This window comes from Peromyscus maniculatus, chromosome 4, assembly GCF_049852395.1.
Source record: "Peromyscus maniculatus bairdii isolate BWxNUB_F1_BW_parent chromosome 4, HU_Pman_BW_mat_3.1, whole genome shotgun sequence".
Classification (NCBI taxonomy): Eukaryota; Metazoa; Chordata; class Mammalia; order Rodentia; family Cricetidae; genus Peromyscus; species Peromyscus maniculatus.
In genome coordinates this window covers 48,954,739-49,060,817 of record NC_134855.1, presented here as the reverse complement: position 1 = coordinate 49,060,817, position 106,079 = coordinate 48,954,739, and the positions used below count along the sequence as shown (strand labels likewise).

General features: G+C 44.2%; 1 protein-coding gene across 3 annotated transcripts; it reads left to right on the top strand.

The window, feature by feature from the left end:
• The first annotated feature begins 1,330 nt into the window (after window positions 1-1,330).
• Window positions 1,331-89,903, top strand: Slc25a12 (solute carrier family 25 member 12). Of its 3 annotated transcripts, XM_076569649.1 has the most exons (19): window positions 1,822-1,894; window positions 2,560-2,613; window positions 25,262-25,404; window positions 35,381-35,496; window positions 40,318-40,421; window positions 44,519-44,658; window positions 53,026-53,172; window positions 56,687-56,825; window positions 57,435-57,528; window positions 59,220-59,304; window positions 65,236-65,317; window positions 66,811-66,969; window positions 69,933-69,985; window positions 70,237-70,317; window positions 81,744-81,884; window positions 83,753-83,891; window positions 87,297-87,455; window positions 87,578-87,668; window positions 88,855-89,903. In XM_076569649.1, the coding sequence occupies exons 5-19, from the start codon at window positions 40,370-40,372 to the stop codon at window positions 89,057-89,059; spliced, it is 1,767 nt and encodes a 588-aa protein (XP_076425764.1). In that variant the 5' UTR covers window positions 1,822-1,894; window positions 2,560-2,613; window positions 25,262-25,404; window positions 35,381-35,496; window positions 40,318-40,369; the 3' UTR covers window positions 89,060-89,903. The 3 variants fall into 3 exon arrangements, with proteins under 3 accessions (XP_006972478.1, XP_076425764.1, XP_042131385.1); XM_006972416.4 differs by lacking the exons at window positions 1,822-1,894; window positions 40,318-40,421 and adding an exon at window positions 1,331-1,624; XM_042275451.2 differs by lacking the exon at window positions 40,318-40,421 and having other exon boundaries at window positions 1,830-1,894.
• The last annotated feature ends 16,176 nt before the right edge of the window (window positions 89,904-106,079 follow it).

The window sequence follows — 106,079 nt, the reverse complement described above, 5'->3', positions numbered from 1 at the left end:
GGCCTCAAATATTAAAAACTAGCACATAAAGCCCATAGCTAGGGGGTAGGAATACAGGCAGACACCATCAGTTTGTGACGAATTCTCTTGTAGCAACCCAGTGGATAACAACTGTTGCTACAACACTTAAGTATGACTAAGCAAGGTGGACATCTACAGTATTTAGGACTTCTATTTAGTTTTATAACTTTAAATGGTCTATGATAACGGTGGCAAAGTCTTGCAATAAAGAAACTGTCTTTGTGTGTGTATATATATACATATACACAGACACACTTTATATATATTTACATTTATATACACACTTTACAAATAGGACCATGTCTAGCGCAGGGAGGATTTCAGTAAACGTTTGAGTGAATATCAGTATGTGACCTAGTAGAATCTTTTTTTTTTCTTCTCTTTAATAATTTTAAAACTTTTATCTTATTTATTACAGTGCATATGCACACCTGCCTAGCTTAAGTGTGGAAAATAAGGAGTTGGTTACCTTTCCATCCTTAATGGGTTCTGAGGGTCCTCAGGCTATCACCTTGGCTTCCCCTCCCTTTCCTCTCTCTCCCTTCCTCTCTCCCTCCCTTCTTCCTTCCCCCTCCCTATTTCTCTTGTTTTCTTTTCTCTGAAGACAGTCTTAAGCATCCCAGCCTGGCCTCTACTCCTATGCATTCTGATCATCCTGCCTCCATTTCCCAAGTGCTGGGAATACAGGCACATACTACCAACCTTAGACACCTGTGCTGAGCTTGGGTTTATGCGATGCCGGGGATGGAACCCAGGCTTCCTGCTTCATGCATGTTAAGTAAGCAATTTACCAACTAAGCTACTTGCCTGGCCCTTAGAGATCTTAACGCCAAGGCGAAGTTTTAAGACATTATTTTGGCTTAAGGCAAAGCTGGGAACTCAGTGAAGAATTGTTTTGTGTTCTTGTAGAAGTGAGAGCCAGCATAGTGCCAGTCCCAAGACAAATGAAGTTGTTTTCTATATACATTGCACAAAGGATTTGTGTGGCTAAGAAAGTGAAGCGCGTCTATTAATAAACTATTAAGACTGCTCCAAAGAATGCCAATTCAGGAGCCTATTTCTGAAGTTCTGTTTACTTAGGGTGCCCCCTCCAAAGCCCTAAGTAGATAAGTTTCTAATCTTTTCATTTTATTTTTTAGTCAGTATTTGTCACTAATTGTCATTAACTCATTATTAATGGTCCAAGCGCTCAGATGCTTCCAAACCTTGCCCAATGCAGGCCCCAAGTGTTCCTTTAAGCCCCAAGAGGGAACCGACTTTGGCTGAAGCCAGTGCCCAAAGCCACACCCACTGCCTGGCCTTGGGACTTGGGGCTAGCCCCGCGGCGCTTCTGCTCACGCGTCGTCTGGTCTGGGATCCGGCGGCCGGAGCTCCGGTGTCCCCCGCGAGAGGTGACAGCCCCGCTGGCCGGCAGATGGACCGACGGGGGCCTCTCGGTGCGCACTGCCGCGCTCTAGCTCATTTGCATATAGACGGGCGCGGCGCCGCGACAGGAGAGAACGCGGGCGCGGTCCCGGGCCGTGGCGCGCGCGCGCCCTGACAGCTCGGGCCCTGCTCGCTCACTCGCTCGTTCCCGGCTTCCGAGCACAGCATGGCGGTCAAGGTGACTCCAACTCTCTGCTGCTGCCTTTATTGCATAAGAGACGTTCCAAGGGCCCCGAGTGCAGCCCCCCGCCTCTTTCCGTTGCTTTCTTTGCCTGGTTCTTGGCCAGCGCGTCCCGGGGCTCTAGATTGCGGGTGGAGAGCTGTGCCGGGCTTGGACCGGAGAGAAGAGGATGCCCGGCTGGGGGAGGGGAAGGAGGAGGGATCGTGAGTTGGAGGGGCTCGAGAGGACCACGGCTGGGAGGAGGAAAAGAGCAGTGTTTTGCCCTAGGTACATGGGATTGCGAGCACAGAGTTGGAGAGCAGAAGAGAGAGAGGACAAGCGGACAGGAAAGCCGGGGATACCCAAGGCATCCGCGGTGGGGGAGGGGGTGGGTGTTGTCATTTGGGGCCTCAGTACAGCCCAGGGCACTGGTTGACATTTGCGCGGCAGGTTGCAGGATGTCGAAAGTATCCATATTTGTGGCAGCTCTCAAGGTTTAGTTTGGATGGAGAAAGGGTCGCCAGGATGACGATGTGCGGTTACTGCTTTCCATAAGAAAGGCTGCTAGGCCCCGGTATTAATTTGGGTGTTTTACGTCTCCTGTTGCTCCACTCCTGAGGCTCTCTGGGTTTACAGCTTGGTGGTTGCTACTGTATAGCTAGTAGATGTGGAATAAAGCAGACGATTATCTCACTTGGTTTCCCTTTCCAGTTCAGAGGAAGTACCGTCTGCAATTTGCTGTGTCTTGGGTTATGCACACCCTTTTTTCCCACCCCTTAGCCATAGATCTCCAGTTTGACAGGTGTTATCAGCAATTAAGCTTTGGGGTTGTTTTACACTAAATACCCTTTTAAAAGATAAGCAGATGTTGGCAAATGTAAACTATAATCTAAAGAGATTGTATGCTTTCTAGCTAAGCATTAACCAGTTCCCCCCCCCTCCCCACCCCATAGGTGCATACAACCAAGCGAGGTGATCCTCATGAGCTGAGAAACATATTCCTACAGGTAAGTTAAAGAATTTTACATCATGGAAAAACTGAAAAGAGCATAATCATTATTCCTTTTCAAGCTCTAACTTTGAGAAATATTCTACTTCCATCTAGTCTCATAAACATGAGTGGAGGATGTAGTTTGTACTCGTTTTGTTTTTCAAGACAGGGTTTCTCTGTGTAGTGCTGGCTGTCCTGGGAACTCTCTCTGTAGACCGGGCTGGCCTTGAACTCAGAGCCCTGCCTGGCTCTGCCACCTGAAGGCTGGGATTAAAGATGTGTACCGTCATGCCTGGTTGTTTGTACTTTTAACAACTGATTATAAGGTTTCCTTTATATTGGGGATTGATAGGAGGTTTTCCTGGAGTTACTATTTTTGTTTGCTTGATTTGAGATTATGAAGTTTTCCTCCTCATAAATGTCTGTATCATTTGTTGTGCAATAAAACAGCAATTATAATTGTGCTTCCCCTTCTAATTATTACAAGCATAGATCTGGGGGCGATGATACAACATGTTTGCTTTAGATTTTTCTCAAGGAGGCTGGTGAGATAAAGGCTCTGGATAAAGATGCTCTACCCAGAACCTATGTACACGTGGAAGGAGAGGACTGACTACCTAACGCTGTCCTCCGACCTTCACTTGTGTGTACATATGCACACGTGCTCACTCACCTACACCTTATCGTAATAAATTGTTTAAAATATAAGGAAAGGGGATGGAGAGATAGCTCCCAGACAGGAACACACAGTTTGTTCTAGAAGACCTAGGTTGGATTCCCAGCACCCACATGGCAACACTGGATTGTCTGTAACTCCAGTTCCAGGGAATCTAACATCTCCTTCTGGCTTCTGAGGGCACAGCATGGATGTGGTGCACAGACGTACACATAGGCAAAATATCCATACACATTTTCAAAAAGGAAAAATTGTTGTAAGGATTTACTTTCTAATACCTTACTTAGGTTAAGCTTTTAGACTCAGTGACTTGACTATAGACTTAATTTAAAAATTGTTGCTTAGTTTTTTGTTTTGCTTTCTTAAATTTCTAAGGTATTTTACTTAAGATTGTGTTTTTCTCGGAAGAGGTTTTTTTTTGTTTGTTTGTTTTTTGTTTTTTTTAGAATTCTGTATTTTGGATGTGGGTTCTGTGTAGACACTTAACCTTGGACAGACTCCTTCCGGGTACTATTTCCCTCTATAAAATGAAAGGTGACCTTCAAGGTTCCTTCTGATTTCAAAGTCTATGATTCTATTTTAGGAACAGATTCTAGCGTCTACTAGTGAGTCTAGGCTAGATGGCACTTTTATCTGAGACATGTAGTTCCCTTAATCCTTGTTGGGGAGGAGACTGCATAGGAGAGCACACACTGTATAGTTTATGGAAAGGAATTAGTAAGGGCAGGGGTGTAGCTCAGGATTAAAACATTTATCTAACCTTGTTTGAGGCCCTGGGTTTAAGTGTTTGCTCCAAAAGAAAACAAAATAGAATTTAAAAAAAAATGAGATTTATTTTTAACTTTTATTTTTTAGACAAAGTCTTGCTATGTAGCCCAGCCTTGAATTTTTATCTGTCTGTCTGTCTGTCTGTCTAGAGACACAGTCTTACCATGTAACTGTGGGTGGCCTGGAACTCAATATTACACCAGGCTAGCCTCAAACTCACAGAAATCTGCCAGGGGTATCCTTGAACTTGTTTGATCTTTCTGTCTTAAGCCCCTTAGTGCCGGGATTGTAAGTGTGTACAACCAAGCTTCTTATACTAAGAGAAGGATCTTTTCTGGAACAAAACCAATTATAATAGAACTGCGCCATTTGTGTGTTAAGACTTTTGTATTCTTTGGGACACGCAAAAAAAACGTTAGTATAAACTCTGTCATATGACTAGAATTAGTTGTTTTGTGGAGAGTTCATGTAATTTAGTTAATTTTTTTTCTGATTAAGCAGGCATGAAGGAATCAGTTGAGATGCTGTATGATGTAGTGAAAAGGGCCCTGTTCCAGGTATCAGGAACATTTTTTTGTTGTTGTTGTTGTTTGTTTGTTTTTTTCCAAGATAGGCTCTCACTAGATAGCTCTCTGGCTGTCCTGGAACTCACTATGGAGAGGCTGGCTTTGAACTCACAGAGATCTGCCTGCCTCTGCCTCCTGAGTGATGGGATTAAAGGTGTGCACCCCCAGACCCGGATTTTTTTTTTTTTTTTTTTTTTGGAACCCAGGTTTAATTCCCAGGTCTGTGGGTGTGTGTGTGTTTGTTTCTATGGCTGCTTTCCCTTAAGCTAATTGTCTAGCTTCCCTAAGTTTCTTTTTCTTATGTGGGACTCAGTAGAACACAAGAAGATAGGAATCGGGGTCTTTTCCAGCTTTTAAAATCTATATGGAGAAAAAGCCTGACTCCGTATGAATGTGTTACTGGTTTGTGTATTTTGTTGTTCAGGGTGGGTAGTGATGGTGGGAGTGTGGAGAGCTCCTGACTATACCTTACCCTTGGTCAGCATTCACACTTTAGCTCTTCATCTGCTGTGTTGTGTAGTGTCGGGATCTTTTTGCACATTGTTTTTATTTTGTGGTGCTGGGGAATCAAACCCCTCATAAATATTAGACTGACATTGTCTCATTACCCTTACTCCTTTAAACATTATTTTGATGTTGTCTGTATCTTATTTTTGTACTGAAAATTAGTGAAATTTGTTAATTTATATTTAGCACTAAACAGAAAGTTCTGACTCAAACATCATCATCATCATCATCATCATCATTTCATTTTTCTAGTCAGAATCTTGCTACATAGCACCGGCTGGCCTGTACTCATTATGTAGCTCAGGCTAACCTTGAATTTAGTGTTGAGGTTACAGATTCCATACTCAGCTTCAGCATTATTGGCAGACAAGAGAGAAACAGTGTAAGGATGCTTACTCCCCTGGAAAGCATAAAGCTGCTGGGAGGACAGTGTATCTAGTTGGGGCAACTTTTTGTTACCTTCTGGCATTTTAAGACTTTATTCCTGGTTTGTCTACTTCAAACTCTAGTTACTTAAAACAATTGGGTACTTTTATAAAAAGTTTCATTATGGATACATATGGCTTAGTGACATATTAGATATAATAAAATGCACACTAGCTACTTTTTTCTTTAGCAAATAACATTTATCACATATTTTTTTTCTTTTTCTTTTTCTTTTTCTCTCTTTCTTTCTTTCTTTTTTTTTTTTTTTTTTCTGGAGCTGAGGACCGAACCCAGGGCCTTGTGCTTGCTAGGCAAACGCTCTACCACTGAGCTAAATCCCCAACCCCGACAAATATTTTTAAAATGAAGTTTATGTGTGTGAGAGTGACTATGAGTGTGGGCGTGCACATGCCACAGGACATCCGTGGAAGTCAGAAGCCAACTTTCAGGACTCCGATTTTTCCTTTCCCGGTGAATTCTGGATGTCGACCTCAGGTCATCAGGCTTGCATAACAAGCCCTGTTCTCTGCTGACCATCTCGCCGGCCCTTCAACAACATTTACTAAGGACTCTTTATGTCCCGTGCACTTGTATTTCATTTAGTAGTAATCATCAAATTAAATAATCTGATAATAATTGAAGCCAAGAATTGAGCCAAGACTGAACGGTGGCAGATCTTTCCTTCTCTGAGGCCCCTCCCTTTCTAGCGGGCTGTCGTTGAGGAAGTCAGGACTTGTGGAGGCGAAACATGGCCTGGTGTAGAGCAGTTGCATTGGTTTGTCCAGAATAGCGGTTCATGGAATAAGGACAGCGGCTGCTGACATTTTTTGCTCATTTTGAGTGTAGTGTACACTAGCTCAGGACTAAAAATATTGTTAATGTTCTTACCACTCTTATGAGGTAGACTTGGTAGGTCTGTTATGTAGATTGAATTAAATGACTTGGTTAACGTCCTTGAGTTCATAGAGACCATCATCAAATCAAGTGAGTTCCAGAATCCATTTTTTTTTTCTTTAAGAAGAGGAGCTTTAAGCCGGGCGGTGGTGGCGCACGCCTTTAATCCCAGCACTCAGGAGGCAAAGCTGTGAGTTCGAGGCCAGCCTGGTCTACAAAGCGAGTTCCAGGATAGTCAGAGAAACCCTGTCTTAAACAAACAAACAAACAAAAAACAAAAAAGCAACTTTAGTGGGCAAGGTGTCTCACACCTTTAATCACAGCATTCATGAGGCAGAGATGGGCAGATCTCTGGGAGTCCTACGTCAGTTTGGTCTTCCTGTCAAGTTTCAAGCCAAAAAAAAAAAAAAAAAAAAAAAAAAAAAAAAAAAAAAAAGCAGCTTTATGGGGTATGCTAACTTGCACAACTAGGTTGTAGAAGAAAGAATCTAAAACTCTCCCTCTTCCTTTTTTGAGACAGGCTCTCACTGTGTAGCCCTGGCTGGCCTAGAATGCTCTATGTAGACCAGTCTGGCCTTGAACTCCTAGGGATCCACCTACCTGTCTAGTGCTGGGATTGAAGACATGCACCACCATGTCAAGCTGAAAATCCTTATTTTGACCCCATTTTTATTCACCTCTAGAAGACCTTTTGTTATTTTTTTAGACTAAGTCTTACTCACTTTGTAGCCCTAGACTGATCTCCAACTGGCAAGTCTCCTGCCTCAGCCTCCCAAGTGCTGAGTTTATAGACAGTGCTACCACTCCCAGGCCTAGAAGATATATACATGTATGTATATATGTATACACACACATATATAAATATATATATATATATATATATATATATATATATATATATATATAATTACATGCTTAAGGGGTTTTTAAATGGGGTGATTTTTGAAAGTTATATTAAGGATTTTAGCAGCTATATTTTGCTAAGAATATTAAAGATAAAATTAAAACATGCCTTTGTGCTGTAACCACCTAGAAAAGTTGGCTGAGAAGTTGGGGTTTGAAATAGCAGGTGGACTCTGTGGGGTTCTGAGTGGGTCACTTGGAGTGCGTGTCGGATAAAGTGGGGGAGATTGGAGTAAGTGAAGATTGGAGTAAGTGAAGTAAGTGAAGCTAAGAGGCTGTTGAAATAATCCACGTGGGACTAATGACCGGGAGTGGCTGAAGTCCGGGGAAATGGAAAAGCCACACCAGGGACTTTGTAAGTGCGGAAGCTATTGGATTTGCCATTAGCTATGGGAGGATTAGAGGAGCAGTGAAACTTGCATTTTTCGGATAGATATTAATTGATAGAGCATCTGTTTTGGGAATTGGAGAAAGTGGCTACGGAGTTACGCTTGATTGCTAAATGGATGTGACCCATTAAGTTACAGTCGGATTAGGAGAGACACAAGTTGGTATGGGTGCTAGCCTAACTATAAAACAGGGCAGAGAGCCAGGAGCTAACTCACAGCGGGCACTTTTAGTCCAAACGGGAAGGAGGAACTGAGCGGGGGAAGTAGTACCGTGAGAGTGTGAAGGAGGAGTTTCACAAAAACACCGGTAAATCAAAGATTAAAATGTCCATCATTCTGTTAGTGTAATCTGGTTTGAGCAGGACTCTGAAGTTAATTTGAGTTCAGTATCGTTTGCGCTTGCTACTTGAAAGTCTGCAGAGGGCTGAGGGAATGGCCAAGTGGGTGAAGGCTTGCCATACAAGGTAAGGACCAGTGATGCCTAGAACCCACGTAAAAGCCCAACAGCCGTGGCAGTGACGGCGTGTAATCCAGTTTCGGGGGAGGTAGAGTCTGGGTTCAGCAAGAGACCTTATCTCAGAACTACAGAGCCATGGTAGAAGAAACTCAAAGTGAACGTAGGGCTCACACATCCACACATGTGTCCATATACATGTGAACATATATGCACGCATGCTGTACATACACACAAGCAACAGACTTTCCTTTGGCCACCAACCAGTTCCCAAATTGAGACATGGAGACTTATTATTAGTTATGAATGCTCGGCCTTAGCTTATGTTCGTTTCTGGCTAGCTTTTTTTTTTTTTTCTTTAACTAAAATTAATTTGTTTCTCTTCATCTACATTTTGTCTCAGGGCTTTTTACCTTTCTTTGTGTATGTCCATTTCTGTGTCTGCTGCCTGGCGGCTGCCTGGCTGGCCCTGGGAGTCTCCCTCTCTTTCTCTCCTGAGCCTGGATTCCTCCTCCTACTTATTCTGTCTGTCCACCAGCCCTGCCTATCCCTGTCCTGCCTAGCTACTGGCCGTTCAACTTTTTATTAGACCAGTCAGGTACCTTAGGCAGGCAAGGTGAAACAGCAACACATTTTTATGTTATTAAACAAATGCAGCATAAACAAATGTAACACATCTTTGCCTAGTTAAAGTAATGTTCCAGAACACACACATGCTGAGAGAATATTCGATTTAAAATTTTAGGACACAATTGAGAGTTGAGTACAGCAACATAGACCTGTAATTCAGTACTCAGGAGGCTGAGGCCCACCAGCTCTGGGCTAGCCTGAGATACATGGAAAAAATTTGGTCTTAGCTGTTCACTGGGCCGTCCTTTCCCAGCCGGTTCTCAAACTCCGACTGTACCATTGCCACCGTGGAACTGTCATTTCCTGATTTGTCTCTTTCTTTTCCCTTTCCTGCCCACACTCTGTCATGGACCCAGTTTTCCTGCATCAGAGGTATACAAGAGTGAGAGGGCACAATAGTAGTAATAAGAGGCGGGTGAGGCGAGGCCGGCGCCGAGGCAACCGGCTGTTTGTTACGGATCCGATGAATGTCAAAGACAGGAGTTGGCCTTCTCTGCGTGGTGTGACAAAGTGGGCGTGGAACAGATTTTTCCCCCCATTTTTAAAAGATCTCTTAATTCTTTTTAGTTGGTAAACTTTCTGCATTCGTTTGTCGGCTAATTGTAGGCTGAAAACAATACATGTGGAGATGATACAACTGTGTACACCGGACCAAAGTTTGCTGAGATATAGAGCCAAGTACTGCTTTGATTTCTGTTCTTTTCTTCATTAGCACCAATGGACAATGAAGGTTCTATAACACGTGGAAGTGCACTTTTTGGTCTTATGTGTTATTTATTTATTTATTTATTTATTTATTTATTTGCTGTGCTTTGCACTTGGTCTTATGTGTTATTTATTTATTTATTTATTTATTTATTTATTTATTTATTTATTTATTTGCTGTGCTTTGAACTTGGTCTTATGTGTTATTTTTTCTCTCTTTCTTTCTTTCTTTCTTTCTTTCTTTCTTTCTTTCTTTCTTTCTTTCTTTCTTTCTTTCTTCCTTTCTTCCTTTCTTCCTTTCTTCCTTTCTTCCTTTCTTCCTTTCTTCCTTTGCTGTGCTTTGAACCTAAGATCTTGCTCACACTGGACAAGTGCTCTACCACTGAACTACAATAGCTCTGTCTTGTTTCTTCTAAATTGAAGAATAAGTGGAAGGTGATGGCAATGTTGAAGTAAGGATGCGTTTTTTAGGGTTTTGTGAGAGCAGGAATGTTTAGTGGAATGAATTATCTTTTGAGTCACTGCATATCGGTTTATGTGTTATGTTGTTTACTTGTTTTTGCAAGGAAGGCTGAGGAGGGACTGAAGCAGGCTTTTAGCAAAGGCTCATTTGGGCCTGTGTTGTCAAGTGTGGGAGGCACCTCACTCTAGAGTTGCCAGTGAGATATTAAGGAGTTGGGGACTTGGCCGTCAGTAAGGAGCTTCACACAGGCGTGAAGTCATGAGTTTGGATCCCCAGCGTCTAGGAGTGACCCAGACATAAAAAAGCTCACAAGAAGAGATTACTACAGGCATGGCAAGTACAATAAGGAAATAAGAAGAACGAGGAAAGGACCGCTATTTCTCACCACCTTCAAGAGACCGGTGACAGCTCCTGAGAGTGCATTAGTGTTAAGAACTGAACCCTCAAGGTCAAGTGGCAGGGAGGATCCAAGCATGGGGCTCGCATCTATGTGGCTCAGATGCAAAAAATGGCTTTGCTGTGTCCCCCAGTAGGAAAGGAAGCCAGAGGGTCTGAAGTGTCAGTTAATGAGGGGGCCAGTGACAGATGAGGCTGAAGGAGCCACGTCCAGCAGGCCTTTGTGTCTAGGCCATGCAGGAATTTAGATTTTTTTTTTCTTAGTAGCTAGACAGAAAACGTCTAAGATCTGTTTTTCCCCCCTTCACTTTGGAATGGTTGAAATTATAGTTTCAACAGAGCATGTTTAAGTAGATCATATTGATATGTAAACTGGTTTTTCTGTTTCCATGCTTCCTTGTGGATGATTGCTTCGAGTAGACGCTGATTCTTGAGGTTTCATTTCCTTCTATCTGTCAACAGTGCTCTCGGAACATCTTGAGCTGGGTAAAGGCATGCAGGAGGCCTCAGGATCGATCCAGCTGGAGCCAACATGGGCTTTGTGGGTTCAGTGCTTTGTTTAGCTTTTTAACTTCTTGTGTGTTTGGTTTAGTTTGGACTTCCATTTTTGTTGGTCTGTTTTGTTTTTATAGACTGGATTTCACTAGGTAGCCCAGGTTGACCTTGAACTTACTGTGTTGCCCAGGCGGGTCCTGAACTCTAAATCCTCCTTTCTCATGTTCCCATGTGTTGGGTTATAGGCATTGACCACCACTTGCAACTCAGGCTTCCAACCTGAGTTTGAATTCTCATGTGTCCTATTTTTTTTTTTTTTTTTTTCTTTTTCGAGACAGGGTTTCTTTGTGTAGCTTTGCGCCTTTCCTGGAACTCACTTGGTAGACCAGGCTGGCCTCGAACTCACAGAGATCCGCCTGCCTCTGCCTCCCGAGTGCTGGGATTAAAGGCGTGCGCCACCACCGCCCGGCATCATGTGTCCTATTTTTAATGTGCCTTAGGTATGTATAGTGCCTCTGGAATCTATTTTCTGTCTGTCTAAAGGCCGATGCACTCCGTGCAGACAGGTCTTTTAAAGATTCGGTGAGGTGACTGCTAAAGTGTGCCCGAGAACACAAAGAACCAAACCAAGCTTAGTGTCTTGTTCCAGTTGTGCTTAGAGATGAAGACTCCTTTTCCCTGTGAATACTGTCGTACATTCTTGCTAGGTAGCTGTGCTGAAATTAATAAAGTAACTCCGCTGTTAACATGTGTTTATCACCGTGTGTGAGTAATCAAGTACATTCTTAAGACATGCATCTGAAGTCTTCACAAGATCCCAGGTGCAGATGTTGTCAACCTCAGTGGTGATTCCCCTCTCTGTACAGTTCTGAGAAGATGGATGGTCAGTCTGAGGCTGGGAGAGCTGAGGACTGTGGCAGGCAGCAGCTGTTTCCTTCTGAACCGTCAGGTGCTTAGTTGGGACCAGAAAAGCAGTAATAGTTTAATTATAAACGGTTAGTACATCCGGAATCACTCTGTTCTTTTCTGCCTCAAGGAATCTTTTTGTGGGGCTAGAGCGGCGGCTCAGTGGTTAAAAGGACTTGTTGCTTCTGCACAGGGTCTGAGTTTGGTTCCCAGCGCCTGCTAGGTGGCTCACAACCATTGGTGACTCTAGCTCCAGGGGATCTTTGGGCATGTGTGTGAGCACAGACACACAGACACAAACACACAACAAACAAACAAAGCCCCCCCAAACAACAACAACAACAACAAAACCCACAAACATGTATTAAAAACTGATGAGATGCAGGCTAGACTCATTCATTGCGTTGGATGGATCTCTCTCTCATCTGTCAACATCTGCCAGATCAGGATAAAAGACCTTCTTGTTCTGTGAGAGAATGTTGGTTTTCAATCAAAACTTAACAGCATCGAGATGAGCTATCTCCCCAAGAACTGTACCTCGGTTATCAAAGAGACACAATTTGTCCAGGCTTATGAACATATATGCTCCTTGTATGTTCCCATGGTTACTTAGAACAAGAGACTGAAGTGTTTAGTTGAAGAACAGTACAAACGAATTATTCAACTTGATCTCCCCTGAGAAGCTTCCCGGTTCCAGTTATTGGATTCTCTGAGGTCATTATTTTATTTCCAAGATTTTTCATCCTTTTGAAGAGAAAATGAAGCCCTAGCATCAGTTTGTTTGAACACTTATAAGGCTCTTGAGTTCCTCCCCAATCTGTTAGAAATTGCATTGTCCTGGCGGACGGTAGGACGAGCTAGAATGGACAGGGAAAACATGTGCATTTTAAGTTTTAGTCTTTTAAAAAATTAACTTAATATTTTATTGTGACATTGTTTCTCGCCTTGCACCTCCATGTGGGTCCTGGGATTTGAACTCAGGCCATTGGGCTTGGATCATTAGGTGGCAAGCTCCTTTACTCACTGAGCCATCTTGCAAGTCCAATTTTGAAATCTTTTTGTCTATTTCTAGTACATACACGAAGTAGAAAGAAAAAAAAATAAGCACTAGCATTTATGGAAGCATTCTGAGCCAGAAAGGCAGGATTCTAGAGAATTTTGTTGGCAAAAAAATAAATAGGTTTTGTATCTGATGAATCTGAAGGTTATATGTGTACATTTAATATTTATATTAAACCCAGGTGTTCTGTTCCTGTCCCCACCCCATGCATACAACAAATAAATGTAAAAAAAAAATTTCAAAGCATATAAGTAAATAAATAAATAAATAAAAATTAAATGGATGAAGCCGCTTTTCCTTAAAACATATGATGTTATAATCTTGGAAATTTGTATATTACTAATTTTTTTTAAAATAGTTCTATGTCTTAATGAAGTTCTTAAAGTTAAAAAGTCACTTTGTTTTCATTTGTTTGTTCTTGTGTAGATCTGGCTTGTCTGGAACTTACTCTGTAGTCAAGGCTGGGCTCAAATTCATAATCCTCCTGCCTCAGTCTTCTGAGAGCTAGATTTACAGTCACAAGACACCACGCCCTGCTTGTCATATGTGTAGAAAATTACTTCTTTCCCCTCGAAACACGTAGGATAGAATAAGCTTTCTTCCCCATTGACTGAGTGTGTCAAAATAAGGTTACTCCCACATCCCACTGCTGTACAAGTTTCGTGTGTCAGGTGTGCTGTGGTCTTTGCTCCTCATGCAGACGGCGTGCACAGTGAAAGGGCACGCATTCCTGACTAAATTTGGCTTCCGTGGGAAGGACGAGCAGTAACAGTGGACAGCGAGAGGATTAGCTTCCTGCTCTCAGTTCTCGCCCTGGTACATAATGTCCCCCTTATTGTTCACACAACTCCTTTTTCCACATGGGAAACACTCTGTGTGATATCTCTCGTTACCAAACTCGGTGACACCATTTCTGGAGTCAGTGAAGTTGGAAAGGATGTTAAGATCTAAAATATTAGTTCCTATCACTTGCAACGGTCATGGAGAGACTGTTTTGACTCGTATTACAGCCGCATGTTGGATAAGCAGAGATAGCCGCTTAGGGCAGTCCCAGCTGACCTGCTGCAAGCCGACCCCTGGGCAACCTCGGTCTGGAGAGAGGCGAAGCGTATGAAGAATAACTCCTTCATGTTTGCCTAAAAGCAGGAAAGCCAGAAGAAGGCACTAAGCCCCTCCCCTTTCCTGTTTCTGAGCATTTCAGAGTGGTGACTTCAACAGTCGTCTTTGTCCATTTCCGAATACTTTGGTGTTGAAGATTCCCGCCCCCCCCACCCCAAACAACGGGCCAGCTATTTTGCTTGTAACTACTTGTCAGAGAAGAAACTGAGAGATATTTGCTTATTTTGAGATGGAGTCTAGCGGTGATTCTACCTCAGCTTCCCACGTGGCTGCAATGTCGGGTGCAACCGTGCCCAGCTGAGTCGCTTTTTTTTGGGGGGGTGGCGGCAAAAAGTCCCCAATGAGTTACTGGCCTGGGATTTAGGACCCCATTTTCTGATTCTTCTGTCTGTCCTGCTAACAATGCCGTGTGTCTTACTTCTCGGCACTGAGATCTGTATAGGTGTCAGTGCTGAGGCACGGTACCCAGCATGGGCTATTGATGAAACACAATAATAACACAGAAAGATTGGATTTCCACAGATTTTTTTTTTTTTTGGCTTAAAAAGCAGTTTTTCTAGATATGTGACTTTAGTTTTGGTAGGCATATTTAAAAAAAATAGTTTGATCTTGTTTCATTATATAAGCTCCGAGTTCAAGGCCAGCCTGATCTACATAGTGAATTCCAGGACAGCCAGAGCTACACAGTGAGACCTTGTCTCCAAAAAACAAAACAATAAAAAAAAAAAACTACTTATAATACATCACAATTAAAAAATTATGTTTATTTTTAATTATATATGTATATAAATATGTTATATATGTGTGTTTAATTACACACACACACACCCCTCTGTTTGGGGGTATGTGCATGTCAATACAGTTGCCAGCAGAGGCCATAAAAAGGACACTGAATCCTCTGCACTCCTTGACCTGGGTGCTGGAAACTTAGCTCTAAAAAGGGCAGTAAGTGCTCTTAACTGCTAAGCCATCTTTCCAGAGCCAACATCTCAATTTTCATTTTTGCAGTTTATTGACTTCTTTGTCTGATTTTTTTGTCTATTTGTTTGAGTCAGGGTCTTACTTTATACCATTCACTGACGTGGAGCTTGCTAGTTACCACAGGTTGGCCTCAAACTTGTGGCAGGCTGTGTGTGTCAGCCTTCCTGAGTGTCTGGAATACAGGCTTGCGTTTCCATGTCCAGCCCTGAAATAGATAGATAGATAGATGATAGATAGATAGATAGATAGATAGATAGATAGATAGATAGATAGACAGATAAATATATGTGTTGGCATACACATTTGAATAAGAATCATCAATGAATGTTTTTTTGGTTTTTTTGTTTGTTTTGGTATTTCAAGACAGGGTTTCTCTGCATAGCTTTGGAGCCTGTCCTGGATCTCACTCTATTCCAGGATGGCCTTGAACTCACAGAGATCCTCCTGGCTCTGCCTCCTGAGTGCTGGGATTAAAGGATTACTGCCCGGCATGAATCTGTTTTTTTTTTTTTTTTTTTAACTTACACCATTCAAACAGATTACATTTTATCATTTAGACTTTTTTTTTTTACAAAATTTATTTCAGTAATGAATTTTTGAGATAATCTTTTCTCCCCTTTAGTAGAAATTTAGAGGTGTGTGAGTGCTTTGTAAGCTATAATTTTTTTTTTTTTTTTTTTTTTTTTTTTTTTTTTTTGGTTTTTCGAGACAGGGTTTCTCTGTGCAGCTTTGCGCCTTTCCTGAAACTCACTTGGTAGCCCAGGCTGGCCTCGAACTCACAGAGATCCGCCTACCTCTGCCTCCCGAGTGCTGGGATTAAAGGCGTGCGCCACCACCGCCCGGCTGTAAGCTATAATTAACACAGTTAGCTGGTAAGGTGGGTGTCATGTGTTTGAAAGGTCACCTAAGGTTAATGTTAGTAAATTGTAAGGGAGTTTCTCCTCTCCAGTTTACGGCAGTCAGGTGAGGCCTTGATGTATTCATCTTTTGGTTTCAAAAGGCCAACCGTTTCAGGGTGGCCCGGTCTTCTCCCCTCGGGCAGTAGTCAGTTCAGTGTAATTACAACATGCTTTTGTATACGAAACCCTGCCAATTTTAATACGGGATTTTGATTACATGTATGAGGAGGACTCCAGACTCTCATAAGGTCTGTGTTGTTTTTCCAGCCTCAGACTGCCAAGGCCTTCTCAAGCACATGTGAACTATCCTTGGTATAAATGTAAATGTCTCTGGAAATGTCAAAAGCCGTGTGCACGTTTGCTTTCCGAATACTTGAGTCAGGCTGGAAAAGTTTAACCTGGAAACTAGACCACTTACTTTTCGTCAGCTCTGGGAGCTTCTTCCTGTCAGTGTCTTCCATGTGTCCTTGACTTCTTGCCCAGGAGGGATTTACAACTGCTTAAGAAACAGCTTTAAAAATGGCAAGTGATTAACTCTAAAGGTATTTGGCATAAGGATATAATATTCGGCAATTTTATTTCAAGTCATTTTAGGTTACCCTTTGAAATGATAGGAATAAAAATGGAAAAGATGTGATAAAACCATTAAATTACTTAAGATATAAAATCTTTGGCATAATGCTATTTTGGAAGACTCCAAGCTCTATTTTTAAAGACTAATTAATTAATTAATTAGGGTTTTTTTTTTTTTCAAGACATGGTTTTCCCATGTAGTTCTGGCTGTTCTGGAACCCAGGCTGGCCTCGAACTCACAGAAATCCACCTGCCTCTGCCTCCTGAGTGCCCAGCAGCGCAGCACATTTTCTTAACAGCTGAGACCTCAAAATACTATTTTAAGTCTCTTTTTCCATTTTTAATGTAAATATCCAAGGTATTTTGATTAGTACAGAGAGAAGGCCTCAATAAGGCCCTTAACAGTTTTAATTTCTATTCTAATATTACCTTATTGGTAGTGTGTGTGTGTGTATGTGTGTGTGTGTGTGTGTGTGTCAGACTCTTGTTCACTGTAGGTGGCCTCAAGCTCCCTATTGAGAAGCATAAATGTAAGCATCACCTCAATGCTATCTTTACTTCCTAAAAAAATAAAAATCTGTCTACAACCAGACTGGGTGTAGTATAGTGGTGCCAGTGTGTAATCTCATCACTTGGAATGTAGAGGCAGGAAGACCAAAGAGATCAAGGTCACCTTTGGCTACGTAGTATGTCAAAGGCCAGTCTGGGCTACAGGAGACCCTGCCTTAAAAAAAAAAAAAAAAAAACAAACAAACAAAAAAACTAAAGAAAAAATTAATTAGCAGTCAATTAAAAGAAGCATTAAAAGTTATTCAAAATAAGTGGTTCATACATATTTTAAAAACTGTTTTTTTTAAAGTACTTTGGGTTTAAACACATCACACACACACACACACACACACCCCTTGATTTTATCTTGCTGCTGAGGATCATACTCAAGCACAGCCTTGTCCTCGTCTAAAGATTCACGTGCCTCCAGGCCTGGCGAGGCGGCTCAGACGTTAAAAGTGCCTGCTCTCAAGCCTGATGACCGGAGCGTCATCCCTGGAACTCAACATGTTGGAAGAAAAGAACCTTTCCCAAAAGTCGGCGTCTAACTTTCACACGTGTGCCGTGGCATGCGTGGTGTGTGTGTGTGTGTGTGTGTGGGTGCAGGGGTGTAAGGACTGGAACCCGCTTCCATCCTCCAGGTGTGTGCTCTCCCGCCACATCACTGCCTCTGTAGCCTGTCACGGCCGGGCCAGCTCTTCTCTATTAGTGAAATCTCTAATTCGTTTTAGCGTTTTAACCGACTCTGGGTAGCTTCTAGTTCCCATTCAGAACTCTCTTTGGCTCTGTCTGTTCAGGCAACAGGCTTCCTGACATTGCCAAGTAATTGCCTCTAATTGAATGGGTTAATTAGTTCACTGTTTTCTGTAGAAGTCAAGTACTGACTCCCTGCAGAGGAGAAGACTTGGGCTTTTTTCCCCCTTCAGCTATACACTCCATCTTTCGATTAAAATCAAGTTAAAGCAGACTGGGAGAGTCGGGGAGTTGGTCTCTGGCATCATTTATAAGCCTAGGTACTGGCAAGGCCTTTGTCAGCTCGTGTCAACAAAAGCATTTGTTTTCCTGTTGCTGTTCCCGTGTCCTTGGTAGCTTGTGCTAATGCTGCTGTTTCCTGGGTTTTAAAGTTGGGGCATCCTGGGGACTCTCTGGGTGCCACCTACTTTCACTGTATGTTCTGGGTAGGCTGTGTGCTTGTCCCGGCAGCCAGGCTTAGGCACCGGAGAACACACGCCTCTCGATCAGAAGGAATGGGCAAGTAATTCTTACTAACAGCACTGACACGCGTTCGTGTTCTCTCCTGGCTCTTGAGAAAGCAGCGTCCTCACAGTTGTGAAGTCAAACGCTGTCAGCAGTGCTTTCTACCTCCTTGCATTCCTGCTGGCCTCAGGGACTTTCACCAGGCTCTGTGAGATGGACACTACGCGGTCTCCTTGTCTCAGTCATGTCTTCTGTCTTCATCGACCTGAACAGCTCAGGGATAGTTTCTCTAAAATCCTTCATGATACAGCAAGCTTCACTGACTAACATCTGTTATCTGTTCAGCTTTCATGGCCTTCCATAACTTGGTCCCAAAGACCTTTTTCAGTCCCAACTTTCTGCTCTATACTTTTGAGTGTAGGTTGGACATTGCTGCTATTCTTTTTTTTTTTTTTCCAAGACAGAGTTTCTCTGTGTAGCTTTGCGTCTTTCCTGGAACTCGCTCTGTAGCCCAGGCTGGCCTTGAACTCACAGAGATCTGCCTGCCTCTGCCTCCCAGTGCTGGGATTAAAGGCGTGCGCCGCCACCACCACCCGGCCGGACATTGCTGTTCTTAAACATTGAAATCAGAAATGCTCCAGAATCCAAATTCTTGAACATTGATTTGATGGCATATGCAGGAAGTTTTATACCTGACCTTATATAATGGGTTGAGATCAATATACAGGCACACTGAAAATATTGTATTAAAGTCACCTTCAGGTAGTGTATAGAAAGGTGTGTGTATTACTTTTCTGTTCTGGGATAAAGCACCAGGATGACAAAGGCGACTTCCGGAAGAAGTTTTATTTGGGCTTACGGTTCCAGGGGGCTAAGAGTCCATCATGGCCAGGAGGCGCAGCAGCAAGCGGCAGGCAGGAGCAGGAAGCCGAGAGCTCCCGTCTTCAAACACAAGCAGAAAGCAGAAAGAGGGAACTGGAAGTGATGGGAAGCTTTTCATTTCAAAGTCTGCCCCCCAGTGACACAGTTCCTCTGGCAACACAGCATCACTTGAACCTCCCCAGCCACCAACTCCGTAGTCGGGGACCACACGTTCAAATGCCCCGACTACGGGGAACATTTCTCATTGAAGCCCCAAGAGTATGTATGAAACAATGGAATTTGTGTTTAGATATCACATTAAGGAGCCAGACGTGGCAGTGCCTGTAACCCCAGTATTCGGGGGGAGTGGAGGCAAGAGAATCAGTTCAAGACCGGCTTCTTCTACATAGTGAGTTTGAGACCAGCTTAGACTACCTGAGACCCTGCCTAAAAAAGAAAAATCGAGCAAATCAACAAAAATAACAATAGCAAAAAGATTTCCTGTGCAAATGTTCTATGCAAATAATCTGTATTGAAAATACTTCTGGTCCCAGGCATTTTGAGGTACTCAATCTGTATTCATTCATTTTTTTCCCTCTCTCTTTGTGAGTATGGTGTGTGCTCACCCTGGGGTGGGAATGGGGTGTGTGCAGAACCTATGTGCACCTTCTCTTACTGAACCTGGAGATAGACTGGCAGTCAACAAGTCCCAGCAATCCTCCTGCCTCTGCCTCTCAAGTGCTGTCGTTACAGACGCTTGCATGGTCAGTCACCCTTGGCTTTTTATATGGGACCTAGGAGATTTGAACTCAGGTCCCATGCCTGCATAGCGAGTGCTCTTACCCTCTGAGCCCTCTCTGGAGCTATTCCCACCTCCCTACCCCCCTCCCATTCTCTCTCTCTTTTTCTTTTGTCTTTCTTAAACAGGAAAAGAGAACACACACAATTACCTGCTTAAGACAGGACAGTATCACCCGCCACTTCGGGTGCTGTTAGGAATCAAACCTAGGGCTTCCTTCACTCAGTGCAAATGCTGTACCCGTGAACCATATCCGCCAGCCCCAAACTCTATTTATTACTGTTGCTCGCTCCAATTAACCCCTCTCCCAGGAAGGAACAAACAAAGATTGTTCTCATTTCTAAGTTATCCCCCAGGTTGAACTCTCCTCTCTCTGGTTGAAATCAGATCCTGCAGCGCCCCTCCCCCCACCCCATCCCACTTGCCCTTAGAAGGGACACTCCTTTGGTGTCCGTGGTGACTGTGTGATCTTACTTAGTTTTTGGCAGCCAGGTTCCCGTTGTTGCGTGACTCACTGGGCTCCTTAAATCCTGCTGTCAGGTTTCTTAGTGCTGACCTCCCTCGCCACTCCCAGGAGCCCCGTGACTCCTGCGCCTCTCTCCACTGCCGCGCCCTTAGCTCTGCTGATTTTTGTGTTCTTGTTAACCTGTCCGGGCACTGAAGGTGGAGCTCAGTCGGGAATGCTTGCCCAGCTTGCATCAAGCCCTGGTTTGATCCCCAGCCCTACAGGGTAGCTCATGCATGTAATCCCAGAACTGGGGGTCGGAGGTGCAGTGGGAATGATGGGGTGGAGGTAGGAGGATCCCAAGTTCAAGGTTATAGTGAGTTTGAGGCCAGCCCAGAATACAGGAGACCCTGTTTCTACAACAAAAACAAACAAACAAAAAAAAATCCACGTATCCTATTATGGCAAATGTTGACGAAAGCACAGGGAAGAAGTGTGTAATGAGAGCCGGTAGATGACATTTATTATCAGCAGCTAGAATTCCTTTACGGACACTGCTAATATCTTATAAGATTTTTTGGTTTGGTTTGGTTTGGTTTGACTTGGTTTTTCAGGACAGGGTTTCTCTGTGTAACAGCTCTGACTGTCCTGGAACTCACTCTGTAGACCAGGCTGACCTCACAGAGATCTGCCTGTCTCTGCCTCCCAAGTGCTGGAATTAAAGGCGTGTACCACCACTGCCTACTGCCTGGCCAGTTCTTTCTTTCTTTCTTTCTTTCTTTTTTTTTTGGTTCATTTTTTGTTATTTTTAACTGTGTGTGTGTGTGTGTGTGTGTGTGTGTGTGTGTGTGTGTGTGTGTGTGTCTGTCTGTCTGTCTGTCTGTCTGTCTGTCTCAGGGACGGGGGAGGGGAGAGGGCAGGTAATGTACATGTGAACATGAGTGTCTCAGAAGGCAAAAGTGTAGGATCCCTCTGGAGCCAGAGTTACAGGCATTTGTGAGCCACCCAAACTCAGGTCCTCTGCAAGAGCAGTTATGTAGTGCTGTTATGCCAGGCTGTTTTGCTAGCTCCTGGTTTTCTTTCTTTTTTTTTTTTTGTTTTGTTTTTGATCCTTTGTTTATAGACCCACTCTTTCAATCTATCAAAGAGTTACTTTATCTTCACTGCACAGAAGTGTGCATGATCCAGAGTCCTGGGGAAAGAAGGAGCTTGTCTAAAGACTGACATGAGCTGATTTGTAATACAGCCAGGATTAAACACAAGGCTGCTTCAGGAATGGCTTTTGTAGTCATGTGGCCAGGGCATGATTCATTTGGCGGGTGACGCTTCTCAAGTGCTCTTGATAGCATCAGCTAGGAAAGAAGTCCACCTTAGGCTCCTTCTTTTGCAAGCTGACATGATTTTTTTTTTTTTTTGCAAGTGTGATCTTTGATGTTTTTAGAGTAAGACAACGGGAACATTTCTGGTTTAAATTCCCTCCTGTTTGGAAGGGCAGATGGTTTACTCAGATCACAGGTATTGGAAATAGTTAAGCCAAGAGCAAACCAGCAGTCCTCACCCTGATCCTTCTCTGTCCCCCGCCCCCCAGTCACTTGAATCTCCTTTAGCCATTTATTTTGGTATTTCCTTTTGTATTTTTGTGCTGATGTTTATAGGTTTTTCTCTCTTCTTAAGTACCAGGGATTGAGCGCGGGGCTTTGTGCCCGAGCTAGGCAAGCTTCCTTACTAAACTTTCAGGTTTATCCCCCGTTCTTCTCAATACAGTTATAACGTTTGATCATTATTCAGTATCAACATTTTTCTGACTGCAAGTATTGTTTATTTTGAGCTACGTTGTGCTTTTTCGATTGTTTGTTTGAGACAAGATCTTGTTACATAGACCAGGCTGGCCTTGAACTGGGGGTGATCTTTCTGATTTTGCCTCTGCCTCCCCAGTGCTGGGATTTCCGGTGTGTTGCTACCATGCCTGGCTTACAATTTTTAAAATACATTTTGTTTACGATGCGTGTGTGTGTGTGTGTGTGTGTGTGTGTGTGTGTGTGTGTGTGTGTGCTTACACATGCTCACACGGTGTATGTGTGGAGGTCAGAAGACAATTTAGAGGACTCTGTTTTCTCCTCCCACCTTGTGGGTTCTGGGGATTGAACTCAGGTTGTCAGGCTTGGTAAACAAACGCCTTTACCAGATGCAGGCTGTCTTCACACACCCTATGATCCTCCTGTTTCAGCCTCCTGAGTGTTGGGATTACGGGTGTGAGCCTCCACCACCCCAGCTCAAGTCATTACTTTTTTTTTTTTTTTTTTTTTTTTTTTTTTTTTTTTGGTTTTTTCGAGACAGGGTTTCTCTGTGTAGCTTTGCGCCTTTCCTGGAGCTCACTTGGTACTTTTGATATTTCCTATTTTGCCCAGCAGAAATACAGTTTCATAGTTAAAGATTATCAGACTTTTATTTGCTTGTTTATATACCTACTGCTGAGTCATTAATTCAGTGGGTGTCTTTTGATTCATTAATTCAGTGGATGTTTTTGATTCATTAATTCAGTGGGTGTCTTTTGAGTGCCTACTATGCGTCAAGCACTGTGTTTGTTTCTAGGAGCGTATTAGGGAACAAGCTAGACAAAGATTCTGCTCTGACATTTTAGGTGGGAGATGGTAAATTACAGTGTGGAAGGGGAATACATGTGAAAGGGAGAACAGCTGTGTCAAGGTAGCGGGGACACACACACATATCAGGGTAGCAGACACACACGTCAGGGTTGGGGGACAGACACACACGGCCAAGGTGAAGGAGTAAATAGGTGATGAAGGTCGAACTCTGAGCAGATTTGCATTCTTCCCAGCATCCCTTTCTTTCTCACTCTGCCTTGGGTAATCTGGTCTTCGGTTTTTCCTGGTGGGTTTGCTTCCTGCAGCTTTCTGTCTGCCCCAGTCAGGAGTAGGTACCCTGGAGGGCTGCAGCTTTCTGTCTGCCCCAGTCAGGAGTAGGTACCCTGGAGGGCTGCAGCACCTTGGTCCTGGTTCCCTCACCCATTTCCTCAGTGGATCGCCTGCCCCTGATTCCTACACACTCTCTTTGATTTAGTTCGTTCTCTCTTAAAAAAAGAAAAATTCCCCTGGGGCCAGTGAGCTAGCCCAGCAAGGGAGGCACCAGGACTAAGCTTGGTGACCTGAGTTGATGCTTGGAGAGAACTGACTTTGGAAAAGGACCTCTGTAACCTCCACACTCACGCTGTGGCATGTGTGCCCACCCCAAATGAATCCATGTACGAGAAAAGTCCACACTTTCCCGAGAAGAGGGACACAGACACAGAAGTAGTGGTGAGAGCGTGGAGATCTCAACATCGTGTAGCTCACTTTACCTGTGGTGGGGAGTTCAGAATTCCCGGCCGGAGATAACCTCGCGGGCCTCCGTCCACTGTCAACAAGTGTTCCCTAATACTTTATTCTGACCCAGTGTTTCTCTCTGGGGGCTTTGAGGATTGTTCTTTTTTATTTTGCTGTCCTGCAGTTTTATGAGGGTGAGGGAGGCTTGGGAGATTTTTTACATTAATTCTTTTTGCGTGTGTGCATGACATTTAATGAGTTCTTCTAGTCTTCAGTTGGGGGAACTCTCTCTTTGTCGGTAATGACTCTTGGTCATGCCCCATGCACTGAGTCCTTGAAATGATAAGGGGTTTCTTTGATAAGCACACTTTTAAAAAATTGACACGAGATGTAAGAGACTTTTTATTTCTTCTCCCAGTGACTGGGACTTGGAAGATCTCTTTAGTAATTTCATTTTTAATGGCAGCCTATACTGCCTGAGGCCCTGCCTCCCTCTCATGGGCTCTTGGCAAACGGCTGTATCTGGGAAGTGAGGGGTCTGTGAGCTCACCTTCGGGGCCTTGGCCTCTCTTTCCCTTTCCTTAGTTTTTCTGGTTTCTCTTATCTTACCAGTGTTCTTATTTTTACTTACTTATTTTACTTTTGCAGTGCAGTTGATTAAATTCATGATAGGAAAGCTCTATTCCTCAGCCCATGTAGTTTTACACTTACTTATTTAGTGTGTGTGTGTGTGTGTTATGAGTGTGTGTTGCACATGGGTGTGTGGTATGGCATTTGTGTGGAAGTTGGGGGACAGCTTTTGGAAATCGATTCTCTCTTACTGTGTGATTCCCTAGACTTGAACTCAGATCATCAGGCTTGTTAGCAAGAGTCATCTTGCTGGCCCCTCTGCATTTTATTATTTATTCTTAAAAATTCATTTATTTTTATTTTATGTGCATGGGTGTTTTGCCCGCATGTTGTCTGTGCATCACATGGTTGCAGTGCCCTAGAAGTCCAGAAGGGGGAGTTAGATTTTCTGGAACTGGAGTTACAGACTGTTGTTAGGGGCTGTGTGGGTGCTGGGAACTGAACCCAGGTCTTCTGGAAGAGCAACAGGTACTCTTAACCCTAGAACCATCTCTCCAGCCCCATCTCATCTATTTTTAATTGAGATTAAGTAGTCCCATGACATAAAGGTTCCTGTTGTGATCATTTTAAAGTGCACTACATGGTGGTTTTAATTTAAATGTTTCTAATGTGTGACCGTCACCATTATGTAATCCCAGAACCCGTTCATCATCCTCAGAGAGACCCCCACACTCACTGAGCCGATAGCCCCTGTTTCCCTCTCTCAGATCCTGGCAGTCATAATTCCGGGTTCTCCTCCATGGCCTTACCTTCGTGGACGTTGGATGTAAATGGGGTCCTACACTGTGGGCCTTTTGTGTCCTGTCTTATCGCCCAGCAGACTTCCAGGGTTCGTCAGTGTTGACCACGCATCGGTTCCTTACTGTGGTCTTAAATTGTTGTCCGGGTGTCTGGTTTTTCACCACCCAGAGGCAATCAATGTCCACATTTATTATCCTTATTTTGATTTCAGTACCGTAACTTGGTTTCCTTTCCCCCAAACAACTGCTGGCCACCACATGATGTTGAATCATCCTCCTTTTTCAAAGTGCCTTTTTGTTTGTTTTTCAGTATGCCAGTACTGAGGTGGATGGAGAACATTACATGACCCCAGAAGACTTCGTTCAGCGCTATCTTGGCTTGTACAATGATCCAAACAGCAACCCAAAGATTGTGCAGCTCTTGGCAGGAGTAGCTGATCAAACCAAGGATGGGTAAGAACTTTCATACCTGTTCTGAAAATTAGTCATATATTTTATTAAAAATGTAAAGTTGTAAGTTTCATATCATCTTTTTTATTTTTATTTTTATTTTTTTGAGACCAGGTCTTACTACATAGCCCAGGCTGGCCTGGAACTCAGTATGTTGACTAGGCTAGCCTTGAACTCACAGAGCTCCTCCTGCTTCTGAGTGCTAGGATTAAAGGTGCATCACTATGATTAGCTTGCATCTTGAATTATCTAAAAGATGTACTTATTTTTATGTATGTAAATGTTTTGCCTGCATGTATGTGTATGCACTTTGTGCATGGTGTGTGAGGGGGCCAGAAGATGGCATCAGTTCTCCGGGTACTGAGTTACAGATAGTTGTGAGCTGCTGTGTGGATGCTGGGAACTGAATCTGTGTTATCGGTAAGAGTAGCAAGTGTCCTTAACCACTGAGCCATCTTTCTGGCCCTGTATCTAGAGTTGTAACAGTAACCAATATCTTCCCTTGAAACTTATAAAATGGGGTTCTTTACTGCCGTTATCAAGCAAGCTGTCAGCTCTTATTTTCTAAAAAAAAAAAAAAAAGTTTACATGAGAGAAACCATATTTTATATTGGATAATCTGATTAGGAGGGGCTCCTTATAACGAATTTTATTTTTTTGTATTCATTTATTTGAAAAATACTGAGTACCTGCTAATGTGTCAGGCATTATTCTTAGTGTTAGAATGTGTCTTAAAGCAAGCCACAAAAGGTAATAAAATAGCCGGGTGGTGGCGGTGGCGGCTCATGCCTTTAATCCCAGCATTTGGAAGGCAGAGGCAGGCGGATCTTTGTGAGTTCGAGGCCAGCCTGGTCTACAGAGCGAGTTCCAGGAAAGGTGCAAAGCTACACAGAGAAACCCTGTCTTGAAAAACCAAAAAAAAAAAGGTAATAAAGTAAAAAAAAAAAAAAAAGTAAATTATAGCATGTTAGGAGGAGGTAAGCACTATGAAGAATTCAGGGAGTGATCTGTATTCCTATGTCTACTTACTTAGTTGGAAAACATCACGTTAAACACCACAATTTGCCAGGTACTACTAGGCTTTATAAATATAAGCATGAATAAAATGAGGTTGCTGACCTTAAGAATAAGTTCATAGCTTAGTGGGAAAGAGAGGACCAAAGTAAAAGCAAGTCAGTATTTCTGGGGTAAGACAGTGATGATAAACACAGAAAGTAGAAGGACCCAGGAAGTTTCATTAACTCTCAGTTAGGACAGCATCACAGGGAGCTGACACTTGAACAAACCAGTGGGACAAAGAGGGAGAAGAATTCCAGGGAGGGAGAAAGGATTGCCAAGGAACATGAAAGAAGTGTGTGTGTGTGTGTGTGTGTGTGTGTGTGTGTGTGTGTGTGTGTGTTGTAAGTACTCTGGTACGACAACTGTGGCATTGCTTTGCTGCTGCAGAAGATGTAGTTGGAGCGAAACTGGGCACTGTGTGTACTGGGCTTTTGCTGTGTCTCCTGACTTCCACTCTTGGGGTCCTTTTAGCCTGGTAGTGTATGTGTATGAAGTCACAGAAGCAATAAGGATTCATCTGACTCTGGAGTCAGTCCATTCTTCAAGGGATGCTCTAAATGTTAGTAAAACCACATGGGGCTGGAGTATGGAACAAATACAATATTTATTGAGTTACATAAAGAAAACAATTGTTCACTATGGCAGTTTTCAGCTATATCCCTAGCCAGGATTTTTTTTTTCCTAGGTGTAGAGGTGCTTGTACAAAAAGCTGGGCAGTGAAGAGTCTTTATGCATCACTATAAATGTGATCATGCTTCAGAAAAGAAGGTTGGAGAAGACCAGACTGGTCGTCATGTCTAGGGAGCCAAGTACTATACTGGTTGAAGTAGCCAGACTGGCCGAGAGTTCCTTCCTGCCAGAGCTGACTCTGAGTTCACTTTTACTGTCCCATAGAACTTGGCACAGTGCATGAAATTTGGGACATTCAACAAATGTTTACTCAATGCATCTTTAATGACTTGGAAAGATGCATCATTGTAAATGGCAGATGTTGGATAAAAGTTATACATTTTGTCTAGTATTGAAAATGTCAGATCAGATGCTGGGCATGGTGTGGCCTTTAATGCCAGCACCTGGGAGACAGAGGCAGGTGGATCTCTGTGAGTTCGAGGTTAGCCTGGTCTACACACCAAGTTCCAGGACAGCCAAAGATATACAAAGAAACCCTATCTCAAAACAAACAAACAAACAAACAAAAACAAAAAAACAAAAAACAAAAAACAACACCAAAATGTCAGGTCAGCTCCCAAGCTGCAGATCAGGTCATTTATAGAGTCTAAATAGTGGTTAGCTAGAAGGTCTGTGGAAATTAATATATTTAATTATAATTCTTCCTTCTGAATTATTAAAGATAGCATACACATTTTACTCTTTTAGAAAATATCGGTATGTTTGTTGTTGACCTGGTTTTGTATTTATTTATTGAAACGAGAGTCTCTCTATGTAGCTCTGACTGTCCTGGAACTCACTATGTAAACCAGGCTGACCTTGAACTCACACCTGCCTCTATCTGCGGAGTGCCAGGATTAAAGCTGTGCAGTTACCACACTTGGCCCTATTTTTCTCCATTTATTTATTTATTTAGACAGGGTTTCTCTGTGTAGTTTTGGTGCCTGTCCTGGATCTTGCTCTGTAGACCAGGCTGGACTCAAACTCACAGCGATCCACCTGGCTCTGTCTCCCAAGTGCTGGGATCAAAGGCGCACACCACCGCCGCCTGGCCTCTCTTTATTTTTATTTTCGTGTTTTGCCTGCATGTATGTGTGTGCAGGTAATGCCCAAGGAAATCAGGCAGGAGCATCAAATCTTCTGGGACTGGAGTTACAGTAGCTGGCTTTGAGCTGCCGTGTGGGTGCTGGGATTGAACCTGGATCCTCTGGAAGAGCAGCCAGTGCTCTCAACCTCTGAGACATCTCTCCAGTTCTAGACATGGTTTTAGAATGACCATGTTTCCACATAAATATCTCATGCCTTTTGTGACCAACTTGTTTTAATTCTCCTTTGAAACTTTAGATGATTCTTGTAGGCTGAAGTGCATTGTTCAAGTATGGCATTTTTCATGAGGTCAAGTAGAATCCAAGTATTAATTTGGCAGAGTGTATCAGCAAATAGCTTTGTGTAGTGAATAATCTAGTAATATTGAATTGAGTTAACTCCTTTTTTTGTTTCTTTGTTTTGTTTTAAATACAGAGTCTCACTATGTCGCCCTGGCTAGCCTGTACCTTACAGATCCACCAGTCTCTGTCTTTCAGTGCTGAGATTAAAGGTGTGTGTCACCACAGCTGGCTGACTTTATCTTTTAAAGATACCCTTTCACTCTTCCTTTTCTTTTTTGGGTGGTTGTGAGATACGTATTTAAACTTATGATAATCCCCCAGCTCCACCCTCCCAACTGCTGGGTTACAGGCACCACCACACCTGGCAGCCCTTTTCACTTTGTTTTTTTTTTCAAGACAGTCTCACTTTGCCCACAAATTACTTCCAGAAGCAGAGAAAAAAAAATATAATTTTCTAGACGACTTGGATTCTTGCCTTTTTGTGGATGCATGGTGTTTAGAAGTTGTTGAACTTCCTGAATATAATGCAGAATGGGTGGATTTGTATAAGAATTTTTCTAGGGAGAAATCTCAGGCTTTTGGAAAGGCTCAGTATTATGGTTAAGGGTTTACATCCTAATCCGCCAGAATCAAAGTCTTTGGTAATGTTTGACTCATTCCGAGAAGTCACCTTTGTTTAACAATTAAGGAAAAGAGGATCAGAGTGGTGAATCAGCTTTCTTGGTAATCAACAATTAGTTCTCTTCACATCCAGTCTTCTTTTCTTGTAATCTCTCATCATTAATTTCTCTTTCTCCAATTCTCTCTTTCTTGCTGTCTCTGTTACCCAGGACAGTGAATGAAGGCTTAGAATGAAGTTGTTACTTTTATTCTGGCCTCAGGGTTAGAATGAGATTGTTACTTTTACTCTGGCCTCAGGGTTAAAGGTTCTGTTACAGTTTTTGTTGTTGTTTGTTTGTTTTCCAAGACAGGGTTTCTCTGTGTAGTCCTGGCTGTCCTGGAACTTGCTCTGTAGACCGGGCTGGCCTTGAACTCAGAGATCCTCCTGTCTCTGCCTTCTGAGTGCTGGGATTAAAGGCGTGCGCCTCTGCCACCTGTTACACTTCCGCCCGGCCTGTTATGGTTTGTTGATGCTGAGACCTACAGGATGTAACTTGATGGCAGCGTGACATTACTTAGAATCACCTTGGCAAAGGGAAACCACGCGAGAGAGTAGAATCAGTAGAGACAAGTTTAAGTAACTTGACGTGTGAGCTAGAGCTGGTTTAGGAGCGGTCAGTAGTCTTCCTTTGTTGATCGGATCTGAGACCTGCTTTTGGAATCTCCGTGCCTTCAGGTTAAGTCTTTTGCTTTGCTTTTGGAACTTTCTGAGCACAAAAAAAGAACATAGTGTTTCCCCTGATATTTTCTAGCCCAGGAACTGCTCTTTCTTGCCATCCCCTGTCCACCATTAGACAGTGAAATAAGGTGCTTGATACAGAGTCACGCAGAAGCAGCATCGTGTGGTATAAATAGCCTGCTGCGTTGTCTGAAAGTCAAGGTATCAGCCAAGTGTTATTTGTGAGATTGTGGCTTAAACTTGGGAGTTCTGGTTGCATCATGAAAAGCAAAATGATTTTATGTATTAAACGCAGATCACTGAGACTATTATCATGTGATCTGATCTGAAATATTTAGACAGTTGCTTCTTTGAAACTGTAACTTCTAGGATAGTGGTTTCTATATTTAGTCTAGTCAGAATTTCATCTGGAAGCTCTATCTGCTATACTGGGAAGACCCAGTTTTTTCTCTGATCCTTCATGAGTGGTTTATTTTATTTTATTTTTTTTATCATGCATGTTGAAGATCCATTCATTTTGTTAGAAATCTTGGCTATTTTATACAATTTTGTAGAAAATTATAAAAATAACAAACATTTTTGGCATTATATTTTTTTTTGTTTGTTTGTTTGTTTTGTTTTTGTTTTTGTTTTTTTGTTTTTCGAGACAGGGTTTCTCTGTGTAGCTTTGTAGAGCAGGCTGGCCTCAAACTCACAGAGATCCGCCTGCCTCTGCCTCCCGAGTGCTGGGATTAAAGGCGTGCCCCACCACCGCCCGGCTAGTTTTCATTCTGATAAGGGACTTTGTGGGAAAATGTACTACACAGTCACAAAATTTGTTACTTCAAAGTTATAAAATATGCAATTTCAAATAAAAATTCTAAGCACCCAGGAGATAGAAGCAGGAATGTCAGGAGTTCAGTGTTCCCCTTACCCCCACTGCACCCCATAAAAATAATTTAAAAAATAGGTGAACCTTGGCCAGGGATGAGGTGTACATCCTGCAAAGTCCAGGGACCTGGTGAGCTATCCCACACCTGATTTTCTCCTGCAGATGGACCAGTAGGAAAGTAAATGGCTGTAGATGTGTTCCACTGGCTCTAATACCCTGGTTGCTCAGTAGTTTGGTGGAGATCTGAGTATGCTGATGGGCAAAATGTATCAATTTAGCAGGTTCCATCAGGCTTGCATTTTAACAGGACTGCTTGCTGCACATAGTAAAATATCAGTGAGTCACCAGTGTCCTGAGGCGTCGGCGGCCAAGGTCTACAGCTGTCTTTCTGGAGGCAGTTCCTGCTTGGCACCAAGAGCTACCAAATGTCACTTAGGACCAGAAACCTCCTGTTGCCCAAGCTTGCAATTTGTCAAGGGAAATCAGAAAGCTGGATATTTGTATGAAATCTTAGGATTTCCTAATGTTGCCAACAAGTGCATCTGGAAAAGTAATTCTTTGTTTGCCAAAGAAAACATGTCTGTTGGACAAATTCCACTTGCTAGCCAGCAGCAACGGCCTTTGCTGGATAGGGCGCTAATCTTTATTTTCTCTTATAAAAAAGAAAGTTTTATTACTGAGCGTGAAATGTGTTCCAAAGTGATGCATTCTATATTTCAGAGTTACTTGTGTTTTTGATGCCCAATTCTGGATACTTAAAAAATCAAATTGTTGCTGGGCAGTGGTGGTGCACGCCTTTAATCTAAGCACTCGGGAGGCAGAGGCAGGTGGATCTCTGTGAGTTTGAGGCTAGCTTGGTCTACAGAGCAAGTTCCAGGACAGCCAGTGCTACATAGACTCAAAACTCTGTCTCAAAAAACAAAACAAAACAAAACAAAAAAACAACAAAAATCAAATTGTTGCAAGTTTGTTCATTTTTAAAAAAATAGATAATCAGCTCATCTATTGTTTTTAAGTTTTAGAATTATTATTATCCTTTTTTTTTGAGACAGCTTCTCTGTGTAGCCCTGGCTGTCCTGGAACTACCACTAGAGACCAGGCTGGCCTTGAACTCACAGAGATCACCTGCCTCTGCCTCCTGAGTGCTGGGATTAAAGGCGTGCGCCACCACTGCTCTAGAATTATATTTATAGTCAGGAGAAATAATGCTGGTCATTCTTCATTATGAAATTTCAGGCATTTAAAAGTGTGTGGCTAATGAGTCTTCTGGTAACCCCTGCCGATGCCCCCTTTCCCTGGCATTCCACGCTCTAGTCAATCCCAGCACCCCACTCATGGCTGGCCTTTTGTTTCACTCAAGCCCAGCCCCCCATGTTGATTTTCTCTCTCCTCTTTTCCTTTCTTCCCTCCATCCTTCTCTCCCTCTTGGAGCCGGGTATGGAGCCCAGGGCCTCACACATGCCTAGCTACACCTCACCCAGCTTGTTGCTTTTGAGGATTGTGTGGTTGGTTCTGGTGTGCTGCAACAGGAATAGCAGAAAAAGCCAAATAAAAAATAATTCAAAACCAAACCAAACCAAAAAGAATAGGAGTGAGTCAGGACTGGGGGTCACATCCGGCAAGTTCAGGGACCTGCCGAGTCGTCCCCTGCCTGACTTTCTCCTGCTGATGGAGATGGGGGAACACCAATGGCCATAAGAGCTGGGGTGCATTGAGGGCCAGTGTGCCCTGTAGGCTCCAAGCTTGTAGGACTGTCAATGAGGTCTGTGTTGTGTTAATGGCACCACGTCTCCCCTACTACCCCGCCCTCAGACAGGGCTTCTCTGTGTAACAGCTCTGGCTGTCCTGGACTATGCTCTGTAGACCAGGCTGGCCTTAAACTCAGAGATCTGTCTATCTCTGCCTCCTGAATGCTGGGATTAAAGGTATATGCCACCACAGCCCAGTGGCATCATGGTTTTCAGGGGAGGATACAGGGAGACTGCCAGCAATGTGAGGTGGGTAGATCCCAAATCCCACCTTTAGAATGTAAGGGTCCACCACCTCTGAGCCCAGGTGCCAACCCTCTCTGTAAACCTACATCTGATGGTGCCCCAGGGTTGATTTTATAGCAGTGGTGGTTATAGATAAAGTACAGTGATGCCTCTTTGTGCCAAGCATTGAGCATATATGTTTTACGTCAGGGATTTCTCAAAGTAAGCTTGAGACTTAAATGTTAAAAGTTTTACATATAAGGAAACGGAGAGGCTGAGGAACTTGTCCAGGGCATCCTCTGTCCTTGATATTGTACCCTACTTGCTTTAAAGTCAAGCCATCTTTGACAAGCTTTCATAAGACCTAGGACGGTGGTTTGTAATCTGCAGGCCATGCAGGTGCACAAAGCCGTAGTCCCAGCACGCAGGAGGTGGAGGCAGGAAGATTAGGAGTTCAACATCATCCTCTACCACATGGAGACTTTAGGGCCAGCCTGGGCTATGTGAGACCCTGTCACAAAGAAAAGAAAAGAAGGAAACAGGAACATGGAACCGCAGTGACCGGGTGCTTTGGTTCCTGCAGCTGACACGTGCGTGCTCTATGATGTCATTAAAGGCAGTTTGGTTAATTTCAGAACTCACTAAATATATATCTTAGGGCTTAAGTTCTAGAAATTCAGTAATGTGAGATTTTACCTTTTGTTTTGAGGGTTCATTAGAGACATGTCATTGTCTTTTTTTTTTTTCCCGCGAGACAGGGTTTCTCTGTGTAGCTTTGCACCTTTCCTGGAACTCGCTTTGGAGACCAGGCTGGCCTCGAGCTCACAGAGATCCGCCTGCCTCTGCCTCCCGAGTGCTGGGATTAAAGGTGTGCGCCACCACCGCCCGGTGTCATTGTCTTTTTAAACATAACAGAATAATATAGTGATTTCTATAGTTCTAGTGGTAACTATCAAAATAATTATTGAATTTATTTCATTTAAATTTCTGTCCTTTGGCTTATTTTGCCAAAAGCTCCAGATGGCATAATTTATGTACAAATACTTTCTTTGTATTTCTAAAAGCTTGCCAGCCCCTCTCATCTCATGTAGCCTAGGTTAGCCTTGAACTTGCTATATTGTAGAAGCTGGCCCTTGAGCTCCTTAATTTTCCTGCCTCATCTCCCCAGCGCTGGAATTATAGGAATATGCCACCACACCCATTTTGAAGTCACTATATATGTATGTGTGTGTATACATATATGTGTTTAGATATAGATATAAATTCTTCAGCCAAGACCGTGAGGAGATGATTTATTGTACCTGAGTTATAGTTGGGCACACGTGAGGGAAGTGGAATACCCAGGTCCGAGGCAGAGGGTCAACAGGGACTGTTTTGGTTGTAAGCAGAGCAATCTCTCAGAGGCGCACTTGGTGGTCTGATGGTGAAGTTTTGGATCCATGGAGATAATTACGGACAGTAGCATGTGGTCAGATGACTTGTACCAGCATCCCCTCCTTCCTTCCCCCACCCCCCAGGGCTGCACAGGCTCATTTACAGGGACCTCTGCGTCAGCTTTCTTCTCATGTACTTTCACTTCTTCCTGCACTTCGCTCTGTGGTGTAGGAGTTTCAGGGAAGACGGCACGGAGGCCGGAGAGCATCTTTTGTGACTGTCTGTTATCTTCGTGGACCCCTGCACCGTCTTGCGGTTTCCTCTAGGCGGCCTTTCTGTGGCAGCGGTTAACATGTTCCTTTGTGCATTACATTTTCTCTCAATTGATGATTAGTTCTAAATCACTGGTTCTCAATGGGGGTAATTTTGTTTTCTAGGACATCTCTGACAATATCTAAAGACATTTTCAGTTATCACAACTGAGAGATGAAATTGACATCTCGTGCGCAGAACCCAGGGATACTGCTAAATATGCTACAAGCCATAGAGGACCCAACAATGAAAGATTATCCACCTAAAAACGTCAGCAGTGCTGGGGTTGAGAGACTATTGATCAAATTCAGGCTTATTTTTGGCCTGCTCCTAGCTGCGGTGTTAGGAGCTATTGATTAATACTCACGTTCTTTAATTTGTTAAGGGCTTACAAAAATGTACTATTCCTTCCCTTCTGCAAATGCATCCACCCTTCATCTGTCACCTGCTTACCCTGAGCTACAGTTCATACAGCAACACATACTAAATGCCTGGTATTGATGACTCTCTCTGGAGGAGCAGGTACCCAGGGTACGTTTTCCTTTCTGTGTGTACGTTTTCCTTTCTGTGACTTCTGCGAGACGTCCACACCCATGCTCTCGGGTGTGTCTTTTGTCTGAGGGCCTCTTTCTCTTAACCCTCACGCTTTAGCTTATATTAAAATGTTTTTATTAAACTCCAACTCTGATTCATAAAAATCAGGCCCAGTATTTTCCTATTCTCTACTAGCCAGTAATTAAAAGAAATATTTAGTTTGTGTGTGTGTGCCTGTGTGTTTGTGCGTGTGTGTGTGTGTGTGTGTGTGTGTGCGTGTGTGTGTGTGTGTGTGTGTGTGTGTGTGTGTGTGTGTGTGTGTGTTTGAGTGCCTTGGAGACCAGAAGAGGACATTGGATGGACCTGTGGTTGATGTGGGTGTTGGAAATTGAATCTGGGCCCCCTGTGAGGCTGGGTCATCATCCCTCCAGCCCCAGTAATATTTTATATTTTGTTCCAGGTTGATCTCCTATCAAGAGTTTTTGGCATTTGAGTCTGTTTTGTGTGCTCCAGATTCCATGTTCATAGTGGCTTTCCAATTGTTTGACAAGAGTGGAAATGGAGAGGTGACATTTGGTAAGGGGAAACAAAAAGTGTTAAAAGTCATAGTAAAGCTCCCACGGCTGGTCCAGCTCTTCATTCCCAAGTGTAACTACTGAATGCATGTTGCTGTTTACTTCGGGCCTAGTCAATGAGTGAAGGAGTAGTTTCCTAAAGGGATTTATACGTATAAACGTGGGCATTACTTTCTTCAGAGTTAGACCATTGCAAAAGGTGAAGGAGTTCATAAATGATGTCGCTTCAGCTCGTTCAAACACTGATGCTCTGACTTCCTAAAAGAGTCGGGTGAGCTTTCCTCATTCTGGGCCAGCCTGGGCAAAAACTCTCCTTGAAGTAAAAGTACGAACGCCAATGCTTGTCTCCTCCTTCTTGAAGAGCTTTTGTCTTACTTTATTTTTGAATAGGGAGATTGGAAGCTCTCTATGGCACCTTGGGAAAATTGCTATTCTGCCATTTCCCACCCACAAGGGGGTGTGTGTGGGGGGTGGAGTTAAGGTGAGATTAGAGTCTCCACAGCCTCCTCCCCACTTTAGAGCCTTGGTTGTAGGAAACAGAGCCTAGAAAAGTAGAATTGTCATTGACTTAAATCCTTCGGTAGGAACATTGTCTCAGAAGGATACAAACTAGAATTTTTCTTTTCTTTTTTCAGCTATCATTCATCTCTAAAGGTGCTCGTTTGTAGAAATTAGTTGATGCTTAGTAACAGGTCTAATCTTTCCTCCAGCAATTTTTCAATAAAAAAAACAATGTAGTGTCCCCACAGATTTAGATCCCCCTCTCTACCATTTCTTTTTCTTTTAATATTTGAAAACAGTATTTTCTTATGGTTAAAAACAAACCACATGAAATTTTCCATCTTAGTCACTTTTAAGTGTTCGGTTCAGCAAGGTTTGGGATGTTGGATTTCCACAACTTTCCGTCTTCTACAAGTGAGGTTGACCCCCTTTTGTGGTGGGAATTGCCACAAATATTAGTAGAGAGAACTTTGAAATTCAGGCTTTCCCTCAGTCACATCATTGATTATCCCCTCCGATGCTTTAGTTATGATAGAAATGTCCTTGATTTACACGTGGTGGCCCACATCTTTAATCCCAGCACTCGAGAGGCAGTGGCTGTGAATCACTGAGTCTGAGGCCAGCCTGGTTTACAGAGTGAGTTCCAGGACAGCCAGGACTATATGGAGATCTTATCTCAAAAACAAAACAAACAGCAGACAGGAAGCAGCGTCACCATAACTGTGAGGAACCACGAGTCCATCAGAAGGACCAGCTGCACCTTGCCTGTGACTTTGGTGGGCACACTGTCTGCTTTGGTATTTTTTCCCTCTCTCTTCATTGGCTCAACCCTCCTCTGTGAGGAGCATTTTCATTTAAAAATACTCTGCAGAGCTCTTTACATTTCTGCATGTAACTGGGCATCCTCCCTGGCCATTTTGCCTCCCGAACACCCAGAGCTCTAGAGAAAGCACAGTCTCTATCATCATCAGTTAGTTAGCGTCAACTCCACCCAGAGCTCTAGAGAAAGCAGTCTCTATCATCAGTTAGTTAGTGTCGACTCCACCCAGAGCTCTAGAGAAAGCACAGTCTCTATCGGTTAGTTAGCGTCGTCTCTACAGTACTGAGCATTCCCCCTGCAGGGGGTAGCACACGTGCTCACATGGCCCCCTTCCCAATGTGGCTCAGCGACATTGGGAAGCTGGGACACATGAATCTGGGTTAGTGACGGTTTCCCTGTGCTTATATCGTGTGTACATGAAGAATTAGGCTTCTCCAACGCGGGTTCTAATTTATTTTGTCTCCTCCTACCTTAGTATTGTCCCTCCTCCATTTGGTGGCTTTCCCCAGCTTGTGTGTGTGTGTGTCTTTTTTAAAGTGTCACCGAAGACACTTCATGAACAGACCATCAACAGATCCCTGTCACTGTTGATTAGGAGATGAAAATGAATACAGGAAGCAGTTGGGTGGCTGACACACACCTTACTTCCTGAAGATAAAAAGCTTGTGGATATACAAAAATAGCTCCTAACTTTATTACTTTATGACTTTTGTTTTTCCCTTAGGTTATGATTTACGAGTTAGGGTTTAAGAAATATAGTCGGGATGAGAAAGTAGTTTGAGTTTTTAACAGCACCTGCCATGATCTGAATGAAGGGCATAGGAACGGCCCACCCCAGAGTCTTGGGTTCTTTTTTTTTGTTCTGTAATGTACAGAGAAGATTATTACGGATTATCTACAAATCCTGGGGTCCTTGCCCAGTGCGCCCTGGTCCTCCTGTTTCTCCCACCCCCTCCCCAAACCCCTTTTTTCTTCCCCTCACTCGAATTTTGTAAGGACTTTGATCTTTCCCTCTTCCTGTCCGCCATCTCTAGTTTTGAGGATTCACTTGTAGATCACGTTTCTCTTTCCTTTTTTGTGGTTCTGGGAGTTGAACCCAGAGCCTCATGCATTCTAGGTAAGCATCCTGCCACTGAGCTCAGACCCGGCTCTTAGACCAACTCTCCCAACTGATCTGAAAGTAAAGAAGAGAATATTTGACTTATGTCTGTAAGAAAATAAACATTGTAACTGTGACTTACAGCAAATGCCATGTAATAAGATTTCTAAGGCCCACTCACTTCAAAACTCCAGATTCTCTGCATCAACTTGAAGTTTATTTTTATAGGATTTTTGCTTATGTGAGGAAGGTCAGTTTTTATGTTTGTATCCATTTAATAAAATGAATTGTTGTTATATATTTGTAGACACATGTTTAGGGAAAAGAAATTTGATATTCACTGTAACTAGAGTTAAATCCTTTGCACCAAATGGCTTTCCATTTCTTAGTTGGAGCTATTTAAGGTACAGTTTTCTCTTGTGCACACGAGGGAAAAGAAGGAGAGATATTGGATGCGAACTGCAATAGAATGGAGGCCGATCACTTTGCCATTGCTATATTCTGTAGGCTCCGACAGGAGTGCCGTGTTATCTGTGCATTTGTTTATACTGTTCTCATCTGTGCCTCTGTTTTAGATCTGTTTTTTATACACATCAAGCCATATATTTAAACCTATCATCTTAACAAGTATTCCTATACATAGTAGCAATGGACATTCACTTGAGTGCCAGACAAGGGGCTTTTTGTTGTTAGACATGCCTCCGTTCTGGAGAGAGGGCTTATATCAAGGCCTTGGTAATACATTTCAGAATGAAAAGAAAGGTCAGGAGAGGTTTCTAGAGTTCTGTTTCTGTTTTGTTTTTAAAAAAATAAAGCGTTCCTCTTTGATAATCTTTAATAAACTTTTAGTGCATGCTGTGGGTAATTACTTAATGGCTTGTATCTCTGCTACTGCCAAATGGCATGAGCCTTGTGGAGGTCGTTGCATGACTGGTGTGCTAGATACAGTGTACATGTGCCTGTGCCTCACCGTTACCCACTAGTGTCCTGGTATCCTGCTGGTAGAATTAGATAGCGGCGACCTAATCTTCATTGATGGTAATACTGCATGGCGCTGTTATTTGCTGCCATGCATTTATTTCGATTTTAAAAAAAGAAAGGTATTTATTGTTTTATCACAGATTTAATTCTAAACAATAAACCCAAACAAACAAAACCAAGAGACCCTCTCAACTGTTTACTAATAAACAAATATAAAATGTACCATATGCCCTAGATTTTCTATCAAACCCTCATGCACATTTCACTCCCACGTTTGTAAGGACCAGGGACTCATCAAAAGGAACTTTTCCAAGGACATGCCCATACTGTAGAAACCTTCTAACTCAGGGGTGCCTTTTGATATAGTACAGTGTTGGTGTCGGCATACAGCAAGCAAAAAAGGTATTCCACATGTGCCTTTGAAATAGACTTTTCTCTAAAGGGAAGACATAACCATCACTGTTATTCCAAGTGTCAGGGCATGGTAGTGTAAATACCAAGAACCTTGTATGTGCCCTTTCTCTGTGGAGACAAAACTATAGATATGGATCCTAATACCTGTAAGACTAGGGTAATTTGGTGCGCAGTAGGGGCACGTGGGTGTTTGATTAAATCAGGAAGAAACTTTAATATTGTTTTCAGACATCACAGAAAGGACTATTTTGAAAAAAAAATACACAAGCTACTAAAGTAGCTTCGAGTTTGAGGTTAAAGAAGAGGATTCACTGGGTTCATGTCACTTGATGGTAGTAGACTGTTGTTAATGTTAAGGCTTGTAGCTTCTGTGATGTGCTTTAACTGTGAACTCATCTTTCCTGAGAAACGAACCTTTGCGTGTATTTGGCAGCAGGACTGCTCTGTTTGACTGATCACACAGTAATCCCTTCTGGAGGTAGGTAAGGGGCTAACAGACACCTTCCCGCAGAGTGCCGGGGGAGTTCACCCAGGACACTAATACCCTCCCGGAAGTAGAGTCGGAAGGAAGCCGAGTGTCACATGCTTCGGCTGGGACTTCCTCCACCTGTTCCTGCTGTTGATCTTTTCTGTTGTTATTGTTGTTGATGTTTGTTCTCTTTTCCGGGTTCCTAGTTGTTCCTCTGCTTTCCTCCCACTTTTCCCTTCACTGAAAAGCACATCCACAAGTCTCACTGTTGTGTCTGTTCAGTTGTACACACGGATAGTCACCATTTCCCACAGGTATCCCAAGGGCCTCTCTGACTTCACCCTAAGAACTGTGCAGGTGAAACCCGGCTGTTGAGGGGAGAAAAAAAAATCTCCCCTGCCAATAAGAACGCTTGGTCTCAAGCCTTTCAGTTGGAAGCAGCGACTCCTGCTGGGCTGGGATCCTTGAAATCAGGATGTCAAGCTGGGCTGATGGTAGGCGGGCTGTGTCACGGGGCTGATGGCTTGTATACCTACAGGAGGAGTTCTCTGGCCACACCGTTGGTACAGCAGCTCCTTCCAGGCTCATTCATGGAGCAGGCATGGTGGCAGTCTTGGAGAAGAGTGCCAGCCCCGGTCAGAGGTAATTTTGTACTGCAGAAAGGTGATAAAGACCCTGGAGGAAGCGCCCTTAAGAACCAGGGTGGGCATGAGGGTGGATGAGATGGGGAGACACACGTGGGCTGCTGGGGAAATGGAAACCTCTGCTCAGACATATTTACATAATATGTTTCAATGTGTATTTCACCTAGTCCAGTCTTTATAAGTGACTGATACAGCTAAACTGACTAATAGACGTCTTGGAACATTTTTCCTTAATCACATTGTCACCATTACCTGCCCTCCTGACAAATCACGTGCTCCTCTCCTTTTGAGCAAAGAGAACATAATGACAAGCTACTTTTGCTATCTGGCCCCAATTCCCTCTTCAAAGGAATTGTAAGGCATCTTTTTTCCCCTAAGCCCATGCTCTCCGCAGGAAGTGAAAAAGTGGTCTATTGTTTTCTCTGTCAGAAACATGAATGGACTCCTGTTTCTCTTAGCAGTACCAACCTAGTATAACCTCCTGGATCAAGATCTTGCTGCCAAGATGTGACTGTCAGGCCAGGCCAGAACTGTGGCCACGCAAATAGTGCTCGTCAAGAGTGCTAGTTAGAGCTAAAAATCCTTGTTTGCCACTGGAAAGACGGGATTCTCTTTGGGTGGGAAACGTGTTCCGCAGAGCAGTGAGATGACTCAGGTATGCTCGGGGTTAATGATGGTCCCCCCTCTCAGGTCATGCAAGACCTGGTGACCCACGAAGATAAGTGCTGCAACTGATGCAGCTATTGCCTCATGCAGGTGTATGCTCCTTAGAACTAGAACTTTTACGTAATTTTGTTTTGGAAACACACCCCAGTGAAAGAACAGTGGCGATTATAAATTGGACTTCAGTAGTTGACTAGAATATCTCTGTGATATTCCTGAGCCAGCTTCAGGTGATGGATCATGGACCAGATTTGTAGACTACATCTCAGGAGATGCCAAGATAGGTTTACAGTCTTATTTGCCCTAGTGACTCCAGTTGCAGCCTGGCGTGTGATGCAAAGGACTGAAAGTCTCATGGAGTAGTTAATAAACTGGCGGATGACGTTACAATTGAAACCACGTACAGAGCTGTCAGGGGACCATCGGGGGAGAAGCGGTAGATGCCCAAATACTGCTGTGGGAAATGCCACTGCTATATCTGAGAGCCTGCTCTGACTAGTTCAGACCACTATTTTAGTTGCTTGAACAGCAGCCTAAGATTTCAGAGATTGCTAGGAAGTTAGGAAGAGAGAGTTTCCCACTAAAGAGCTTTTATTACAAGGCTGGGGAATGGCTCCCTGGTAGACTGCTAGCTTTACATTGGTGGGGCATAGGTTCGATTGTTAGCACCACTTTAACAATTTGTTTTTCACTATAAAGATCTTTTTTTCTAATGTGTTGTATAAATTTCGTTTGTGAGCCCAGTATGGTAGCTCATGCCTGTAATCCCAGTTTTCAGAAAGCTGAAGCAGGAGGATTGCTAAGAATTCAAGGCCATACTAGGTGACAGTATGAGACGCTGTTTCAAATAACAAAACCAACCCAAACAAAACTCTGCCAGGCACAATAGTGTAAGCCTGTAATCCCGGCCACTTGGAGGCTGAGACAGGAGGATTGTAAATTCAAGGCCTGCTTAGGCTTCAGGTCCAGCCTAGGTAATGATACCCTATCTCAAAATAAAAAATTAAAAAGAATTGGGGGTGAGGAGTGGAGATCAGTAGCAGGATGTTTACCTCAAATGCTTAAGGCCCTGGGCTCAATACCCAACACGACAAATAAACACGTAAATAAAGACAACTTAGTAAATATCCTTTTGGTGATGTCAGAAAAAAAATAGAACAGACTATATTTTTTGTTTGTTGTCTGAAGGCTTTTGAGTCTTTGACCTCATTTGAGGCTTTTTTCACACTTAATTTCCAAACCATATAAAAGGGATTCAGTTTAATCTACCATTACATAAAAATCAGGCAGATATCTTTCCTTATCTTTTGCCTTAGAGATAGCTTCATGCAAAGTAGACTCCGACCTGCTATGTAGCAGTGTGTGCATTTCCAATTAAATAATTGAATGATGTGCATTTCAGCCTTTAAAGTGAAGGTTCCTGTGAAATAACTCATTTTCTTTAGTGATCTTATATCACTTCATATATACAGTGATTTATGTTATCCCATCCTGCATTCCATTCTGCCTTTTACCTTTTAGTTTAAACTCCTTTTTTGTTAGACTTTTTTTTTTTTTTTTTTTTTTTTTTTTTGAGACAGGTTCTCCCATGTAGCCCTGTCTGGCCTGGTAGCCCAGGCTGGCCTCCAATTCACAGAGGTCCTCCTGCCTCTGCTTCCCGAGTGCTGGGATTAAAGGCCAACGCTCTCATGTCTAGTTTGTTAGACTTCTAAAATAAGTAAATAGTTAATTTGGGAATAGAGTGACTAATTATATTAGATAGATCCTAAAAACATTTTTTACTAGTAGTCCATATTTTAAACATTTTAAAATCCTCACTGTTTTAATTGTTTTATAAGCTTTAACATATTTTACAACCTGAAATTTCACTTACATGTCTCCACTGCCCCTCCAGGGTAGAGGCTACTGGAGATTGGATCCATGATCTCATACATGATAGGCAAGCAATCTACACAAGCTGCATCCCCAAGCCTAGTTTTAAGGATGATCTTTCCCATTGATTTGAGCCAGCATCTCATGAGTTGATATTGAAGTCTTTTCAGAATAAAAACCCCATGCAGTGTTTAGTTTATGTTTATTTAAAGTGAACATACTTGACCTGGGTTGAAAACCCTGAGATCTTGTTGCCACTTAGCTGAGAAATCCTGCATCCATTTGAGAGAGAAGATGAGAATCCCATCTCCCCAGTGACATCCAATGCCTCCTTCCGACTTTGCTACATCCTGTAAACTAGAGCTTTTGCCTTGAGTCCAGACTGCTAGGGCAGATCCAGTTCAGAGTTCCACCCAAACGCATCACGTTCATTAAGAAAAAGGGTATGAAAGACAAAGGGAATCCACTATACCATCGTCAGTTATAAGGTGGGCATTGTATTCAAAGACTGTCGAAATCAGAGAAAACAGCATAGAGGTGATTATAAACCATTAAACCCATGTTTATTAATTCTTTACGATAATTGATAGCTATTGATGGCAGAACCCTTTCACTAATAAAATTGGCTTTAATTGGAAAATAATTTGGTTCTTAAGACATTTACTAAAAGGCTTCCTGCTCTCTTAACTTTGCTAATGATTTTTTTTTTTTTTTTGGCATGAGCTTCTGAATAAGTCTACCCAGTCTCTGCTTGTTAAAGCAACAGTCATTATAAATGTAAAACTGTAAGAAAGAATGATCTCGCTAGTGCATGAAGATAAACAACAGAGTTTCTGGTTGAATCATACAGCGTGACTCGTTCCTATCGAGAAGTTAGCATGCCGTGTCTGGTGCTTCATTGACAAGCGGATCACTAATTTCACTTATCTTAAACTATTTTAATAGTTCAGACTAATAATCATGGATTTTCGGGGGATTTTGAGGCTTTGTGGCAAGACCCAATTTTTGACACTATTAGCTTTTAATAAGGGGCTTTACTGCTGAGCTAATGATACGCTGTTGGTAGTATTTCTTAAAGCTATCTTCAATAGTCATATTCAGGCTAGTGTGAATGTAATAATCATGCCTCAATCAAACCATACTTAGTATGACAAATATTACATTATACTGTAATTTAGGTATTCACGCTTCTGATAAAAGGCTTAATTCGACTCCGTGAGGAACCAGGAAAACACTATTGATTTTATGTTGGAATGTAAAGTAGCAGCTATTTATATTTCGAGGTAGGAATCGGCTTCCTAATTAAAATTAAATCAAGAGAAATTAAGAATCTCATGGCCTTATATGTAATGGTACACAATCTTAAGTGAAAAATTATATTTTGTATCAGTTGTGTTCCTGCATGGGTTTCTGGGCACAAAGAGATTTGCAGTTCCTCTTAGTAGAAGCAGACGGTCTTGACTTTTTAAACTTTTCTTAATTCTTCTCTGTAGGAGCATTGCAGTGGACCGGCTGACTCATTGTCAGTGTGACTGATGCCTTTTTCTTTTCCCTTTTAAGAAAATGTCAAGGAGATTTTTGGACAGACTATTATCCATCATCACATCCCTTTTAACTGGGACTGCGAATTCATCCGACTGCATTTTGGGCACAATCGTAAGAAGCACCTTAACTATGTGGAATTCACTCAGTTTCTGCAGGTAGGCGCCCTCCCTGGACACTTGCATTGTCTAGTACAGGGACAGAGGAGGTCCCCACGTCACCCCATTCTTCGTTTCCCTCCCACTGAAGCGAGCTCTTCAAACTCTGCAGCCATTTGCTTTCAGCACGTCCTTCCATTTATTCAAATACTCAGAGTATCCCTGCTTCATCTTCCCATTTGAGCTGTGTTTGGTTGAATTCTAACTATGTGAGATGAGGGGTTCTTTTACCTCTCACTGCCAAGCACACACTTGGACATTTTCCACGCTCATTCATTCTTTCTTTTCTTTTCCTTTGGTTTTTTTCTTTTTTTGCTTCTTTATTTTTTCAGGATAGGGTTTCTCTGTGTAGCTCTGGCTGTTCTGGAACTCACTCTGTAGACCAGGCTGGCCTTGAACTCATGGAGATCTGCTTGCCTCGGCCTCCACCCTCATCCTTTCTCTAGTTGTGTTCTCTGACTTCCTCATGTACACCATGGCACACACACACACACACACACACACACACACACGCACACACACGCACACACACACACACACACAGAGACAGACACATATCCAATAATTTAATAAATGCAAAACAATGTAGGATGCACATAGGCTGTATGGCAGGGATATTGAAAGTATGTGGGGGCACACTCGTAGGCTGTCTGCAAACAGTGGACCACTTAGCTCTTGGTGTCCACGGGGAGAGGACCAGTAGGGTTGGGTCCTAGAACCAAACACCTCACAGATACTAAGGGACACCTCTCATTAATGACTGGAATTACTTATTTGTTTAGGATCTCCAGGCTTCGTTGACTTGTCTACTTAGTAATGGTAACTCATCCTGTCATTACTGGCAATCTTGAATCTTAAAAATCTCTGTTGTGCATTTAAAACCGAGAGGTTATCAATAAGATGAATCAGTTTCATATTAGTGGGACTCTCTAGCAGCCTTCCACCTGAAACAAAAATTGAGGGCCAGGTGTGTGTGGCCCAGTGCTTGGCATGCATGAGGCCTTGGGATTGATTCCTAGTACAGCTGAGGATAAAGAAAATACGGGAGGGGAGGATAAATTTTCACATAAAATACAAAACGAACCCTTTAAAAGTAGATAGTTTACTGGCTCTTAGTACATTAATGGTATTTTGCAACCTCTGTCTTATCCCACACATTTTCATTACCCCAAAGAACAGCCTGCACCCTTTTAGAAGTCACTCCCCATCAATATTTCTCTCCCAGCTTCTGGGAACTACCAATCTGCCTTTTGTTTTTAATGGCTATAACAATCCTAGACAATTCATATCAATGGGATTGTATGACAGGACTTTTTGTGCGTCTTTTTCCTCCACTTAACACAGTATTTTAAAGAATTTTCCGTATTAGGCCAAATGTGGTAGCACACACCTTTAGTCCAGCATGCAGAAGGCAGAGACAGGCAGATCTCTTGAGTTTGAGGCCAGTCCGGTCTATACAGAGAGTTCTAAGTGAGCCAGGGATACATAGTGAGACCCTGTTTCAAAAAAAGAATTAGCCATATTGGGACCGGGCTTGTAGTTCAGTGGTAGAGTGCTCACCTAGCGTACGTGAAGCCCTAGGTTCAATGACCTGCACTGCAAAAGAGAACCACTAGGCCTTTAGCTGGGTGTAATGGCTCACACCTGTAATCTTAACACTTGGGAGGCTGAGGCAGGGGGATCAGGAGTTCAAACATGCATTTACATCACACTTGGCCATATGAGAAGACCTTGTCTTAAGAAAGAAAGTAACCAGATGATGAAAGAACTATCCGTATTTGATCATGTAGTAATACTCTATTTATTTCTCTTTTTTTTTTAAACCTAATAACCTTCATGGTATAACTCACTATATTTTTGTCCATTCATGAGTTGTTCTGAACTTCTGATTCTTGTGCGTAGTATCTCCTGCAAACATTCATATTCAAATGTTGGTTAGATTACCTATTTTCAGTTCTTTTGTGTATACACCTAGGAGTAGAATTGCAGTCTTCTAATCCTCTGTATTAAATCCTCTGGTGTCCCTCTGTCCCTTTTCTTTTGTGGTGATGGGCATCATACCTAGGACATTGTGTGTGCTAGACAAGTGCTCTCAGTGAACTGTGTCCTGGCCCCTGGGTTTAACAGTGGGAGGAGCCACTTGAGTGTTGTCTATGGTAGTGGCACCGTGTCCTGGTGCCCTCGCGGTCTGGAGGTGAAGCTGAGCTTGCCGCATGGCTGCTGCTCTGTGCTAACCATCACCCCTTCATCCTGGAGATCCCAGGGTGTTTGCCCTTCTGCTACACCGCGTCTCCTGTTCCCTGGGTTTCATCCTCCCTTAATAATGGTTTACTTCTTTTTGATGGAATGTGTCCTGGATTAGCTCTCTGGGAAAACTAAAATAAAGAATGTTGAGACTTTTCTCATATGGAAAAGGCTCTTATTCCATCTTAAACTTAAATAGTTTGACTGGATATTGGCTTTTAAAGCATTTCTTCCATGCTTTCTGCCTTGTGGTGTTGCCGCTGAGAAGCCCAGGGCCATTCTCATTTCAGATTTCTCTTGCACTCTGGAGGGTTTTAGGATTCTCTCTCCCTGCCTGTCCCCCCTATCTCATTAACGGTGGTTGGTTTCTTGACTGGTTGCTCCCAGGTTTTGATCTCTTATTCAAGAAATTGAAATAAGGGCATACACAGATTGCAGTCTCAAAGAAACTTTATTCAGGAGCAGAGTGATAGTACAGATGAGAATAGACGGAAGGAAGTACATGAAGTTGAGCAGTGACCGCCCGAGTGAGAGATTCATCACAGGCCCTAGATGATTGCCCGAGACTTCTTTTATGGGGTCTAAAGGAAAGAGGGACTTGCTACTAAGGAGCATAATTTGGTCAGTTCTCTATTTCAATTGACCAATTTGAGTTATAAACCTTTATTGTCCGTGTTTCTTCCAACAATGCACCTGATTTTAATCATATGCATACCCAAGTATACATAGACGTAAGATGGTAAATAGCAGGGCCAGCAAGATGGCTCAGTGGGTAAAGGGACTTGCCACCAAGTCTGATGAACTGAACTCATGACAGAAGGAGGGAACTAACTACCGTAAATTGTCCTCTGACACATCCACATGCATATCCTGGTGTGCCCCCCCCCCATTTTAGAAAGTAATATTTTTAATTGAAAAATAATTAAAGATAGTAAATGGAGGTTTTCTTAAAAGCTCACTCAGAGGACATCATTTGCCTTGTTGCCCACGTAGCAAGACAAGTTCATGCTGGATTGGCTCCCCCCCACCCTCCTACAGCGTATAACTGGGAATGCATTTGAATAGAAATTACCCGTGTTTGATTGCTATCGGGGAAGAGTAACTTTCCTATTATTTGGAGGAGGGCGCATATATAGCTGGGTTGCACAGGTTACCAGGTGCGTTGTTAGGAAAGGTTGTGTGCATGGCCCACACCAAGTAGAGCCATCCCCTATGCTGGGCTGCCTTGCCTTCTTGATGATGAGTTTATTTTATTTACTGATGTGAGTTCACTTATAACCATTTGACTGGGCATTTGATAGACTCTCATGAGAAAATTTCAATCCGTGACTTTTCCCCCTCTTTTGCATTTCTCTTTTAGTTTTCATTCTATTTCCTTCTAGCTCTTTAGAGTTTTTGGTTTGGTTTGGTTTTTCGAGACAGGGTTTCTCTGTGTAGCTTTGGAGCCTTTCCTGGAACTCACTTGGTAGACCAGGCTGGCCTCAAACTCACAGAGATCCACCTGCCTCTGCCTCCCGAGTGCTGGGATTAAAGGCGTACACCACCACCGCCTGGCTAGAGTTTTTATATTTTATATTCGTTGTATTTTGAATTTTTCAGGAGTTCATTTGGTTTTTTGAACATTCCTTTTTAAAATGTGTGTGTTTGTTTGTTTGTTATTTTAATGGCGTAGCTGGGTGTGTAGTATAGTCTGTGGGCCGAGGTAGGGAGAGTATTCCAAACTGGAGGCTAGTTTGGAATACTGCTTTGGAATATTGCTGTGAAGAGACACCATGACCAAGGCATTCTTTTCTTTTCTTTTTTTTTTTTTTGTTTTTGTTTTTTTTGTTTTTCGAGACAGGGTTTCTCTGTGTAGCTTTGCCCCTTTCCTGGAACTCACTCTGTAGCCCACAGAACTCACTCTAACTCACAGAGATCCACCTGGCTCTGCCCCCCCAAGTGCTGGGATTAAAGGCGTGCGCCACCACCGCCTGGCCCAAGGCACTCTTATAAAAGAAAATATTTAGTTGGGGTGGTTTACAGTTTCAGAGGTTTAATCCATTATCATCACAGTGGACATGGCAGTGTGCAGGCAGATGTGGTGCTAGAGAAGGAGCTGAGAGTCCTACATTTAGATCCGCAGGCAGTGCACTGTGTCGCTGGGCATAGCATGAGCATAGGAGACCTCAAAGCCCACCCCTCCAGTGACACAACAAGTCCACATCTACTTCAGCAAAGCCACATCTTCTAATAGTGCCCCTCCCTTTGGGGCCATTTTCTTTCAGACCACCACAGATACACAGTAAGACTTTGTCTCCAAAAAAAAAAAAAAAAAAAAAAAGCATAAAAATAGCATATTGTTTTTATTTGAGTGTTACCCTACCCCCCCCCCACACACACACCTCTTCAATGATACCAAAGATGGGGCTTTCAGTTTTGAAACTTGCTTTTTTTTCTCTATTTCCCTCAAAGTGTGTTTGCTCCAAAATTCTCTTCTCCCCTTTCTGTTTGTTTTTAAAAAGATTTATTTCTTACTTATGTATATGTGCCTGTGTACAGTGTTCATGTGCACCGCGTATGTGCAGATGCCCTAGGAGGGCCAGAAAAGGACATTGGCTCCCTTGGAATTGGAGTTACAGGTGGTTGCAAGCCACCCAGTGTGGGTGCCGGGAACTGAACAAGGGCAAGAGCAGTAAGCTCTCCTAACTGATGGGTCAGCTCTCCAGCCTCCTTTTGTTTTTGCTGCCATAGTCTCTTGAGTGCTGGAGTTATAGGTATGTGCTAACACATCCAGCTTCTGAGTTTTCTTCTTTTTGGGGTCTCTGTTTTTCATAGTGGAGACTTTTGTTGGGTCTGATGGTCCTCTGCTCATGTCTAAGATTAGGACGTATCTTAACACTGTAACACTATAGGTTTGTGGCAGGCGTGCTGAGATAACTCAGTATGGCACTTTGAAATCTCAAAGGCAATCCCTGCCCCACCATGATAGACTTCCTCCAGCAAGGACCCCCCCCCTCCCCAAGTCCTGTCCAGACAGCCACCTACTGGAGTCCTAGTAAACATAGGAGCCTGTGAAAGCCATTCTAATGCACAATGCTGTGGTAAGGCCACTTCATTGGTGTCTCTGTGTTAAAGCCATTTGGATTAGGGAATGAGATCATCTGCACACACCTTTAATCCCAGCACTCGGGAGGCAAAGGCAGGCGGATCTCTGTGAGTTCAAGGCCAGTCTGGTCTCCAAAGCGAGTTCCAGGAAAGGCGCAAAGCTACACAGAGAAACCCTGTCTCGAAAAACAAAAACACACACAAAAAAGAAAAGAAATGGTTCCCTGGCTGTGTGGTGGTGGCACACACCTTTAATTCCAGTGATCGGAAGACAGAGGCAAGGGTATCTCTGTGAGTTCAAGGTCAGCCTATTCTAGGACAGCCAGTACTACACAAAGAAACCCTGTCTCAAACAAACAAACAGAAAAGAAAAGAAAAACGAAAAGAAATGGTTCCCTGGGCTGTGGAGCTGTATGTAGAGTTCTTGTGCACAAATGTGAGAATCAGTTCAATCGCCAGCACCCACACCACAAAGGAGAGGGGGCATGTTTATGTAGTTGGATACCTGTAATCCCAGGGCTGTGTGAGACAGAGACAGGAGGATCACTGGAACCTGATGGCTGCCAGCCTGGCTCCAGGTTCAGTGAGAGACTCTGTCTGAATGGAATAAGGTGCAGAGTGATAGAGCTGGTCACCTGATATCACACACACACACACACACACACACACACACACACACACACACACACACACACACACACACAGCAGTTACCTGCCTATTCTATCAGCCATCAGCCCAGCCTCTGCCCTTTACTAACCCCAGAGAATACTTAAAAGTTGACTGTCCGTCTGGAGAGTTCAACAGAGGAGCCAGAGGCTGATGGAAGCCAGTGCAGAAGAGGAGCCTGAGAGAAGGAAACAAACTGCAATCTGTATCCATAGCAAATCTGTATCCATAGCAACTGTGGAGGCCTCCAGCCCTCTTCCCTACTCAGCCACCAGAGTATAAGAAACCAAGTCTCTCTTTCTTTAAATTTATTTATTTTTAGTCTATGTGCATTGGTGTTTTGTCTGCATGTATGTCCATGTGAGGGTGTTGGGTCCCCTAGAACTGGAGTTACAGATAGTTGTGAACCACCATGTGGGTGCTGGGAATTGAACCTGGGTCCTCTGGAAGAGCAGTCAGTGCTCTTAACCACTAAGCCACCTCTCCAGCCCAGAAACTAAGTCTCTTATTCAAAGTCTCTGTAGTTAAGGCTGACTTTGAGCTGCTCATCCTTCAACTTCCACCTCTGGAGTGCTGGGATTACAGATGTGGCTATATTTTGCAGTTCTAATGGGATCCCAGCCTTTATTTGATTCCCATGTCACCTGAAGAGCTGTCTGGAGCTCTTGACCCGTTGAAAGATTGAGAAAGTTTGACATACTTGTCTTTAGCTCATCACCCTGCTGAGAATTTTCAAGTTTTTATTGTGAAATCTCACACCCACAGAGAAAACCATGTAAAACAAACATATAGCATGATGAATTATGAAACAAATACTTGCTGAACTAATTTTAATGACTTGAATTACTGTTGAGATATCAAAGTCCATGGAAAAATATAATTAAAACCGGATGTTATGCTGTCAGGCCATGGTGGCACGCGCCTTTAATCCCACTACTCAGGAGGGAGAGGCAGGCAGATCTCTGAGTGAGTTCGAGGCCAGCCTGGTTTATAGAGTGAGTTCCAGGACAGTCAGGGCTATACAGAGACACCTTGTCTCAGAAAAAACAAAACAAAACAAAACAAAAAAAAACAAACAAACAAAACAGATGTTGTGGTGCACGCCCATTACCCCAGTACTTTAGAGGTGAAGGCAGAAGAATCAGGGGTTCAAGGCCAGCTTTGATTACACAGAGAGTTCAAACCCAATCTAGGCTATATGAATGAGACCATGTGTTTTGGTTGTTTTTTAAAAAGATATACACACATGTAAAAAAAAATAAATAAAAAAGGTGAGACTTCAACAAAACATTTTATCTGTCTGTCCATCCATCCATCTATCCATCCATTTGTGATTGCTAAGAGTGAAACTTGGGCCTCGTGTATGACGGGTAAACTTTCTACCAGTGAGTCCCCCAGCCCCACAAAGTATTTTGAATATCAGAAGAGGTAAGGCAGTGCTTTGGTTAATAGATGGCATGGTGACCATAGTGTTTAGTCTTACCTTTGGATAATATTTAAATATGACCAGTTTCCAGCTGCATGGAGCATCTGAAAACACATCATGTGTTGAACCAGCACATCCATTTGGATTACATCAAGGATGCTCAAGACAGAAAGGCTCTGGCTTTGTGTCATATCCTGGGGTTCATTTTCCTCATCTTATTGATACTGCTTGTTACAACACTTAGTTTTACAGTAGTTCAAAACATCGGAGAGTTTCTGGATTCTTTTACAGCTGGAGAGTGGCTGTGCCCCAAGTCTCACAGACTGATAATGAGCACAAGCTTGTACAGTTTCCTGAGCCTAACTTCCGGTTCAGAATCAGGAAGTGTTGCATTTGCCAGTTGGTAGAGTTTCATACTGAGTTAATTTTTTTTTTTTAATTTTTGAAAAAAAAAAAAACAAAAAACAAAAAAACGGTGTCTGGTGTAGCCAGAAGGAGAGAGACTGGCTCTGATTGCTACATTTGAAAGTGAAAAACTGAAAATGAATGTAAACTCTTAATTCAGGAAGTTCTCATGGGTGGCCAGAAAGTAAATCATTGTGTATTGTAGCAGCTGGAAGAAGGCATTAAAACTGCTGTATCTTTTGTTTTCAGTGATGGAAACTTTCCAAGTAAAACCCAAAGGTCCTCCTCCCCCCCCAACCCCGCTAGGTTACTGCCAGCTCTGATCCATTCTCTTTCCCCAAGGAATACCATGTATCAAGTCTGTCTGTCAGAAAGCCTCCTTGCACAAATCAGAAGCTTAGCTGTGAATTCAGAGCTGCAGATGGCTTCTCTCTGTAGTAAGGACATGCCGGGGAGGGCCATCTTGCTCCCTTTCTTTGCAGAACGTGTGCTTGGGAGATGCTCCCACCATTTTAATGCTGTTTCTCTCTTTCCCCTGCAGGAATTGCAGTTGGAACATGCAAGGCAAGCCTTTGCGCTTAAAGACAAGAGCAAAAGTGGCGTGATCTCAGGTCTGGATTTCAGTGACGTCATGGTCACCATCCGGTCCCACATGCTCACTCCTTTTGTGGAGGAGAACTTAGTCTCAGTAAGTAAGAAGACATGCTTTCACTTTCCATTTCCTGAACTGTTTTGAACCTCTGGGTTCTGGAACGCCTTCTTGTGTCCGCATGGCTCTTAACTAACCAGGCTTTAAATAGTGTGTGTGTGTGTGTGTGTGTGTGTGTGTGTGTGTGTGTGTGTGTGTGTGGTCTTTTCTCAGTTTCTAACTTCATCCAGAGCTACCATGTTGCTCTCATGTATTTCCAACTTGTTTATTTCCATTTTCAGTGTCCGGTCTAAGGGACATGAGAGTTTGTAGACAGGAAACCACGATCACTGTATCTCAGTGCTTTCTTCCTCCATCTGGGCTTCCATTACCTCCCACCCCAGGCTCCCGCGGTCTAGTTAGGACACTCTTTCCTCTGTGTGCTGGAGGGATGGTCACTGGCTCATGCCAGAAGGCCTGGAGGAAGTGTGGGGCCACCAGCCTCTGGAGTCACGGCTCTCTGCCCCTTGGCCTGTACACTCAGAGTGTGTGTCCCAGACACAGGGCTTTTGTTCTGTCAAAGTGCAAATCCATCTCAGGCAATCATGTGGACCCACAGCAAACTCCCTTACCCAGGGGTGAAACTCCCCTCACTCACCTGTGGTCTTGTCCACACACTGTGCCGTGTGCACGTCTTTGATTACCGCTTGTTTGGGATGGAGGGAAGCCAGAGGGTACTTTGTTGTTCCAGCTGAAGACCATTATTCCCGACTTGGACTGGGGTAGAAAGATCAACTCCTGGACTTTCTCTTCAGTGGATTTGAGCGTGGAGCATGTCACTCTCCCCTCCACATCTCCCCTCCCTGACACCCCCCCCCCCCCCCCCCGTCCTGTGCCTTCACCTCGTACCCCAACCAAAGATGAAAGGAAAGGCAGAAAAGGAATCAGGGAGGGAAGGAGAGAAGAAAGGAAGAAAATCCAGGGGAAGGATTCACTCAGGGTCAGTTAGTATTTTCCAACTTGGTTAGATGGCTGTTGCCTCAGTTTACCAAAATACAATCACAATCCTCAGAGGAAAATATTAAGGAATCTGAACCCTGTAGTTGATATATTATGCACCCCAATAAACTTATCTGGGGGGTCAGAGAACTGAACAGCACTATATTAAACGTAGAGGTTAGGCAGTGGTAACACACACCTTTAATCCTAGCATTCTGGAGGCAGAGATCTATCTGGATCTCTGTGAGTTCAAGGCCACACTGGAAACAGCCATGTGACACATACCCTTTCTTTTCTTTTCTTTTTTTTTTTTTTTTGGTTTTTCGAGACAGGGTTTCTCTGTGTAGCTTTGCACCTTTTCCTGGAACTCACTTGGTAGTCCAGGCTGGCCTCGAACTCACAGAGATCCGCCTGCCTCTGCCTCCGAGTGCTGGGATTAAAGGCATGCGCCACCACCGCCCAGCGACACACGCCTTTAATCCCAGGAATTGATGGCAGGAAGCAGAAAGGTATATAAGGCATGAAAACCAGGAACTAGAGGCTTTTTAAGCTTTTAGGCTTTTAGCGGCAGTTCAGCTTAGATCCATTCCAACGAGGACTCAGAGGCTTCCAGTCTGAGGAAACAAGATCAGCTGAGGAATTGGCAAGGTGAAGTTGGCTGTGGCTTGTTCTGCTTCTCTGATCTTCCAGCATTCACCCAATACCTGGCTCTGGGTTTGTTTTTATTAATAAGACTTTTAAGATTCATGTTACATCTGGTGCCCGACGTTTGTGGTACGAATTTGTGAAAAGCCACTTGCCTGTGGCCTTGCAGTCCCCAGCTCAGGCCCAAGATGCATGCGGCCGGTTGTGGTGGCGCATGCTGGTAGGATTTGCTGAAGGAGGCTGAGGCAGGAGGATCCCGAGTTCGAGGCGGGCCTGGGAGGCTTGCTGAGGCAAAGCTAGAGTTGGGGCCGGACCACAAACGGTGGCGGTGGCGGAGGCGGCGGCGGTGGCGGTGGCGGTGGGGACCATGGAGGCTGCGGCTGCTGCTCTGAGTTGCCGGCTGCTTCTCATCCTGTTGGTGGTGACGAAGGATTTATGGCTGCATTTGGTATCTAGATTGACATTTATAAAAATAAAATCTATATGGGGGGCAGAGACATTGCCCATTGTTTCCTACACTGTAGAAGGTGAAGGATTTATGTCAAAGAGAAACCGGTGCGTCACACTGCTTGTAATGGACTTTTTTTGACTGGGGTTGTTACCTTGGTATTTCTATTTGTATTTCTTTGAGTCTTAGTGACAATTTTCGATCACCTCTGCCTTGTACCTTTGAAGTTAGACTTCTAGAAACTGAACAAACAACACAATCCTTCTCTTTTGGGACTATGCTAAATGATGGGAGAGGGCTCAGCCTCCAGAGGCCAGGAAGGTTCCTTGCCTGCTCTCCAGTGCGAGTGAGCCCCGTGGCCTGGAACCACCGAGGATGCCACTTAGTAGTGAAGCCCTTGCCAGATCTTCTGTACATTTGGGGAGCTTTGGGGAGCTGTATTTTGCATGATGCAGGATCAGAGAGCCACACGAGCTAGGTATCTTGTTTTGTTTTATTCTTTTCTGAGACAGGGTTTCCTTGTGTGGCCATGGCTGCCCTGGAATTAGCTTTTAAAGACCAGGCTGGGCTTGAACCCAGAGATCCACCTGCCTCTGCCTCCTGGGTGCTGGGATTAAAGGCGTGTGCCACCACCGCCCGGCACCAACTTAGGTATCTTAAGTATAACAATAGCTTTTAAAAAATTGAGGAAAGTTGATGTAATCAAATCGTCTCAGGGCTGGAGGTATGGCTCAGTGGTTAAGAGCACTGACTGTTCTTCCAGAGGACTTGGGTTCAATTCTCAGCACTCACATGGTGGCTCACAACCACCTGTAACTCCATTTCAAGGGACCTAATGCCCTCCCTTGGTTTTCTCTGACACCAGGCACACGTGTGGCGTACCACATGCATATAGTCAAAATTCCAGTATACATAGAACAAAATAATAATTTTAAATGGTCTTAAAATTTAAGGTTACTAAAACTGGAGGTGTGGCTGAGTGGTCGAGTACATGGTAAGTATAGAGGAGGCCTTGGTTTCAATCTACAAGCATGAGAAAAATAATGCTTGTTTTGTGTCTATGCATAGGAAAAGTAAATTAACAAGTAGGAAATATCCCTTATATTATTCACTGATATTTTTCCAGGACTAGCAGGCATTGCATAGTTGAGGGTCTTGAAGAATTCTGTTTAAATCGCCAGGTTTTGATCTGCAGTAATTGTATTTGTTGTTTCTGACCTTAGCGGTGGGTGAACCATGAACTCCAGCTTCCAGATGTTGCTTTCTTCTTTAAAACCTAAATTGCATAGACTTCCCTGAGGGTACAAAGTGCACCGTGCTCTAGTCAGCTAGCCCCTTATATTTATAGGAGGGTAGTTAACTGTTTTAATGACGGAGACTCCTTCGGGTCCACTTTGAGGGAAGAAAAAAAAAAATCAATGCAGAATCCAAACCACGTTTCTTGCTTCTGAGTTTTAAATGTTTTGTGTTGTCCTTTCCCAGGCTGCTGGAGGAAGCACTTCACACCAAGTTAGCTTCTCCTACTTCAACGCGTTCAACTCCTTACTCAACAACATGGAGCTTGTGCGGAAGATCTACAGCACTTTAGCAGGCACGAGGAAAGATATTGAAGTCACAAAGGGTGAGATTTGGAAACTGACTGGAATATTCCAATTCGCACTTTCCATCAGATAGACGTGAGGTCGGTGTAGGTCTGCCACAAAACAGCCAGAAAGCCCGGTTGCCGCACGCATGTGCTTGTTTCACGCATGCGCATGCTTCGTGGGGGCCTCGAACCCCAGGTGCACTTAATGAGATGCCGAGGCCCGAAGGTCAAAATGCCCTTGACAGTTTTGAAAAGAGCCTTGGCCCGGTCTGTCAAACAGGTCAGTGGCAGTGTGGCAGGAGCTTGTTTGTGCTGGGACCCAGTTGCCACAGAGAGAGGAGCAAGCGCCCTCTTTTTGGGTGAGCGGCGAGAGGAGGTTTTGGGAGACCTCTGAACGGCCGCCTTTATCTTGCAACTCTGGGGGCCAGAGTGAAGAAGCAAGAGAAATGAGAACTAGAAAGTGATTGTTTTGTCGTGAGGTTGGTTTATCTGTTTCTGCAGTTTCACCAGTTTTCAGGAATGCAGTTATAAGCAGAACTTGAGTGTTTAAATTTAGTTTTAGATGTGTAGAGTGTGCTAAAATTCCTTTGCTTTCCGTTTATATTTGGCTCCTGAGACACTCACCTTGGTTTCTTTCTCTTCCAGAGGAATTTGCCCAGAACGCCATACGCTATGGACAAGTTACTCCGCTAGAAATCGATATCCTGTACCAGCTTGCAGACCTATATAACGCTTCGGGGTAAATGTCTGTGATCCATGGTGTTTAGTAAGGGGGCCGGACCTTTTTAGATGTGACAGATACCATTTCCTTTTACCAACAGCCTTTTCAGTGGATAGGTTCTTAGCAAGAGAAACAGGAGGAGAGAAGACAGAGGGCGCGAGAGGCAGAGGGCGGGAGCGAGGGAGAGCGAGGGAGCAGAAGCAAAGAGAATGGGTTGGAGCAGAGAGCCAGGGGAATGGAGGGGGGGGGGTTCAGGGTGAGAGGGAGGAGGGAGCAGGAAGAAACAGAAGAGCAGAGAGTTGGAGAGAGGGAAAAGTCGGGTTTAATGTAGGCTTTCTCAAAGTGTTCTGAATTTAAAGAGATTTGTAGAAATTTGGTTCAGTTTGTAAATTCATGAAAATAGGCCAAGGTGCATAAAAGAAATGTTGCGGTGAGGAATGTTGTATTCTTTTCGGTTGCCATAAACAATTGTCTTTCTGAAGAGTGTGTGCCTGCCCAATGTGTGTTGGAGAGTATTATTTTCTTAAAGATATGCCTCATATATCATCATGCCTCCTCCAGAGGCAAGCTCAGGTGTTTATGCTTCTGTTTTTTATAAGTTAAAAACAAAAAAGTGTGTAGAGGGTATTTAACCTGCAAAGACATGCAAATCCATGGAAAGCCCTCATCCGGACAGGGTTAAAGAGGTGTATGGTCTGTTAAAAACCTGGGTTCCTGTCGGTCACCTGTAGTAGTTCGTTAAGTAATAATATCAGAACTCCTGGGGCTCAAGAGACGGCTCTGCAGTTAAGGATCTCGCTCCTTTTGCAGAGGGCTCAAGTTGGATCCCAGTTATCCATTGGGTGGTGCATACCTGCCTGTACCTTCAGCTTGAGGGGATCCAGCGCCCTCTGGTGGCTCCAAAGGGCCCCTGCACGCACGTGTATATACATACACATGCCAATACACACAATTAGAAGTGATTTTTAAGCATCTGGAGACTACAGAAGTTGGATATGCATGTGTGATTTGTTGCCTTCTTGCCGTATGAGGCGTTGCTGACTGGAGATGGTTTTTAGTCAGCTGCCTTGTGCAACAGCAGTGTTTGGTGTTTTCCATAAGCCGCCAGGCCATGTCTCAGCCATCTGACACACTCACGCTTTTAGACAAATGTTTTGAGCCTTCTTGTAAAGAAAAAAAAAAGGTTTTTTAAAAGTCCTTCTCAAAACTACATCTGACTTTTTTTTCTTAGCTGTCTCACAGAATGAACTTATTTTAAAATCAGTTCTGGCACCCATGGCGCTGCATTCATTTGATTCAAAACTCCAGGGCTTTGAGGAGGAATAATGTAAAAGAGAAGAAGGCTCCTTCCTCTCCTGTGCCTTCTCTTGAAGGCAGCCAACCGCATTGATCCTTCTTGTTTCTAACCTTCCTTCTGGGACCCTGGGGACTTCGGCATTATGGCGAGGGTTTGTGGCCCTTCGCTTTGGCTGCTAGGGCCCATCACTGGAGTCTCCTTAGATCCCTCCCTCCTCAGTGATCTCCGGAGGCCTTGCTTTTGTTGTGAATAAGATCCAAAAGCTTATTGTTTTTTTTCTCCTCACTAAAATGGTCATAAAAACGTGAACAAGGAAATAGCCCCCTTAAATGCTAGCTCTTCAGGGAGGAGAAAGGTGTGTTCCATGTGAGGGGTCTGTCGGGATCTAACCGTTCTCTTTGCCTCTCGTCAGGCGCTTGACTCTGGCAGACATCGAGAGAATAGCTCCGCTGGCTGAGGGGGCCTTGCCTTACAACCTGGCAGAACTTCAGAGACAGGTATGGGCAGTTGGTGACTACACAAGACGTCAACAGTGCTGACCTGGGTGGGCGTGACAAGCCTAAAGACTTCAGTCGGCATGAATATTAAAGACCCCAGAGCTCTGCCTCAGAGCTTCCATTGACTGAATTATCGCCCACACCTGCACTAGATATTTTGACTAGTTTTTGAGTTTCATTCTTCTAGCTTATTAAGATAAGGAGTTCAAACAGCCGTGGGTGTGACTTCCTTTCCAGTCATTTGCCTAATTACCTTTAAAGATTAGTGTTCAGGCCACTTTGTATAGTTAAGCTGATGTGTGTGTGTGTGTGTGTGTGTGTGTGTGTGTGTGTGTGTGTATTTATGTATGTGTATAGTTGTTTTAAGTACAAAGCATTTTGCAATTGAAACATACCGTCACTGTGATTGTGCCTAAAAGATTACAAGAGGAAAAAGGAAATGTACCTAATGAGTGAACCAGAAAGAAATTTCTTTTCCTTAACATTAAACATAATAAAAATGGTTGCCGGGCGGTGGCGGCGCACACCTTTAATCCCAGCACTCGGGAGGCAGAGGCAGGCGGATCTCTGTGAGTTTGAGGCCAGCCTGGGCTACAGAGCGAGTTCCAGGGAAGGCACCAAAGCTACACAGAGAAACCCTGTCTCGAAAATAAAAAAAAAAAAAAAAAAGCGGGAGGGGGGGGGGAGGCATGTCTTGTAAGGTAGAAATGTCAGACCCTTGAGATGACCTCCAAGACAGAATGGAACCATTTTTTAATGAAGCCTTGTTTTAAGTGGAATCCTGGACCTCTAAGCATTTGGGCAAGCTTCAGTTGTAGCAGAGGTCCACGGACCTTGTGGGGGCTGAGGGTTAGGGGAGCTGGCCTCTTCCTCCTGGGCTTCACTGGGCTTCTCCTTGAAGAACCTCTGTTTCTCATGGTTCTTTATGAGGCTGTGTGATGGCAGGGAGATGGGGAGGGAATGTGGGGCAGAAGGACAGAGGACACGTGGGGTGGTAAGGGGCAGGCTGCCCCTTCTCCTCGGGTGACTCCTGGGTGAGTAGCCAGGGTGGATTTGCTGTTATTCACTTTGTCAGTTAGGTTAATGAGAAATCAAAGTACTCCGCCGGCTATGATGATAAGTGCCTATAACCCAGCACTAGGAAGCTGAGGCAGAAGGATTGCCACGAGTTCAAGGCCAGCCTGAGCTATATGGCAAGACCCGGACTCCAAACAAAAAACACAACAAGCAGAGAAAGAGGTCTTGGCTTTGGAGAAGGGTGGTAGGAAATGTTCCTTCTGCATGGGCTCCTCGGAACTGCTTTCTGAAACCAGTTAGGATTTCCAGTTCCTCCTTAACAATCAACAGGGACCTCTGACTCAGGTGAAGCGCAGGGAAATGGCGTCTGCACTCACAGTTGTGCTTCCTCTGAGAGCTGTGATGATCTGCAGTTTAGCTTTCTTGTTCCCCTCTCCCCAAATTCTTGCTTTCTGCTACCAGTTTCTCCCCTTTCTGTTCTGTTTGTTTGTTTTTTGTTTTTTCATGACAGGGTTTCTCTGTGTAGCTTTGCGCCTTTCCTGGAACTCACTTTGGAGACCAGGCTGGCCTCGAACTCACAGAGATCCGCCTGCCTCTGCCTCCCGAGTGCTGGGATTAAAGTCGTGTGTCATCACCGCCCAGCTTGGTGATTTTTTAAAATAAAATTTTATAGCATAAAAAAATACTTAAGACATTGAACTATTTAAAGAGTTCTTAGTAAATTGAACTTCATATTTTATTCTACAAATTTGTGAAAATTACTCTTGAATTTTGAAAAACGTAATTGTGAACAGATACTGTACAGTGTTATCTCTCTATCCTTGGGAGGAGCACACCTGTTTTATGAGTGCTGGGGATTGAACCCAGGGTTCATGCTAGACAGGTATTGTACTGACCGAGCTATGTCCCTATCTCCCCAAACCAGGCTGTTCCTGTGTGAGAATGGGCAAACCAACCTCCTCTTTCTCTTTCAGGGGGTCCCCCACATTTACATTTTCAACTGTATGGGATAAATGATCTATATGAACCTTCTTGGGCATATAGCTCTGTCTCTCTCTCTCTCTCTCTCTCTCTCTCTCTCTCTCTGTTGCTTCTATGTGAAATTATATTAAAGCTCTAGGCAGTTTGTTCAAAATGAGCTGAGTTGTGCTCTGCTAGGTCAGTGGATCTCAGCCTTCCTAATGCTGTGACCCTTTAATCCAGTTCCCCATGCTGTGCTGACCCCCAACCATAAAACTATTTTTGTTACTACTTCATAACTGTCATTTTGCTACTGTTATGAATCGTAATATAAATATCTGATATGAAACTCCCCCAAAGGAGTTGAGACCCACAGGTTGAGAATCACTGACCCCGACATTACTGGGTTGATTGCATTTTTATTTCACAAATGCTGTTCCTTAGTCTTAGGATTTTGTCTCTTTGTGCAGTTTATAGTCTCATGGACTGTCTTTGGTCTTGGATTTGTGAATACATGGAGGAAAACATTACATTTTACTGATTAGTTCCACAAAAGTGAAGCCTGTTCTCTAAAAGGAAGAAATCAGATTTATATGCAAGCTATTATTTAGTTATTAGTCATTTATCTCTTTAAAAATTTTAGATTGGAAGATACTGCAGTCTTTAATGCATCTGAACCCCCTCATGCTGAGAGGAAAGTATACATACATTGTTTTATGGATGGAAACAAGAAAATGATTCAAGTCTACAGTTCCCCTCTACCTGCTTGGTCCTTCTGTTCTTTCATAGCTTTGGGTTTCAGCCTTACTTTGAACTGCAGTGGAGGGTTGGGATGTCACAGATGTGGTTTGGAGCGGCTGTTCTGTGTTTCCTCGCCCTGCCTTGCTCCTCTGACCACACACTTAGCTCGTGGAGAGCCCAGCCCTGCTGTTCTCAGACACTGGGGCCATCCTTGTTTTCCCACACTAGTACGTGTTGTTGGAAGAGGCCTTCTCTCCATTGGGTTGGCAACCTACAGAAAGCAGCCTGGTGTAGGCTTGATTCCCATCACATTGACACAATACCATCCTACATTTAACAAAAACAAAGACACCCAGAATTTTTAAAAAGGGGGGAAGAAAAAGAAAAAAAAATGGACCTCTCTTCAAATAAAATCTCAAATTCCTGAGGGAGCCAGTTAAAATCATTTAAGAGTCTCAACTCTGTTTTGCTTTGAAAACCCACTTAATTAGCCTTGTTAAATATCAACCTTCACAGTCATGATCATAACCTTAAAGGAGAAAGTGCCTTTGCCTTTGGCCGTTTGCTCCCGGTAGGTGATCTTTGTAGTGCTGAGTATTTTCTTTCAGCCTAAATGCTAAAAATTCAGCACATAGTCATTAATTGGGAAGACAGCTATGGGGACATTCCTTTTATGAATATTCATGATGTGAAACCTATAGCACTAATTACATTAATTTTCATAGCTGAATACAAGGGAACTATAAGTTGTAGTGATAACTAAGCCTTCAGAAAAAACATCTCAGTAACCCCACTCTCGAATGTTTTCTTACAAATGCTATTTAATGGGAATGAAGGTGATGTTTCTGTCAAAAGGCATTTGGGTATTTATAGTTTGAGATGTTTTAGCTAAGAATTAAAGCACAGAATAATCCTTCAGTTTTCCTAGGATTTTGCAGGGCTTATAAACACTCTTTGAAGATAGGGAGTTGAAAGAAAAATCTATATTGTTGAATGCAGAAGAAAACGCCCATGTGAATAAGGGAATTAGTGGTCACTTGATGCTCCTTTGGGATCATAGACCTATTATTTTTTGAAAAAAAAAAAAAAACGTTTACCCCTTTTTTAAGATAGTGTCCCACTTTGGACCCCAGATCTGCCTTGAATTTATTTTTAAAACATTTATTTTATGTTTTATGTTTTGCCTGTATGTATATAGGTATGTATGTGTGTATGTATGTATATGTATATATGTATGTGCATGTAGTGCTTTTGGAGGCCAGAAGAGGGCATCCTTGGAATTGGGGTTTTAGGTGGTTGTGAGCCACCGTGTGGGTGTTGGGAAATGAACCTGCGTCCTCTGGAAGAGCGGCCAGTCTTAGCCACTGATCCATCTGTCCAGCTTTGGACTCTTGATCCGACAGCTTTGGCTGTCTGAGTAGCTGGGATGACAGGTGTGCACCCTAATGCTTAGCTTTAGTCTGTATTCCGAAATTCAGCTTTTTTTCCTCTCGAGATAGTCTCCCAAAGCCCAGATGGGCCGTGAGCTTACCCTGTAACTAACAATGACCTTGAACTTGTGAATCTCCCACCTCCATTCCCTTTAGAATTGATGTCTGACTCACCATGTCCAGCTAATGGCTTTAATTTTTTAGTTTTGTTTACTGTGACTGTATTTGTATGTGTGTGTGTGTGTGAGTGCAGACTCACGTGTGTCACATGTGTGGAGCTTGGAGGACATCTTTCAGGAGTAAGTTCTCTCCTTTCACCGTGGGTTCCAGGGATCAAACTCAGACCATAAGGCTTGTACATCGAGCACCTTGGCTGCTGGACCATCTCATCAGATGATGATGCTGCCTCCTCCTCCTGTTCCTCTTCTTTTTGAAAAGCTCCTTACAACAAAGTAGATATTTTATTCCTTTGTTCCATTATCTTGTAGAGTGTAGATGTTTTCATACTAAAAACAGGAAGTCCAGACTCACACATTGATATAGACAAGTTATCCAGGTGCAGGGCCCATGGACTAGCATCTGAATCACAAGGAGATTTATTCCATTGTTTTATCTTACTATTACCATTGATTTTGTTAGAACTGTGAATGTGGGTAGGACAGTAGTCATTAGAGGTTTTAGATGTGATCCATCTTCTCTGGCCTGGAACTCATAGAGATCTGCCTGCCTCTTTCCCCTGAGTGCTGAGATTAAAGGCCTGCTCATCACACTAGGCAATTTTAATACATTTCTAGAAGGAAGATAATTTGGTATGGGCAGTTCATGCCTGTAATTCTAGCACTTGGGAGACAGGAGGGTCAGTGATTTAGGGATATCCTCAGCTATATAGTAAGTTCAGGGCCAGCCTAGGGTCTGAGACTTTGTCACAAAAAACATAATAAAGGGGGTTGATAAGATGGCTCAGCATGTAAAGGCACTTGCCACCAAGGCTGACAATCTTAGTTTGCTCCTCAGAACCCACCTGGTGGAAGGGAAGAATTGATTGCTGTAGTGGTCTTCTGACACCCACATGTGAGCTATGGCTGACTATACCTCCCTACCTCACTGCATGGACAGTGAGCGAGTGATTCAATGTTAAAAACAGCAAAGTAGTTCAAATTTTCAATGTAGTTAGAGAGGAGTAAATGGTGTATGCTGCTGTATTTGCTTACCTAAGAGTTCACTTCGGGGAGGTCTAGAAATGGGTCTCAGTGATAACGATGCTTGCCCAGCCCTGGAATCAACCCCCAGTACTGCGCACACAAGCAAACACAAACCTCTCAAGGATAATATGTGTTCCCCAGTGGCCGTCCATGTGTGAAAGTCAAGAAAAAGCTACTCTGCATTTTGCTGGGTATGTTTTTTTTTTCTTTAGTTTATTTTATGTTTTTGAGTGTTTGGAGAACACATGTATCGGTGTACCACATGTGTGCTTGGTGCCCTTGGAGGTCAGAAGAGGGCCTTGGATTCCCTGGACTAAAGTTACAGGTGATAGTGCACCACGGTGTGGGTGCTGGGAGCCCAAACTGGGTCCTCTGCAAGAGCAGTGAGCACTCTTAATTGAGCCACTTCTCTGGCCCCGAGGTATTTCTTTTCCTGTGTGCGTTCAGTTTTAAAGTTTCTTTTTTTAAACTCGAAAAATGCCAAATTGTAGTTTGTTTGTTTGTTTGTTTGTTTGTTTTTTCACCTGCAGAATACTTTTTCAGGCTTTTTTTTTCTTTTTCTGTTTTCTCCCTCCCCGCAGCAATCTCCTGGCTTGGGCAGGCCTATCTGGCTCCAGATTGCCGAGTCTGCTTACAGGTTCACTCTGGGCTCGGTTGCTGGAGGTAAGTGCCATGCTGCTGGCTGGTCTTGCTGTAACACTATCCCAGCAGATTGGACAGCTCAGGGAAGGTGCAGTTCATTGTTCCTGGGGGTCAGGACTGCGGGGCTTTCCGAAGGCTCTTGATTTCAGGGGGACTTGTCATAGCCTGGCTGTGGCCCTTCTGGCTCCAGTCTGTCTTCAGCATAAAACCTCAGTAATGACGGAAGAGTCAGAAGTGCATCGCTGTGCACTCACCTTAATTACATCAGTTAAGACCAGCGTGAAAAACGGAGACTAAAAATGGAGTTTATGGGGTCAGGCTTGGGGCAGGGAGGAGGCCGAGATCTGAGATGCAAACTCAGAAATTCGTGAAATGAAACAGCCTCTCACAGAGAGTCACAGCGGTGAACTTGTGATTTTTCTCTCTTTTCTCTGGCTTAAGAGTGTCCAGATACGTTGTTTATTTGCTAAAAAGAATCTCTCCTCTTCTCTCTGCTCACAGCAGAAATTAGAGAGCCCATTAAAAAGGTTTCCATTTTTGTGTGTGCATATGTGAACATGTGCCATCATGGTGTGCATGTGGAGGTCGGAGGTCAACTTGGCCAGAGTCGGTTCTCTCCTTCCACTGTGTGGGGTCCAAGGATTAACTCAGGTTGTCACACTCGGTGGCAGGCACCTTTGCCTCCTGAGCCACCTCCCCAGCCCAAGACTGATTTTACTTAAGTAATCTACAAAGAAAATATATAAAACCTGAAATTGCTTTGTTGAGAAGAACCTCCAAAAATGATTAAAATGCTCCTGAACTTTCAAAGCAAGCTGGAACTGGTGACTAGGATTTTTTTTTTCAGCCTCAGTTTTAGAAGGTGCCAAGTATGTTCTGGTTTTCAACAGCCCAAAATCAGAACATGAAATATTTCAATCCCCAAGAAATTCTAAAGCAGGACTGTAAGTTTTTGTTTGTGTGTTTGATTTTCAACCCAGTTCCATACATAGGGGCAGGATCTTGTGGAGGATTTTTCCTCCAGAGAATGGCTAGAGCTTAGATTAATTTACTAAAATGCTTCAGTGAACTAAACTGTAAAATCACAACCACTTAGCTTATGTCCCGTCATTTCACAGTTATGAAGAAGGAGTAGGTGTAATATTTAGGCATTTAATAGAAAATGAAAAGAAATGGTGCCCATGCATAATAGTTTAGTGTCACTAAGGGAAACGGAGCTGGTTTTCTAATGTTGGTTGGTGGTGATTTGAGAATCTACTTTCTAACTCATAGACCAAAGATATCAAAGATTTTTTTAGGTCCTCCCACATGCTAGGTAAGAACTACCTCTGAGCTATGGAGCTTTTTTTTGGCTCTATTAATAATTGAAGGAAAAAGTGTAGTAAGTTGAGGCTCTTTTGTAAGAATAGACACTATGTTTATTTCTCACCTGTGGAAATGAGGTTTGATGTCCTTGTGGACACTCCATCTAATTGTGTTCCTCTTGTTAAACCTAAAAATTGTTCTGTTTGTAGCTGTGGGGGCCACTGCGGTGTATCCCATAGATCTGGTGAAGACCCGGATGCAAAACCAGCGTGGCACTGGCTCTGTGGTCGGGGAGCTGATGTACAAGAACAGCTTCGACTGCTTTAAGAAAGTGCTGCGTTATGAGGGTTTCTTTGGACTCTACCGAGGTGAGTGGGCAGATCTCAGCCGCGGGAGTTGGTGATTTTCCCGTCACCATCCGTAGATGTAACTCCCTTGTTATGAGACCAGTTAGGGCTGTTCCCCTCCCCCGCCCCCACCCCCATCCCCTCTGTACTTTTTCCCGAGTTGCCATCTTCTGGGGACTAGCAATATTAGTCTACAAACAGGTGTGCCCTTCTCCTTCCTGCTGTTTTTAATTCTTGGGATCCAAATCCCGTGTAAGTAAGTGTGCTCTCTGAGGGCACGGGCCAACAGAGATGTAGAGAGGAGTACTGTCCTCACACTCATTCCCCGTGAAATTGAAGCCAGGTGCTGCGTGAAGATGAGGGTTTTTATTTTTTATTTTTATTTTTTGTTTTTGTCTTTTCCAAGGGGACCCGTGATAAGTCTTTTCCAGTTGGGTCATCTGAATTTTTAAAAGGCAGGGAAACCCTAGGGCCCCAAGCTTCAGCTGGGTCCCCTTCCCCCCCATGGCAGGCAGAGCAGAGCGTTCCTCTCTTCTCTCCTCTCTTCTCTCGCGGGGTGACTTTTCCTGAGCGCCCAGCCCCGGCGGCAGCCCCGTGTAGAATTCTCCCCGGGCCCAAATGGGGCTTTGTAGGAACTTGTCTTCTTGGAGAGCGGGTGGCTTTCATCTACATGTTTTCACATTAGAATTTAGGGTTCCTTTGCGGGGGAGATTAATATTTTAATCCCTTTGGGCGCCACTTGGAATTCTTTGAACCACTCTTCACATGCTCTGGTCCCGGGCGGTTGTGTAATTTACTGTACGTGCCTGCATTCCCAGGCTTATTCATCCCCAGCTCCTTCTGAGCTCTGTCGAGCTGTTTGGCTCAGAGCTCTTCCTAGGAAAGAGAGACTGGGATCGAACAGACGGGCAGGAGAACAAGCACCTGTAGTTGGCATCGCCGTCAGGCGTTTGAGTGGACACATTTAGAGGCGAAGAAGGCCGTTGGCATGTCTGTTGTGGGCACCGTGTATGGAGTAAATAGGCTCAAATGCCCCGCTTCTGAAGCGAGTAGAGTGAAATTTGCTCAGATATTCAGAACGTTTTTGGCTCTGCAGATCCCAGCTGCGTGACTTGTACTGCAGGGTCAACAGCGGCCACTGTCCCAGGGGTCTGGCGCTGGCCGTGCAAAGACTTGTTTTAAATGGACTCAGCTCTTCGCACCTAGGTCTTACTTAATGGGGGAATCATGGGCGGATGGCACTAAAGTTGTTTATTTCTTTGACATCTCCAATCTTTCATTATTGAATAATGACCTTTCTCTTAATTAGCGTGGCTTTACGTTACAAAGGGTGTCTACAGAGAACTATTAGAAGGACTCTAGCCGTGCCTTGGATAGCCTTCTCAGTAGATAGATACTTCTAGAAGGTTTTGTTTGGAAGTGCTATCATATTAATTAAGAGGGTGCAATACTGCAAGCAGGGGTGGTTGCTGTTGACTTTGGTGAGGATCTAAGCTGATAAAATGGGTCCTTTAAATGAGAGACTTTTGTATTACGGAGTGATTGTCGGAGCCCTGCCTGGGAGCACAGTGATTGTTGAGATTGTCGTATATTGCTTAGAACTGGCCCATTATTCTGTCAGATGATTGACAGAGTTGTTGACAGACTAGCTAAATTTCTTTTGCAGGCAACAATGATAAAATGACACAAATCAGTACTTTATTAACATTCCACGAGCTTTGGGGAGGAAAGTTGGAAAACAAATACACATGCTGACACCGTGGCTCTGGAGCGAGGCTCAAAGTAATAGGGTCTCTGCTCATCAGGAAGGGAGAATGTTAAGACTGCCATCTGCTGATTTGTTCTTTTAGATCAGTCTGCGGCCCGCAGAAGGTGTGCACGGCCTGTGTTTGTCGTTGGTAATTCAGTGTGACTGACAGTAGCCTGTATGCACGACTACTTGCTGGCTCTCAGCTCCCAGAAAATCACTCATTGGCACCTTCCAAGGAAGCGTGCAGTCACGAGTATCACTCCCCCTGCTTTTAAAGCCATAAGATGTGTTTATTGTTAGCATCTTTAAAACATGTATGCAAAAAAAAAAAAAAAAAAAAAAAAAAAAAAGAAGGAAAAGGAAAAGGAAAGAAGCCAACAACTTGGTAAACCTGCATGCTCTAGAAAGCAGAGCTCCACGGGCGTCTCCAGATGGAGTTGTTTACTTATGCCTGTTCTTTCCCAGTTCTTAGCCAGCCTGGGAAATGAAGCTTTCTAAGCATAATGATTTCTTTTGTTTTGAGAAGAGTCTTTTAAAATGTCTTAAGCTTGACATATATTAGTAAATGAAAATATAAGTGGCATATGTTTTCTCTTGTAGAAGATACAAACTGGTACTAAAAGCTGCATTTTTTTTTCTTTACAGTCTTAGCTTTCTTTAAAATACATGAGTGCTGAATGCTGGGCTTCTCTTCAGAGAAGCTAAGGGGGGCAGATAGTGAGTAGCAGCCATGCACTGTGCAGCGAGGCTGTCTGTCTGTAGCGAAACCTAGCTGTGTTGAAAGCACACTGCCCTGAGCGTCTCTCCAAGCCTAAGGCACTGGCTTCTGTAAACTGTCTGCGTGTGCTGCTGGGCAGCGGGAGAAATTCAGTTACGGAGTGGAAAAACCCAGAGACTCCATTCTTTTCTGGTGTACTTTAGGGAAGATGTTGGCTAGAGGGGTTTTATTTATTTATGTATCTTTAAGGATGTTAAAGAAAAACACTTATAGCTTCAAAAATGACGTTATTTTTGATTGGTAAATTATATACATATATATATATGTGTGTGTGTGACTTATATATTTATACAATACATAGGATTTTTTAAATATATATTTAGGATTTTTTTAGGATAATCCCTTTTTCCCATGTAGATGAAAACTTTGAGCTACTTGGTGGGTAACTTGGAAGAAAACACTTCCTTGTTGGGCTTGTCCACTCATGTAAAGACATGATCCTCTCCTTCTGTCCAGGTCTGATTCCACAGCTGATCGGAGTCGCACCAGAAAAAGCCATTAAGCTGACAGTAAGTTTCTTGTCACTGGTCTGATGTCACTTACTTAGATTGTCGTGAAGCCAAAAGCAAGATCAATCAATACTGGTGGGATTGGCACACTGTTAAGGGGCTTGTAAGGATTTTCACAGTTGTGGAGACATTTGGTAAAATCTGACTTTTAGCACGAGACAAGTGTTTTGATAATTTGGAAATAGGACGGTGTGTGCCAGCAGAGGAAGTGGCAGGAAATTCTGATGAGCTGATCTTGTCTTTCTAATTAGGTAAATGATTTTGTCCGGGACAAGTTTACCAAAAGAGATGGCTCCATCCCTCTGCCGGCGGAAATCCTCGCCGGAGGCTGTGTGAGTGTCTATCCTGAGTGTTTCTTGTGGCAAACATATTCCTCTAAGCTTTTTGCAAAGTAGGTATGAAATATGAATGACATTCCTCTTTAAAAACTTTTACTACATTTTCGTGTGTGTGTGTGTGTGTGTGTGTGTGTGTGTGTGTGTGTGTGTGTGTGTTGCTCACCTTGGTGTTTGTGTGTGGTGGCCAGAGGACCACTTTGAGGAGGGATTGAACTTAGGGCTGCAGGTTTGACAGCAGACACCTTTACCTACTGAGCCTCCTTGCTGGCCCAACCTTTTCCTTTAACTCAGAGAACTGCCCGAGAGGATTCTCATGGTAAGTGGTGTTTTAAAGTGAGTGTATGTATGTGTAGACAACCTTGAGTGGCATCCTCAAGAAAGTGTCCACCTCCTTTGAGACAGAATCTCTCGTTGGTTTGAAGCTGAGCAATTTAGGCTAGTCTGGCCGGAAGTGAACCCTAGCGACCTTCTTGACTCCACCCCTGCCATCCCTGGGATTCCCAGGCAGGCCGCCACATTTGGGATTGTGTGGCTTGTGGGGACGGAAGTCAGGTCCTCGGGCTTGCCTTCTAACCGAGCCTTCTTCCCGTTGTGTTATCTGATTCCTTTTTTCTTTTAGGTTTTCTAAACAAGGTTTCTCTGTGTAGCCCTGGCTGTCCTGGAACTCATTTTGTAGATCAGGCTAGCCTCAAATTCAGAGAGATCCACCTGCCTCTGCCTCTTGAGTGCTGGGGTTAAAGGTGTGCACAACCACACCCTGCTGGGTAATCTGATTTTTGAGTATTATTATCACGAGCTTTGTTTCTTTTAAGCTCCTAAAGCTCTATCTTCTAGACTTTGAAATATATATATATATATATATATATATGTGTGTGTGTGTGTGTGTGTGTGTGTGTGTGTGTGTGTGTGTGTATATATATATTTTATTTCATGTGTGTTTTGCTTGCATGCATGTAAGCGCACTATGTGGGTTCAGTGCCCATGGTGGTCAGAAGGGGGCTTCAGGTCACCTCCGCCTGTAGTTACAGATGTTTGTGAGCCACCCGTGGGTGCTAGCAACTGAGCAAGTGCTCTTAACCGCTGAAGCAGCTCTCCAGCCCCCTCTAGGCTTCTTAAATTCCTAAGTTTTGTTTTTTTAAGTATCAAAGGAAATGTAATAGCAGGTAGAGTTGACGGTTCATTTCTCTCCCTGGAACTTTTAAGCGGGAGGGGGCTGGTTAATTGGGTCCTTCAGTTTTATGTGTAGGAATGAGTGTGCCCTCGTGGTTTAATTAAGCCTCCTTATGGGGCTGCAAGGGGCCGTAAGACCCTGTAACGATATTGTAGCCATTGGCAAAAAATTCCCAAGCCGGAGACGGAGAGCGTAAATTCTTTTAGCGCTCAGATGCTCTGTGTTGAAGGTGTATGCACTGCATTGGATTCAGACTGGTTGACACATCTAAGTGTGTGTGGTCTGCCTAACAGTTGCTAATGGGATCTGCTTGGGACTTTCGTGCTTCATTTTGGTCCTGAAAATGTTAATAACTTCTGGTTGAATTGGCCGGAGGTCTTGGTGAAAACCTTCTTTCTTACTTGCTTACGGAGCCTGAGATGATGAGGTCAATGACCTTAGAAGTTTTAACTCAGAGATGTCCCTGGGGTCAGGGGGAACAGTTGCTCCAGGATTCTCCATGACGAGGCTTGTCAGTGGGACCCTTGCCTTGTGTGTGGGGTGAGGCCAGGCTTGCATATTTACATATACACCATGGCTGTGTGTGCTTTCTCAGGAGAGAGACTTACTTGGCTCAATTTATCCTTTATGAAAGATAAGCCCCCTGTCTACATGTGTCCACGGAAGTATGCTCTTCCCCTTATGTTGTAAGTAGATGCAATAAGTGTTTACTTCTTTGCAGATGATAGATACATTGTATCGGTGGTTTTACAGCATACACAGACCTGCCTGTAATCCCTGGAAAGCTAGGTATCTTTTATAGTGGAGGGGTAGTGCATGCCTGTAATTCCTGAATTAGGGAGGCTAATGCAAGAGAATCAGAATTTCAAAGTCACCTTTGGCTACATATGGGTTCAAGGCTAGCCTGGGCTAAATGAGGCCCTGTGTTGTTGTTGGTATTTTTTACTCTTTTGGGGGGCCTGCCACCCAGCTCCCAAATAAATCACTCACAGAGGCTTATTTATATTTATGAATGCCTGGCCTTAGCTTGGATTATTTCTAGCCAGCTTTACTTAACTTTAAATTATCCCAGCTACCTTTTGCCTCTGGGCCTTTCCCGTTCTCTTACTTCTGTAAATCTTACTCTTACTTCGTGGCTTACTGTGTAGCTGGGTGGCTGGTCCCTGGAGTCCTCCTCCTTCTCTGGCTACTTCCTTCTCCCCTCTCCCAGTTTTCTCCTTCTGTTTATTCTCTCTACCCACCAGCCCCGCCTATCCTTTCTCCTGCCTTGCTATTGGCCGTTCAGCTCTTTATTAGACCATCAGGTGTTTTAGACAGGCATAGTAACACAGCTTCACAGAGATAAACATAATGCAATATAAACAATAGTAACACACTTTAAAATAATATTCCCCGACAGTCCTGTCTGGGAAAGCAGAAAGAAACAAGAAGGTTGTACATTTTCTTTTCCACACAGCTAATGATTGCCGTGCTGTATAGAGGATTTGGGTCATAAATGGGCCGGTTCTCTTGTCTGCCTGTGACCTAAGTAGTTAAGCCATAGTCAGACATGTGACAACTTTGTTCTTCTAGGTGTGGACTCTTGTTTTCCGGCGAAGTCTAAGATACCCTGAGGGTTTGGCTGACACTGGATTTCTCCCTTAGTTGTGATTTATTTCTGGATCTTAATCCTGGTTGATGCTTGGCTGGCTGATAGCAGGAGAAACAGTGTTGGAATCTGGGCAAAGAGGAAGGAAAATGCACATTATTAGGTGGTGGTGGCATTCTTGTTTCTTGTTTTTATTTTATTTTTTTTGAGACAGAGTCTCACAGTGTAGCCCAGGCTGGCCTTAAACTCATGATGCTTCTTCTTTAGCTTCCTGAGTGGTGGGATTACTGGCACACATCACTCACATTGATTTTTCTACTGATGAACCATCAGTAGAAAATGGTGTTCTACAGCCCACCATTTCTCTCCAAAGTCAGTAAACTACACCAGATAATAGAGTCTGAGACACAAGCCTCTGTTTGTGGACTAGCATGCACCTCCGGGTAGAGGGTGATCCTGAATGGGGCCAGTCGACAGTGTGGAAAGCAGTTTCGCAGGGACCTGATCTGGAGTCCACGCCTCCGCGGTAGTGATCAGATAAATGTGTGTGTCCCTCAGTATGTTTAGCTGAGTGCTGTTGCTACCATTACCACCAAGTGGTTCACAGCTGCTCTTCCCCCAGCTACCCAGTTTTAAAACAGTACCTCACTTACTCAGGAAGGACAGAGCTAACTGAACCGGAAGCTCTTCCCAGCAAAGGGATGAGTGAGGGTCCAGGACTAGTTTCTTGTAGTCAAGAAGGAATACAATTGCCATGAGACTAGGGTAAACATTTCAGATCTGCAGGTATATGTTCTGCTGGTTGAGTTTTGTTTGTTATTGTTTTGAGATAGGGTCTCACCATATAGCCCTGGCTGGTCTGGAACTCTTTATGTAGCCCAGGCTGGCCTCAACTCCTAGAGATCCACCTGCCTCTCCCTCCTGAGTGCTGGGATTAAAGGTGTGACTCACCACATCTGACTTGAATATTTGTGTTTTTAATCAGGGTGTGTGTGTGTGTGTGTGTGTGTGCTATGTAAGGGTTCCAACCCAAAACCCAAAGTGAGGAAGCTGGACTCTACCATGGCCTTCCTGGTACTGTGACCAGTTTAACCTATTTGTTTAATTACATTTAGTGTATGTATCCTTGTGTGTGTGCACATGTGTGTGAGTATGCATGTGTATGTATGAGTATGCATGTGTATGAGTGTGTGTGAGTGCATGCGTTTGTGTGTGTGTGTGTGTGCCAGAGTCAGTTCTCTCCTTCTACCCTGTAGGTCTCAGGGAGAGCAGTCAGGTTGACAGGCTTGCCTGCAAGCTCCCTTACCCACTGAGCCGCCTTGCTAACTCACTATAGTCAAGTGTGTGTGGTAAGGCTGGGTATGGTGGCTCACACCAATCCCAGCTCTCAGGAAGCAGAGGCAGGAGGATGACTTCTAGTTCAAGCGCACCCAGGGTTACAGTGTAAGACCCTGTCACACAAAATAAAAAAGATATATGGTGTGTGCTGCATACAAAAACAAAAAAAATAAACAACAACAACTACAAAAAACAAAGTAAAACAAAAAACCAACCAACCAAACCAAAACCAAAAACCTATGTTGCATAGCTTGAAGAGTTGACTCAAACCCCACTGTGGTCCCATACTCGACATCTGGCAAGGATGAAATTCAAACCATGTCGATCCCCAAGTCCACAGTCTCTCGCATTTGGAAGACGAGTCTGGTCTTTATTTCCTCTCTTCCCTTTTCTTCTTACTATGCACCTGCTGTGCCTTTCAGGCAGATGTCATGGTTGATGTTGGGGATCAAACTCAGGGTCTTATGCACGCAGAGCGTATGCCTTACCAGAGCTGTACCCCTCACCCTAAGAAGACAGAGGCTTTTCTGATGCCAAAGTCACTCTCGAATGCCCACGTATCCAGTTCAGTAGCTTTTAGGATATTCACAGAGTATATGCAGCCAGCATCACAGTCAATGTTAGAACATTTCATCACTGTCCTCACCGACACCAACACACACACACACACACACACACACACACACACACACACACGCACACGCACACGCACACGCACACGCACGCGCACACACGTTAGCTATCACTTTTCCATCTTCTCACTTCACCCCCACATCCTAGGCAGCCATTAATAAACTCTTCCATAGACACCACTTCTGAATATTTCCTGTAAATGTAACCACATGGCATATAACCTTTGGAGTCTGGCTTCTTTCCCATAGCACGTTTTCAAGGTTCACTGATACTGTAGCATTGTCCCATGGGATTTAGAAATATTTCTTTGACCCTGCATCCCTTCCGGCATCCTCTGTTATATATTTAATATCCATTCTGAATGGGGTGAGATGTTTAGGTCATATGCCCTTTATTGGCTGGATCTCTTGTATTTGTTACATATTTTTTTTTAGGTTTTTGTTTTTGTTGTTTGTTTGAGACAGGGTTTCTCTGTGTAGCCCTAGCTGTCCTGGAACTCACTCTGTAGACCAGGTTAGCTTTGAACTCAGAGAGATCCTCCTGCTTCTGCCTCCTGAGTGTTGGGATTAAAAATGTCTGCCACCACTACCGGCACCATTTTTAAGTTATTTTTAAAGTTTATCATTAAATTTATTTATTGCGCACACACTTGGAAGTCAGAGGACATCTTCCAGGAGTGGTTTCTCTCCTTGCACCCTGTGGATCCCGGGATTGAACTCAGATCATCAAGCTTGGCAGCAAGCGCCTTTACCTGCTGAGCCATCTCATACCCCTGGTTTGCGGTTTTGTTTTGAAGGCTCAGAGCTATAGCTAGCTGAAGTCTGTCTTTCTCTACAAGCTGGCCTTGTACATCTTTAAAGAGCAGTGGAAACAGCCCTTTTCTTCCATTTCCAGGAATCAGTATGATCTCAACTTCATGCTGCCAACTTACATGGTCACATGTGTACATGCATACAAGTTAGACATCATTGTACTTTTTGTTGTTGTTGTTGTTTTGTTTTTTGAAACAGGGTTTCTCTGTGTAGCTTTGCGCCTTTCCTGGAACTCACTCTGTAGTCCAGGCTGGCCTCGAATTCACAGAGATCTGCCTGCCTCTGCCTCCATAGTGCTGGGATTAAAGGTGTACACCACCACATGGTACATTTAAGCCACATGTGAAGTATGATAGGTCCACAGGGATTTTTTACTTAGCTCATTCTGGCTGCTATAACAAAATGCCATGGACTGGGTAACAACAATCAACAGAAGTGAATTGCTCACAATTTTGGACTGTCTAAGATCAAGGCACCATTCTCATTGTGCTGATGGCCGACTGGGTCTCATGGCGCCCTGCTGCTCGATCTCCTATGGAGGAAGGGACAAAGCCTTCATCTTCTGTAGCAAACCAATCAGTTTCGATCTAGGTAGCTGCACATTGTTTTTTTTAAATCTATTTTACTTATTTATTTTTGGTTTTTAAGACAGGGTTTCTCTGTGTAGCCCTGGCTGTCCTGGGACCCACTCTGTAGACCAGGCTGGCCTCACAGAGGTGCATCTGCCTCTGCTTTCCTAGTGCTGGGATTAAAGGCACGTGCCACCACTGCCCGGCTCCTTTTCAAAAAAACAAACAAACGTGATTTATTTTATGTGTATCAGTGTTTTGTCTACATATGGTCAGACTTGGGCAGGGGGGTCTGGAAAGTGGCCATTGTCTCAGATGCCAGCTCTGCTAACTGAATCCCAGAGTATCACTGATGCATTCCTGTGGCTGAGACTTCCAGTGGGGTGGGTGGTGACATTCTCCCCCAGCTGCTCGCTTCCTCTTTACAAGATGCAGCTAATCATGTTTTAATCGTAAGACACTTCGATTTAGAAAATCTTAGATAAATTTTGACATAATTATAATCAAATAATGTATAGCAAATATTTTATGTTCCTAAGTGATTTAAGCCAAATGCAAATATTTTAATGTTCACAAGTGATTTGGCATTTCTTTTAAAGAGCCAAATCATAGTGTTTTCTGATATAATTAACAGTTTTCTTATTGGGCATTTGCTTTTTTTTTTTTTTGGTTTTTCGAGACAGGGTTTCTCTGCGTAGCTTTGCGCCTTTCCTGGAGCTCACTTGGTAGCCCAGGCTGGCCTCGAACTCACAGAGATCCGCCTGCCTCTGCCTCCCAAGTGCTGGGATTAAAGGCGTGCGCCACCACGCCCAGCTTTAAAAATGTGTAGCCCAGGCTGGCCTCGAACTCGTGATCCTCCTGCCTCCGCCTCCTTCAGCAAATCCTACCGGCGTGCGCCACCACCACCGGCTTTTTTTTTTTTTTTTTTTTTGGTTTTTCGAGACAGGGTTTCTCTGTGTAGCTTTGCGCCTTTTCCTGGAACTCACTTGGTAGCCCAGGCTGGCCTCGAACTCACAGAGATCCGCCTGGCTCTGCCTCCCGAGTGCTGGGATTAAAGGCGTGCGCCACCACCGCCCGGCTGCTTTTTTTTTTTTCTTGTGTAATTTCATTACTATTAAAGACTACAGACTGCATGTTGTCACAAATACAGGTGTATTTCCTCCATTGAGAAGTTACTATTTTTGGGGAACTGTATGTATTAAATAGTTGTATTTACTGCAAACAGAGTATTTTCCCTTTGGAAACTGTTTTTCTGTACTGTAAAAATCGGTCCCAGCATAAGAAGCACCCAGCTAAAGGGAGTGGAGGTAACAGAGGCCTTATTCTACACACGAGTCCTCTGGTCGAACACGGAGTTTAAAAATGGACAATGCATATTCTCAGGGCATGTTTCTTTTGAAGTATTACAAACACCCAAAGTTTCATATGTGTGTATATATATATATATATATATATATATATATATTCAAGTTTCATATATACATATTAATTAATTAATTAAACATTTATTTTGAGACAGGGTTTCTCTATGTGTAGCCTCGGCTGCCCTGGAACTCACTCTGTAGACCAGGCTAGCCTGGAACTCACAGAGATCCTCCTGCCTCTGCTTCCCGAGTGCTGAGATTAAATTGTTTGTCACTACATCCAGCCTGTGTTTGACTTTGTGTGTGTGTTTGTGTACATGTATGTTTGTGTGCGGTGTTGTGTATGTGCATGTGTGTACATGTCTCTGTGGTGTCTACACATGTGTGTACAGAGGCCAGCTGAGGACAGGGTCCCTCACTGAGTCTGGAGCAGGACTGGTGACCAGAGCCCCAATGAGCCTCCCGTCTCTGCCTGCTACAGTGTTGGGACTCCAGCTCTACAACCAAACCTGACTTTTTATGCGGACTCCAGCTCTACAACCAAACCTGACTTTATGCGGGTGCTGGGCGCTTAAATCCAGGCCTTCACGTTTGCGGAGCAAACATTCTTACCCACTAAGCCTTTCTAGCTCCATCTAAAGTTCTAGACAAATTAAATAGCAATCTTATCATTTCTAAAAGGTTTCAGTGTTTCTAGATAATAATTTGCCTACATGAGCCTAGTCCTGTTGTAAAGTTTAAAAATATTAAGTCATTTCAAAAACACGAACAAGCATTGTTGAACTGAGAGAAGTTTTATTCCTTAAAATCCGGGGACTACATAAGAGTGACCTGCTAGATGTGTACCTTGCTACGGTGTCACTGTTCCTGGTTGTCACATCCCTTGCTGGGAGGTCCACATTGGCAGTTCGCTTCTGTGTTCCAGCGTCTCGTATGGGTGCTCACCTTCAGTGCAGACAACTGTAGTTGGTTGTTTTGTTTGTTTTTGTTTTTGTTTTTTTTAACTCTTTTGCTCTTTGGGGGCCCACCATCTAGCTCCCAAATAAATCACATGGAGGCTTCTTCTTTTTTTTTTTTGAATGCCCAGCCTTAGCTTGGCTTGTTTCTTGCCAGCTTTTCTTAACTAATTATCCCATCTATGTTTTGCCTCTGGGCTTTTATCTTGCTATATCTTTCTTTGCTTCTTACTCTGTGGCTTGCCGTGTAGCTGGGTGGCTGGTCCCTGGAGTCCTCCTCATCTCCTCTCCTTGCTTTCTCATCCTCTCTTCCCAGATTTCTCCTCCTATTTATTCTCTCTGCCTGCCAGCCCCACCTATCCTTTCTCCTCCCTACCTATTTATTGGCCATTCAGCTCTTTATTAGACCATCAGGCGTTTTAGACAAAGTAACACAGCTTCACAGAGTTAAACAAATGTAACATAAAAGAATGCAACACGTCTTTGCATCATTAAGCAAACATTCCACAGTACAAAAGAATATAACACATCTTTAACTAATATTTCACAACAGACAGCAGTTAATGTGACTGTATGTGTAACGTGTCTTGTCAGCTCCAGGGTGTCCTGTGGGTGCCAACATGCACACCTTCAATGCAGACAGCAGTTAACATGACTGTATGTGGAAAGTGTGTCGCCCGCCCCTTTCCTCAGTTGTACTGAAGAAGGCTTGTTTGTACCCTGAAAGATTTGGAGACGTGTTGAAGGAGGCCACAGCTTAGTCAACTGGTCCTCATTTCTAAGATGATCAGATGAGAGAAGAGAATCTCAAGAGAAGGGAGCTGGGGGCCGTCTCTGGGGAGATGGGCGGGCGGGATGTGTAATTCGCCAGTGGGTAGTGTGAAAAGACAAGCTGGAGGTGGAGGCGCACGCCTTTGATCCCAGCACTCAGGAGGCAGAGGCAGGGAGATCCCTGATTTCGAGGCCAGCCTGGTCTACATAGAGAGTTCTAGGACAGCCAGGGCTACACAGTGAAACCCTGTCTCAAAAAAAACCAACCAGCCCAACAAACCAACCAACCAAAACCCATGAAAGGACTTGGGGTTTATTTAAACATAATGCTCGCATTTAACACTTAGCACCTAAAGGCCAGTTCACTGGTGGTGGTATGTCTGGGGGATTATAATAAAAATGTATAGTTCTTTTCTTTTTATCTTAATCTGCCTTAATTTAGAATAGAAAGCATGTTTTCCCAAATACGGTCTTTCCAACCATTATTTAAAAAAGCAATTTCAGGGAAATAGTAAACTTTTCAATTGATTTGGGCTTTAATTCTAGCTGCAGGAGTAATTACTTGGATTATCATTTTAACGTAATTTTTCACCCAGCCATCCTTTTGAAAGTGTTGTTTGCTTAGATTGAAACATTGAACAGCTCCTCTCTGCCTGCAGCGCAGCAGATTATGAGAGAAAGAAACACAGGCAAATCACATGTCAAATCCGACCAGTACATCCTCGTTGGGGGACCTACATGGCTGCTAGTGATCTGTGCTGTGTCAAGACAAAGGGGGATTAGTTCCCTGGGGCATTCAGGACAGTCAGCTGCCCAGAGGAGAACAGGAATCTGGGGCCGGTGTAGTGTTCAAAGTCGTGAGTTTGAAGGTCAGCCAGGATTTACACCAGAGGCATTGACGTGTGGCCCCAGAGTGGTTAGGAGCCTCCTTGCTGTCCTTTGGAAGGGGCCAGGGAGGGTGACAGGTTTAGGCAGATGTGGAGGAGTATGGCTGGAGGACTGATATGATGTTTGGGCATCTGTAAAAGTGCCCGTCGAGGAGCACACTTCTTATTTTACAGGGATGTGCGCTGCGGCTGAGTTACAACTGTGTGATGATTATGATTATATGAATACCATTACAATTATGAATATTGTATGAATATAGTTTTGATTATAGAATATAAACAGCCTCAATTTAAGACAAACCCACACAAATGAGATTCCTTCGCTTTATGAAGGGAGATAATATATATTTTATTTATTTATTTTTATAGATATGTGATCATGCACACATGCTCATCTTTATATTACAGAAACCCAAAAGGGAGCTGTAGCAATTATTTCAAACATTCTTTTTTTCATCCCTTCACTGCTTAGCAGATATCAGATGCAAACACACTCTGATCATTTAAAAATCAAATCTGTCACTCACCACCAGAGTGTGGAATGCGTCTTTGATCTGAGGGTGTTGCACTCTGGGTGACTCAGAGTTCTGTTTCCCAGCTCTGTCTTGAAGATTTTTTTTCCCTTGTTTTGTCTTGAAATGATACTAAAGTTTGCCTTCCCAAATTCCTTCCTTTTGTGTGGGTGTTGCTGGGCCAAGTTCAGAGCTCTGTGCATAGTCATACAGTGTAGAATTTGACCCAGAGCGGATAAGTCTGACTCTGAAGGCACCTGTGGGGGGCTAACGTTGTATTCATTTTCCTTCGAGCTGGCAGGCTGAAGACAGTGCTTTGCGGAGCATTCCCGTTCACCCAGAGTCCACCACCCCCTATATCTTCATTCCATTTGGTTTTCCAAATTGAGTTTATTGATTTTGCTGTTTTGGATATACTTGAGGTTATCCCTGAAGGTCAGTTCTGAGAATCGGTCTTGACATTTCAAATAGAAATTAACCTAAATCCAGCCATGGTGGCTCACATCCATAATCCCAGCACTCTACAGGCTGAGGCAGAAGGATTGCTGTGAGTTCTAGCTGAGACCGGGCAACATAGTGAGTTCCAGCCCAGTCTGGGCTACAGACTGAGCGAGACCTTGCCTCATCTAAACACAAGCCTAAAGAGAGACTGACATGAGGCATCTTTGGGACATCTCCATGAGAACTTCTCACACTGAGCACCATGTGGGCCTCTCCTTCCCTAGTGTAAAGTGAAGGAATCTTCTGTGGCTTTTCCTGCCTGCACACCCCCTGTCCAGCTCCGATGTGGAAGAACTTGTCTGTCTCCCTTGCTTGCAGGCTGGAGGCTCCCAGGTCATCTTCACCAACCCGCTGGAGATAGTGAAGATCCGCCTGCAGGTGGCGGGAGAAATCACCACAGGGCCCAGAGTCAGCGCTCTGAACGTGCTTCGGGACCTGGGCCTCTTTGGGCTGTACAAGGTGGGTTGATTTCTTTGGCTGACTGAGTGGAGAAGCTGTGACACACGAATAGACGCGAAGGAATGCAGAAGCCAGGTGACACCCCCATCCCCGACATGAAAAGCACGCCTACCCAGCAGAGTGACCTATGGGATAGAAAACCCAAGTGAAACCAGTCCGCTCGGGTAAAGGCAGTGGGACATACGCTCGAGGGCGCCTGTTGTCGTTTTTTTAGCTCTTACGCGTGCAGGATATCTCTTCCATCGAACGGCTGGCTTCAGGCTCTCGGCCTTCATCCCACGGGGCCTTTGAGAAGTTCCTGTGGTACTCACTTTTTGGGTCGGTTTAGGACTGGGGCTACTCTGAGGCTGAATACTTTCTTCTGTTTTCAGACCTAGAGGGGCTCCTCTTGTCTTAGTGTTCTGACCATGGTTAAAAACAAAACAAAACCCGATAGTAGAATTGGACAGGATTTGAGTCTTTAAGAAGTTAAGTGGGAGGATTTGTCAATAATGAATTCCATTAAAAAACAACAACAGTTACTGTACTTTCACAAAACGCCAGTCAACGGATTCCTCCCCTGCAGGTACACTTACCGCCGCCGTCATTACAGATCAGATGTAATGGAGCAGAAGCCAGTGTTTTTCTCTAACTAGGAGAGTATTTCTTTCCTTTCCTTTCCCTGGTAGACGAGGGGAATACGGAAATTTCACCTCTATAGGGGACTGTGTTTCCGCAGCATTGAATTTATTTATGGATCCATAACTGCTGAAATGTGTAAATTTACCTCTGTAACTGCAAATTAGAAATTAGGAATGTCTAGATTAGAGGCATGCCGCCACAGGGTGCCTGGGAGCCCGGCTGCCGGGCATGTGTCTTTACAGGATGCCTCCACTCTGCTCCTCTCTCGCCCACTCTCTGCCGTCCGCTGAGATTCCCTTGGAGAGCAGAATGTATAAATATTGGTTCTGTCTGTATCATCCTGTAAGAGTCCTTGGATGTTTTTGTTGTTATAAAGACAGCCATCGGGGAGCCCAGGGCTTGGGTGTAGCATTTGGCTAGTGAGGTAAAGCTCCAGGCCTGGGCTGGCATGGGTCCCTGGTAATGCTGAGGAAGATGTTCACTGCCCTCTCCATGGCCGGGACAGGCTGTCTTGAGTGGAATGTGGGAATGAACAGGCGAGGCTTTGGGGTTTTTTCCCTCTACTTTTCTTAGAATGGGCCCTCTCCATTGCCTCTGGCATTCTGCCTGGCACTCCCAGGGCTTGGAACTGATTGAGATTGGTAATTTGTGTTTTTTTTTTTTTTTTTTTTGTGGGGGTGTGCTTGGGAATCAAGCTATTCATTTGGGATCTCAGTCTAATACCTCTGCTCTTTTCCCTTACACCTCATCCCCACTCAGGCTCCCCACCCCCACCCTCAGCAAAGCTCACAGGTCAAGCAGCCTTGGGAGTTTGAGACTCCTTATGAATCCTAAGATGTTGCCTTGCTTAGTGCACAGAAAGTCCCAGTTACACGTTGCCAAGTTGCAGAGACCACAGCAGAGCTCCCCTTGGGGTTAATATTGTACCGACTGCACTTTGGTGTGAATACCAGAACAGAAAACAAACCAAGTTTTCAAACCCTAAGTCTAGCACTTCTGGAAATGCTAGGAAGTTCTTATTGCCAGAGTGCTGCTGGGGTTAGCCTGCATACCCAGTCTCCCTGTGAAAGGAGAGTATGCTTTCTGCCAGGCACACTTGCTCTGTTCCTCTATCCCCCACCTAATTCCCCTCACGTCACTCCTAATGCTGTTTGAAGGACATCTCCGCTTGTCACTGGTCTGCTTCCCATGCGGACATTCAAACCCTGTTTACACACTGTTTTGCACTGTTTCCTCGCGTGTGACAGGGTGCCAAAGCCTGTTTCCTCCGAGACATTCCCTTCTCTGCCATCTATTTTCCTGTGTACGCTCACTGCAAACTCCTTTTGGCTGATGAGAACGGACGCGTGGGAGGCGTCAATCTCCTGGCGGCTGGAGCCATAGCAGGTAACTACAGACCTTTTTAACTCAAAGAATTCTCTTAAGAAGTACAGAGTCTCTGACTTCGCTCTTTATTTCTGGAAGTTATTGTTGGGATCTGACTTAGCTGGATATAGCTGCCTTTTCTCCTTTGTGGGATGTGCTGTGATTCTGATGAGAGTTAATTACATTTGCATAATGTGGATAAACAACTTAATGCAGCTTAGCAACTTGGAGCCAAATTAGATCTGCCCATCTAAATTGGGCTTTCATCATTAACACGGTTCTTAGCCTCCTGGGCTCCCGAAACCTTGGGTGCAGCCAACTGAGGTGGAGAAGTTCTTGGCCAGAGCACTTGCTCTTGACCTAGTGCTGATGGGCGGGCCCTGCCTGCCCTTGTACTTGTCCTGTAGGGTGGAGTGTTCCTGTTTGGGCTCAGTTCTCTCTTCCTGCTACCACAGCTCCCGTCGGACCAAAGCAGCGCCCCACAGCAGACTGCCCCCCCCCTCAACTCCGTTTTCATCTTTTTTCTGACCATAGCGTTCAGTTTGCCTAGCGGTTGCTTGAATTCTTTCCTTCCCTGTAGTAGGCTGAGTGCTTCTGAGGGCCCTGCCTTCCCCCGAGTGGCCGGCATAGCAGTAGAGGCTCAGGACGAGGCAACAGATGACGGATCGCATGAAGATCTTCATCTGGTCTAAGACACCAGATTAGGCCCAGAACAGAGTCCATCAGAAAGAGGAGCCTGGCAGTCAGGAAGGGATCAAGACGCTCCTGACCAAGAGCAGAGGGGAGGGTTTGAACGTGTGTGTGTGTGTGTGTGTGTGTGTGTGTGTGTGTGTGTGTGTGTGTGTGTCCTTACTCTTGAGTTACCAGGGAACTGACTTGGAATAGAAGGGATCAACCAGGCATCCTTAGAGGCAGCCACACACTGAAATGACAAGGAAAAGGCCCGTCTTCCTTCCACACAGCCAGTGACAAACCCGCACAGAACCTAGCGTGGCCAGGACTAGGCTCCTGGTCCCTGCTTGGGTTTTTATTATTACTATTATTATTATTATTATTATTATTATTATTATTATTATTAATTGACATGTGGGAAGCAGAGACAGGCAGAGCTCCAGCCTAGTTTACATAGTGACTAGTTCCAGGATAGCCAGAGCTGCAGAGTGAGACCCTGTCTCAAAAAAACCAAAATCAAAACAGGATTAATTTATTTTTATGTGTGTGTTTGCCTGCATGTATGTATGGCACATGCATGCCTGTTACTGGAGGAGCCCAGGAGAGGTCAGATCCCCAGGAACTGGAGTTACAAACAGTTGTGAGCTGCCATGTGGGTGCTGGGAATCGAACCCAGGTCCTCTAGAAGAGCAGCCAGTGCTCTTAACAGTGGAGCCACCTCCCTGCTTGCCTCTCACTTGCTAGGTTATCCTCTTCTTCTGTTTGGTGTTTTCGATTAGGAGTCCTGGGTTCTGAGAGCGTTGGGATGGGTACATTGTTCTTGCTTCTGATGACAAGGGACAACTTGCTTTAAAAAATAAACCAACCAGCCGGGCGGTGGTGGCGCACGCCTTTAATCCCAGCACTCGGGAGGCAGAGGCAGGCGGATCTTTGTGAGTTCGAGGCCAGCCTGGGCTACCAAGTGAGTTCCAGGAAAGGCGCAAAGCTACACGGAGAAACCCTGTCTCGAAAAACCAAAAAAAAATAAAAATAAAAAAATAAAAAAAATAAAAATAAACCAACCAACCCCCCCCCAACCAACCCCCCCTCCCCCACGCTCCCCCCCAAAAAACAACCAGGCCTTTGAGCCCTCATCTGGGGTCCAGCACATGCTTTGGCCTCTGGCATGTGTGATCTTGGCTAGTGGAGTGGGAGCTGCTGGTCAGGCTGGCATAAGGACCCCAGCTCCTTTCCTGTACTCACCAGACTGTTACGAAGGGGGCAGCATTTCCCCTTCCAACTCTTCCTTGTGTTTCCTAATCAGCAGCAAGGCCTGCCAGGGGAGTCCGTCTGCTCGCTCACAGCCAGGCACTTGCCAGTGGGCAACAGAACCACGTGAGCAGTTCCCAGTCCCACCAGCTTCTTGCCTGTAGACATCTGCCGGGTTTCCAGAGAGAGGAGAGTTTTTCCAATTATTACCAGTCAAGCTTCGCTAGCAGGTCCTGAGAGCGTCTGGAGGGCCGCCTCAGAAGGCAGCAGTTTACCTGCTTCTGTCTGAAGAGGGTGCTGGGCGCATCGTGGGGAGTACTGGCATCATTCTCTAAACAGAGGCCCTCAGGGCCACCAGCTCCATTTGCCTAGTGATGAGACCGTGATATTTAGGCCAAATTGAATTCCTTCCCCCTGGGGAAGGTCATGCTGCTCCTTCAAGGTTTGTTCTGTTTTATGAACAAAAGCTATGCTTGAGAAATGCATCTTCTGTGTCCTGCTGCTGCTGCATCTCAGGTGACCCCAGGGAGCTGAGGCGCAGGGGAGGAAGAGTGGCCTTTGGATGTTCGGTCCCCTGCTGCTCTTTACCGGGATGCCTGACCTGCTTTCATTCAGGTTGTAATGACTTCTGTCACGTGAGCAGATCTGAAGGGAGGATTAGTCACCTCTCTCTTAGCACCTCAGACTAGCCAGTGCTTGATGCGTTTGACACTCACCTCTATGGTGTGTGGTTGGCAAGAATCAGCCAAGACCAGTACGGTTTGGTGCCACATACGTTCTGTGGCTCCTTACATCAATGTCATCTCATACATTATACATGAAAATACTTTTGTCTTATTTAAAGAGGGGAAAATGTAAAAGTAGTTGAAACTGGAAAGGGAACATGGCAATTATCCTATCACTATTATTACATTTCTCTCTCTTTCATCGTTCTTTGGGATGGTGCAATCAAGAGAGATTTCCTATATTCAGAAAGAAAAACAAAACATTTTCTCCCTGATTCTGCTGAAGCAACTAGCAGGCTCCTCAATGCTCCTTTTCCTCTTGTGTCTGGGTGTCTGTTTATGGAGCTTTCGGTTCCCCTTGGGGTTACAGTTGTGGATTGTCTTGTTGGATGTATTGTGGTGATAATTTGTTTGTGCCCTAACAAATAAAGCTTGCCTGGAAATCAGAGTGTGGAGCTGGCCACTAGTTAACTATAGAGGCCAGGTAGTCATGGCACACCCCTTTAATCTCAGTACTTGGGAGGCTCACGCCTTTGATCCCAGCACTAGGGAGGTGGAGACAGGAAGTGATCTGGCTGGACAGATAGAAGACTATAAGGCGGGAGGAGACAGGAGCTCAGCCCTTGCAGTCTGAGGATTCCTGGAGGTAAATTCCAGCGGCTGCCTGTGCTGTGCTGCTTCTCCCATCTCCAGGCAAGCTTTATTTGTTAGGGCACAAACAAAATCTCACCACCACGTACGACGCCCTTAGGATGAATGAAATGTGGCTTTCTCCTCAAAGGTGTACCTGCTGCTTCTCTGGTGACCCCTGCTGATGTGATCAAGACAAGGCTGCAGGTGGCCGCCCGGGCTGGCCAGACAACATATAGCGGGGTCATTGACTGTTTCCGGAAGATTCTCCGGGAAGAAGGGCCATCAGCATTCTGGAAAGGGACCGCAGGTAGATGCTGGGGGGCCCTCCAGAGTGGCTGTCCGGCTTTCATGTCCTGCCCCCGTGACTCCACAGTAGCCTTGCCACAGCCGTCAGGGGTTAAGCTGCCTCTCCCTGTCCGTCTTTTCTAGCTCGAGTGTTCCGGTCCTCCCCTCAGTTTGGAGTCACTCTGGTCACCTATGAACTTCTGCAGCGGTGGTTCTACATTGACTTTGGAGGCCTGTGAGTGCATCTGCTTCCCCTGATAAAGACCCAAACCTGTGCTTGTTCTGTTCACGGAGCCTCTTTGGGAATGCCGAGAAAATGGAGGCAACAGAGTCCTTTAAAACCAGGGCATAGAAAGCAATGGATTTTAAAAGCTCCCATGTTAGAGTCAGACCTTATCAGAGTGACTCAGCACACAGTATTCAGCAACTATTTGGGGCCATTTTAGGGAGGCATCGAATTAAAATGCCATGTGAATAAGTGTCTTTTTTTAAAAAAAGTGAGATTATGTCATTATTAGTTGGATTGTTTAATATGGCCCAGAAACAATCCAACGGGCAGTAGTCACACTCCTGAGATGAGTATGATCATGAGTTCATCATTCCCATCATTTCCTACCTAGATGTTCACATGGCCAGTTCACACACAGGGCTTCAAAGGGAAGTGGGTCAGTCATCGGTGTCAGCCCCAGACTGAGCTGCTCCGAGCTCAGCACTCAGGGCTTACCCTGGGAGAAGAGCAATTGCTTGTTGAGTCTGCAGGGAAGCGGTATCCAAAGCAAGCAAGCAGTTATTAGCAGTTGGACAGAGGGTCAAGTACCACTCGGAGTCTGTATCTCTTAAGCCTGTGAGCCCCTCTCCTGCCCAAAGCCTCAGTGGGGTGTGAGCCATTGACCCAAGTCCTGGGGGGACCTATACATAGAAGAGATGCAAGAAGAGCAATGTATCATCCCGTCGTACAGATGCTGATGTCGGCCTTTCTGTACCCTCAGAGACTATAGAAGCCAGAACTGAATCTGTGTCTTTTTTAGTGAGAAGCTTCAAGAGCCCACTAGTTAAGAAACTCTTGAATTACATCAATTTTTATACCTTTATGATAGATTTCATGCATGTTTCCTGCATACAGTTTGAAAATTGAGAGAAGTCCACACATAGCCAGTTTCCCAGAGACTATCAGTATCCGAGTGTTTTCTCCTGAGTCCAGGAGTCTGCTTGCTCATGCATTGAGGGTGGGGCCATTTGTCTTCTATATGAGGTAGGTGAAAGCAATGTTGTGGTGAGGCTGGAAATCACAACAGACGCAGAAGAGGTGACATGGAGAGCTGAGACAGCCTTCTTGGTGGTGTGCGGGGGGGCCACCGACCATGCCTAATGTCAGCTGCCGTCACCAGCCCTGAGCTCACCCTCCTTTTTCCTGTCCACAGCAAACCTTCGGGCTCAGACCCCACACCGAAGTCGCGCATCGCAGACCTGCCTCCTGCCAACCCCGATCACATTGGTGGCTACAGACTTGCCACAGCCACTTTCGCCGGCATCGAAAACAAGTTTGGCCTCTACCTCCCCAAGTTTAAGTCTCCTAGTGTAGCCGTGGCTCAGCCCAAGGCGGCGGCAGCGGCGGCGGCTCAGTGACGTGGCAACTGCAGACTGAGGCCCAGGAGAACGGCCGGTACCGTGTCCAGTCAGCCGCATGGTACTGTCTGCGCTGGGGTCAACCACTTTCTGTGCGACCTATACGTGTATTGTTCATAAAGTGATCATATGCCCAGGGAGAGCCACAGTGCAGTTCCAAGCTTTAGTCTTATCTGTTGAAATGTTTTCTGAGCCTTGGCATGAATCCCGTGTTCTAGACTCTGCTTCGCAAGCTTGTACCTACAGTGACTGTACATATTGTACATCTTTGTACAGAGACACCTTGGCACCTCATCCCAACAAATCACATTTATAGAAATGTAACGCAGTTCTCAGTGGCTTTGAACTGTACAGAATGTTTTGAAAGTGTTTTATTAAGAATCATGTAAGAATAAATGTACTAAAGTTAAATTCATTCTCTTCTTGGTGACTTAGAGAAGTCAGGCTTCAGTGTTGAATGTATCCGATTTCAGTTTGTTTCCCACCCTGGAACAGGAAGGCATTTGCTCGTAAAAGGCAGAGGGAGATGATGCTCACTCACAGCGTTGAGTAAGAGATGCTTTGAAAAGGTGCGTGCCCGTGGATGCCCGAGGACCAGCTGGTGACTTGCGTGCGCTGGTGTGTTTCCAGCTGTCTGTAGCAGAGTGCAATCTTTCTGACAGCCGGAAGTGGCTGCTTGTGTCCTCGAACACGGGGAAACAGGATGGGCTCCAGCTCGGCTCCCTTAGTTCTGCCTTCCTCCTGGGCAGCGAGGTAAAGGCCAAGATGTTGAAAGGGTAAAAGTTTGGAAGTTTCCCTCCGTGTGGTATGATACGAATCAAAAATAAACGCACACCAAAACGTCTGCGTGGAGTCGGTTTCCTTCCTTGGTCATGGTGCTTTTGTCTGATTTGCTGACTCTGCTGACTCTGTGCCCCTCCTAACGTAGGAACTGTGGACTTTGGAGTGAGGGAAGGGAAGGAGGAGAGCTCCTAGGTGGTGATCTTGTGGGTCCAGGTCCTCACAGGGCGTGGAGATGGAGACGGCTCCCTCAGAAGGGCTCTCACCTGGGGCCCACTTACTCATTAACAGTTACTTCCAAGCTCAGCCACACTTAGCTGTGGCTCTTACTTGACTGATGGTGACATCAGGACTGACTTACTTTAGCAAAGTGCTCTGGGAAAACACGGCTGTGACCATTGACCAGGATGTGAGGATGTATACAGATGTATGTGTGATTGAGGACGAACCTGGAGATGGACCAAGTCATCCCGTGCCCTACACAGCACTCATCGGCTGGTGGCCGACAGCCCTGTATCTACAACTCTGAGCTCTCTTGAAGCCCCGAGACAAAAAATATTTGAATGGGTATTTAAAAGCAGGCTCTCGCTCTCTCTTTTTTTCTTTTTCTTTTCTTTTCTTTTTTTTTTTTTTTTTTTTTTGAGACAGGATTTCTCTGTGTAGTCCTGGCTGCCCTGGATCTCGCTCTGTAGACCAGGCTGGTCTTGAACTCACAGAGATCCTCCTGCCTCTGCCTACTGAGTGCTAGGACTAAAGGCGTGCGCCACCACACTTGACTGAAAGCAAGCTGTTTCTAAATGTGTTAGATTCGTCTCTTTAGACCTGAACATACGGCACAATCGCTCTCGCTGTGCTTGTTAGAACTGTACAGGTAGTGCCTGGATGTGAAATGACATGAACGTGTGTAGAGGAAGATGACAGCGTGCCCTCTGCCTGCTCCTCAACCCCACTTCCTGTCACTCCTTCCTGACAGGTTAGAGCCCGAATTTGTGATCTGTACATCTGCATATGTACATATTTAAAACCGGAGTTAGGCAATGTACGGGTGATTCTGTGGCTTGCTTTTCTTCCTGTGTCTCTGAGATCTTTCCACATCAGTTTATAAAAATGTATCCTGTTTCTAGTAGCTGCATAGTAGTTCACTGTATGGGTTATGGATCCTTTAGTCGTTTCATTATTACGAACAACACTGGAGTGTGAGGAGAACATCTTTGTGTGCATGTCGGGAGCTGCTCTGTTAGTATTTCATCAGGAGAGTTCTAATTCACGAAACAGATGACTTTCATATTCTCTCTCTCTCTTTTTGTTTTTTTCAGACAGGCTTTCTCTGTAGTTTTGGTGCCTGTCCTGGACCTCGCTCTGTAGACCAGGCTGGCCTCGAACTCACAGAGATCCGCCTGGCTCTGCCTCCCAAGTGCTGGGATTAAAGGTGTGTGCCACCGCCGCCCAGCTGACTTTCATATTTTTTTATACCTCTTGCCACACGGCTCTTCACAAAGGTCTTACTTCCCCTTCTCTCAGGGTGCACAGGAGATTGTCCGTTTAGTAGCCGGGTCATAAACAGTGGTTTATTTTTCTAATTACTAATGGGCTTGAATAAATGTCTTTTTAGTTTGTTTGCTTTGGTTTTTTGAGACTCACCTCAGCGTCTGGGAACTCCCCATGTAGATCGGGCTAGCTTTGAATCTGTGGCAACCTTTTGTCTCCCCTCCGGCTGCTGGGGTTGCAGGAGTGGGGGGCCCCATCTGCTGTCTTCTTGGGTTTTTTGTTTGTTTGTTTGTTTGTTTTTTTGCTGGTCACCTGTATATTTTCTTCTTGTGAAATATACAGCAGGCATATGAAGCATGTGTGCACATACACACAGAAACCTGTACGTGCCTGTGTTCAGATGGCACTCATGTGGTGACCAGGACAAGAAAGAACACACCTAACACCCCAGAAGTTACCCATCCACCCTCTCCACTCTTTCTCCTTCCACCCCATCCCTGCCAACCATTTCCCCATTTCTCTGTAGTTTCACTGCTCACATTTCATCCCTAAATACTATAGTCCTGTTCCCTGGAATATCCACTTGGGATGCTCCTGCATCAGCCTCCACAGTGCTAAGATTGTAGATCTGGACACTAAGCCTGTATTATATATATGTTCACATGGCTAGCCATAAGATATATATATATATATATATATATATATATATATATATATATATATATATATATATATATATATAGTGTGTGTGTGTGAGTGTGTGAATACTGGTGTGGAGGTGCCATAGCATGTGTGGAGGTGAGAGGACAACTATTGAAAAATCAGTTCTCTTCCTCTTCCATGTGGGATCTGGGGATTTGAACTCAGGTCGTAAGGCTTGTGCAGCAAGAGCTTTTACCCACTCCAGGGTTTGTTACTCCTTATTAAGTCCTACCAAACTGTTCCCAAAGAGTCTTGTACTAAGTTACATTTTCCTCATGTGTTTTGATTTATTTATATTATTATTGTTATTATCATCATCTTACTAAAAATGGCAGGTAAATATCATGGGAGGTTGGTTTTTTTAAAATAATTAATTAATTAGAGACAAAGTCTCACTACATAGACCAGGCTGGCCTTGAACTTTCAGAGAACAGCCTGCCTCTGCCTCCAGAGTGCTGGGGTTAAAGGTATGCACTGCCATGCCTGGTTATATAGTGGTTTTAACAGCCTTTTCCTGATATATTGCCCACCTGGAGGTCATCTTTGCTAAAAGTATATGTTAAAACCTTTGCCCAGCCTCATGAATTGGCAAGGTGTTATTTTATTTTTCCTGAACAACTTTTGCTCTGTGTGTGTGTGTGTGTGTGTGTGTGTGTGTGTGTGTGTGAGAGAGAGAGAGAGAGAGAGAGAGAGAGAGAGAGAGAGAGAGAGAGAGAGAGAGAGAGAGAGCACATATATGCCGGTGCCCCCCCCCCCCCCAGAGGTCAGAAAGTATCAGAGGCCCTGGAGCTGGAGTTACAGGTGGTTGTGAACTGCCCAGCATGAGTGCTGGGAACCAAACCTGGCTCCTCTGTTAGGGCAGAAAGATCTTTTAATTGCGGAGCCACCTCTCCAGCCCTATGATATTCTTCATATATTTTGGATGTTACTGTGAGTTTGTTTTACACAACATTTTCCTACTTTGTGCCTTGTCTTTTTATGATGGTTTTGATACATTAACATTTTAATTTTAATATGTTCAAATGTATTGGTATTTTTCTTATGGCTAGCTTGTTGAGCATCTCACTTGAACATTATTCTTTTGTTGTTCTGGGCACGTTGCTCAATGTTAGCATGCTTGCCTAGCATTCACAAGACTCTGGGTTCATTCCCCAAAACCACCAAAAAAAAAGACAACAAAAATAAAACTTCTAGGTAAAAACAATGAACAGAGATTTTCTTGTTACACACTTTAGAGTGTTGCCTTTCACACTCCGGTTTCATTCAGTTTGGAACTGCCTTTGTGTCTCTGGCAATGTGGGGCAGGTCTTTGTTTTTCTGAATGGCAGCGGTCGGTCGGTGGTGCTGGCACTGTTAACGGAAAGCCTGCCCTTTCCCAGCTGCTCTGAAGCATTTCACTGCTGTTTGCTGAGAACCAGCCAGTGTCTCGCTGTCTCTGGGCTCCCAGAGACAAGTCTCTCCCCATGCTGATGCACTCACTCTCTTCTTACCCTGTCTGTTAATTTCTGTCTCTGGTATGGTACACACCCCTGATACACAATATCATTCTCCTTTCCTCCTGATGTCCGAGAGCTATGATTCCTCCAGGTTCCTTGCTCATCTATGTATATGTTATCAGCTTATCAAAAAACATTCAAAAAACACTGAAATGAATCTGTAAGCTGCTTTTGAAGAATTTGTATCATTATAATCGGGGCTTCTGATCCGGGAACATACTATATCTCTACTTAAATATTTTTCATGTCTTAATAAAAATTTATACTCACCAAAGGGGTCTTGTACATCTCTTGTTATATGTGCCTTTAGGTACCTCATGCATTTGGATGCTATAGCCAATCTGCAGGTGTGTGCATGTGTTTGTGTGTGTGCATGTGTTTGTGTGTGCGCATGTGATATTAGGGGTTCAGTACAAGGTCTGTGTATGGTAGGCAGGCCCTCTCCCATTTACATATATTCCTAGCCTGAGTTTTTGAGCCAGGGTCTCACTGTGTAGCCTGGACTGGCTCTGCTCTCACTCATTTTGATTCAGCATCTCAAGTTCTGGGAACTGTAAAAGAACACCACAGTGGCCAGCACACGTTAGGTCTTAAAAATCTTAATTCTGCCAAGCAAGAATCAAGGATTCCACATTGTAGTTATTAAAAATTTCAAATCCGTAGAAAAGTTTAAAAGAGAAAAATGAATTCTTCAATCAAACTTTCTACCCAAACTGGGTCCACTTCTATGATCTTATTTCTACTTCATAAACACACGTTTTTGCTGAGCCATTGAAAAGTCACATGGAGACCCTTGTACTGGTTTAGTGTTCATGTGCATCTGTCCTAAGGAAGACATTCTCTCTCTCTCTCTCTCTCTCTCTCTCTCTCTCTCTCTCTCTCTCTCCCTCTCCCTCTCCCTCTCCCTCTCCCTCTCCCTCTCCCTCTCCCTCTCCCTCTCCCTCTCCCTCTCCCTCTCCCTCTCCCTCTCCCTCTCCCTCTCCCTCTCCCTCTCCCTCTCCCTCTCCCTCTCCTCTCTCTCTCTCTCTCTCTCTCTCTCTCTCTCTCTCTCTCTCCTTCCCTCTCCCCGCCCCCTGTCCCCCACCACCACCCGCGTGCCCCGAGAGAGGGTTTCTCTGTTGCTTTGGCTGTCCTGCATCTCACTCTGTAGACCAGGCTGGCTTCAAACTCACAGAGATCCACCTGGTTCTGCCTCCCAAGTGCTGGGATTAAAGGCATGCACCACCACCATCTGGCAAGGAAGATATTTTCTAGCTAAACAGGAGGGGGACAATCAATAAAGGTTTGGAGATCAGGTTCATTGGTTAAGAGCACTTGCTGCTCTTGCAGAAGACTGGGGTTCGGTTCCCAGCACCCATGTGCCAGCTCACAGCCATCTGTAACTCAAGTTCTAGGAGATCTGGAGCTCTTTTGGTTTACACAGGCACCAGGCACACATACAGTACATTTAAGTGCAGACTAAACACTCAAATGCATAAACAAAATCTTCTTAAAAAATAATGAAGACTTCATAATATCTGATAATCAATATAACTCAAACTTCCCCAACCATTCCAAAAGTGCCATTGTGTTTCTGACCCAAGAGCCAATCAGAATGGCTGCATTGGGCTCAGTGGTCAGACAGTTTTAGGTGTGACTCTGGTGTAGTTCGGTCATTTTGATAACATTATGGGCCAGCTGTCTAGCAGAATGCCTCACGTTTGTTGTTTATGTGGTTCTTCCCCCGGGTATCATCTAAACTCTCGCCAGTCTAGGCGTGCAGTTTTCTTTTGTTTTTTTGAGACAGGGTTTCTTTGTGTAACTTTGGAGCCTTTCCTGGAACTGGCTTTGTAGCCCAGGCTGGCCTCGAACTCACAGAGATCCGCCTGCCTCTGCCTCCCGAGTGTTGGGATTAAAGCCACCATGGTCCAGCGCAGTTTTCTTTTTAACAGCTTTACTTTAAAGTATTCATTTTTTTCTTTCAATTTATACTAATTGTGTGTATGTTTGTGAGCACGCATGTATCACGGTGTGCCCGCAGAGGGCAGAGAACAGTTTGTAGGGATTTGTTCTCTTTCCTCCATATGGGTGCCGGGGTGGAGCTCAGGGGTCAGCCCTGTGGCAAGTGCCTTTACCTGCTGAGCCCTCCTCTCTCCAGCACTGATGTGGTCTCCATAGAGCTACATCACCAACATCACCATCCAGTTTCCATAAATTCCCATTACTCTCTAAAATGTAAAATAGCATCTTCTATTCACACCAGTAATGGGTGTGTTTCTCGGCAGGCCATCAGCACTCCAGCTTTTCTTTTGACTGCTGGGTGTGACGGGATCCCACATTATATCTTGATTTGCATGTCCCTAATGACGATCGTCTTTTCATGCACCATACACGTATGCTCTTCCATTCTGTAACCTGTGTTTAAACTGTGGCCTACAGTGTCTTGTCACCATGGTGTGTAGTTCTAGACATTCCAGGTGTTGAATCCTTTATCATGTTCGCGGCTCTTCTCTGCCAGTCTGTTTCCTGGGTCTATCTTCTGAAGCATGAAAGTTCAAAGTTTTTAAGTTCAATCATTCTTCCTTTAAAATTTTATTACAATTTATTACAGTTTGTTAATTTGTGGGGGGAGGGCATGCGCATGTTGTGGAATCTGTCAAAGGACAACTTGCAGGAGTTGGTTCTCTCCGTCTACATGTGGGCCCTGGGATCGATCTCAGGTCATCAGGCTTGCTGGTAAGCTCCCTTATCCACTGAGTCATCTCCCCTCTACTCTTATTTTCTGGAGTGTCTCACCATGGCTTATACTAAAGTCATGAGCCTTTTTCTCTTGTATTTTCTTTGAAAAATTTTGTAGCTTGGTTCTTACAATTAGATATATGACTTTCTTTTCTTTCTTTTTCTTTTCTTTTCTTTTTTTTTTTTTTTTTAAGTTTTAATGTTGCCCTGTCTGTCCTGGAACTTGCTATGTTGACCAGGCTGGCCTTGAACTCAGAGAGATCTGCCTGCTTCTCTTTCCCAAGGGCTGTGATTAAAGGTCTATGTGACTATGCCTCGCTAATGACTCTGTGAGCTCATTTGTGTGTGTGTGTGTGTGTGTGTGTGTGTGTGTGTGTGTGTGTGTGTGTGTGTGTGTGTGTGTGAAGTGAGACGCTACATTCATTTCCATGTGACATGCAGTTGTTTCTCCATTTTCTTCTCGAGGCTGCCCTTGTGCTTCAGTTGACCATGCCTGCGGGGACTGGCGTCTAGATTCTCAGTCATCTGTACCAGTCTATGTACACCAACGTCACCACCTCGATGACTGTGGCACCCAATTCAGCTTTGAAATAGGGAGGTATAAATAATCCAGCTTAGTTCTTTTTCAAATAGTTTTGGCTATGTTGGATTTTTTGCCATTTGTGTATAATATTTAAGATTAGCTTGCCAGCTTTTAGAAAAAGATTTTATGTGAATGTTTGAATGTCTTTGAGTGTGTAGGTCATGTATGTGCAGTTACCCTCAGAGGATGGAACAAGATATTGGACCCCATAGAGCGGCTTACAGGCGGTTGTGAGATGTCTGATGTGGTGCTGGGAACCAAATTTGGATCCTTTGGAAGAGCAGTGGGAGCTCTTAGCCATCTCTCTAGCCCCATCTTGCCAGTTCTTTTTTTATGTTTTTTCTTTTTATTATTTTATATACGTGTGCATATATTTGGTTTATTGAGGCAGGGTTTCTCTGTGTAGTCCTGGCTGTCCTGGAACTCACTCTGTAGACCAGGCTGGCCTCAAACTCAAAAGATCCACCTGCCTCTGCTTCCTGAGTGCTGGGATTAAAGGCGTGCACCCCCCCCCCCCCCCCCGGCTATTATTATTTTTCAATCAAGCTGTTTTAATAGGGATCTTGTTGAAACCTTAGAGGTCATTTGAGAAGAACTGCAGTCCTAACACGTTTGAGTCTTTCCAATCCACCAGCTTGGACGCTCTGTCTAGTTACATAAACCTTTTCAGTCTCATCCACAACTGTAGTTTTCAGAGTTCAGGTCTGGTATACTTAAAACAATTTAGTCCTAAGCATTTTATTGTTTCTGGTGTCTTTAGTGCTTAAAGGCACACCACCACCCAGCTTCTTCATTATATTGAGACAAAGTCTTGCTATGTAGCTGGTCTGGAAATCATCCTTTTGCCTCTGTCTCCTGAGTCAGGGATTACAGTCATGTGCCGCTGTGCTCAAGATACAACTTACTTTAGTGTCTTGATCTCATGTCCTTCAGCCTGGTAGTCAATAGTCAGTGTTGGTAGTGTGGTGATGTATTGTGTCCTCCAAAATATTGTGTCCCCCAATAAAGTTTATCCGAGGATCAGAGGAAAGTCAGCCACTATATTAAACACAGAGGTCAGGCAATGGTAGCACACGCCTTTAATCCTATCACTCGGGAGGCAGGAATCCGTCTGGATCTCTGTGAGTTCAAGGCCACACTGGGAACAGAGCCAGGCATAGTAGTACATCCTTTAATCCCAGCACTAACCATAAAGGTGTGGAGGTTTGTACAGATAGACAGGAATTGACAAGCTGGGCAGGAAGAGGAAGTGATGTAGCTGGGTGCAGAGAGGAAATGAGATGGCAGAACAGAGAGGCATACAGGTATGGGTATACAGGAAGTAGCTCTCTTTTGGAGATGGAGGCGTCAGTAAGGTGAGGTTGGCTGTGGCTTTTCCTGTTCTGATCTCTCAGGTTTTAACCCCAATATCTGGCTCTGGGCTTTTTATTGATAAGACCATTTAGCACTTCGTCTTACATGGTAGTTTTGTTTCCCGTATCTTTTTGTCCCCTTTCTTTCCTTCTACCTCTTCCTCTCTTTCCCCCTCCCCATCTCCCTTCCCTTCATTTTCTTCCTCCTTCTTCCTTCCTCCTCCTCCTTTTAGTGTTGCATAGTCAAGCCCGAGCCTTGCACAAACTAAGAGCGCACTCCTTCACGGAACTGCAGGCCCAGAACCCTCTCTTCCTTCCGTATGCCCTTTTTGTAAACTACATATTTCATAGTGTATCACTGAAACTTGTTTTTCAAGTTATTTCCTTGTGTTATAATAAATGTGTTCATTTGTAACAATCCTATCATATTTCCAGTGGCATATATTTCAGTATAATAGAAAGCTTTCCTGGGGCTGGAGAGATGGCTCAGAGGTTAAGAGCACTGACTGCTCTTCCAGAGGTCCTGCATTCAATTCCCAGCAACCACATGGTGGCTCACAACCATCTGTGATGGGATCTGGCTCCCTCTTCTGGCCTGAAGGGACATACGCAAGCAGAACACTGTATGCATAATAAATAAATAAATAAATAAATAAATAAATAAAAGAAAGCTTTCCTCTACCCCAGCTCTATCTCCTCCCTAAGCTATTGTCATGTCGGTTGTTACATATTATGACTCCACCATTCCCAGTATTGTTCCTTGCAGTTATAGTTTATTTTTTAAAAGATTTATTTATTCATGTATTTTATGTATATGAGTGCTCTGTCTTCATGCACACCAGAAGAAGGAATCTGATCTCACTACAGAACAGATGGTTGTGAGTCACCATGTGGTTGCTGGGAATTGAACTCAGGACCTCTGGAAGAGCAGCCAGTGCTCTTGACCACTGAGCCATCTCTGCAGCCCCAATATATTTTAAATCTATTGAAGAAAACATGCGTCCAGTCTTCAGTCTCTCTCTAGTTCCCCCTCCTTTCTCTCTCGCGAGTCCGAGTTACCCTCTACCGTCATTTCTTTTCAGATAGGATTTCCTTTAGCGATCTAAAAGGCTGGCTAGCAGTACATATTCTCAGTTGTCACTCCTGCCATTGTGCCACTTTCTCTTTATTTTTGGGAGATAGTTTTGCTGGATATAAAATTATTGGCTGACAGGCTTTTTCTGAAAATATTTGGAATGTAATACTGTTTATCACATTATTTTAAACAAATAAATCAGCTGTTGATTGTATCATGATTTTCCTTGTTTTAAATATGATTGGTCTAAGTATGCATCTCTTTTTTTTCTGTCTCCTTAACCAGTTATGCTTGACAGTTCCTGGAAGTCTTCTGTCAGTTCTTAGATTTAGATTCAAAATCAAAAGCAATCTAGATTTTGGAAATATATTTATTGATGAATATCTGTGGCATTTCTTCTCACTTCTGATATATTTGTGCCTTGTGATTCTAGAGATTGTTAAAATTTTTGCAGAGCAGCATCTTTTAGCTCTACTCATCCTTTTGATTGTATTTCTATTGCACTGATTTCTGCTTTTAACTGTTCTAGTTCCTTGGAATTATTTTTACCTCTCTCCCCACCCCCAACTTCTTGAGATGAATGTTTACCTCTCTCTAACCAGTTTCTTCCAGGTGGCAGTGTGCCTGTAATTCCAGCTGTCCAGGATGCTGAGGCAACAATGATCAAGAGTTTGAGGCTTGGCCCAGGCAACAGAATCCTGGCCTCCCAGCCCAAAATAAAAGAATCAAACGAAGAAAACTTTTACCTTAGAAAAATACAGACTCTTCCAAATCTGTCTAATGACCCTCTATGTGCTGACAAATTTGATTTACATTCAGAGATTAATGGACACAAAACCTATTAATAAAGGCCTGGTCACTATAGCAAGATTTTGTTCAATGATGTCATAGTCAGCTTCAGCTCTCAACCTGACACAGTCGGGAGGGAGCCTCAACCAAAGAATTCCCTCCATTGGGTTGGCCCCGTGGCATGTTGGGAAGATAATCTCTTAAATGCTAATTTGCTGGGGGATGTCTTTCTGTACTTTCTGCTACACTAATCGATGTAGGAGGTCCCACCCACCGTGGGCAGTGCCATCCCTGGGGAGGGAGCCCTGGGTAGTATGAGGAAGGCAGCTGAGCAAGTCAGAGCAAGGGAACCAGTGAGCGGCTCTATTCCTGCCTCCACTATGGACTTGAAGCTGGAAGCCAAATAAACGCCTTCCTCCCCAGGCTGCTTTTGGTCTCTGTGTTTATCACAGCAATGGAGGAGCACCTGGTATTCTTCATATAAGGTTTTGATCAGAGCAGGGGATGGTGTTTTGGATATAACAACAGAGCAGGGACCTCCCAGTCCAGGGAAAAGGTGAGGAGGAGTCATTCCTGTGAGACTAACTACAGGGCTTCCGCTATGGCTCTAAGTCCCACGTGAATGTGTACTGGTTGATACGGGGACAGCCATCAAGGCTCCCAATGCCTCAGCACCATGGCAGTGGGAAGCAGGCTCAGAGGTATGGCAAAGCTTGCCTCGTGTCAGGGTCAATGCTGACAATGTGTTCAGAAAACTCATCACAGCCTCCTCCAATCTGGTTGTGGCCTCAAGACTGCTTCCCCATAGACTGTTTCTAACAAGGTTGGCTGACCCTGCCTCCATGTTCAGCTGGATGCAGTACCTCTGCCTCCCTGTTCAACCATAGACACTAAATACACCGAGCCTCCAGGGTGCTGTGGCCTCTCTAGTTAGAGCCCAGGCTGCCAGCTGTTCTGTTCTGTTCCCAGCTGTTCTGGGTCTGTCATTTCTTGGTCCCCTTGCCACTCCAGTTAGGTCAATCTCTAGAGCTGTGCAGAGCTCAGCGCCTCCTTGTCGTGATCATCTCCCCACAGTGAGCACAGGCCATTTCCAAGAAGACTAATCCTTGGAAAGGGGAAGCGTAACTATTAGATCATTGATGCTGGGGTTCTGCTATGTAGTGGTAGAGTCTCCAAGCAAATTCGTTTTCTCACCCATTCACAAAGGAGTCCCACCCTCTTGCTTCTAAGGTTCCAGATGTCACAGCCCATGCTGTAGGTGGAATTTCTCCCTTGGCTCACACTACTCACCGTCAGGTGACCATGAGGACTCAGCCCATGATGAGAGCACTTGAGAGAGTAACTCCTTTTGGACACCAAGGCATTTGACCTTTAAAGATGAGCTCCTGTTACATCACGTAAGAGTTTTAAAATATAGGCTTGGGAGATAGGCAGGTGGATCTCTGCAAGTTCAAGGTCAGTTTGGTCTATACAGCGAGTTCCTGGTAAGTCAGAGCTACATAGTGAGATCCTGTCCTCCCCTCCACCCCCCCAAAAAGGTTTTAAAATATGGCCTCTCTCCATTTTCACATTCTTAAGCAAAGGAACTAAAAATAAAATATTTGTATTTTACATAGTCTTCACATATGCATTCCCTCACAAAATAACCACAGTAAAGCAATTGTTTTCCTCATTTAAGAAACACTGGGCGGGCCGGGCGGTGGTGGCGCACGCCTTTAATCCCAGCACTCGGGAGGCAGAGGCAGGCGGATCTCTGTGAGTTCGAGGCCAGTCTGGTCTCCAAAGCGAGTTCCAGGAAAGGCGCAAAGCTACACAGAGAAACCCTGTCTCGAAAAAAAAAAAAAAAAAAAAGAAACGCTGGGCGGTGGTGGCGCACACTTTTAATCCCAGCACTCATGAGGCAGAGGCAAGGGAATCTGTGAATTTGAGGCCAGCCTGGGCTACAGAGGGAGTTCTAGGACAGCCAGGCGTACTATTCCTACGTGTTCCAGGTTTTCTTATGTGATAGGGACAAACAGGAATGGAACACAGGCTTCTGTTTTTGAGATAGGATCTCACCCTTCAGTTCAGCCTGGCCTCAACCTTATCCTTCTGTCTTGGCCTCCAAGTGCTGGGTTCACAGGCATGTACCTGGAACCAGAGTCTTTGGGGGCGCAGTATCCTTTCTCTTATGTCAGGCCATCTTTAAGTACAAAAACTTTGTTCCAGAGCATTTCCATTACTTGGCTCAGAAAAAAAAAAAAAAAGTGCTCAAAGATTCAGTATAAAAATCCACAAAAGATAAAATGACTTGCTATCAGCGTCTTCCCAGCGGCATTCCTGATTTCCAGTCACAAGGTCAGGTCTCTGCACGCTCGGTGCCGTGCAGGTGTGTTCTACACCCCATACAATCACTGCCCCACGGCTTTCTGGCCAAATCAAGGACATTATGAGAGAGGCAGGCTAATACATTCCCAGAGACCTGACTAAGTGACCTCACAAAGTGAAATAGACCTTTCAGCAAGCTTACCTGAGTGCAAGCTGTTCCAGGCTCTAGCTGGGGACCGGTAATGGAATATTAAGAAGCCGAAACTGAGATTCCTGCTAGGAAACTAACAACACAAAATACTATAATTTTACAAAAGTTTGTAAAAGATTGCCGATTGGCTGTGGTGAAACTCTCTGTGGCTAGAAGGGACATACTGAAAACGTAAATGCCTGACATCCATTCGGAGTTTTAGGTTGAAGAATTAGGAACATGGCAAGTTAGAAAGGGAATTTAAAGATCTGAAGTTCAAACATTAAGTCTGGGAGCGCCGGCTTACTGTGAAAAGCACTGTGATTTGATGACTGTGTGGAGTCTTGCGGCTGGCATTCTGGCTTGGGACTGGGGAATCTTTTTCTAAAACTGTTCCCTAAATATCGAAAGAGGATTTTAAAGTCTATGCTATAGTGAGAAAGCTATTACCACTTTGGGGTAGTGGACTAAAGATTACAAGAATGCTATTTAACTCTTCAATTGAAATACGGAACATGATTTTACCTTGTCTTTATCATGCGTGTGTGGTGTGCATGCATGTTCCAGGAATCCTGTCTAGACTGCTCAGACTGCAGGGGAGCTGCCCTTCCCAGCTAGCATTTAAGGTGCTCGAAGGACATGAACTCTGCTTGTGCTGCTTTGTAGGCAGGTGCATTACCTGCTGAGGCAGCCCTGATGATCCTTCTGTCAACACACTTTCCATGTTGTGTTATATGTGTATGTATGTACACGTGAGTCTAGGTGCCCATGGAAGCCAGAAGAGAGTGTGTCAGGTCCTTGGAGTTGGAGTTACAGGCAGTTGTGAGCTGTGGGATGTGGGATGTGGGTGCTGGGACCTGAACTCAAGTCCTCTGCAAGAGCAGCAAGCATTCTTCACTGACGAGTCATCTTTCCAGGCCCTGGATGTTCTTTTTATAGTGCTTTTAGGCCAACACTTTCCCTCAGATCTGTAAGTCAGTTGAGTAAATTACTCCCTAGCATTTATAATAAATAAATCAATACATCGTGTGTGCACATATGTACGTGAGAGGACAACTTGTAGGAGCTGGCTTTTTTCCTCCTACCAGGTGGCCCCAGAGATCCAACTCAGGACAGGCTTGGTGGCAAGGGTCTCTAACTGCTGTGTTATCTTGCCAGTATTTTTAAATTTTTAAATATTTATATTTTTATGAGTCAAATATGGGGTTCTACTTGGGAGTATTTTCCTCAAACTAACAATCAGTAAGATGACAGCTCAAAAGTAAGGACTTCTTTGTTAAAATTATGTAGCTTGGATTAAGACAAAAGCAAAACCCACGTCAACTGAATTCTATAACTGTCATCAAAAGCGGCAGTGCGGTTGGCTTTTAAACCCTAGACCTCTGCTGCAGATGTGCGACCGCACCTGCGATGCCCAGGAGCTGGACGCAGCGGGAGCGGCGACTGAGCTCCAGCCTCACCCTATCTAGTTATGCAGCGGTTCCAGGTAGAATGCCAGCGCTGGAACACTGGACTGTGAAGAAACACTTTCAGTTGTCCGAGAGAAACAGAGGAGAGCGACGCGCCTCACACACAGCCGTGCGGAGGCTGCAGGGAAGCGGCCCATCTGGGTGAGGACTGCCTGGACCAGTCACCCTGCCCCCGCTCAGCCAATCTTAGCTCTTCCTCCTCCACTCCCATGGCCTGTCCCTGCAGGATCCCTCTAGTGCTGTTACAGACAGCTTCCACACGGCCTTGCTCAACTTTCTCTGTAAGGGAAAAAGCTTCTACTGGTGAGCATTTGACTTAAACGATACTAAAAATGATCTCAGAGATGTACTGCAAGTTCGTTACTGTCTGAAAAACCGAGTAGGCTTTCTCCGCACAAACAAGGGTGATGACATTCAACTTCCCATTCCAAATCAGAGAAACGACAAAATGCAGGAAGTCAGCCAGAAGGCTGCAACCTGTTTCCTGTCTAGGAAAAAGTGAAACTGATCACAAGGCAAGCTGCAACTAACGTCACAGGATAGTTTTCAAAATCACAAAGGTCGCTCACACCTAAAAGTACAAGCTGCAGGGTTCCCCGCCCCAGCCAATTTGATCTCATCAGTCTGTGTGCCAGTTACAACAGCCTCAGAACGGTCGACACTGAGCAAACCTTAGTCTTTAAATTGCAGACTCCAAGGATAATTCCTTACAGTAAACATGTGTTCGTAAAAATGCACAGGAAGGTTGAATGAGCAAGGGTCTACATAAAATTTTTCTGTGGGGTGGGGGAGAAATTAGTTTCCTAAAGCAAAACTCATTGGCCCTAAGTATTTTATAAATACTTGTCAGCTGTCCTTTTTTTATTATTAAAGAATTTATGTGTATAGGTGTTTTTGCCTGAATATATGTTTGTGTATCACATGTGTGCCTTGTGCCCACAGAGGCCAGAAGACGTTGTTAGATCCCTGGAACTGGAGTTACAGATGGTTGTGAGCTGCCATGTGGATGCTGGGAATCGAACTCAGGTCCTCTGGAAGAGCAGCCAGTGCTCTTCACCGCTGAGCCAACTCGTCAGCTCCTTCATTTTCTTTTATAAAAGAACAACTTGAGACCAGTGACCATTTGAGTTGCCACATCCATTTCCAACCTCATTCAATGTTCTGTTTGAACATTTGTATTATCCCTTTTTCCTACTCATTTTTACAGAGACACACAGTACCTCTGAGTATCTGAACTCTTCTACAGAATGACAGTGGGCCCTGCTGACACTGAACTTTGGACTTAGACATTACCACCAGATGTTTCTTTGGTATGTATCAGGCAACTAAGGGGCGGTGGGGGGCCAACTCATGAAAAGGAAACATTCTAAAGGGGAGAAGTAAATGATACAATTAAGGTTATTCATTTAGAGCTGGGATACAATTTAGAAATAATGTAACTGATAATTCATAAATGTAAGAATAAGGCTCAGGCTTGGCTAAGATCACATTTCTCATGGGTGTCAAGGCTAGAACTACAGTTTGGGTCTAGTATCTCTGATCAATTATTCCTTACACCACAGAGTACTAAGAATGAGGAAGTTCTGGTATGCAGAATTTCTGCTATATAGAAGTTCTGCTATGGAGAATTCTCTCTCAATAAATCCTTGTTATTAAACCAAACTGTAAAAGTTCAAATTCTGATCTAATCTCTTAGTTCAAGTTCTGTCGAGTGGAAAGTTAAACTCAGGATTCAAGAAAGGACAACGCGGAGCACGTCAATCTTCAAGACCCGACCCCAGCCTTCCCTCCCTCGTCTTGAGACAGGCGACTGCCACACCACGCAGACATTTGCCATCTGCCTTGCAGGTTTGTACAGCTGTCCTCCAGATTCCAAGATGGAGAGAGGATGTAAGGGCAGAGCGCGGGCATTGAGTGCAGCTCCTTCCTGGCTGCTCCGTTCATGGGCAAGCTTCTCTCCAACGTGGTTTTCTGTCAGCGCTCACACGCACAGCCGCCCCAGTCTGGGCAGACAAAGGGACTGAGCATTTCCTCTTTCGAGGAGAGGTGGGAGGAAAGGAACAGTCTGGCC

Coding starts and splice junctions, on each gene's coding strand:
- Slc25a12 (XM_006972416.4), top strand. Junction 35,497..44,518: donor AAATGGAGAGGTGACATTTG/GTAAGGGGAAAC, acceptor TTCCCTTTTAAG/AAAATGTCAAGGAGATTTTT. Junction 87,669..88,854: donor TACATTGACTTTGGAGGCCT/GTGAGTGCATCT, acceptor TCCTGTCCACAG/CAAACCTTCGGGCTCAGACC.